The following is a 144179-nucleotide window of genomic DNA, read 5'->3' on the forward strand; positions in this document are numbered from 1 at the left end:
GACTCTTTGGCTCCAGTTGATCTTTCAGAGTTAACTTCAATAGTTACTTCCTCCAAACCAGCAACATGTTTATTAGATCCCATTCCTACTAGACTGTTCAAAGAAGTCTTTCCAATTATTGATGCTTCCATCTTAAAAATGATCAATCAGTCTTTATTAGTTGGCTGTGTACCACAGACCTTCAAGGTGGCTGTAATTAAACCTCTACTTAAAAAGCCATCACTGACCCAGCTGTCTTAGCTAATTATAGGCCAATCTCCAACCTTCCTTTTCTCTCAAAGATTCTTGAAAGAGTAGTTGTAAAACAGCTCACTGATCATCTGCAGAGGAACGGTTTATTTGAAGAGTTTCAGTCAGGTTTCAGAATTCATCACAGTACAGAAACAGCATTAGTGAAGGTTACAAATGATCTTCTTACAGCCTCTGACAGTGGACTCATCTCTGTTCTTGTCCTGTTGGACCTCAGTGCAGCTTTGATACTGTTGACCATAACATTTTATTGCAGAGATTAGAGCATACTATAGGTATTAAAGGTACTGCACTGCAGTGGTTTGAATCATATTTATCTCATAGACTCCAATTTGTTCATGTAAATGGGGAGTCTTCTTCACACACTAAGGTTAATTATGGAGTTCCACAGGGTTCTGTGCTAGGACCAATTCTAGTTACATTATACCTGCTTCCCTTAGGCAGTATTATTAGAAAGCACTGCATCAATTTTCATTGTTATGCAGATGATACTCAGCTTTATCTATCAATGAAGCCAGATGACGCATATCAATTAGTTAAACTGCAGGAATGTCTTAAAGACATTAACGCCTGGATGACCTCTAATTTCCTGCTTCTAGATACAGATCAAACTGAAATTCTTGTTCTCAGCCCCACAAATCTTAGAAACATGGTGTCAAACCAGATACTTACTTTGGATGGCATTACTTTGGCCTCCAGTAACACTGTGAGAAATCTTGGAGTCATTTTTGACCAGGATATGTCCTTCAATGCACATATTAAACAAATATGTAGGACCGCTTTTTTGCATTTGCGCAATATTTCTAAAATTAGAAACATCCTTTCTCAGACTGATGCTGAAAAGCTAATTCATGCATTTATTGCTTCTAGGCTGGACTATTGTAATTCATTATTATCAGGCTGTCCTAAAAGCTAATAGAACACTAATAGAAGGGCCATTTTTCTCCAAAATTTGCTTTCTAAAGGTATTAGCTAAAAACCTGGCAGCACATTGTGTAGTGTGTCCTTTCTTTCAGTGGATATTGTACATGTGGTCCATAAAGTAGTAACACTCTCCACTAATAATAATAATAATCCATCCATTCTATGATACTACTACTACTGCTAATAATAATAATAGTAATGATAATACTCATTTCTCATCATCATATTCATAATAATGTGTTTTTCAGTAATGATATTAAATTTGGAGCTTCAATTCCAAGAAGTTTTGTGTTCCATTTATTTGTTTTTATTATTGTGCTTTTGTACAACCAAGTTACAGACAATTAAAGAGGCTAAAATATATTGCACAGCTCTTTTATTATCATTTTATTATTGTCATATTAGCTGCAAAGGTCAGTAGAAATGGCAAATTCTAAAACTTGGAACTTGGAGAGAGCAGATTTCTCCCATATTGGCTTCTCTTCATTGGCTCCCTGTTAAATCTAGAATAGAATTTAAAATTCTTCTCCTCACCTACAAGGTCTTGAATAATCAGGCCCCATCTTATCTCAAAGACCTCATAGTACCATATCACCCCAACAGAGCACTTCACTTCACAGTATAAAGTGCATTGAGGCGACTGTTTGTTGTGAGTTGGCACTGACTGTATAAATAAAATTGAATTGAAAACACTGAAACAGTAATGCATCCTAAAAAAATTAATAATCAACTTTAACCCTCCAACATTAATTAATAACAGTTAAGTTCAGGGGACAATGAAGTGGTATGAAGGGGGCCCAAAAGGGGCTCCAAATAACTTTGTACACTCAGTAGATGAATGATGATTTGTTGCTGTTACTGACACTAAAGCTGAGTGTGTTAAAGAGTGTGAGCAGCACAAACAGAGCTGACCCTCTCAGTGAATCAGTTTGTTCCTCCTGCAGCTCTCACTGAGCTCTCACTGCCACAGATCCCTGCTGAGGGAAGAGGAGGCGTTCAGGTTCCTCATAGTTTCACACCTGCATGAAGCAGCCTCACACCCTCACCTGAACCTTCCAATCACTGCAGCTGTGTCCGCTGATCACTTCCTGTCCTCATTCTCTGCTGTGATTGGCTGAGCTTCAGGCCTTCTCTCAATGCAAACTGGAGGCCAAAGTGCTGTAATGAATCCTGTGGTGGAACGAGCTGCTCTTCTTCCTGGAGCTGCTTATTATATTAATACTATGTTTCTCTCATCTGGCTGAAAAAAATCAATCAGTGTGTTGAGAGGATCGGGGCATTGTGCATTTCTGGCTGCAGGAAACTGAGACTGAGTGACCAAAGTGTTTGTATGTGTCATGTTTTTATGTTGTTGTTTTTCTCAGACTTGATTCACAGTGGCAGTGAGTTTAATGATGAGCAGCCTGTTAGTTAACAAGCATGTGGGTTCAGATTAGGACCATACAGGTTCAATTCTGCAGCTTCACTTCTGCAACCTACAAGATCCTTTTTATTTATTGCTTTCATTCTATATTTGCTGACTATCACAACTTTAACTCTTTATTGAGGCTGCCAAAGGAAGAGAATAGCTTTAGATGCTCTAGACATCTTTAGACTTTATTCGTTTTTTATTGAAATGTCATTCATTACAGTTGCTTTACATTAACCATTTAGTGACAGGAAAGGCTACATTTCTTTGTAACTGTCTGTCACCACCATCAATTTTCTAATCATGACATATTTCATAGGGATGCTTCTACATGAAGCTGTCATGGTCCTGGGCCGGTGGCCCAGTGTTTATGTTCATGTATAGTTGATGTTATTATGGTGTCTGTCTCCCCATACTGATGTGCTGTCCTTAGGTGTTTAGTCTGGGTGTCAAGTTACTTCCTGTTTTATTTTGGTAGGTTCCTGGTCTGTGTGCTTTGGGTTTAGTTTGTCTTGTACTTCCCTCCCAGCTGTTTTCCATTTGTTCATTACCTTCTGTGTATTTAAGGCTTGTGTTTTCCATGCTTGTTGTCGCGTCATTGTTGTTAGTGATGATTGTTATCCGCTGTTCTGTATGCTGGTCTGTTTGAGTTGTGAAGTCTAGTCTGTTTAGCGTCTCTCCCCCATCTGGTGTGTTCCCGGGGAGAGCTCAGGGTTATCGTGTACTATTGTGTAAATAAACGTGTGTGAGTTATCTACACCCGTCCTGGGTCTGCCTTTTGGGGTCCTCCTCCCTGCCTGTGCAGCGGCCATCCATGACAGAAGCCTTGTTTTTACTGACCTGCTGTGAGAGGAACTGTCTCAGCAAGCATTGTAAATGTTGAGGATTGTGGTACCTGATGAATAATGAATGCTTTCTTTGTCACATTTGGATCCTTGAAGCTACAGTCTGGTACTCATAGTGGGACGCTGGTTAAAACCATGAAAAACTGTAATGTCAGCTCCAGCCGTTTATGACTGACCACAGTGATGATGAGACTTCCAGGCTGGTTCTTACAAAGGCTCAATGGTCCATGAGGAAGCTGTTGTGTAGTGAAGAAATGGAAGGACAATGACTTCCTGATACAATATTCCTCACAATCATTTTCTCTGGCCCTCCAAATATCACTTTATGTAAAAGTATGAATCTTGTGTAAAGCAGTGAAACTAAAGATGGTTTTTAGCTGTTTCTTCCCGTGTCAGTGTGGAAACCTACCAGAAGGAAACAAAGCTGTTACAGAGATGTTCTGTTAACCCACTCTGGTCACTGACAGAGGAAACCTATAGAAGTCATGATAGCTGTTATACAGAGCGTGGATATAACTAAAGAGTGACTATGGCTGAAGCAGCTGTGCACGTTAGATTCTTGTTCTGTTCTTCTGTCAGTTTATTGGTTTTTCCTTTTACCCCCTTCTTGATTTTTGTGCTACACACCACTGCTGAATGAAGAGGGCAAAGCGCTGTGAACAGCATGCACTGAAATCTCATGTTATATATGGATACAGCAGAAAAACAGCCTTCTACTTTCTGAGCTCTGTGCCCTGTTGGTCATTTACAAGCTGCTGGAAAAAACCTGTTTTGAGCGCGCAGTAATTTTCCAGTAGAAATAAACAACGAGACAAGGAAGAAATAAGAAAGTCCTCAGCTTTAATTCTTCATCCACTCACACCTCTTGGCAAAGGAACTCTGACTTCATTGCTACTCATTAATATGGAGTATTGACATGTGAAAAGTCATTTTTCCTCCATAAATGCATTCACTGTTCTCTGCCTTATTTCTAACTCAAGAGCTGGAAATGGTGTTATTACTATTCTCATCATCACACTGTTATCAGTGATTGATAATCTATCATTTTTTCCTTCAAACACTGATCCTCTGATTCACAGTGTACTGTGTCAGACTAAATGTGTGACAGATGGTGCTGCTGAGTCTGCCTCAATCTCTGCAGTTTGTTCAATACAAAAAAATTTTTTAGCACACAGTGTGACTTATAACACATGGTGTGAAATATGGAGCCTCTCACACCAACACACAGTCAGCAGGGCAGAGTTCACTCTGCTGTGGGTAGTGTTGTAGTACTCGAGATCGGTCTTGGTCTCGAGACCAGTCTCGAGACCGCTTTTTGATGGTCTCGGTCTTGTCATGGACTCGACCGCATTTGGTCTCGGTCTTGTCATGGACTCGGACCTTGCGGACTCGGGATTTTATTTCAAGACCAGTCAAGACCACAGCTGTGGAAATATCCCTAAATTGCCAGAATACTGTCCAATTTATTTGTTAACATCTTTGCTTTTATTGGATGCAAAACGTACTGATTCAAATCCCACAAAGATTGCGCTCCTCTGCCTCTCAAAGGAGCGCACCTCACAGACTCCGCCCCGGCTAGGTCGCTGCTATTATCGCTGCTTACGCCTGTATCATTTCACCGCAGTTTGCAATCTACCACAGAGCACGGACAGTTTCATTCACAGTGTGTACGTTTGATCTCACTATGGTCACGCGTGTGCTGCATAAATCGAAATAACAACCGGCATGAACACGAAGAGAAGTAAGAGGGAAAATGAAGATCAAAGGAAAATTTCAGGCTTCCGATTCAACAAAAAAATCCCAGCATGAAAGGTAAATACCAACCTTCATGTATTTTGATACACAAACTAAAAATTTAATGCAAGTTTTAGGGCTGCAACGATTCTTGGAATAACGCAATTCGATTATTAAAAATCCTCGACACAAATTTGTTGCTTTGATGTTTCGTATCAGCTCTGCAGCTCAGGTGTCTCTGTGTAAGCGGAGCATTTCCAAAAAAAACAAAAACGAGCCTTTAACACGAGTGGATCGCTGAGATGTTTTTTCACGCCCCTACTTCTCTGTGCTGTGAGTGTGCATGTTTGAATGTGCACGTGTTGTGCAGAGGATGTCAGCTGTTATTTTTTTCTTTACGTCAGCTGTAGCCACCAGAACAGATCTATAACCACAGTGTACTGGGGAAAGGGGGGCTGCCATTAGCACTAGCAATCGTTCGGTGCCCCCTCCACCCCCTTCAGTACAGAGGGGCTCCTTCAAAATGTTTTTATCAACCACCTGATCAGCAACATGAAGAACAGAGAACTTTGTAGCTGCTCCATCCACCCTGTTTGTTTCACACAGAGAAACATCTGCAGTACGGAAGTTAAAATATGCTGATGAATTGTTAAAATGAAAAATTATTTCTTATCCAATTACTTGATTAATTGACGGAGTAATCAATTGAATACTTGTTTACTAAAATAATTGATAGTTGCAGCCCTACTTGTATTCAGAAAGCCATAGTCAAACATTAGTTTTCAGCACCAGTAGAGCTATGAGAGGCCTTCAAGAATAAAATACTACAGTTCCCAGCAAGATGATGTCACTTCCTATTGTTGCATTAAAAACGTGATAGTTTATGCTCACAATATAGAATAGAATAGAATAGAATGCCTTTATTGTCATTATACAGGATGTACAATGAGATTGGAGATATGGTGGCTGATATTCAAATGTAGGAAATGCTATTAGCAGCCGAGGAATCTGGATTATGTTTTTGTTGTATATTTTTTTATGTGATTTCTGCAAACACAAAGGAAGGAAACGGCACTCTGGGACACATTAAATGCTTGATGTATAAATGTAACTTTTCTGGATTATATGCAAAAATGATCATTCTATCGATCTAATAAGGCCTGATTTAGAGTTCTGCATTGGTCCTTTGTGTATAACTGAAAATCCTCTCTGAAGCAAACCTGACATGCACCTCAAGAAATGTAACTACACGTCCAAAAAAACTGATTACTGCTTTCTGGTTATGTCTTAGGCCCCATCACTCAATTAACAAGTGGGAGCGGCATTTGGTGGTTAGTATTAGCTTACTAATTAGCATTAGCATTAGTGCTGGGGTGAGGAATATTTCTTGCTAGAACCCGGAAGTTACCATGGCCACCACCAATGGTAACAGCAGAGAAGTAAGTAAGTTGTTTCTCCGCCATTAGTACATTGAGCTAGTGGTGGGCAGATTGATCCTGATATCGATAATATGGATGCCAACGTTGGTATTGGTATTGATCAATATCAGTGTAATGAGATCGATACTTTGGCTTCAGTTTCTCTCCTGTATGCAGTGCTGCGGTTTCATCAAAGATGCGAGCTGACTGTCTAAGTGTCGCTCCTGTCACAGCACAGAGCACTTTGCTCCTCCCCTCCCCACAGTGTTTTGTTATACTGTCATGTGATGCATAACATATTTTATTTGGGGAAAAAAAAGGATTTTGCTATGAAACATTTAAATCAAATTTAAATGTAAATTTGTAGAAAATTAGTGAATGAAGGGACATTTTTTATTAAATTTTTTTATTATACTTTCTGAAAAATCTACCTGGAAAAAAGTTTGCATTTGTTCTTGAGTGATGATTTTGTACACTTAATTTATGAAAAAAAAAATCCAGACATCAATTTATGGGGAAAATTGTTTTATTCTATTGTTTCAGAACAATAACTTTTATTTTGATAAAGTATTTTCTACTTACATATAAACTTTGCCCAATTCTATTCTGGGTTTTAACTAATTAATGATCCAAAGGAAAAAAATCTCAAACCAGTTAAACTTCATGGAAATTCTTCATAATTATTAAAAAGTATTGGTATCAGTATCGGTGATAATGGCCCTGTGTTTACTTTACATAGGATCGATACCAAATCTTGAAGTATTGCACACAACTACATTGAGCAGCATACACCAGGAGTGATTGACAGTGCTAAGACCCTCCTCCTGGCTCTGACTGGTTGTTTTTGACTGGGAGTGGTTCAGGGAGGAGGTGGAGGAGCTCCATTTTTTTCGCAGATTATCGGTCTCATACTGTCTGACATGGTGACAGTTTTAACAAATATGTAAAAACCAGATTTTTTATAAAAGTTACATCCTGCAGCTTTAATCTGTATAAGATTAAAGGCTTTAGTTCTTACTGTTGATGAGTGTTTGCCATTTTTTCAGTTTTACACATTTAGCTCTGTGGTTTTGAAAAAGCATCCATTTTTACAAAGGTTGTTGGTTTAAAAACAACACAACTTTATGCATAGTTTATGAAAGGCAGAGAAAAGTTAAGACTATTGTGATGAACTATGAATAATTGTTTTACATTCTGTGATAAATGATGGAAGTCACCCAGGAGTATTAAATAAAGATGGTTATATTTATTTGAGCTGTGAGTTTTTAATATCAGGGTAATTTTATGGGAATGCGGATCTTTCAGATCAATTTGAGAAGTGATTTTGATCATGTTTCACATTTTATTGTGTCATGTAGTGTCAGGCACTGGTCTTGGTCTTGTCTCGGTCTCGATACCCTCTGGTCTTGGTCTTGTCTCGGTCTCGGGTTAGGTGGTCTTGACTACAACACTAGCTGTGGGTGCAAAATCTATGTGAGAAAACCCATTAAAAGAAAGTTTTTTCACTCTGATACCTGCTAATTAGGGCTAAATGCTAAATTACTACAAACACTGGCTTCTTTGACAGCAGTTAGTGTAATTAATCATATGGCAAAACATCATTTGTCACATAGTTGCATTAAAAATGCTCCAAAAAGGCCTCGACATGACAAACTGAGCAGAGATTTCCTGTTTTATGGCTTTAATAAGTTAAAGTGAAGCCTAGCAGACAGCTAATGGAAACAGCTATTTTCATCTTCTGCAGCTATAATAATATTTTTCTTTCTTATCATTGTAATGGGCTTTTAATCATCAATTGGAGACAAGTGGCCATTCAAGGAAGTGCAGTTTTTGGCACTTCCACAGTAGCTTCATGTTTAAGCCCAGGAGGCTGCCACTTGCCTGAAATGGCTCTGGAGGCCCACCTACAAAGAAGGATTAGGGGCTCAACAAGGTAGCTGCTGGTTTGATGGAGGGTTTCAGTGTATTACAAAGGTAGTTTGCTTCTTACTGGGACACAGTGCAGACCTACCTTGTCCAGCAGAATGGCTGAAAAAGAAAAGAATGGTGCTGTAATGGTTCGGTCAACATCCACATTAAAATGCTGTGGCAGGAACTTAAGAAAGCTGTGCATAAACCAATGCCCACAAACCTCAATGAACTGAAGAAGAGTGGGTCAGAATTCCTCACCGATGATGTGACAAACTGATGCAGTTATTCAGAAAAGCATGATTTCAAATGATTGTTGATAAGGGTGGTACTACAAGCTATTGAGTCATGGTGTGTTTAATGTTTGACGCACAGCTTCTGTATTTTGGTATGGTTTCTGTTCCAGAAATAATGGCACAGTACTAGTACCTGCTGAGGACCAGATGACTCTTTCAAATTTGGTGCTACTATGTAAAACCTTGTCTTGTAAGAGGCCAGTGTTCTAACTAGTGGTTGATGGCAGGCACTGCACCGTGCTGAGACGTCCTTGCGCAGGGCTGAGGATGTCAGCGCTTCACTTTGGGAGCTCTGCTGTCACTGCATTTAGCAAACCAGAGCGCACCCCCGTGGGGGCCGCCCCCCCGGCTAGGTTGCTGCTGTTATTGCCACTTGCATTTGCACTCTACCACAGAGCACAGGCGGTTTCAATGTGCACATTTGATCTCACTAAGGTCGTGCCTGCACTTGATTTTGCGGGCTACAGAAATCCAAATGACAACCGGCGTCTAATATCTGTCTAAGAAGGCCTGATTTAGAGTTCTGCGTTCTAGCCATTTGTGGCTAGAACCCTGAGAGGACGTGCTTTCTTTTTATTTTCTTTATAGAAACAGATCAGAGACACAGGGGGCTTACTACTGCTTAAAAACTGTGTTTGGCAGCCATAATAATGTCAAGAAAGCCACTCAAGAAGAGTGTGCACACTGACACAGTTTGTTAGACCCACTGTGTATAATAATGATCATTGTAAATGTACAGGCATATGATAGCTAAACTATATGGAGAACAGTACTGGGCCATGTACACAATACAAGTACATGAGCTGCTCAGCCATGGAAACCCATCTGCAGGTATCAGCACAGTTTTTGTGCTTTTGTTGATGCCAGGGGAGATTTGAATCTCTGCAGTCACTGAGTCAGCACAGCATTGGCAACTTTATTGCACTGTGCGTCTCAGGAAATGCAGCAAAGTATTGAGTCAGAGGTTAGGATTTATTTGGACCTTGGCCAATCTCACCTTCAACTTCTCCTTCCTCCAATGTCTTTCTGCACGCTCATATAATCACATATACAATATGCTGCCAAAAGTATTCACTCACCCATCCAAATCACTGAATTCAGGTGTTCCAATCACTTCCATGGCCATAAGTGGATAAAATCAAGCACCTATGCATGCAAACATTTGAGAAAGAACAGGTTGCTCCTCGGAGCTCAGTGAATTCTAGCATGGTACCACCTGTGCAACAAGTCCAATCATGAAATTTCCTGTTAGGGGTATTATAACAAAATGGAAGTGATTGGAAATGACACCAAGCCAGCCACAAAGTGGTAGGCCACGTAAAATGACAGAGTGGGGTCAGCGGATGCTGAGGCACATAGTGTGCAGGGGTCACCAACTTTCTGTCAATCACTACAGACTTGTGTGGCCTTCAGATTAGCTTAAGAACAGTGTGTAGAGCTTCATGGCTTTGCATGGCTGAGCAGCTGCATCCAAGCCCTACATTACCAAGCACAATGCAAAGTTCTGTATATGGTGATGTCAAGCAGGAGAGATGTTCTCTGGAGTGACAAATCTCTGGCAGTCAGATGGATAAGTCTGGGTTTGGCAGTTGCCAGGAGAACAGTACCTGCATTGTGCCAAGTGTAACGTTTGGTGGAGGGGGAGTATACTGTAGTGTGGGGGTGTTTTTCAGGAGTTGGGCTCGGCCCCTTAGTTCCAGTCAAAGGAACTCTTAATACTTCAACATACCAAGGCATTTTGGACCATTTCCTGCTCCTAACTCTGTGGGGACAGTTTGGGGATGGCCCCAACATGACTGCACACCAGAGCACAAAGCAGCTCCATAAAGACATGGATGAGCCAGTTTGGTGTGGAAGAACTTGACTGGCCTGCACAGAGTCCTGACCTCAACCCAATAGAAGACTTAGTAAATGGTAATGGACTAGTTCTTATATAGTGCTTTTCTACTCAGTATGAGCTCTCAAAGCACTTACACAACACGTTTACCCACACACACCCATTCATACAAGCACTTCCATGATTAATTAAGCACTTTATTTATCTAACACTCACACACATTCATACTCCAACAAGTGCGTCAGAGAGGAACTTGGGGTTAAGTATCTTCAGTAGGTGACCTGCTCTACCTACTGAGCTACAGCCACCCCGATCAACTTTACTTTTCCATAAGTTGATCAGTTAAATTGAAATTAAAAAGGTTTGTACAAAGTTGTGTATTGTTGTAGCATTTACTCTGTCTCTTTGGTACTGCTGACATTACATATGTTTCTGTTTTAACATTATTATTTCATGTCAGTCACATCACAACCAGTGTTGAGATCTTTCTGACACTGATCACTTCAGTTAAAATGGGTTCAAATCTACAGTAACAACAGAAGGTTCAACACTCTGTTTTTACTCATGAAGTAAAGGCAGGGTGTAAATGATGTGTAGAAAGTCATTTAAAAACTGATCTACACACAGTCATTATCCTTTTCTGGGATTCTGGGGACATTTTGTTCAAACATTTTAAGCAGCACCATAAAGTCTTGGCATAGTTGTTAGTATATCTCAAGTTATACCAGCTGCTAGTCAACTGGCAGAATGTAACCTTTAACCTTCAAAATAAAGAGTAACCCCAGCTCTGCCAATATTTTATAGTGTCCAGGCACAGTGCCTTAATAAAGTGGAAATGAAAAAACAAATATAGTTCAGGGAGCTGAGAGGCACATAATATATTTAAAAATCAACTTTAATGTTAAGTCAGTATTGTCTCTCTTTTCTTTCCTTTTTTACCTGAATGGCTACAAAGTAAATCCTAATACATTAGAAAACAGAAATATTAACTCTGAAATGTTACAGTATGCTAAATAGATGGTGATTATGATCATTTTAGATCATTCATGCGCACTCATTTCATAATTAGCAGAGCTTGAGCCTTATCTTTCACTATAATAGTTCATCTTTATGTGAAGTGTCCAGCAGCTCGACTCTTCTACAGATCGAGTGTGGAACACATTTCCATTCACTGTCTGTTGCATTAGCCTGAAGGATCGTGATAAAAAGACCTCCAGGGGAGCCAGTTTAGCGCACTGGCTTGTGTGTCTGCCACAAGGCTATTGCAGAGGCCTGGATTCAAATGTACCCCAGAGCCATTAGTACATGTCTTCCCTTGTTCTCTCTCCGCAGCTTTGCTATCTTCTCTCCACTGTGCTAACAGAATAAAGGCTAAAATAGGCCAAAAATAATGTTCAAAAAAGATAGTGGGAATGATCTGAAGGACTTGGCTTCATGTTAGGGGATGAAATTTCAAAAAGATTTGTTGGTGCAGACAGACACGAAGCATCATAAAGGGGTTGTACTATGAAATGTTAGCCAGCTATGCTGCTAAGTCTGAGTGTTCAGTGTCATTATGGTAACTTGTGCTGCCTCACAGCAAGGAGGTCCCAGGTTCGAATCCACCTCGGCCGAGGCCTTTCCAAGCGACGTCTGCATGTTCTCACTGTGTTTGCGTGAGGGCTGCTATAGCCCCCCCTGGAAAAGTCACAGCACCCTCAGTAAAATGCTTAGCCCCCCCTTAGCTCCTGCAGAAAGTTATTTGTGGAGCCGCCACTGTTTCAAAGCCTCCTCTTGATACACTGACATAACACACCGACTGTGTTTGAAGCACTTTGAAAAGCTTTTTCCATCCCAACAACGTTTTGATCCCTCTCCTTCTTCAGTTTCTGATTTGTGCCCTTTCTTTGTGCCTCTCCTTCTCTGCCTGTTCAATCATCTCTAGAGAGGATTCTAATAAAATAGTCGTGATCGAGCGCATTCTCGAAAGCGCGTGCTGGAGCGCCTTTTGTGTGTTTGTGTGTGTGTGTGTGTGGGGGGGGGGGGGGGGGGGGGGGGGGGGGGGGCATGAGGAGGGGAGGTGAAGGAGCACATACTACAGACAGCATATACTACAAAATAAAGGCGCTTCTTTACAGTAGGTCTGTGGGTGTTTTATTTTGAAAGGGATAAAGAATCACATCAAAGAGATTCTTTATTCCTTACAGTAGGTCTGTGGGTGTTTTATTTTGAAAGGAATAAAGAATCACATCAAAGAGATTCTTTATTCCTTACAGTAGGTCTGTGGGTGTTTTCTTTTGAAAGGAATTCCAGAATTCATTCCAGAGTGCATCTAAGGCATAAAGCCTTTGATCTTAGAACGTATAAACAGGCTCAACATTCAGACAGTTAGTGAAGCACAAACCAAGAAGGCTGTCAGACCCAAAGCAATCAGACGCTTAAACCACAGAAGCAAACCTGAGAAGGCAAAACTCTGAAGCACCTGCAAAGATGTCACACCCACGAAGACCAAAGAAAGGCAACATGCAGACGGGTGTGAACTATAATGCGAGGGAGCAGATCGCAGCTCTGAAGCAGCAGCTGGAATCCCAGGAAAAGGCAGAAGATTGGGAAAGTGAATGCACTGCCTCAAACTTTTGCCTTTATAGTGTCAATTCTTCTTCTTCTTCAGATCATTCAATGGTACAAGACCAGTACAATAAGCTGAGCATTACTCACCATAACTACCAAAAAGCCACAAAGGCACAAATTACCAGTCTGACACGGAAACTGAAGGAAACTGAGCGTAAACTAAATGAACTTCAGAATTGTTTCCTTGGCACCGATAATTCAGAGGACACAACCGTTCTGATGAGCCAGCTGCTCGAATCTCAGACCAAAGTAAAGGAGCTCGAAGCCAACAACACACATTTAGAGAAAACCATTAAGGATATGACAGAAGAGCATCATATGCTTGCCAGTCAATTTTCCGACAACAACGTGGTTTCAGGGCGCACCATTAATGAGCTGAAGAAACAGCTGGCAGAGGCTCGTTCACCACGAAACCTGAAGGAACAAAGTAGCCAAACTGCTGCAGTACTGAGTGCAAAGCCTTCCCGCCGAGCCACGAAGGCTTCACAGGCTGACTTCAGATCTGCCAAAGAGGCTGACCTTGAGCTCAAGTGTGGCAAACAGCAAGCGCAGATCCAACAGCTCCAGCAGCAGCTCCAGCTGCAGCTCAAGCAATTTGATGACAACAAAGTGGTTTCAGAGCGCACCATTAGTGAGCTGAAGAAACAGCTGGCAGAGGCTCGTTCACCACGAAACCTGAAGGAACAAAGTACTGCTGCAGTACAAACTGCTGCAGTACTGAGTGCAGAGCCTTCCCGCCGAGCCACGAAGGCTTCACAGGCTGACTTCAGATCTGCCAAAGAGGCTGACCTTGAACTCAAGTGTGGCAAACAGCAAGCACAGATCCAGCAGCTCCAGCTGCAGCTCCAGGAATCTCAGAGACAACTGGAGGAGCAGGCAATCCAACACAGACAGGAGAGAGAGAAATTCCAGTCTGAAATGAATGAGGTAAAATCCCTGCTGACTAACTACAAGAACCTTCATGCTTTCTACCCTAAAGTCATGGAGGAGGAGAAGGAAGAAAAGAGCAGCATGGGAACTCCACTGGAAAAAGCAGAGGCAGAGAAGGAATTCCTGCCGCAGACTGTGGAGCCTCTGCAGAAAAAGCAAGACATGGAAAAAGGAAAGGAAGGAAAAGTGGACTTGGTGCCGCAGACTTCCTTGTCTCTGCAGGAGCCTGCTGAAGAAAAGCAAGGAACGGAGCAAGAAAAGGAAGTGCCGCAGACTTCCTTGTCTCTGCAGGAGCCTGCTGAAGAAAAGCAAGGAACGGAGCAAGAAAAGGAAGTGCCGCAGACTTCCTTGTCTCTGCAGGAGCCTGCTGAAGATCAATCAAAGGCAGGAAAAGGAGACTCACTGCTGGAAACTGTGAGATCTTTGCAGGAGTCTTTGAAAACACAACAAGGAAACGAGAAGATCCTCACCACCAAGCTGGAGAAGCTTGAGGAACAACCCAAGCAGAAGAAGAAGAAGAAGCGCAATTGGCTGCTTAGGCTATTCAGCAGAATCAAGTCCTAAAAATCTGATTTTTTTTGGTCCTAAAAATCACATTTATACACAACATAATATGTCAGTGAACTTGTCAGAGGTACGGTAACAAATCATTCCTTGTTTTCCCCCCCAACCGGCCGCGGCAGATGGCTGCCCCTCCCTGAGCCTGGTGCTGCCGGAGGTTTCTTCCTGTTAAAGGGAGTTTTCCTCCCCACTGTCGCCAAGGGCTCGCTCAGAGGAGGGGATCTTCTGATTGTTGGGGGGCTCTTTAAACCAACCACTGATCAGTTCACTGGCATTACATTTCAGACTCAGCAAATATGTAAACGGATGACTCCTCACAATCATGACATGACTGCCATGATGTCAGGAATCATCCATTTAAAACATCTTTGCTGAGTCACGTTTGGTTGTTTATCAATATGACTTTTAGGACCCTGAGACCAAATTTAATAAAAAAAAAGAAAAAAAATCAAAGTATCTGTGTGAATGTTTTCATATATACTGTATATACTGTTTTATGGTAAAATACTGGCAGCTGTGGTTGGCAGAACTTCACTATTAAAAATATGGTACAACACATGAGAAATGACATTTTACAACCAACAACTGCTTGTGGTTCATTAAGAAGAAAATAACAGGTAAAGCCCAGTGCACACAAACACACACGGTTAAACTTTCAAAAGCTTTTTGGTGAAACAGATTGAAATGATCCAATCACTCGTCCAGTATGAAGGTACGGCAGTGTTGAGATCTTCTGTAAAACAGTGTGTGTCTGCATACATATCAATAAAATCCATGGTGCATTGCCTGGCTGATGAAGAGTGTGAGAGTCCAGGTATGACTGCAGAGCGTACTCAGGATGGGATGGAGTCACACATGGACACGATGCTCATGGAGCTGGAACTTAAAGCGAGTGTGGGCACCGGTTCAGCTCGCAGACCCACGTTAACCATCAGGTGTTCACTGTGGACGGGCACGATCCTTTCTGCAGCCAGAAAACAAAAACAAACCAAGCTGGATGGATGCAGTGCTGAAGCTTGATGCTGCCACAGATACTCGTGTGAAATAAGAAAAACGTCCTCTTTCAATTCAAAGCTTTTACATGTCAGGCTATTCTAAAAAAATCCTCTGGTCTTTTTCAGGTTGTAAACGTCTTCAAATCCAAGTTCAAATTAACAGCATGACATTAGACTGTGTCATTATTCAGTAAACAAAGCTCAAATGCAGGGTCAGAATAAGTATAGCCTTCATTTTTACATGGCAATGAAGCAGGAAAGTGACAGCCAGGAGCTGATAATCAAATACACTTGATCAACTGCTCACCAGAAGTCGTGAGCAGCCCGATGAAAGTCGATGTTTTGGCTGCTCTGCAGTCCATCACGCTACAGACAGAAAGATCATGTCTCCTCCTCATCCTGGCCACACAGAGCAATCCACATGGCCAGGATGAGGAGGAGACAGAGGCAGAAGCAGCAGGGGAGCTATCTGATCAGGCAGAGAGCGCAGGAGAGGGGACCGCAGCGACCCCCAGACGAGGCAAGGCACAGAGGAAGAGTAGTGACGAGATGATGGAGGAGGATTTGAAGAGGAAGGAAGTCAGGGAGGTAGAGAGAGAGAAGGAGGGAGCCCGGAGGGATGACACAACACACTTCCTGCTCAGATTAGCTCCAGCCACGAGGAGTTTGCTCCACCAAAGCAGTCATGGATAAGAATTCAAATCCAGGAGCTCGTCCATGAGGCAGAGTTTGGGCCATCACACAATGATCCATTTCTTTAGCTTATTCATTTCCTTATGCATGAGTTTGCTTTTTGGAGGCTTGGTTTAATGAAGAGTCTCAGTCATCCAGGCAGCCAGATGCAGGAGCGCAGCTATATACTTTCTGAGGTGCATGTAGGCACATTTTTAGGAACCCCCCCTGCACCCATCCAAATCCACACACACACACACACACACACACACGCGCGCGCGCGCGCACACACACACAGGCTTTTGTATTTATTTTATTTTTATTGATATGATCTGTTATATTGTAACTACAGCACACAGTTGCAGAACAGTGACCTGTTATTTTACAAACACCTGGACTCTTGCAAATTTCAATTTGTAAATCACGCCGCGCCCACACACACACACAATATAAGTGGCGCCACAGCGGCGCACAGTTATATTTTCTGTGTAATGGTGCATGCCAAGCTCACCATTACATACATATTTACATCAGAACGGCATATAATCTGAGGACGGGCTGAGAATAAAAACTTACTTACTATGAATCGCCTTCTGAATAACAGGTGTTCGTTTGCAGCGATAAAACCGGTCGAATCAGCAATAAAATCCTCTAATACAAAATAATCCACTCTCGTGAGTCATTTAGTCACTTCGCTGAATAAATGTAGTCTGTTTTTGATGCATTCTGATAATCCGTTGGCGAGAAAAAACATTGTAAATACTGTTTACGCACGTCAGCGCATAGACTCCTGCTTCCTGCTCAGTTTAGCTCCTCCGCTGCAACGCGGCTGCAAATTTGGAAAAATGCCAGAAGCTCCAAAAGCAGCCAAAGAAAGAAGCAGAGGAAGCCAAAGCAGGGAGTAACGTTTGGATCATTGGATCCAGCTACATCAAACGAGGAGAGGAGGCAGCACACCAGCAGTTTGGGCACAATTTTGGACTCAACGCCAAAGTTAAGTGGTGTGGAAAAGGTGGGATGCGCTGGGACGGCGTCCTTCCCCGTTTCTATGCCGAGCTCTCCTCACAGAGGCCCCCTGACGTTTTGGTGATCCATGCTGGAGGCAACGATCTGGGACTCACATCCGCCCAGAAACTGTAATGACGACCCAACTGAGGCAGCTGCATGCAGACTTCCCCGCCATGAAAATTGCCTTTTCCAGCGTCAATGAGCGCCAAGCATGGTGTTACGGAAGTCCACGGTGGATCGACAGCAACAGGAAGCTTGTCAATTCGAGTGTGAGAAAGGCTGTCGACTCCTTTGGAGGTGTCGTCATTGAACATCCTCAGCTGAAATATTACGACAATCAGATATTTCAGGGGGATGGAGTCCATTTCACCCAGAGAGGCAATGAACTGTTCCTGAAGAGCATTCACTCTGCCATCAAGAAGCTTCTTCAGGACCCACTGCAGAGAACAGAAACCAACAACCCCAACCGGTCACGCAGATGACCGCCCCTCCCTGAGCCTGGATCTGCCGGAGGAAAAGACAAAAAAATGTTTTTACACCTTGTCATTAAAATGTGCAGCCATGTTCATTTGGGTTGATGCCCTGCTCCACCAGTTCCGTCTTTATTAGCTTGAACGTGCCTGTAGCATCCAGTGACACCTGCAATAAAAATCACAGCAAAACTAATTAAAAGTGGACGAAACAAATCATGTTGGCAACAAAAAGGCTAAAGCACAAATGCATTTGTAAAACTGGAGGAGGTTGGGGACAGACACTGTTTTTTCAGATGAGCTAATAAGCAAATCATCAGTGTACAAATCCACAAGATTTTCCATTTTTCCACATTTTACACCATGAATTCCTGGGTGGCTCATGACGACCCTTGTAGTGTAGTGTTTGTGTGGACAACTTCGCAGTCACAACAAAATGAAAGGACACCGATGTTTGGATGGGGGCTTCCTCCAATGAAAAACACTTTTTCAGTACTTGGACCCAAGCAGACACGTGCATACTTGTGATGTGACAAGTACAATACTAATGTGAGTCTGCATCTGCATTTTTTCTGTGTCAGACCTGATGCCACAAAACATAGTGGGCATGAGAAACATTTTGGTTTTTGAGTTTGTATAATAATTTGAAGTCTTTCCTACAAGGGGCTGAGAGGGGTTCTTCTATAGCAGGGGTCATCAACTACATTTATCCAAGGGCCAGAATCTTTCTTGGCACACAGTGTGAGGGCGAGATGCTCTTGTAAAGTTAAAATAAAATTAAAAGAATAAAAAAATAAAATGATCTAATTTTATCCTAAGTAATATATCTGATATATCAGTTTTCCTTTCAAATTTATACAAGTTTTACTGATGTGATGTGCAAGTCTTGCACTTACATGTTCTTCTCCTTTGACGGTTGTTATGGAGACACCGCAATTGTGTGCCGTTGTTTTCATTATAGATATGATGAGCACAGGAAACAATAAAATGTTACATGAGAGCAATGAGTTTATCTATGCACAATCTACTTTTCAGAAGGCGTTTTTGTTGTAGATTTTTTTAAATGAATGTAGAAACATGAAGAGTCCAAATGCAAAACCCTCTAAATCTGCCTGGACACTTTTCTTTTAAAAGAGCATTTTTCTTTATCTGGATCTTATGGTAAATTTGAGTAAATTCACAGGTAATGGTGAGGTTCCCTTTAAAAAAAATAGTCATTTACCTACTTTTTAATAAATAATATTTTGTTTTGAGGGAAACCAGCAAAATCTTCAGTCTGTCCTCTGCCCAGTGTGAATGAAGCTAAAAAGTGCAAATATCAGACTATGATAAAAAGATTTCTACATAGATTCACACAGTACAGCTGCAATGGCACAAAATGGCAGCACATTTATTTTTCTTAGAGTAACATACAGTTCCATTTTTAGTAAAACACCTTCAAAACTTGTTACCCTCAATCCAATCAGCCTTTACAGAAAGTCTTTTGAATGAACTTGATTTAATTGTGCACATGGATCAGACATGATTGGAATGTGGTGAAATAATGTCATTTCTCCTTTTCCCCTCACTTAATTTTACTAGTTTTTGGTCTCCAGGGTAAAATGAAGAAAATTTACAAATTGTTTGTTACTGATGCTATAGGATGAAAATAGTATGGCAGATATATATAATGCATTATATGACAAATGTGATGGAAGACAGTAATTCATTGTGCCGAGAAAAAGACATAATCGGGTTAAGGCAGCTGATGTATCAACGTGTTACAGCACAGAGGCGGTAAGGTTTGGGACAACGGGTGCCTCCCAACCTAAACTCCAGACTGGGCTGCTCTCCAGCAGGTGGTGACAGAGAGAACCTTTGAAGGATGGAGGTGAAAAACAAAAATAACTCCATCCGGGCCAGCTGTTCTCCAAGACACACACGCTTACCTGAGAATTCACAAAACACAAGTTTTATTCAAGCAATTTACAAGATATCCACTTGTATCACAGATTTTACTGCATTTCTGCAACAAGCCAATGAACCATTGTATAAGCGCTTTGAGTGCTCATACTGAGTAGAAAAGCGCTATATAAGAACTAGTCCATTTACCATGATATTTTGTCTTAAACAGGGGTGTTAACATCCAACCAACCTGCAGAAAATGGAAGGAAGGCATCTCTCTTGCCAAATTTACCATCCCTGTCCAGAAAGTGTGGAGGGTTGAAAGAGTGTGGAGTTTCCCACACTGACTCATCATGTAGGACTGAGTCCAGGGTAGCCAGGATCATGGTGCCCTGAAAAAATATTAACAATAATTGTAAGAACTGAAATACTAAAACAGAAAAAAATCTAAATTGGTTTTGAAGATTGTGTGACTTCACCAGGTGATGCCAGATGTTTTGATAAAATGCTGGATTTTTTTTTAGGATTTGGAGCCTATCCTAGCTGTCATAGGACAAAAGACGGGGTACATCCTGAAAGGTCATCAGTCTACTGAAGGGCCATAAGAGTCTCACTGTGTGTATTTATGAATCATTGCAGAAGAAGCCTTTCATTTATGGGGAATTGATTTTTATCTGGCCCACCATATTGTCTCACTACAAGTACCTACAGCAGCACAGAAATGAAAAACCAAACAGTGAGGGCACAAAAACAGACTAAAAGATGGACACAGCCACTGTGAAGTCATCCTTTGGTTTTGGCCACCATGTTGGTTCTTTGGAGTCAGAAGTTACTATATGGAAGATGGCACACACATGGTGTCAGTTCAGTACAAAATTAGTTGCGATGAGGCCTAGCAGACACCTTGTATGTCAGGGTAATAGATCATGAAAAGCAGCCCCCAGTGTAAAGTAGTGGTGGTAGTTTCAGTTCCAGCAAAAGGTCCATGCTGCAAGCACGTAAGTTGCTGAGAGTAAAACTTGAATCATTGTTCTCATCCTATCAGAGACACAAACAGCAGAAATTAAAATCTGTTGGTATATTTCATTACAAGACCAAACAGAACAAACACAATAGAATTCAAGCCCAAAGCTCTCCTTTCCCATCTCTATCACAAAGGCATCAATATAGTCTCTTGGTAATGCTGGGTTAAGGTTTTCTTTGTGTTCTCTGATCCTGATTTCTATGTAGTCATTTATCTGTTGTACCAGAGTCAGCATCTTCTTATGAGGTCCAGGCAGCCACTTCATCAGCCAGGGCATTGCGTTGTACATCTACAAAACAGGAGAACAGTTATTAAATCTGATGAAGTCATCTTTTAATGAATAAATAAACACTAACATTCAAAGAGAGATCCACGTAAGTAAGTAAGTAAGTAAAATTTTATTTATATAGCACTTTTCTAGATAAAATCACAAAGTGCTTTACAGCATTTAAAAGAAAACAATAATACACAATAAAACACACACAAACCACTAGTTAAAAGCAAGCCTGTACAAATGAGTCTTGAGCTGTTCTTTAAATGATTCAATAGAGTCCACAGATCTCAGGTGTGATGGTAGTGCATTCCACAATTTAGGAGCTGCAACCTCGAAAGCACAGTCTCCCTTAGTTTTTAGCCTAGAGCGAGGAACCACCAACAGATTTTGGTCAGAAGACCTCAGCAGTCTGTGCGTTATGTATGGGTGTAAGAGCTCACTAATGTATTCAGGCATTTGACCATGCAGAGCTCTGAAAGTCATCACCAAGATCTTAAACTGGGATCTGAACTTTATGGGAAGCCAGTGCAGAGATGACAAGATAGGTGTCACATGAGACCACTTAGAGGATCCTTTAAGTAGCCTGGCAGCAGCATTTTGGACCAACTGGAGGCGATTCAAAGACGATTTGCTGAGCCCAATGTATAAAGAATTACAGTAGTCCAACCGAGAGGAGACAAAAGCATGAACAATAATTTCCAATTCCGGCTTGGACACCATTCGACTGAGGCGGGCAATATTTCGCAAATGAAAAAAGCAGGATCGCACAAGGCTATTAACATGTTTCTCAAAGCTAAGAGCTTGGTCAAATGTAACTCCTAGGTTTCGAACATTTGACTGAACCATTGATGATAAAAAACCAAGATTGTTTATCACAGTGGGAACAAAGCTATCGGGTGCACAGACAAGAACTTCAGTTTTCCCGGTATTAAGTGAAAGGTAGTTAGCAGCCATCCAGTTCCTTACAGCCTCAACACAGTTCTGAAGAATAGATAGTTTTTTAACATTCTGTGGAGAAAAGGAGATATACAGCTGAATATCATCAGCGTAACAATGATATGAGACCTCTTTAAATGCGCCCAAAATGTCTCTGAGAGGTAGTAAATACAAAGTGAACAAGATAGGACCCAACACAGAGCCTTGGGGCACACCACAGGACAGAGCAGCAGATGAGGATGTAAAACTATCAGCAGCCACTGAGAAGCTTCTGTCTGAGAGGTAAGAGCGGAACCAATCTAAGGCTGATCCAGAGATGCCCACCCATGTCCTTAACCTGTCAATTAAAATGTTGTGATCTACTGTGTCAAATGCTGCCGATAAGTCCAGGAGTACAAGAACAGAGTATTCACCTGCATCCCTTTTCATTAGAATATCGTTAGAGACTCTTAGGAGAGCAGTTTCAGTGGAGTGCAGGTTACGAAATCCAGACTGAAACTTATCGAGTATGTTATATTTAGCTAACATAACATTTAGCTGTTTGACCACAACTTTTTCTAAGACTTTTGATACAAAAGCTTTGAAATTGGTCTAAAACTTTGAGGAAGTGAAGGATCAGCATCAGGTTTTTTCAATAGGGGATGAATAACAGCTTGTTTAAAATATCGGGGGACAGAGCCAGTAACCAGTGACCTGTTAATTATTGTTAACACACATGGCCCAATGGTGCAAAAAATTTTCTTAAATAAAAATGTCGGTAAAACATCAATGGAGCTAGAGGAGGGTTTCATGCTATCAACCACACTTAGGAGATCTTTTAATGATATTGGTGAAAAGTTCTCCAGGATTGAAGGCCGAGCTGGAAGTAAGGCAGAAGAAGATACAGAGGGATTTATGTTTGCTCTAATATTGTTAACTTTACCAATAAAAAGGATAAAAAGTTTTCACAGTCTTCATTAGACTGAATGGGTGAAGTAGGAGAAGCAGGTGTAACAATCTGTTTGATTGTGTCAAATAGCATTTTTGGATTTCGTCTACTGTTAGAAATCAGCCGAGAGAAATAAGCAGCTCTTGCATCCTTCACCATGTTATTAAAAGAAAATATAAGTTCCTTTAAGTGAATTAGGTGGACTTGGAGCTTTGTTGATTTCCATAGACGCTCCACTTTCCGACAGCTACGTTTCAAAAAGCGAATACTGTCGTTCATCCAAGGGGAGGATTTGCTAAAAGTGGCCTTCCTCATTTTAAAAGGAGCTATTCTATCTAAAATAGAGAGACACTGATGGTTAAAAGAGTCTACTAAAGATTTACATCATTTGAAGTAGAAACCTCCTCATGATTAAAAGCAGCAGTAAATTTATCTGCAGAAAGGTGATTGAAAATGCGTGAACAAAACACATGAGGCACAGATAGATAATCAAAATTAAGAGACAAATTAAAAAGAACACAAACATGATCAGAAATAAAAATATCTTCAGAATAAAGAGAATCAATATTTAAACCAAGAGTAAAAACAAGATCTAAAACATGTCCTTTGTTATGTGTAGGGCAAGACACATGTTGGGTCAGATTAAAAGATTCCATCAGATTGATAAATTTTTCAGCATGTTTATCTGAAATATCATCAACGTGAAAGTTAAAATCTCCAATAATAAGGAGTCTTGCTAGTTTCAATGTGGAGGACAAAAAGTCACTAAATTCCTTCAAGAAGGATGTCCCTGGGCCAGGTGGACGGTAGATTAAAACACAATAAAATGAATTATCTCTTCCAACCTTTAAGATCTGCGACTCAAAAGATGAAAAAGTTTCCGAGCTCACCCCACGGCACATAAAGCTGCTCTTAAAAATTGCAGCCAGTCCTCCACCGCGTCCTGACGAGCGAGGGGAGCTGAAGAATCTGTATTTAGTAGGACACAGTTCTATAAACGTCTGTGTGCACCACATAGAAAGAGACATTGTAGTCAAAGAATTGAAATCTAACAGAAAACAGCAGAGGTGGTGGTAGAAATATAACTTCCAAAGGGGAAAATATTTGGGGGAACAGTCACCAAGCTTTGTTTGTTTGTTTCAATAAGATTTAACTTGTGATTGTTTAAATGCAGTTCATATTTCTCAGTGTCCATTACACACACTCATACACACAGTGTGACGGAGCGATGGAGAAGCTAGAAGGAAGGAAGAAGGACGTAAAAGTACAGAAATGCTTTAACATGAGCAGAAATACTGCTGAAACACATCTGAGATGTTAAACTACATTTGGTGAAAAAGTTCACCAGGATGCACGAAACCCTCCAACTTTCCTTAGGAGGACCCTGGCTCTGCTACATAAGGAAAAATAAGTGTAGTGATGATGATTCCAGCTCAAGAATACATGGACATGTTTTCTTTAAAAAAAAGATTGAAAGAAGTGAGTCGTGTGGTGGTTAGCACTGTTGCCTCGCAGCAAGAAGGTCCGGGGCTCGGGTCCACCTTGGCCGGCACCTTTTCTGTGTGGAGTTTGCATGTTCTCCCCGTGTTTGTGTGGGTCTCCTGTGAGCACTCTGGTTTTGTCCCATGGTCCAAAGACATGTACTTTGTGGAGTTAAGTTAAATGCTGATTCTAAATTGCCCACAGGTGTGAGTGTGAATGGTTGTGTGTCTCTGTGTGTTAGCCTTATGACCGGCTGGTGACTCGACCAGGGTGTAACCTGCCTCTCGCCTTATGACAGCTGGGATGAGTTCCAGCCCCCTGCAACCCTTAAAAAGATATGCAGAAGGAAATGGATGAATGAAACAAACCAATAACATTTCTTTATTACTGGGGTGTCCATCAGTCAGTAACAGGTGTTGCTGCTAGGCAACAGTAGCACCTGAGAGTACTGTTCTATGTGGGTGGGGCATGCTCCAAATTTCAAAAGAGACAGAACGTTCAATCGCTTAGTTTCAGCATTTTTCAAATTAGGAAAACAAAAGCTAGGCAACATCAGCAGCATCAGAAGCTACAGCAACACATATACAAAGTACTGCAGAAGACTTTGGTCAGACACAGCATCAGCTCTGCTCTGAACATTTGACAGGTAGCTTCATTTCCTCTCTTACTAATTTCTTCCCCTGATTTAAGTTTTTCTCAATTGATTTGGCACATTTGTCACAGCAGAAAAGTGATTTTCACCACTCTTAATTCAGTTTTCCAAACAGTTAAAGCATTTTTTCATAACTCACACTCACCTGTGCAAAAGGCATCAGATTTATTTGTATTTGGAGCAAACCCTTACAAAGCAGTACTGCAAAAATGTGGGCCTAATGCAGAGTTTTTATGTGATTCTGTCCTTATCTGTAGCTTAATTTCCACGATGAACAATAAAATCTTCACAGCAACACTTTTGAGCACCTCAGTCTTTGAAACTGTGTCCTTTAAAGCCATGAAGGCTGAAAATGCCTGTCTGAAAGAGGATCCTGAAGAAGAAAAGCTGCTGGCCAAAGAAAACCTAAAGAAGAAAGCAGAAAACGTGAAGAAGGAATTACTGGCAGTACAGCAAGCAATTGAACAAAAAATAGAAGGTTTGATAAAGATGGACATGGCAGAGAACGTAATGACGGACATAGAGGGGAAAAACAGTATGAAAAGGCGAATAAAAGAAGCAAAAAAGAAGCTCAACCTGAAAGTGGACGAGGCAAAGAGGAAGTTCAGCCTGAAAGTGGACAAGGCCAAGAAGAAACTAAAACTGAAAGTGGACGAGGAAGAGCAGCCCCTTTTAAAGAACCTGGAAGAGGACAATGTGATGTGAAGTGTGTCCTAACAATGCAAAGGTTGAGGAGAGTGATGGTTTCTCTCAGACTGAGCAGCAGTTTCTCTTCACTTTTTCATCATCTTCTCCACCTTCACCCCTCCACTTCCTCTTTCTCTTTCCCTCCTCTGTTCCTCCTCCCTCTCTTTCCTTCTCCCTCCCATTCCCTTTTCTGTCTATTACCCCATCTCTTTCACACTCACCCCTTCTCACACCATGCCTCTTCCATCTCTCTTCACCCTCCTCTCCTCACCATGTTGAAACAACTTCACAGCATTGAATCAAAACTGTAAATATTTGCAAATGTACAAAGTTCTAAAGAAAAAAATAATAAATTGTTACTTTTAAAGCATAAAAGGTTGTCCTTCATTTATAGCAATATAAGGCTTGAAAATAACTGCCCAGATAAGCTAAATAAGGAGTTTTAACATGGCTTAAAAATGTCAAGAACTGCTTCAAGAAGCACTACGGCTGCACTTACTTCCCTTTATGAGCTGATGGATTCTGATGTAAAAATTAGGATATTTGTAATCAGATACTCTACTCTCTACTCTACCAGGAGACTGTGCTCCTAAAAACAGAACTCCCAGGATCACTGGGATTCACACTCCACTTAAACTGAGAAAGACCGAAGAAGGAAATCAATTCACAGTAGATATAAGTGAATGTGACATGCATTTTGTATAAATCCTGATTTAATATGATCATTGCATCATGTGGCATGTTCAAAAGAGGTTTACCTGTGTTGACATGGTTCCCTGTAAGCGCAACATTTCACTGAAGTTATGAGTAATGGACTGGTACTGCTTGTCAGTGTACTCAGATCGATTCCCAAACACCAAACAGCAGATGATGTTTGACACAGTGTTGTTTATCAGTGGCTGGGCATTAAAGGGCTTTCCTGTAAATGAAAACAGAACATTTGGATATGACACATGAGATGCACCCCATATCAAATCAAAGTAAGCAAATGCTATTGACTTGTGCAAATCAGTCTCATAACTTCAGCTCTATCATAGAGGATGGTGATTTTCTTTTAACTCGGTTTCTTTCCCATGCACTAATTTGTTTACATTTTGCAGGAAAAACTAAACAAGTCCATGTAATAAGCAGTGAAATATTTAAAAAACCAAATACAACAGTAAAACAGCAAAGATTGTTTTGCCTTGGTGTTGTGTGAAAGCTTCTGAGATATACTGGCACTCCTGCTGGATGGATAACTCCAGGGTCTTCTTGCCCAGACCAAAGTTTCTGAGTGTATGAAGAGCAAATCTTCTCTGCTGCTTCCATGAATAACCATTTGAACCCACAAGAGCTTTGAAAACATAAAGACACCAAATTAGACTGGATGTAAGTGTCACAATTTTACACTACCTAGCTGTGTAAGCATTACTTTAATACTATAGCTGGTAAAAGTGTGGTAAAAGTGTGCACACATTCTGTTGCATAATGGCAGAATCATGAGAGCATGACATAACAAAATATGCATGCACATCCTTGTGTGAGCATGCATGCATGTGTGCATATGTGCATGCATGGCTGGTCCTGGGTTGCTTCTGTGAGACATGTTTGCTCCCCACTGGTCGTTGCTACCCGCCCGGGAGATGGGCACTCAGTGATTCTGGGGCACGAGGCTGGGTGCTTTGACGTGGTTGTTGGACTGCTACCGTGGGGGTTGTGGTTTGGGTGGGTGCTGGCTACTTCTGCGCGGGCCTCTGCTTGGCGTCGGGTGGGTCTTGGGCTCCTGGGGCCCTCCCCTGGCTCGTGCGGTGGTGGGGGCAGCTGCCCATTGTCACTGGATCTCTGGGGCTCTTGCCCGTTGGCTGTGGGGGCCCTGGCTGGGACCGCCCTCCTCCTGCTCTGGGGATGGACACACGGTTGTCATCGGGATGTCTGGTCTCGGGTCTTCAATACTCATGAGTGGCTGCGGGCAGCCTGGGTTTCCTGATTCTGTCTGAGGGTTGCTGTTGTGGCCCGCTCCAAGCCGAGGACACTCTGTACTGTTTCCATGTTAGATTAGATTAGATTAGATTCAACTTTATTATCATTGTACACATGTATACAATGAAGATGTGCCCATCTTGAACATCAATGCTGTGAACAGGAAGGAAGTTGGTGTTCTATAATAGTTTGATTTCCTTCTTTAGCCTGCAGATCACAGCAGAAAGGCATCTCAGTGCAGCAGTTTTAAAGATCACTCTGAATCGAAGCTCTGCGGTCCTGAATGCAGCCAACACGGCTAAAATCCTTCACTTCCTGAGGACACCAGAGGAGACTCTCAGTATGCAGATCATGTTCAGGTCATTGAAAAGGGGAGAAGATGGTCCTCTGAGAATCACTGACCAATCAGAGAGTGATTCAGTCCAGCATCACTTCAGTTGACTTTTTCTTGGAAACTGATGTTCACAACATGGAATAAAGACATTTTAAGCACTTTGTAAAAAGGAACCTTAAAGAAGGGTTAGAGTCTTTAAATAAGGGCTTGTTTCAAACCTTCTGTTAAAGAGGATCTTAACTGGTACTTCTTCACATTACTGCTCCATTAATGAAAGCTTATGCAGAACCTTCATTATTAGTAGTGTTGTAGTCAAGACCACCTAACCCGAGACCGAGACAAGACCAAGACTTTTAGGGTCCGAGACCAGTCGAGACCAAGACCGAGGGGGGGCGAGACCGAGACAAGACCAAGACCAGTGCCTGACACTACATGACACAATAAAATGTGAAACATGATCAAAATCACTTCTCAAATTGATCTGAAAGATCCGCATTCCCATAAAATCATCCTGATATTAAACACTCACAGCTCAAATAAATATAACCATCTTTATTTAATACTCCTGGGTGACTTCCATCATTTATCACAGAATGTAAAACAATTATTCATAGTTCATCACAATAGTCTTAACTTTTCTCTGCCTTTCATAGACTATGCATAAAGTTGTGTTGTTTTTAAACCAACAATCTTTGTAAAAATGGGTGCTTTTTCAAAACCACATAGCTAAATGTGTAAAACTGAAAAAATGGCAAACACTCATCAACAGTAAGAACTAAAGCCTTTAATCTTATACAGATTAAAGCTGCAGGATGTAACTTTTATAAAAAATCTGGTTTTTACATATTTGTTAAAACTGTCACCATATCACGACAGTATGAGACCGATAATCTGCGAAAAAAATGGAGCTCATCCACCTCCTCCCTGAACCGCTCCCAGTCAAAAACAACCAGTCAGAGCCAGGAGGAGGGTCTTAGCACTGTCAATCACTCCTGGTGTATGCTGCTCAGTGTAGTTGTGTGCGACACTTCAAGATTTGGTATCGATCCTATGTAAAGTAAACAAAGGGCCATTATCACCGATACTGATACCAATACTTTTTAATAATTATGAAGAATTTCCATGAAGTTTAACTGGTTTGAGATTTTTTTCCTTTGGATCATTAATTAGTTAAAACCCAGGATAGAATTGGGCAAAGTTTATATGTAAGTAGAAAATACTTTATCAAAATAAAAGTTATTGTTCTAAAACAATAGAACAAAACAATTTTCCCCATAAATTGATGTCTGGATTTTTTTTTTCATAAATTAAGTGTACAAAATCATCACTCAAGAACAAATGCAAACTTTTTTCCAGGTAGATTTTTCAGAAAGTATAATAAAAAAATTTAATAAAAAATGTTCCTTCATTCACTAATTTTCTACAAATTTAAATTTAAATTTGATTTAAATGTTTCATAGCAAAATCCTTTTTTTTCCCAAATAAAATATGTTATGCATCACATGACAGTATAACAAAACACTGTGGGGAGGGGGGGAGCAAAGTTCTCTGTGCTGTGACAGGAGCGACACTTAGACAGTCAGCTCGCATCTTTGATGAAACCTCAGCACTGAATACAGGAGAGTAACTGAAGCCAAAGTATCGATCTCATTACACTGATATTGATCAATACCAATACCAACGTTGGCATCCATATTATCGATATTAGGATCAATCTGCCCACCACTAGCTCAATGTACTAATGGCGGAGAAACAACTTACTTACTTCTCTGCTGTTACCATTGGTGGTGGCCATGGTTAACTTCCGGGTTCTAGCAAGAAATATTCCTCACCCCAGCACTAATGCTAATGCTAATTAGTAAGCTAATACTAACCACCAAATGCCGCTCCCACTTGTTAGTTGAGTGATGGGGCCTAAGACATAACCAGAAAGCAGTAATCAGTTTTTTTGGACGTGTAGTTACATTTCTTGAGGTGCATGTCAGGTTTGCTTCAGAGAGGATTTTCAGTTATACACAAAGGACCAATGCAGAACTCTAAATCAGGCCTTATTAGATCGATAGAATGATCATTTTTGCATATAATCCAGAAAAGTTACATTTATACATCAAGCATTTAATGTGTCCCAGAGTACCGTTTCCTTCCACTGTGTTTGCAGAAATCACATAAAAACATACACAACAAAAACATAATCCAGATTCCTCGGCTGCTAATAGCATTTCCTACATTTGAATATCAGCCACCATATTGTGAGCATAAACTATCACGTTTTTAATGCAACAATAGGAAGTGACATCATCTTGCTGGGAACTGTAATATTTTATTCTTGCAGGCCTCTCATAGCTCTACTTGTGCTGAAAACTAATGTTTGACTATGGCTTTCTGAATACAAGTAGGGCTGCAACTATCAATTATTTTAGTAAACAAGTATTCAATTGATTACTCCGTCAATTAATCAAGTAATTGGATAAGAAATAATTTTTCATTTTAACAATTCATCAGCTTATTTTAACTTCCGTACTGCAGATGTTTCTCTGTGTGAAACAAACAGGGTGGATGGAGCAGCTACAAAGTTCTCTGTTCTTCATGTTGCTGATCAGGTGGTTGATAAAAACATTTTGAAGGAGCCCCTCTGTACTGAAGGGGGTGGAGGGGGCACCGAACGATTGCTAGTGCTAATGGCAGCCCCCTTTCCCCAGTACACTGTGGTTATTGATCTGTTCTGGTGGCTACAGCTGACGTAAAGAAAAAAATAACAGTTGACATCCTCTGCACAACACGCGCGCACATTCAAACATGCGCACTCACAGCACAGAGAAGTGGGGGCGTGGAAAAACATCTCAGCGATCCACTCGTGTTAAAGGGTTGTTTTTGTTTTTTTTGGAAATGCTCCGCTTACACGGAGACACCTGAGCTGCAGAGCTGAAACGAAACATCAAAGCAACAAATTTGTGTCGAGGATTTTTAATAATCGAATTGCGTTATTCCAAGAATCGTTGCAGCCCTAAAACTTGCATTAAATTTTTAGTTTGTGTATCAAAATACATGAAGGTTGGTATTTACCTTTCATGCTGGGATTTTTTTGTTGATTCGGAAGCCTGAAATTTTCCTTTGATCTTCATTTTCCCTCTTACTTCTCTTCGTGTTCATGCGGTTATTTCGATTTATGCAGCACACGCGTGACCATAGTGAGATGAAACGTACACACTGTGAATGAAACTGTCCGTGCTCTGTGGTAGATTGCAAACTGCGGTGAAATGATACAGGCGTAAGCAGCGATAATAGCAGCGACCTAGCCGGGGCGGAGTCTGTGAGGCTGCGCTCCTTTGAGAGGCAGAGGAGCGCAATCTTTGTGGGATTTGAATCAGTACGTTTTGCATCCAATAAAAGCAAAGATGTTAACAAATAAATTGGACAGTATTCTGGCAATTTAGTGATATTTCCACAGCTGTGGTCTTGACTGGTCTTGAAATAAAATCCCGAGTCCGCAAGGTCCGAGTCCATGACAAGACCGAGACCAAATGCGGCCGAGTCCATGACAAGACCGAGACCATCAAAAAGCGGTCTCGAGACTGGTCTCGAGACCAAGACCGATCTCGAGTACTACAACACTAATTATTAGCTATTGTTAGACTACAGCAGCGGATACTTTAAATGATTTCAGAGAGATTTGGTTGATGTTTTGAAAACACTATTTGTGAAAAAAGCAGTTTTGGTTCCAACCATAAAATGTGATTTTATTTTTCTCTCTGCAGTCTCTGGAGTTTCAGTGGTGAAACTTTAGTATTGCTGCTTCAGTCCTGAGCGCTCACTCCACTGTCTGCATCCATCCTTCCATCCATGCTCTTAGCCGCTGACCCCATTCATGGCCACGGGTGCTTTGAAGAATCATTTCACACAAATTAAAGAAGTAAAAAGCACATGCTGAGAATAACACCATCACTATTTTCCAGTGCACACACTGTAGTTAATCACAGTGGATTAATAGTAGTTTTTAGAAGGTTGATATCTTTGATGTTATGATGATCATCCTTTTGAGAAAGTACATCAGTTCAGTGTTCAGCTTCACATTCATGTTTTTGTTAGCTGTGAAGCTAAACAGCTCAAATGGATGTCATGATGCGCACTGTGTGTGTGTGTGTGTGTGTGTGTGTGTGTGTGGGTCGATTCAGGAGAGCCTTCAGGGTGACTTCTCTTGGTGGGTGGAGTGCTTTTGCTGGAGGAGGCAGAATTGGTCGACTGTTATGTTATTCATTCGAGGGTTTAATTTCGGCAGCTTTTGAGATTTTGCAAATAAATCGTAAATAATTTTAAGAATGATCCACATGGTTAGAAGGGAAGCAAACTAAGCAAATAAAAGATTTTTCTTGGTGGATTTTTGTGGACTGTAATCATTGCTAGGTCGTGTTTTATAATCATCAGTAATAAAGGAAGTCAGAGCTCTGGGAATTTGAGCCACCTCTTGAACTTTGTTTGAGCTTCATGCACTTCAAGACTTGTTGCTGTCCTGAAAACCCTCCATCTGTCACCCTGTCATGACAAGTAAAATACTAACAATAATAAGAGAAAATACATTTGACCACTTGACTGTTCTATAAAACAGTTTATAAAACAGTTAAAAGTGTTTTCTGAATTATTTCAACACTTTAATGGTCAAAATCGTGGAATTTATGCACTTCCTGTTCACACACACGGAAGAAATGCGGGGTGATCCAGTGCAGTGCCCTGGCTCACCTCTGGGGGCGCTGTGTCACATACAATAAATGAAGCAGGCGTTTGGTGCATGCCCATTGCTGTCTGTCTTTATATCGCCAATATACATGATTGATTACACATGTGCTACACATGCTGATGTGCCAGAGTTTGACCTTACATTAAATATTATGTTATTCTTGCCATCACTGTTGAACTGTATGCAGTTGATTAAAGCATAATTAATCATTAGTATAATTAAAAATATAAGCTTCTAATTTGGGTTCATGCATGTGAACATCCGACTCCAAATGAGTCAGTGCCTCACCGTCACAAACCTCACCGCACGTCACTGCTTAAAACAAACATGGAGTCAGGATTTCCTGTTTTAATGAATCGTCACCAACAGAAGGATATTTAAATATCAGGAAGATCAAATTTACAGAAAAACCTCGGACAATATAAAACACTGATGTAGCTTCCACGATGGAAAAATGCAACCACGTGGAAGTGCTCTAAGTCTGTTTTCTGTCTGAAAGCCAGTGTGCAGATTCAGCCCTCCTCATCACATTTGGGGTTTCGCAACCAAGATGGTGGAAACGTTTGAGGTACGGACGAGCCGACCGTCTGTGGCAAGCTGGGAACAGCTGACTGTGATGTGCTCAGAGTCCAGGAGGGGGGCCCAGCAGGTACAACACCATTGCCCAGAGAAGCCAGATAGAGGCCCTGGCTATGAACACAGTTTGTATCCATCCCAGGCTGGTTGCACTGCTCCCTGGGGGGGTCTGTCCATAGCCCTGAAGCTGAATCACAGAGAGGCAGACTGTCAGTAAAACCACAATACAGAGCTCTTGTCTCAAATTAAAGGCACTACATTTCATGAAATCCAATCAATTCCCCAGATAATGACTGAAATAGAAACAGATCACGTGTGTTTAATAATTGGAGCTACTTACATGAGGGACATGTGGGGGGGGGGGGGGGGGGGGGGTGTTGCTTAAAGGTCCATGAAGTGGACAGTCCTTTCTTTGTCTCTCCTCCTAAATCTAGCTCTTGTGTTCTGAAACCAAGTCTTCACCTATAAAGAGGAAAAAGACAGATTAATGAGCCAGACATGAACATGAATTAAATTTAATATACTTGTATTGTAGCAACCTTCAAAGAATAAAAACACTCACCTGTTTGTAGGTCAGTCCTGTCATCTCTACCAGCTCTTCCATTTCATCTGGTTTGAGATGAGTCTGCAGACTGAAGCGAAGATTAAGAATATGTAGTTGCCTCTCTGAGAAAACCACCCGGTACTTTCTCTTGGGTTTCTCTGCACTCTTCTCTGGAGCAGTGAAGGGAGCATGCAGAATCAAACCCGTGCTGCCATCCTCATTCTTTGGGACAGCAAGAACCTGTTTCTCCTCTGTGGCAGGGCTGCTGTTGCTTGTATCATTATGGAGAGCATTTTCAGCCCATGAAATGATGTCTGCCAGGGGGAGACTCCCTTCAGGGCTGCTGCCAGAACTCCACCAATCTGAGAGGGTAAAGAGAGCGAGGCCAAGTGAGAACAAGTCTATACAGTCCACATCAGTCAGTATGGTTACTGATGTGTTTGCATAAGATACTTTAGAACAGAAATGATACAAAGATAATTTGATGAAGTTTATACAGAACAGTTTCACACTCCCACAAACTTTCTCTGCATTTTAGTTTGGCTGCATTCTTAAACTTTGTCACCAGATGGCACCACTTTAAAAACAGAAGGTTAAAAAACTGTTTGGATATTTGGAAAGTCTTTCAAAACCAAGACGGACCTGAAGAGGACTCTCTGCTCAGCTGTGGAGGGAGAAATGGTGACTTCTGGTATCAGGCCTTAAACACAGAGTTTAGCCACCTCTGCTAATATTGGCTCATTGGGCAACAATGCTGAGTACATACCTGGTGAGAAGCAGTCCTCCATGGAAAAGTGGAAATTCATCCAGTCCTCCATCTTTGCAGCAGATTTGGTGTTTGTAGATCAACACAAGAAAAACTTCAAACCAAGCAGGATGGCGCTCTGTGTCAGAAGACTGACTCAAGAGCAGTGCTCCTGAGCGGGCTTTTAAGGAGGTGTGTGGGGGTGGGTGGGGGGTGTTGAGCCGTTCTTTGTGAGTCGCTTTACAAAGCAGTCGTGCCGGTGCCATCAGCTGACATCATTTGCATTCATTTAAAACGATTTCTCAGGTTTGAAAGGAAATAAATTGCAGTTAGAAAGCAGCCATATAAATGAGTCTTACCAAATCCTTCCAGCTTACACTTTCCAAAATATTAAACTCTGAATGCCCAGAATGACTTTATGATTTTACTCACTGATTCATCAAGAAAAGACAAAGTATAATTTCACAGACTCAGATTCATTGGAGTCATGATTGTTTGGAAGATTTAAAGCATAAGTTGTAAAGGTGGCCAAAGACTGACTTAAGAACAATACTGAGTCTGTTTATAAATGATAAACTTTGATAAACCTGTGACTAAGACTTTGATAAACCTGTGTGGTTTGACAAAGATTAACATTACAAACCTGAGGCGGCCACAAGGCAAATTTAGCTGTATTATTATAAAGGCAAACTGGACAGCTACACTAAAGGGATTGTGTAGTTTTGTTGAATTAGCTTTGCTTTTCTTACTTTAGTTGATCCATTATTTACACTTTAGTTTCTCTGCTAAACAGCACAAAGGCTCAGGATTTTAGTCTCTGCTTAAATCTCAACAAAAGCCACTTTGAAGCCCATCATTGTTGCAGCAGATTCTCTGCTGCTTACATTTTTGACTTTGAGCCATTTTTAATTTCAACCCAGAACTGACTTCTGTGTTATTAAAGCCACATTGACACAGGCTTAGAGAGAAGTTGGAGACCTCCACAATCCCAAATGCTTGGGACCTCCCGCAGCAGCTGGGTGGATGCTGTTGGCCAGTACATGTTTCCCTACCAACTTTCTTTTTATTGAGTCTAACACGTCCTAATACAAACACCTTTACCCCCATTATGTTCCTTATGGCCCTGGTGCCGTTTGTGGTCCCAGGTTTCTGTCTGCATTGACTTGGTAATTAATCCCATCAGTGGTAGCAGGATGTGAGGCAGGGACTCTAACAGACACATTAGCGTATGTTTAGTGGCCTCTGGCTGAACTGGGTGTCTTTTCTGATTTTGAATGGGCCAGACGAAGTGTCTGCGGGGGTTGATGAGGGCAGTTAGCCTTGATATTCATGAACCTTCTCCAAATGACCTGCACCAACAAATATTCTGACTTTAGTTCTAAATTAGTGCTGAAAGTCAGTATTTGGATGTAGTTTTGGTATAATTTGCTTTATTTTGAGACATCTTCATTCATACCTGGATTAAATTCTTCATGTTCACATCAATCATGCCAGCTGAAGGATAAGAAATCAGACACAGGTCAACAAGGAAAAAAAATCCAATTGTATTTAAAGATTATCAGTTGTCACTTTCAGAGTGTTTCATTTAATAAAGTTACTAAAGACAAAACGAGTGTTCAGGGCTGTCATCTGGATATTCAGTTCAGATTTACTAACGGCTGCAGCAGCACAAACCTGTGAACCCTCAGCGTGAAGACTCAGCGAAGAGTTACAGGACAGAGTCAAAGTTTCAGCACTGAGCTCACAGCTTTGAGCCATCCTCGGGTGACAATTACACTCATAACATTTATGAACACTCCAACTATCACAGATCCCACACCCAAAGTAACACGTGCTTTTTTCACTTATATTTGGTCTTAAACTTTCATAAATCACATTTGGATGATTCACTGAAATATTCTGCTGAAGTTTTGTGCTGGGAAAGGGAAACTTGTAAAAATACATGTTCAATAAGGCCAGCTACCAAAATATTTGTGTCCACGTGTTTGTCCTAAAATTCCTCATTAAATCCCAAAAGCAGATTTTTAACACCAAACAAGGGTTTAGCTGTGGTGCAGAGTGTTAGTAAATCTGTCCCACAAGGATCCAAGTACCCAAAACTACATGTCCCTCAAAGATCCTTCAACTCAGGAGAGTATTCAGAGGTACAAAGTAAGTGTTCATTAATCCAAATAACACAACAGTAGTTACACATTAAATGAAAGCACTCCATCCACCGAGAGAAGCCGCCCTGCGGACTCTCCTGAATACACACACACACACACACACACACACACACACACACACACACACACACACGCAACATGGAGGACATTTTAGAGTCTGTATCTGTTGATTTGGTCACATGGCTGTATTGTTGGATTTAGACCTTTCCAAACACTGTTTGGTGTTCAGTCTGAACCATCCCTACTGCTTTAAAGTTTTTTTTGTACCATTACCTCCTATGTTTTTGAAAAGCTTTTGGTTACGTGTGCTTAAACAAGATTTCCATCATAAATGTGATGTAGCAAAGAAACTCATTTGTCCATAAAAATCACCAGAATGAAGAAATGATGGAACTGAATTTAGAAAACAGTTGAAGTATGTTTCTGTGGCTCAGAAAACAGAAATGCATTCATTCCTAAAGTACCTCCCGGCTTCTTTTACTAACCTCTTTTTGATGGGATTTTCATCAAGGTCAAGGAAAAGTGGGTAGGAAAAGTGATGAGGAGTTAGGAAAATAGAAGAGCGGTGCTTTGAGAATTCAAACAACCACAGATGAGTTTGGTGATGGGATCACAGTTATGATGAAAGGGGATATGTTAGCACAACAGGGATGGATGCTTTCCAACAGGGAAAAATGTTGGATTTGCTACAGGAGTGAATGCATTTTGTTCAGACTGCAGCATCTGATACCAGCTTCATGGTCCGCACTTCCACACTGGCTGGGTTTTTGCCAACATGGAAGCTACATCCATGTTTTATACTGTCTGAGGTTTTTCTGTAAATCTGATCCTCCTGCCATTTCAATATCCTTCTGTTGATGCTGCTTCATTAAAACAGAGGCTGTTTGCATGTCGTGTCTGAAATGAGTTTTCCAATAAACGAGGACTTTGGTAGAATGAAATCCTGCCTCCATGTTTTTATGAGCAGCTAACATGATGAAGGGTTTTCAGGACAGCTTGAGGTGCATGGAGATTAATAAAATTGAAGAGGTGCCTCAAATTCACAGAGCTCTGACTTTATTACCGATGACTACACAAATACAGTGAAATTCAACACAACTTAGCAGTGAATCCAGTCCATAAAAATCCATCTATGGTTTGCTTCCCTTGTAACCATGAAGGATAGGGGGGGATGGGGATGTCATCCCTAGAGATATTTACAATTTATTCACAAAAATCTCAAAAGCTGCCCGTCATCATAAATGGTTACATTAAAGCATTTGAAATTGGTTCCCAACCAAAGAATCTCAAAGGTTTGGCTGTAACTTTAAAATGAAAGTTAGGTTGGAAAACGAACATGAAATAATGAAACAAAACCATGAGGTTTAAAATGACTTCAATCCTTTTATTTGCAGTGAACTTATGTTGGAAAGTCAAACTAATTCCAACAAGAAATCAGAAGAGCAAAATGAAAGAAGACAAAAGGAATCCTGACTGTTCTGCTTTTATGGTGAGGAGCTGTGATTTGGCTGGGCTGCAGAAGATTTTCATATCTCCAACCAGGACACAGAAGTCTGAGGATGGCTGCTTTAGACACAAACTTGATTTTCTCTTATCAATATGAAAATATGCAAAGTTTCAGGTCCCCACCATCTTTAGTTTTCTCAGAAATAGCTGAAAGGATGAAGGTAGGACTGCTCTTAGAGGGTTTTCTTGGATAATTTACAAGAGCCATTTGAAGAGGACAGATCCGTCAGATTCTGGAGATGAACTCTTGACTATGAATAGAGAAAAATGTAGCTCAAAACAAAGATGGATTCTTGAAGACTAAAATATTTGGATGTTCAATGACTGACAGCAGATATGGAGGCAGGGACTGATATTTTACAGCTTCTAATTTGGAAGATTAACAAGTCTCATAACTAAACTAAAAATAAACCACTAACATTGTTGGAACCATTTTTCCTACTGAACGAAATCCACCAACTGTATTAGTGTGAGGAAGAAGCACAGATCAACCTGTGACAGGCTGAACTAAGGTTCTAAGGTTTTGTGCTGTGGAAGAGAAACTTGTAAAAATACATACGCAATAAGGCCAGCCACCAAAATATTTGTGTTCCCTAATTTCAGTCCTAAAAGTCTTCATTAAGTCCCAACAGCAGATTTTAAACACCAAACAAGGGTTTAGCTGTGGAGCAGAGTGTTAGTAAATCTGGCCCATGGACAGTTGTTTTTGGTTCACCCCTTAAATATGTATTTTTAGGAGATTCCACATTTACATTTTAAAAGCAGTAAAGCAAAACCTACTTCTTGGTGTCTCTGCAGTGCAGAGTTACCAAACTGGATATCTATTTCACACAACAAGCATAGGACACTTGTTTGAACTGGAATATAACAGCACTGCAGAACATACTGCTGGATCTCTGAGGCAACACCACAAACAAGATAAGGTGCAACAGTGAAGTGACCAAAAGGTCTCATAAAGCAGGACTCGGCCCAAGCAAAGTCTGCCTTTGTAGCTCCAAGACCAGGCGGAAGGCAGCCATAGTCTCTCAGAAGCATCAATAGTACCTTTAGAGTTTGAATACTCAGTAATACTACAGAGTCTTTGCAGTGACACTCAGTGAAGACCAATAACTACATTATACAGGGGGAAAATATTAAAATATGTATTAGTCTTGAGTCACTCATTTTCAGCTCAGAAGAATCACATTCAGGCAGGGGCGGGGTGGCCATCAGGAGGTTCGGGAGGTTTCCCGAATGGCCGGTCGTTTCCAGGCCGGATCGGCCGGTGATCAGAATTTTTTATTTATTTATTTTTTTTAAACCCAATTAAGCACAGCAGCACTCGCGCGGCCACAGGTGCAGGCAGTGATGGTCAATCACGAACGTTTCTGCTCTAAGAGCTGGCTCTTTTTTCATCAGGAGGGGCTACAAACACAACAGCCCAGCAGTGTTAATTTTGTTGATATATTTGTCATAGTTTTTGTCAACGGCCCTTTTTTCCATGACGAAAACGAGAACTGAATAAAAACTAAAAGGAAAAAAACCGATAACGAAATTAACTGACACTTTCGTCAATGAATGAAAACGAGACAAATGCTTGGCAGGGACGAAATCCAATCAGAACTGATTTAATTTTGTGACAGGGCGGGACAAGTTAGGGGAAAAAAAATCCAATCAAACGCACAGTTGCACAAATTTGCTCTAAACCTGGGAAGGACAAACTAGCCTGTGATTTGTCTTTACTTCCAATAGAACTGAGTTATGTAAAATATCATTTAAACATTTATTTAATGTTTACCTCGGGTAAAAACACGACAAATCTTAAACATCTGCAAACCAGTCACCCAGATCTCCATGCAAAGGTCAGCATTTTAATGTCCTGCAGGGTAAAGTGTTTTTCCCAGTTTGTGTTTAGAGAAAATCTCCACACCGCGGTGGATTAGCCTTTCCTAATCTTAGTCCTGAACACTGCCCTGTACCTTTCAGAGCGTCCTGCTGTAAAACGCTCGGATTATCTCAGTAAGGTGGTGTTAATGATCAGGTGTGTGGAAGCAGGTGAAACACTAATGTTATTAATAATATTCTGTAACTTTTAATAAATGTTTAATTTTGTGTAAGTGAATAATGACTAACTCAAGGGAACTGAAGAAAAAGCATTTGTATTTTACACCCTTTATATTTTAGTCGACTGAATCGACTGTAGATTTAGTCGACTATATTCTTAAGATAATTTCGTCGACTAAAACTTGACAAACTATTCAGATGACTAAATTATGACTAAAACTAAATCAAAATTTGTTGTCAAAATTAACACTGCAGCCCAGCCAGCACACCATTAGGAGAGGTGAAGGGCGAGACACCAGCTAAGGGGGGTTGACGATCTCCCCCCCTTTTTTTTGCTGCTCCGTTGTACGATCAGATAAAAGGCCTCTCCAAACCAAGCTCCCGGGCTGAATTTCAACCCCAGCCCGCCTGCATTCAGGACATTTCTTACCTCTGAAAATAAACTCACATCCAACCTGTTGAAGCATTAAAGGTGATTCTTTACATGTTTGAGAGAGACTGCTGCTACACGTGTCACTCAGACACCAGAATCCTGGCACATATGAATTTATACAGCAAATGTTTACATACAAGGAAATAGTTTTGTTTTTAAATAACAAATGTCAAGTCTTTGGAGTTACTCTCCAAACAGACCCTATGTAGAGCCATCCATGCATGCATTTTCTTCCCTTTATCCGGGCCAGGTTGCAGGGGCAGCAGCTACACAAAACCCAGACCTCCCTTTCCCCAGCCAACAAAAGTGTTCCCAGGCCATCCAAGACAATCCAGCACGTCCTGGGTCTGCCACGGACATGCCTGGAACACCTCTTCCAAGTGATGCCCGGGAAGCACCGCAGTCACATTCTGAACCACCTCAACTGGTTCCTTTACATGTAAAAGAGCAGCAGCTCTACTGAGCCTCTTGGATGACTACACTCTCCACCCTCTAAGTGAGAGCCCCACTATCGTTTGGACAAAGCTCATTTCTGCCGCTTGTATCTGCAGTCTGGTTCTACCACTACTGAAAGCTTGTGAGTGTAGGGAGATCAGGTGACTGGTGAAACAGCTTTGCCTTTTACACTCAGCTCTCCACCACGATGGGTTGGAATAGGAGAACCTGTAGCTTCACTCTGCTGGAAACCACTCCAGTGTGACATGGAAGACATTTGATCAAGCCAACAGGATCACATGTGCAAAAAGCAGAGATGAGATTCTGAGGCCTCCAAGGTGCAAGCCTTCTGCCCCTTGGTTATGCTTAGAATTATTTATCTTTTATATAGACAAAGTAATTAGATTTGGTGACTAAGAGAAGCCCTGGTGGAATCCAATACCCATTGGAAATGAGTCCAATTTATTGCTGGCAATGCTGACCAAGCTCTTGCTATAGCTGACATGGACTGAACGGTCCATAACAATGGATCAAACCCCATATTAGCATAGGAGCCCCAACAGGATACCCCAAGGAATGCAGTTGAATGCCTTCTCCAAGTGGTGGTGGCCAATTGTTTTTTGACCAGGACAAAACCTAAAGTTTCCCTGTGGAGGTAGGGTGCAGAGGGTTTAGTGCAGCTTCTACCATCAAGCTGCTAAGAAAACCCAGGGATCTTAAACAGGCTCTACAGAAGGTCAAAGCCCTTTCAGGAGCAGCTGGAAGTAGCCAGTGGATTTGGATCCAAAGGAATGATCCCTGCTGGACCATCACTAGGAAGATCAGGATCCAGATGATAGAATGAGATAATACACATGTGCCATCCTGGTAGGTTCTACACCATTTGAGCAAAGCTACTTAAGACACTTAGTCTGCATGAACCAAATCTGCTGCAAAGATGGAAGACTGGAAGACAGATGACTTTCAGCTCTCCCATGGAGGTCTGCTTCTCACCAGGTATGTACTCAGCATTGTTGCCCAGTGAGCCAATTTTAACAGAGTTGGCCAACCTCTGAGAAAATACCCTATTCTGTATGCTGCTCAATTTATCCCTTTGAATCTCATTGCTGTTCTAAAGTCACTTGTGCCAACATGTCATTAAATATACTGACCCATATGTCTGTGTAGATTCTCAGTCATCCAGGTCATAGTAGTCTCTGGAGCTTGAAAAAGGAGCTCAAAAAGAAGTCCAGTCGCCTTTTTCAAGCTCCAGAGACTATACTGACCCATGTGGACCATATAGACTTGTGCTTACTTGGCCTCACTCTTTTTACCCTCTTAGATTCGTGGAGTTCTGGCAGCAGCCCTGAAGGGAGTCACCACCTGGCAGACATTACATGGGCTGAGAATGCTCTCCATAATGAACCATACTGACCCATGTGGACTTTATAGACTTGTTCTTACTTGGCCTCGCTCTCTTTACCCTCTCAGATTGGTGGAGTTCTGGCAGCAGCCCTGAAGGGAGTCTCCCCCTGGCAGACATCATTTCATGGGCTGAAAATGCTCTCCATAATGATACAAGCAACAGCAGCCCTGCCACAGAGGAGAAACCGGTTCTTGCTGTCCCAAAGAATGAGGATGGCAGCACGGGTTTGATTCTGCATGCTCCCTTCACTGCTCCAGAGAAGAGTGCAGAGAAACCCAAGAGAAAGTACCGGGTGGTTTTCTCAGAGAGGCAACTACATATTCTTAATCTTCGCTTCAGTCTGCAGACTCATCTCAAACCAGATGAAATGGAAGAGCTGGCAGAGATGACAGGACTGACTTACAAACAGGTGAGTGTTTTTATTCTTTGAAGGTTGCTACAATGCAAGTATATTAAATTTAATTCATGTTCATGTCTGGCTCATTAATCTGTTTTTCCTTTTTATAGGTGAAGACTTGGTTTCAGAACACAAGAGCTAGATTTAGGAGGAGAGACAAAGAAAGAAAGGACTGTCCACTTCATGGACCTTTAAGCAACATCCCCCCACCTGTCCCTCATAAGTAGCTCCCATAATCAAACAGAACTGGAGCTGTTGGTAACACTCGGAGTGCTACAACCAGCCCATGATGGAGACAAACTTAAGGAGCACAGCTCTCCAGGACCAGGCCCTCTATCTGGGTCCTTGGGGCAATGCTGCTTTACCTGTTGGCTACCCTCCTGGACTCCAAGCCCAGTCGCAGTCGACCATGCCCATCTCACCCCAGCTGGTCCGTGCCACCAAGCAGCAGCCATTTTGAATCCAACTACAGGGTTTTGAAAGCTGCCATCATAAATAACCCTGGGCTTCACTGTGCAAGCTTTAAAAGCAAAGAGCCTCACCAACAGCTAATGTTCCTGTCATTGATGCTAGCTAGTAACTGATGACTGAGCTGACAGCATCAAGCTGTGATTTTACCTGACAGCACATTTAGTGTTTCTGTCCATGTAGCTTCACATGCTAGTGGCTTATAATTAAGGTATCCAAGTGTTCACTCTGGTAAAATGAAGTACTGCCTCTGTGTTTGAGTGCCACATTCTAGTCTAAGATATTTGACAGGGTTGTTGAACAATCCATGACTATGAAGAGTTTAACAGAACAGTATTTGTACTGTAACAAGGAGACTCCCAAATAACGTAGCTGACAGTCACATCACAACATGGTGTACAGAGTGTCCATTGGTATTGTTCCTGCAGGAACGCTCAGTGCAGCAGGTCTAGCAAATCTGTCAACTTGCTTTGCTTGACTAAAACTATTCAGCATCACACCATGACTGACCTTTGCAGACAGATGAAGAAAACATAGGCTGACCAAAAGCTTTAGCAGGAGCACCGACTGAAACACTTCCTACCAAACTGCCCTGTATGTGCCAAAATATATTCATCTACCAATTTAGCAGCTTCAGAGACAGTCATTACTTCCTGCTCAGCAATATGAGTGACAACTGCAGGTAGAAGGCAATATTTAAAATGCTCCAACACCATCAGATCACACAGGTCCTGAAAGGTGCTCACCCCTACCCCTCCATGATTTGAAACGTTGCCTTAAGCTTCCAGGATCAACTCATACCTTCAGAACTGCAGCTTTAACTACAATATTTGACCATCATTTGCAGTCAGTGCAGCGTTTTGTGGCCTTTTCCAGTCAGAACAGACTGCAGCATAACCACACAGACAGCTTCTGGCAGCCACACAAAATAAAATGAACAGGCATCTCTGTCTTCATCAAACTTGGATGTGACCGACTGACCAACACTGTCAAGTAGAGTCTGCATTTGAATTGGCAACACTTTATCTACTAACAGCTTTTAACAGTTCTTTGCAGTCATCTTTAAAGCATTCATCTCCAATATCAACACGTTCAACAGGTTTCAAAAGGTCCTCCAATGGAGACTGACCAAATACATTAACTGTAACCACCACCATGAGGTATTGGTCCTTGATGTGCAACAGCAATTAGTACTTTCCCACTAACTACCTACCCCCCCAAAAAACTTACTAAGCTTAAGCCTAGTCTTCATGCAGTTACTCACAGTGGGTATTTTTGCACTCAAAACCACCAGAGCGAGAAAGGCAACTGCACAAACAGCGACCCCTCGACTCCAGGGACGTGCCCCCGAGACAACCGCTCTGACTGTTTTCACTGCAACACTAACACCTTTAATGAAGGAATCCCAAAGGAGAATCGTTCCTTCAGCCTACCAGGGAAAGCACCAATTTTAACTTACACACATCCAATAATCAACATGGCTCCAAGTGTCCTAAACTGAGTTTATACAAGACAGCACAAAAACTCAACCTCCAGAATATTAACAGCTGACAACATTTAACAGAAAAGAACTTCGCAGAGTAACCAGACAGACAAGTGGTGTAGTCATTCAGATGATATGGCCTCCAAACACCAATACTTGGCACACAAAATATCAGCTCATCACAAGTTACCAAACCTGAGACTAATTAACTCAAACTTTCTTCACAGGCAAGCCCAAAGTCACAACTAACCAAATTAATTTGCACAGGTGTAAACAATACAGCTCAAATGCTTACCAGCATATCAACATATATGCCATGTTTGAATGTGTAGAAAGTATATGAGTGAGATGGTACCAAACCCAAGACCCAAACACTTCATCAGCCAAGCAGCCTCCATGAAGAAAAGAGGAGAGCCAAGAGCAGCTGGCAGGGCTGCTTTAAAGCACACCTGTGCTTGACCTGCTCAGGTGTGCTTAATCTGAAATTGGGTCAGCTCCACCCACTAGAAATGCAGAAAAAGGCAACAAGAAAACAAGGCCAGCCCAGTGACTGCCACACAAGTCTGTTATTGTCAGAAGGTACTCAGTGTAATTACTGATGGGCAAATGAAGCTTTGAAGCTTTCCATCCAGTTGCTTCAAGAACAGGTTAATTACTGAGGCTTCATGTGCACACAAACCCCCCCTGTTGGTCAAAACCCTTTATTGTCATTTCAGCTATTTGTGATGGCCTCATGGCTGTCCTGTAACAGTGTCTACTACCAATGGGAACACTACCAAGAATAGAAACAAAAACACCTTAACTTGGTTTTGTGTGGTTCACTCATTCATGTGAACTGCCTTGATTACTGTGTGGGTGATGGTTATAGAGGTCTTGGAGTCAGTTGGTTTCTCTTTCTGGAAATAACCTCTCTGGCTTTGGTGCTGAGGAGGCAGGACTGACTCATCCAAAACAGAGGGCAGGGGCTTCTCTCCTTATCTGACAAACAGAATGTGAATATGTTGATACTGCTCTTCAAACACAGTTAATAGAAATATGATAATCCATAATCAATGTTCTCATATACTTTTCAGCAGTTTTTCCCTGGATTGTCCCAGAAACACCAAACAGAGTTTGTTGGAAAGGTCTAAATCCAACAATACAGCTGTGTGACCACATCAGGTCATATCAACAGGTACAGACTCTAAAATGTCCTCCATGTCCTAATTGGGAAACTCAAAAACCTGTTTTATTTGTTATTATCTATCATCCACCTGGTCCTTACTCAGAGTTTCTGTCTGATTTCTCAGACTTTTTATCTGATTTAGTGCTCAGTTTAGATAAATAATTATAGTGGGTGATTTTAACATCCATGTAGATGCTGAGAATGACAGCCTCAACACTGCATTTAATCTATTATTAGATTCAATTGGCTTGTCTCAAAATGTAAAGGAGCCCACCCACCACTTTAATCATACTCTGGATCTTGTCCTGACATATGGCATAGAAACTGAAGACTTAACAGTATTCCCTGAAAGCCCCCTCCTGTCTGATCATTTCTTAGTAACATTTACATTTACTTTAATGGATTACACAGCAGTGGGGAATAAGTTTTATTACAGTAGAAGTCTTTCTGAAAGTGCTGTAACTAAGTTTAAGGATCTAATTCCTTCATTATTATGCTCTTCAGTGCCAACACAGTACAGAGCAGCTACCTAAACTCTGCTCCCAGTGAGGTCGATTATCTCGTCAATAGTTTTACATCCTCACCGCGTACGACTTTGGATACTGTGGCTCCTCTGAAAAGGAAAGCTTCAAATCAGAAGTGCCTGACTCCGTGGTATAATTCACAAACGCACAGCTTAAAGCAGATAACCCGAAAGCTGGAGAGGGAATGGCGTCTCACTAAATTAGAAGATGCTCATTTAGCCTGGAAAAAGAGTTTGTTGCTCTATAAAAAAGCCCTCCGTAAAGCTAGGACATCTTACTACTCATCATTAATTGAAGAAAATAAGAACAACCCCAGGTTTGTTTTCAGCACTGTAGCCAGGCTGACAAAGAGTCAGAGCTCTGTAGAGCCGAGTATTCCTTTCACTTTAACTAGTAGTGACTTCATGGATTTCTTTACCAACAAAATTTTAGACATTAGAGAAAAAATGATTCATAACCATCTCAAAGACCATCTTCATGTTCGGCTGCTTTCAGCACTGCTGGTATTTGTTTAGACTCTTTTGCTCCAGTTGATCTTTCAGAGTTAACTTCAATAGTTACTTCCTCCAAACCAGCAACATGTTTGTTAGATCCCATTCCTACTAGACTGTTCAAAGAAGTCTTTCCAATTATTGATGCTTCCATCTTAAAAATGATCAATCAGTCTTTATTAGTTGGCTGTGTACCACAGACCTTCAAGGTGGCTGTAATTAAACCTCTACTTAAAAAGCCATCACTGACCCAGCTGTCTTAGCTAATTATAGGCCAATCTCCAACCTTCCTTTTCTCTCAAAGATTCTTGAAAGAGTAGTTGTAAAACAGCTAACTGATCATCTGCAGAGGAACGGTTTATTTGAAGAGTTTCAGTCAGGTTTCAGAATTCATCACAGTACAGAAACAGCATTAGTGAAGGTTACAATGATCTTCTTACAGCCTCTGACAGTGGACTCATCTCTGTTCTTGTCCTGTTGGACCTCAGTGCAGCTTTGATACTGTTGACCATAACATTTTATTACAGAGATTAGAGCATACTATAGGTATTAAAGGTACTGCACTGCAGTGGTTTGAATCATATTTATCTCATAGACTCCAATTTGTTCATGTAAATGGGGAGTCTTCTTCACACACTAAGGTTAATTATGGAGTTCCACGGGGTTCTGTGCTAGGACCAATTTTATTTACATTATACCTGCTTCCCTTAGGCAGTATTATTAGAAAGCACTGCATCAATTTTCATTGTTATGCAGATGATACTCAGCTTTACCTATCAATGAAGCCAGATGACGCATATCAATTAGTTAAACTGCAGGAATGTCTTAAGACATTAAGGCCTGGATGACCTCTAATTTCCTGCTTCTAATTCAAGATAAAACTGAAATTCTTGTTCTCGGCCCCACAAATCTTAGAAACATGGTTGTCTAACCAGATACTTACTCTGGATGGCATTACTTTGGCCTCCAGTAACACTGTGAGAAATCTTGGAGTCATTTTTGACCAGGATATGTTCCTTCAATGCACTTATTAAACAAATATGTAGGACCGCTTTTTTGCATTTTGTGCAATATTTCTAAAATTAGAAACATCCTTTCTCAGAGTGATGCTGAAAAGCTGCATGCATTTATTACTTCTAGGCTGGACTATTGTAATTCATTATTATCAGGCTGTCCTAAAAGCTAATAGAACACTAATAGAAGGGCCATTTTTCTCCAAAATTTGCTTCCTAAAGGTATTAGCTAAAAACCTGGCAGCACATTGGTGTAGTGTGTCCTTTCTTTCAGTGGATATTGTACATGTGGTCCATAAAGTAGTAACACTCTCCACTAATAATAATAATAATCCATCCATTCTATGATACTACTACTACTGCTAATAATAATAATAGTAATGATAATACTCATTTCTCATCATCATATTCATAATAATGTGTTTTTCAGTAATGATATTAAATTTGGAGCTTCAATTCCAAGAAGTTTTGTGTTCCATTTATTTGTTTTTATTATTGTGCTTTTGTACAACCAAGTTACAGACAATTAAAGAGGCTAAAATATATTGCACAGCTCTTTTATTATCATTTTATTATTGTCATATTAGCTGCAAAGGTCAGTAGAAATGGCAAATTCTAAAACTTGGAACTTGGAGAGAGCAGATTTCTCCCATATTGGCTTCTCTTCATTGGCTCCCTGTTAAATCTAGAATAGAATTTAAAATTCTTCTCCTCACCTACAAGGTCTTGAATAATCAGGCCCCATCTTATCTCAAAGACCTCATAGTCCCATATCACCCCAACAGAGCACTTCACTCTCAGACTGCTGGCTTACTTGTGGTTCCTAGGATACTTAAGAGTAGAATGGGAGGCAGAGCCTTCAGCTTTCAGGCCCCTCTTCGTGGAACCAGCTCCAGCTTGGATTCAGGAGACAGACACCCTCTCTATTTTTAAGATTAGGATGACCTTACAGTATAAAGTGCATTGAGGCGACTGTTTGTTGTGAGTTGGCACTGACTGTATAAATAAAATTGAATTGAAAACACTGAAACAGTAATGCATCCTAAAAAAATAATAATCAACTTTAACCCTCCAGCATTAATTAATAACAGTTAAGTTCAGGGGACAATGAAGTGTGTTATGAAGGGGGCCCAAAAGGGGCTCCAAATAACTTTGTACACTCAGTAGATGAATGATGATTTGTTGCTGTTACTGACACTAAAGCTGAGTGTGTTAAAGAGTGTGAGCAGCACAAACAGAGCTGACCCTCTCAGTGAATCAGTTTGTTCCTCCTGCAGCTCTCACTGAGCTCTCACTGCCACAGATCCCTGCTGAGGGAAGAGGAGGCGTTCAGGTTCCTCATAGTTTCACACCTGCATGAAGCAGCCTCACACCCTCACCTGAACCTTCCAATCACTGCAGCTGTGTCCGCTGATCACTTATCCTGTCCTCATTCTCTGCTGTGATTGGCTGAGCTTCAGGCCTTCTCTCAATGCAAACTGGAGGCCACAGTGCTGTAATGAATCCTGTGGTGGAACGAGCTGCTCTTCATCCTGGAGCTGCTTATTATATTAATACTATGTTTCTCTCATCTGGCTGAAAAAATCAATCAGTGTGTTGAGAGGATCGGGCATTGTGCATTTCTGGCTGCAGGAACTGAGACTGAGTGACCAAGTGTTTTGTATGTGTCATGTTTTTATGTTGTTGTTTTTCTCAGACTTGATTCACAGTGGCAGTGAGTTTAATGATGAGCAGCCTGTTAGTTAACAAGCATGTGGGTTCAGATTAGGACCATACAGGTTCAATTCTGCAGCTTCACTTCTGCAACCTACAAGATCCTTTTTATTTATTGCTTTCATTCTATATTTGCTGACTATCACAACTTTAACGCTTTATTGAGGCTGCCAAAGGAAGAGAATAGCTTTAGATGCTCTAGACATCTTTAGACTTTATTCGTTTTTATTGAAATGTCATTCATTACAGTTGCTTTACATTAACCATTTAGTGACAGGAAAGGCTACATTTCTTTGTAACTGTCTGTCACCACATCAATTTTCTAATCATGACATATTTCATAGGGATGCTTCTACATGAAGCTGTCATGGTCCTGGGCCGGTGGCCCAGTGTTTATGTTCATGTATAGTTGATGTTATTATGGTGTCTGTCTCCCCATACTGATGTGCTGTCCTTAGGTTTTTAGTCTGGGTGTCAAGTTACTTCCTGTTTATTTTGGTAGGTTCCTGGTCTGTGTGCTTTGGGTTTAGTTTGTCTTGTACTTCCCTCCCAGCTGTTTTCCATTGTTCATTACCTTCTGTGTATTTAAGGCTTGTGTTTTCCATGCTTGTTGTCGCGTCATTGTTGTTAGTGATGATTGTTATCGCTGTTCTGTATGCTGGTCTGTTTGAGTTGTGAAGTCTAGTCTGTTTAGCGTCCTCTCCCCCATCTGGTGTGTTCCCGGGAGAGCTCAGGGTTATCGTGTACTATTGTGTAAATAAACGTGTGTGAGTTATCTACACCCGTCCTGGGTCTGCCTTTTGGGGTCCTCCTCCTGCCTGTGCAGCGGCCATCCATGACAGAAGCCTTGTTTTTACTGACCTGCTGTGAGAGGAACTGTCTCAGCAAGCATTGTAAATGTTGAGGATTGTGGTACCTGATGAATAATGAATGCTTCTTTGTCACATTTGGACCTTGAAGCTACAGTCTGGTACTCATAGTGGGACGCTGGTTAAAACCATGAAAACTGTAATGTCAACTGCAGCCGTTTATGACTGACCACAGTGATGATGAGACTTCCAGGCTGGTTCTTGCAAAGGCTCAATGGTCCATGAGGAAGCTGTTGTGTAGTGAAGAAATGGAAGGACAATGACTTCCTGATACAATATTCCTCACAATCATTTTCTCTGGCCCTCCAAATATCACTTTATGTAAAAGTATGAATCTTGTGTAAAGCAGTGAAACTAAAGATGGTTTTTAGCTGTTTCTTCCCGTGTCAGTGTGGAAACCTACCAGAAGGAAACAAAGCTGTTACAGAGATGTTCTGTTAACCCACTCTGGTCACTGACAGAGGAAACCTATAGAAGTCATGATAGCTGTTAAAACAGAGCGTGGATATAACTAAAAGAGTGACTATGGCTGAAGCAGCTGTGCACGTTAGATTCTTGTTCGTTTCTTCTGTCAGTTTATTGGTTTTCCTTTACACCCCCTTCTTGATTTTTGTGCTACACACCACTTGCTGAATGAAGAGGGCAAGCGCTGTGACAGCATGCACTGAAATCTCATGTTATATATGGATACAGGCAGAAAACAGCCTTCTACTTTCTGAGCTCTGTGCCCGTTGGTCATTTACAAGCTGCTGAAAAAACCTGTTTTGAGCGCGCAGTAATTTTCCAGTAGAAATAAACAACGAGACAAGGAAGAAATAAGAAAGTCCTCAGCTTTAATTCTTCATCCACTCACACCTCTTGGCAAAGGAACTCTGACCTTCATTGCTACTCATTAATATGGAGTATTGACAGGTGAAAAGTCATTTTCCTCCATAAATGCTCACTGTTCTCTGCCTTATTTCTAAACTCAAGAGCTGAAATGGTGTTATTACTATTCTCATCATCACAACTGTTATCAGTGATTGATATCTATCATTTTTTCCTTCAAACACTGATCCTCTGATTCACAGTGTACTGTGTCAGAACTAAATTGTGACAGATGGTGCTGCTGAGTCTGCCTCAATCTCTGCAGTTTGTTCAATACAAAAAAATTTTTAGCACACAGTGTGACTTATAACACATGGTGTGAAATATGGAGCCTCTCACACCAACACACAGTCAGCAGGGCAGAGTTCACTCTTGCTTGTGGGTGCAAAATCTATGTGAGAAAAACCCATTAAAAAGAAAGTTTTTTTCAGTCTGATACCTGCTAATTAGGGCTAAATGCTAAATTACTACAAACACTTGCTTCTTTGACAGCAGTTAGTGTAATTAATCATATGGCAAAACATCATTTGTCACATAGTTGCATTAAAAATGCTCCAAAAGGGCCTCGACAATGACAAACTGAGCAGAGATTTCCTGTTTTATTATGGCTTTAATAAGTTAAAGTGAAGCTAGCAGACAGCTAATTGGAACAGCTATTTTCATCTTCTGTAGCTTAATAATATTTTTCTTTCTTATCATTGTAATGGGCTTTAACCATCAATGGAGACAAGTGGCCATTCAAGGAAGTGCAGTTTTTGGCACTTCCACAGTAGCTTCATGTTAAGCCCAGGAGGCTGCCACTTGCCTGAAATGGCTCTGGAGGCCCACCTACAAGAAGGATAGGGGCTCAACAAGGTAGCTGCTGGTTTGATGGAGGGTTTCAGTGTATTACAAAGGTAGTTTGCTTCTTTACTGGGACACAGTGCAGACCTACCTTGTCCAGCAGAATGGCTGAAAAAGAAAAGAATGGTGCTGTAATGGTTCGGTCAACATCCACATTGAAATGCTGTGGCAGGAACTTAAGAAAGCTGTGCATAAACCAATGCCCACAAACCTCAATGAACTGAAGAAGAGTGGGTCAGAATTCCTCACCGATGATGTGACAAACTGATGCAGTCATTCAGAAAAGCATGATTTCAAATGATTGTTGATAAGGGTGGTACTACAAGCTATTGAGTCATGGTGTGTTTAATGTTTGACGCACAGCTTCTGTATTTGGTATGGTTTCTGTTCCAGAAATAATGGCACAGTACTAGTACCTGCTGAGGACCAGATGACTCTTTCAAATTTGGTGCTACTATGTAAAACCTTGTCTTGTAAGAGGCCAGTGTTCTAACTAGTGGTTGATGGCAGGCACTGCCACCGTGCTGAGACGTCCTTGCGCAGGGCTGAGGATGTCAGCGCTTCACTTTGGGAGCTCTGCTGTCACTGCATTTAGCAAACCAGAGCGCACCCCCGTGGGCTCCGCCCCCCGGCTAGGTTGCTGCTGTTATTGCCACTTGCATTTGCACTCTACCACAAAGCACAGGCGGTTTCAATGTGCACATTTGATCTCACTAAGGTCGTGCCTGCACTTGATTTTGCGGGCTACAGAAATCCAAATGACAACCGGCGTCTAATATCTGTCTAAGAAGGCCTGATTTAGAGTTCTGCGTTCTAGCCATTTGTGGCTAGAACCCTGAGAGGACGTGCTTTCTTTTTATTTTCTTTATAGAAACAGATCAGAGACACAGGGGCTTACTACTGCTTAAAAACGGTGTTGGCAGCCATAATAATGTCAAGAAGCCACTCAAGAAGAAGTGTGCACACTGACACAGTTTGTTAGACCCACTGTGTATAATAATGATCATTGTAAATGTACAGGCATATGATAGCTAAACTATATGGAGAACAGTACTGGGCCATGTACACAATACAAGTACATGAGCTGCTCAGCCATGGAAACCCATCTGCAGGTATCAGCACAGTTTTTGTGCTTTTGTTGATGCCAGGGGAGATTTGAATCTCTGCAGTCACTGAGTCAGCAACAGCATGGCAACTTTATTGCACTGTGTGTCTCAGCAAATGCAGCAAAGTATTGAGTCAGAGGTTAGGATTTATTTGGACCTTGGGCAATCTCACCTTCAACTTCTCCTTCCTCCAATGTCTTTCTGCACGCTCATATAATCACATATACAATATGCTGCCAAAAGTATTCACTCACCCATCCAAATCACTGAATTCAGGTGTTCCAATCACTTCCATGGCCATAAGTGGATAAATCAAGCACCTATGCATGCAAACATTTGAGAAAGAACAGTTTGCTCCTCGGAGCTCAGTGAATTCTAGCGTGGTACCACCTGTGCAACAAGTCCAATCATGAATTTCCTGTTAGGGGTATTATAACAAAATGGAAGTGATTGGAAATGACACCAAGCCAGCCACAAAGTGGTAGGCCACGTAAAATGACAGAGTGGGGTCAGCGGATGCTGAGGCACATAGTGTGCAGGGTCACCAACTTTCTGTCAATCACTACAGACTTGTGTGGCCTTCAGATTAGCTTAAGAACAGTGTGTAGAGCTTCATGGCTTTGCATTGCTGAGCAGCTGCATCCAAGCCCTACATTACCAAGCACAATGCAAAGTTCTGTATATGGTGATGTCAAGCAGGAGAGATGTTCTCTGGAGTGACAAATCTCTGGCAATCAGATGGATAAGTCTGGGTTGGCCAGGAGAACAGTACCTGCATTGTGCCAAGTGTAACGTTTGGTGGAGGGGGAGTATACTGTAGTGTGGGGGGTGTTTTTCAGGAGTTGGGCTCGGCCCCTTAGATCCAGTCAAAGGAACTCTTAATGCTTCAACATACCAAGGCATTTTGGACCATTTCCTGCTCCTAACTCTGTGGGGACAGTTTGGGGATGGCCCCAACATGACTGCACACCAGAGCACAAAGCAGCTCCATAAGACATGGATGAGCCAGTTTGGTGTGGAAGAACTTGACTGGCCTGCACAGAGTCCTGACCTCAACCCAATAGAAGACTTAGTAATGGTAATGGACTAGTTCTTATATAGTGCTTTTCTACTCAGTATGAGCTCTCAAAGCACTTACACAACACGTTTACCCACACACACCCATTCATACAAGCACTTCCATGATTAATTAAGCACTTTATTTATCTAACACTCACACACATTCATACTCCAATAAGTGCGTCAGAGAGGAACTTGGGGTTAAGTATCTTCAGTAGGTGACCTGCTCTACCTACTGAGCTCCAGCCACCCCGATCAACTTTACTTTTCCATAAGTTGATCAGTTAAATTGAAATTAAAAAGGTTTGTACAAAGTTGTGTATTGTTGTAGCATTTACTCTGTCTCTTTGGTACTGCTGACATTACATATGTTTCTGTTTTAACATTATTATTTCATGTCAGTCACAAGCACAACCAGTGTTGAGATCTTTCTGACACTGATCACTTCAGTTAAAATGGGTTCAAATCTACAGTAACAACAGAAGGTTCAACACTCTGTTTTTACTCATGAAGTAAAGGCAGGGTGTAAATGATGTGTAGAAAGTCATCTAAAAACTGATCTACACACAGTCATTATCCTTTTCTGGGATTCTGGGGACATTTTGTTCAAACATTTTAAGCAGCACCATAAAGTCTTGGCATAGTTGTTAGTATATCTCAAGTTATAACAGCTGCTAGTCAACTGGCAGAATGTAACCTTTAACCTTCAAAATAAAGAGTAACCCCAGCTCTGCCAATATTTTATAGTGTCCAGGCACAGTGCCTTAATAAAGTGAAAATGAAAAAACAAATTAGTTCAGGGAGCTGAGAGGCACATAATATATTTAAAAATCAACTTTAATGTTAAGTCAGTATTGTCTCTCTTTTCTTTCCTTTTTTACCTGAATGGCTACAAAGTAAATCCTAATAAATTAGAAAACAGAAATATTAACTCTGAAATGTTACAGTATGCTAAATAGATGGTGATTATGATCATTTTAGATCATTCATGCGCACTCATTTCATAATTAGCAGAGCTTGAGCCTTATCTTTCACTATAATAGTTCATCTTTATGTGAAGTGTCCAGCAGCTCGACTCTTCTACAGATCGAGTGTGGAACACATTTCCATTCACTGTCTGTTGCATTAGCCTGAAGGATCGTGATAAAAAGACCTCCAGGGGAGCCAGTTTAGCGCACTGGCTTGTGTGTCTGCCACAAGGCTATTGCAGAGGCCTGGATTCAAATGTACCCCAGAGCCATTAGTACATGTCTTCCCTTGTTCTCTCTCCGCAGCTTTGCTATCTTCTCTCCACTGTGCTAACAGAATAAAGGCTAAAATAGGCCAAAAATAATGTAATGTAATGTAATGTAATGTAAAGGAATAAAGAATCACATTAAAGAGATTCTTTATTCCTTACAGTAGGTCTGTGGGTGTTTTATTCTGAAAGGGATAAAGAATCACATCAAAGAGATTCTTTATTCCTTACAGTAGGTCTGTGGGTGTTTTCTTTGAATGGAATTCCAGAATTCATTCCAGAGTGCATCTAAGGCATAAAGCCTTTGATCTTAGAACGTATAAACAGGCTCAACATTCAGACAGTTAGTGAAGCACAAACCAAGAAGGCTGTCAGACCCAAAGCAATCAGACGCTTAAACCACAGAAGCAAACCTGAGAAGGCAAAACTCTGAAGCACCTGCAAAGATGTCACACCCACGAAGACCAAAGAAAGGCAACATGCAGACGGGTGTGAACTATAATGCGAGGGAGCAGATCGCAGCTCCGAAGCAGCAGCTGGAATCCCAGGAAAAGGCAGAAGATTGGGAAAGTGAATGCACTGCCTCAAACTTTTGCCTTTATAGTGTCAATTCTTCTTCTTCTTCAGATCATTCAATGGTACAAGACCAGTACAATAAGCTGAGCATTACTCACCATAACTACCAAAAAGCCACAAAGGCACAAATTACCAGTCTGACACGGAAACTGAAGGAAACTGAGCGTAAACTAAATGAACTTCAGAATTGTTTCCTTGGCCCCGATAATTCAGAGGACACAACCGTTCTGATGAGCCAGCTGCTCGAATCTCAGACCAAAGTAAAGGAGCTCGAAGCCAACAACACACATTTAGAGAAAACCATTAAGGATATGACAGAAGAGCATCATATGCTTGCCAGGCAATTTTCCGACAACAACGTGGTTTCAGGGCGCACCATTAATGAGCTGAAGAAACAGCTGGCAGAGGCTCGTTCACCACGAAACCTGAAGGAACAAAGTAGCCAAACTGCTGCAGTACTGAGTGCAAAGCCTTCCCGCCGAGCCACGAAGGCTTCACAGGCTGACTTCAGATCTGCCAAAGAGGCTGACCTTGAGCTCAAGTGTGGCAAACAGCAAGCACAGATCCAACAGCTCCAGCTGCAGCTCAAGCAATTTGATGACAACAAAGTGGTTTCAGAGCGCACCATTAGTGAGCTGAAGAAACAGCTGGCAGAGGCTCGTTCACCACGAAACCTGAAGGAACAAAGTACTGCTGCAGTACAAACTGCTGCAGTACTGAGTGCAGAGCCTTCCCGCCGAGCCACGAAGGCTTCACAGGCTGACTTCAGATCTGCCAAAGAGGCTGACCTTGAACTCAAGTGTGGCAAACAGCAAGCACAGATCCATCAGCTCCAGCAGCAGCTCCAGCTGCAGCTCCAGGAATCTCAGAGACAACTGGAGGAGCAGGCAATCCAACACAGACAGGAGAGAGAGAAATTCCAGTCTGAAATGAATGAGGTAAAATCCCTGCTGACTAACTACAAGAACCTTCATGCTTTCTACCCTAAAGTCATGGAGGAGGAGAAGGAAGAAAAGAGCAGCATGGGAACTCCACTGGAAAAAGCAGAGGCAGAGAAGGAATTCCTGCCGCAGACTGTGGAGCCTCTGCAGAAAAAGCAAGACATAGAAAAAGGAAAGGAAGGAAAAGTGGACTTGGTGCCGCAGACTTCCTTGTCTCTGCAGGAGCCTGCTGAAGAAAAGCAAGGAACGGAGCAAGAAAAGGAAGTGCCGCAGACTTCCTTGTCTCTGCAGGAGCCTGCTGATCAATCAAAGGCAGGAAAAGGAGACTCACTGCTGGAAACTGTGAGATCTTTGCAGGAGTCTTTGAAAACACAACAAGGAAAGGAGAAGATCTTCACCACCAAGCTGGAGAAGCTTGAGGAACAACCCAAGCAGAAGAAGAAGAAGAAGCGCAATTGGCTGCTTAGGCTATTCAGCAGAATCAAGTCCTAAAAATCTGATTTTTTTGGTCCTAAAAATCACATTTATACACAACATAATATGTCAGTGAACTTGTCAGAGGTACGGTAACAAATCATTCCTTGTTTTCCCCCCAACCGGCAGCGGCAGATGGCTGCCCCCCCTGAGCCTGGTTCTGCCGGAGGTTTCTTCCTGTTAAAGGGAGTTTTTCCTCCCCACTGTCGCCAAGGGCTCGCTCAGAGGAGGGGATCTTCTGATTGTTGGGGGGCTCTTTAAACCAACCACTGATCAGTTCACTGGCATTACATTTCAGACTCAGCAAATATGTAAACGGATGACTCCTCACAATCATGACATGACTGCCATGATGTCAGGAATCATCCATTTAAAACATCTTTGCTGAGTCACGTTTGGTTGTTTATCAATATGACTTTTAGGACCCTGAGACCAAATTTAATAAAAGAAAAAGAAAAAAAATCAAAGTATCTGTGTGAATGTTTCATATATACTGTATATACTGTTTTATGGTAAAATACTGGCAGCTGTGGTTGGCAGAACTTCACTATTAAAATATGGTACAACATGAGAAATGACATTTTACAACCAACAACTGCTTGTGGTTCATTAAGAAGAAAATAACAGGTAAAGCCCAGTGCACACAAAGACACACGGTTAAACTTTCAAAAGCTTTTTGGTGAAACAGATTGAACTGATCCAATCACTCGTCCAGTATGAAGGTACGGCAGTGTTGAGATCTTCTGTAAAACAGTGTGTGTCTGCATACATATCAATAAAATCCATGGTGCATTGCCTGGCTGATGAAGAGTGTGAGAGTCCAGGTATGACTGCAGAGCGTACTCAGGATGGGATGGAGTCACACATGGACACGATGCTCATGGAGCTGGAACTTAAAGCGAGTGTGGGCACCGGTTCAGCTCGCAGACCCACGTTAACCATCAGGTGTTCACTGTGGACGGGCACGATCCTTTCTGCAGCCAGAAAACAAAGACAAACCAAGCTGGATGGATGCAGTGCTGAAGCTTGATGCTGCCACAGATACTCGTGTGAAATAAGAAAAACGTCCTCTTTCAATTCAAAGCTTTTACATGTCAGGCTATTCTAAAAAAATCCTCTGGTCTTTTTCAGGTTGTAAACGTCTTCAAATCCAAGTTCAAATTAACAGCATGACATTAGACTGTGTCATTATTCAGTAAACAAAGCTCAAATGCAGGGTCAGAATAAGTATAGCCTTCATTTTTACATGGCAATTAAGCAGGAAAGTGACAGCCAGGAGCTGATAATCAAATACACTTGATCAACTGCTCACCAGAAGTCGTGAGCAGCCCGATGAAAGTCGATGTTTTGGCTGCTCTGCAGTCCATCACGCTACAGACAGAAAGATCATGTCTCCTCCTCATCCTGGCCACACAGAGCAATCCACATGGCCAGGATGAGGAGGAGACAGAGGCAGAAGCAGCAGGGGAGCTATCTGATCAGGCAGAGAGCGCAGGAGAGGGGACCGCAGCGACCCCCAGACGAGGCAAGGCACAGAGGAAGAGTAGTGACGAGATGATGGAGGAGGATTTGAAGAGGAAGGAAGTCAGGGAGGTAGAAGAGAGAAGGAGGGAGCCCGGAGGGATGACACAACACACTTCCTGCTCAGATTAGCTCCAGCCACGAGGAGTTTGCTCCACCAAAGCAGTCATGGATAAGAATTCAAATCCAGGAGCTCGTCCATGAGGCAGAGTTTGGGCCATCACACAATGATCCATTTCTTTAGCTTATTCATTTCCTTATGCATGAGTTTGCTTTTTGGAGGCTTGGTTTAATGAAGAGTCTCAGTCATCCAGGCAGCCAGATGCAGGAGCGCAGCTATACTTTCTGAGGTGCATGTAGGCACATTTTTAGCACCCCCCCTGCACCCATCCAAATCCACACACACACACACACACACACACACACACACACACACCACACACACACACACACCACAGGCTTTTGTATTTATTTTATTTTTATTGATATGATCTGTTATATTGTAACTACAGCACACAGTTGCAGAACAGTGACCTGTTATTTACAAACACCTGGACTCTTGCAAATTTCAATTTGTAAATCACGCCGCGCCCACACACACACAATATAAGTGGCGCCACAGCGGCGCACAGTTATATTTTCTGTGTAATGGTGCATGCCAAGCTCACCATTACATACATATTTACATCAGAACGGCATATAATCTGAGGACGAGCTGAGAATAAAAACTTACTTACTATGAATCGCGCTTCTGAATAACAGGTGTTCGTTTGCAGCGATAAAACCGGTCGAATCAGCAATAAAATCCTCTAATACAAAATAATCCACTCTCGTGAGTCATTTAGTCACTTCGCTGAATAAATGTAGTCTGTTTTTGATGCATTCTGATAATCCGTTGGCGAGAAAAAACATTGTAAATACTGTTTATGCACGTCAGCGCATAGACTCCTGCTTCCTGCTCAGTTTAGCTCCTCCGCTGCAACGCGGCTGCAAATTTGGAAAAATGCCAGAAGCTCCAAAAGCAGCCAAAGAAAAGCAGAGGAAGCCAAAGCAGGGAGTAGCTAACGTTTGGATCATTGGATCCAGCTACATCAAACGAGGAGAGGAGGCAGCACAACAGCAGTTTGGGCACAATTTTGGACTCAACGCCAAAGTTAAGTGGTGTGGAAAAGGTGGGATGCGCTGGGACGGCGTCCTTCCCCATTTCTATGCCGAGCTCTCCTCACAGAGGCCCCCTGACGTTTTGGTGATCCATGCTGGAGGCAACGATCTGGGACTCACATCCGCCCAGAAACTGTAATGACGACCCAACTGAGGCAGCTGCATGCAGACTTCCCCGCCATGAAAATTGCCTTTTCCAGCGTCAATGAGCGCCAAGCATGGCGTTACGGAAGTCCACGGTGGATCGACAGCAACAGGAAGCTTGTCAATTCGAGTGTGAGAAAGGCTGTCGACTCCTTTGGAGGTGTCATCATTGAACATCCTCAGCTGAAATATTACGACAATCAGATATTTCAGGGGGATGGAGTCCATTTCACCCAGAGAGGCAATGAACTGTTCCTGAAGAGCATTCACTCTGCCATCAAGAAGCTTCTTCAGGACCCACTGCAGAGAACAGAAACCAACAACCCCAACCGGTCACGCAGATGACCGCCCCTCCCTGAGCCTGGATCTGCCGGAGGAAAAGACAAAAAATGTTTTTACACCTTGTCATTAAAATGTGCAGCCATGTTCATTTGGGTTGATGCCCTGCTCCACCAGTTCCGTCTTTATTAGCTTGAACGTGCCTGTAGCATCCAGTGACACCTGCAATAAAAATCACAGCAAAACTAATTAAAAGTGGACGAAACAAATCATGTTGGCAACAAAAAGGCTAAAGCACAAATGCATTTGTAAAACTGGAGGAGGTTGGGGACAGACACTGTTTTTTCAGATGAGCTAATAAGCAAATCATCAGTGTACAAATCCACAAGATTTTCCATTTTTCCACATTTTACACCATGAATTCCTGGGTGGCTCATGACGACCCTTGTAGTGTAGTGTTTGTGTGAACAACTTCGCAGTCACAACAAAATGAAAGGACACCGATGTTTGTGTAACCAGGCACAATTACACTGTAACTGGCTGGTCCAAATAAACCTCTTCGACTCTGCGTTGTGTAGTAATAATAGACGAAGGCTGCTTATCTTTAAGATGTGATCCGTTTTATTGTCTGGATAAGAACAGAACATATACTGGTCAGGCAGGTTGGCTCAGTACGGGGCAGCTCAAGCACAGCGCTCTCAGGCTCGTCTCTCATGATCTGGCCACATTATAACATTGCCAGAGGCATTTATCCATTGCCTTTTCAGAGAGGGCGCCATTGAGCCAGTAAACCTCCACGTTACAAACTGTGGTTATTATGGCAAGTGGAATCACATACAACATAAATACTGTTACATTCCCCCCTGCTGAATTCCACTTGCCCAAAACAAAAACAAAAGACTGAAGAATAAAAAGTTGACCAGTAAGCACCAGGCACAAAACTGTTAAGAAAAGCATACAGAAAGAAATTTTATGCCATTCATGCCACTACACAATTCACATTTGTCTCACACTGAGAGATCAACCATGAACAATCAGTCACAAACACCCAATTAGAAAACCACTCTCTGCAAGAGTCAGTGTGAGAAGAAGTTGGCCAGACCTCTGCATCACACACGGGGAAAAATATGCCTGTTACATATTTAAAGGACATTGTAACTGGTACGTGTCTCAGTACATGGCAAAGGAAAACAATTAAAAAAGGGAAAAAAAACATCAGAGACCACACTGATCCCACAAGTGTAATAATAACAAAAGAGAAAGAAAAACATTTATCCCACACAGAACAAAGTGCCTATAGAACCACACTTGTCCTCTGGTGCATAAGTTCAATAAGTCTAGTAACAGGTCTTAGCAACCTCCCTGCTCTAGATCGGGTACGATTCTCAACTTCCTCAGCCCCAGCAGCTGTACCAATGCTGTGCTGCACAGGTCCAGGCGAGTCTTGGTTTCCTGCACCAGAAGTAGGGCTGGGAGACATCTCCGCAGCAGCCAAACTGCCGATAGAATCAGCGCAACAGTTTTCCCTCTTCAAGTGGTCTCCCGTGAAAGAATCAAGGTGTAATGAGCTGGGAGACGACCCACTAGCCAATGTCTCAGGCAGCACAACACCCACAGGTGGAACAGCAGCAGCATCAGTGTCCCCTGACTGTCCAGCACTGTTCACATCCACCTGGCTGGAAGTTGTGGATGGCAGGGCTGACACCCACACTCTGGTCCGATACTCCACAGAACCATCAGAAGCATCAGCAACAACGTCTCTCTCTCTCACCAAGTCCCATTGAGCCAGACAACGAGGATGTACTGGCCTCATCCCGGGAAGTAGTGTCAAGCAAAGGGAGAAAGTTCACTGGCATGATCAGATTTCGATGCACCACTTTCTCCCGACCACTAGAGGAATGCTGGATTTTGAAGGTGTGGCTCTCTTTGTTGACTCCAATCACTACATAGATGGCATTTTCCCAGCGGTCAGCAAGCTTTCTCTTGCCACGCTCCCCTTTGTTGGCCAGCAACACACGGTCACCTACTTCCACAGGTGCTCCACGAACCCTCTTGTTATACAAATCGGTGTGTCTCTGTAACTGTTTGGATGCCACAGCTTGCGCTATTTCCATGGCCTCCATCAGTGCTTTCCGCAGGGACTGAACATAGCTGTCATAGTTGATGACCTCTTGGTCATCTAAGACAGAGCCAAAAACTATGTCAACAGGGAGCCTCGGCACCCTGCCAAACATGAGCAGAAATGGTGCATAGCCTGTTGTTTCGTGGATAGTACAGTTGTAAGCAAACGTGAGAGATTTCAAAGCCTCGGGCCATCTGTGCTTCGCTCTAGAGGGCAGTGCACGGATCATATTCCCTAATGTCCTATTCATCCTCTCACACGAGCCATTGCCCATTGGATGATAAGGAGTCGTGTGTGATTTTTGGACACCTGCCACACTCAACAACTCAGCAATCAGGCTGCTCTCAAAATTGGCCCCTTGGGCAGAGTGAAGCCGTTTAGGGAAACCATAAATGCAGAAATAGTTGTGCCAGAGCTGATGTGCGACTGCCTTAGCAGTTTGGTTGGGACACAGAAAGGCATGAGCCAGTTTTGTAAAATGATCGGTGACAACAAGCACATCCACCGACTTATTGGCAGAATCCTCAGCTGTCCAAAAATCAATACACACCAACTCGAGAGGTTCTGAAGTCCTTATGTTCTCCAGCGGTGCCCTGGCTTCAGGTTCAGGTGACTTGCTCACCACACACCGCCTGCAACCTCTCACATACTCAGCCACATCTCTGCTCAGTCCTACCCAGTGAAATCTCTGTTTTGCCAGACACAGTGTACGCTGTTGACCTTGATGGCCAACCTCATCATGTACACCCCTCAATACTCTGGAGCGAAGTGATGATGGAACAACATACAGGTAAGACTTCTTTTTCGTTATCATGTTTTTGGTAACACGATACAGGATACCATCCCTCATTTGCAATTTGTCCCAACCTCTGAGCAGCTTGAGTGCTTCAGCAGGTTCCTTGGGCCGCTCTCTCCTTGATGGCCTCCAACCCCTCTCCACATACACGATCACTCTGCTGAGAATGGAGTCATTTCGCTGACTCCCTCTCAACAAATCATGCGTGAGCACCTCTGAGCCATTGTGCTCAGGCATCAACACAGTCTGCGGGAACTGGGGCAGCAAGAGCGCATGGGGACATATCCCATCATCCTGCTGCATGTGTGCATCAAAAACAGCAGTCACCTCATGTGATGTCATGGTTCCGGCCTCAGCAACTGCTGAACACTGGGAAGCGATAGGCTGCCCACCTTCTGTAACACAGTCAAAAGGATGAGCAGAACGGTGGAATGCCTCCCGCACTCCATGAGGACACACTGCAGCCGCTTCAGCCAATAGGTCCCGATACGGGACTCTTGTCAACCGATGGGATGTGCTGGGCTGCACAAATGGCTCTCGGCTTAAGGCATAGGCAACCACGTTTTTGGGCCCCGGAATATATTTGATGTCAAACCGGAAAGGTGCCAATTTTGCAATCCATCTTTGCTCGCACGCATCCAGTCGTGCCTTGGACAATATATAAGTCAAAGGATTATTGTCCGTCCATGCAGTGAACTGATGGCCCCGTAGCCAGTGGTGAAACTTATCACACACAGCCCACTTTAAGGCAAAAAACTCCAACCGGTGTGCGGGATACCTTGACTGTGCATAGCTAAGCGATTTACTCGCAAAAGCAATAGGTCTGGCGGTGGACCCACCAATGGGGACCTGTGACAGCACAGCACCGAGGCCATTACTAGATGCATCAACAGAGAGCAGAAAAGGCTCGCTGAAATCTGGGTGGGCCAGGATAACCTGGTCCATCAAGGCTTGCTTTAGCAAAAAGAAAGCCTGCCTGCATTCATCTGTCCAATCGTCAGCGCTCAGCTTCCTCCGAACCTGACGGTGTTTCCTCCCCACTCCACGGGGGTTCCTGTCACCTGCTGTCAACCTAAACAGAGGTCTGGCAATGGAGGAACAGTTCTCAATGAATTGCTGGTAGAACACCACCATACCAAGAAAAGACCGGATTCTTCGCTGTGAGGGAACACCAGTGCCTGGCTCCATAAGGTCTGATTCTGCCAAAGAAGTGATGGCTACAACCTTATCTGGGTCAGACATTATCCCATCAGCGCTCACAACATGTCCCAGAAACCTCACTGAGCGTTGTAGGAAGTGGCACTTCTTGGGAGCAAGCTTAAGGTTGTGGGCCTTAAGCCGCTGAAAAACCATCTCTAATCTTTCCAGCGCTAGGTCTTCTGTAGGAGCGAACACCAGAACATCATCTAGATAGCACAGAAGACCGAGGAAGTTTCGGTCACCAAAGATACTCAGCATCATCCTCATAAAAGTTGCAGGGCTATTGCACAGCCCTTGGGGCATGCGATTATATTCATATAATCCAAATGGTGACGTGAAAGCTGTGTACTTCTTGTCTTCCTCATGTACTTCCACATTATAGTACCCAGAAGTCAGGTCCATAGTGGAGAAAAAGGCATTGCCACCCAAAGCCGACAAGGCATCAGCAGGATGAGGAAGAGGATGGGCGTCCTTGATGGTTCGAGCATTGAGCCAGCGGAAATCATTACAGATTCTTATGTCACCTGTTTTCTTCCAGACTAGGACTAACGGTGACGCAAACTCACTGCTAGATTTTCTAATGATCTCCCGCTCTTCCATCTCATCCAGCAACTGTCTGAGCTTCTCATACTGAGTGGGTGGTATGCGCCGACAGGGCAACCGAAAGGGTTTGTCATCCACAAGTCGAATCCGGTGGAGGTAACCTTTAGCCCTCCCACAATCCAACTTGTCTCTGGAGAAGATTGACTGAAACTCTGCAATGAGATCAACAAGCCGCTCCTTACAAACCGGTGACACCTCACAGGAGTCAATGTCTATGTCGGACAGACCCATATCATGCAACCGTGAATGAAGTGTACCAATCTCGCTACCTGGGTTGTTCACCAAGGGACGGTCAGGTAGGCTAGAAGTCTCTGTGACTAGGCTCTGCGCCTCACTGCAACAGATGGGGCTGCCTGTGGACAACTGGACGTGCTGCTGGAAGGTAGGTTGGGATCTGCTGCAACCCTCAGGCTGGCTGAAGCTTTCCAGAGCCACACATGGATACACATCAGCTAGCTTAGCACTATGTCTCAGTGTGATAGGCTTGTCAGAAGGGTTTATCACTTTCAGAGGCAGCCACCCATCATCGCTCAAAAGTGCCACAGTCCGCCCAACTATGACAGTTCTTGGCCTCGATCTTGCACTCGTAGGCTCCATCATGACTGTACTGCCAACAGGCAAACTATTCGCCCGCTGCAGTTTGCCCCAGACCAAGTGTTCAGTCATAGGCATCAATGTGACAGCTCTCTTTGTCTTGACAGTTCCAACCCTGTCAGGGGTGTTCACTGCACACGCCTCTACTGCAGCTGTCAGACTCAAAAGCTTCTTATGGGGGTCACATTCATCTTTTGAAAGCATTGGATCACAATCCAGTGAGTCACTTTCTTGTTTCAGGTACTGCATTAGGTATCTTAGCAAATTACAGCCAATGATGAGGGTCTCACACTGACCATCAACCACTAGCATTGGCACAACCACTTTACAGCCATAGACATCTACCTCTACATCACAAACTCCTAGTGGTTTTGTCTTTGAACCACCACAGCCAATCAAAACAACATCAGTGGGCTCCAAAACAGAGGTTTTCAACACTGTCTGCTGTAACAACTGAGGCATCACACTGTTGCTCAGTGTGCAAGCCATTGATCCACTATCGAGCATAGCTTTAACTGACATCTTACCACCTAAAGTTACATCTTCAAAGAAAAGTTCATCGTGTGGTGTTAGTCTCTGTATGTTATGGAGAACTGGCCTGTGGCCAAGCTCCCTTTCCTCATACACACTTCGGCAGACAGAATCTAAATCGTCCAGGTCATTAGTCTCTGGGGGATCACATCCAGGCCCAACACTTGCCCCCGCCACATGCAGGCCAACTAGTTTCCCTCCGGCTGAGCCGCTGATACATTACTCCGGGGCTTGGTGGTTATAACCCTGGGACAGTCAACACGTGTGTGATCAGCTGCATAGCAGAGGAAGCACAGATGGCTGAATCTGCAGTGGTAGTGGGTAGTGTGCCCAGCATCTCCGCAAACGTCACATGGCCCAGAGAATTTGAAATCAGCTTTGTGGTTACGGCGTGCATGTCCACCACTTCTGCTGGGTAAACCATGTTGCGGTGGCTGCACTTCCAAAACACGCTCCAGCATGGTGATAATGCGGTCAAGGCGATCAGTGGCCTCTTCAGCCTGTTGCCGTGGCAACTGTACTGAAGCAGGGACTGGCAGCGTAACATCCCGTTTATTAACAGGGTCCACACCACTAAACCTGGGAGTCACTCCCTGTTGCTGCGCAGTTATAGCAGAGGTCACTCTCAACTGTGATGACTGTTTCTGGTCTCTGCTGTGTTCAACAAGTTTCTCATGCACATCAGTAACTGTCCATTGTTGTGCTGGTTTGCACTTGAATATCAGGGATAGTTCTGAATCAGGGCAATGACGAATGAACATGGTAGTCAGGTCACGTGACAGGTTATCAAAAGTCTTATTCTGTCTCCTAAGGCAATCCTCTGTCACCTCCATAACTCTATTTAACCTCAACCAGTAGTAAAAGGAATGTTAACCTGCGCTAGGCAGTGTGGCATAGAAGTCAGCCAAAGGCATGTTAGAAGAGGGTGTATCACTGAAGTGCTGTTTCAGTATCTCAAAGATTGGGCTCGGGCCACTAGACAGGGATACAGATGGGTTGCTACGTATGCCTACCCTGACAACTTCTCGTGCTCTCCCCACTAGTTTACTCAGTACTTCTTCAGATTGTTCTGCAACAGGAACACCTCTCTTCCTCATATAAGCCACCATTGCAGCTTCCCACTCCTGAACAGTAAGAGTGTCATGCCCATCCCCTTTAAAACTCACAGGCTCCTTGACTTCGGACTTGACTACTACATTCAGCAATGATGGATCTGCTCCCATACTGCCCATTGCTCCAACCATACTTGGCCCCATCCCGCATCCCAAGCGTGATTCAATGCAAGAAGCGATGCTCTCACCTATGGAGAGACCAATTCTTGATGCCATGTCTGTCAAAAGATTCTCAGCAGTGCCCTTATCCTCTGATTTCTGAGTGAGGGGATCACTTTGAGGGTTTCCACCACTAGTGTTACTGGCCGGCAAAACATCCTCAAAACCAGGCACTGGCGTAGAGGAATCAGGCATTAAAAACACTCTGCCCCTGCCAAGTGAGGGTATTGGGGTGAATGGCACTGACCCCCGCCCCCTACCAAAAATGACACTGTTGTCCATTAAGAAATCACAAAAACAAACCAAAAGAACCCTCAAATAATTTTTTTTTTTTTCTTTTTCAAAACAAAAAGACCAAACTGCCGGGAATCACTCTAAAATGCTCTACTGGATCGTTACAACACTAAAAAATATATTACGGACCCAGGAGCATAAAAAAAATCACATAAAACAAAAATCACAAGGGGCCAAAGTTACTCAATCTCCCCAAACATGACAGAAACGAAAACAGCCGCTCAACTGCGAACCACAGATTAAGCGCGGGCCCCTCCCAATGATACCTACAGAAAACAGATTAAATGAAAAACACACTTAAGACTATAAAAGTAGCCACATGCGAGGAAAAACTGCCACCTTGTGACGAAATGAGGCACAGCGCCCTTGCACGGCCTTAATCGCCAAATAAAGAAAATAAACTCCAATCTACTCTAAACAAACATCAATCAACCTGCACATAGTCCATGGCAGAAAGGAGTGCAGCAGAAGAAGGGCAATCGTGTAGAAAACTGAGATACACTCGCTGCAGAGCTTCTCCCTCCACGAGCTGAGGGCTCCGACACCAGCCACGATCCTCCAGGAAATAGACGGTCCCTGCGCTCGTCGTCTCCAGAAGCGCGGGTCACGGCACCAGTGTAACCAGGCACAATTACACTGTAACTGGCTGGTCCAAATAAACCTCTTCGACTCTGCGTTGTGTAGTAATAATAGACGAAGGCTGCTTATCTTTAAGATGTGATCCGTTTTATTGTCTGGATAAGAACAGAACATATACTGGTCAGGCAGGTTGGCTCAGTACGGGGCAGCTCAAGCACAGCGCTCTCAGGCTCGTCTCTCATGATCTGGCCACATTATAACATTGCCAGAGGCATTATCCATTGCCTTTTCAGAGAGGGCGCCATTGAGCCAGTAAACCTCCACGTTACAAACTGTGGTTATTATGGCAAGTGGAATCACATACAACATAAATACTGTTACATTTGGATGGGGGCTTCCTCCAATGAAAAACACTTTTTCAGTACTTGGACCCAAGCAGACACGTGCATACTTGTGATGTGACAAGTACAATACTAATGTGAGTCTGCATCTGCATTTTTTCTGTGTCAGACCTGATGCCACAAAACATAGTGGGCATGAGAAACATTTTGGTTTTGAGTTTGTATAATAATTTGAAGTCTTTTCCTACAAGGGGCTGAGAGGGGTTCTTCTATAGCAGGGGTCATCAACTACATTTATCCAAGGGCCAGAATCTTTCTTGGCACACAGTGTGAGGGCGAGATGCTCTTGTAAAGTTAAAATAAAATTAAAAGAATAAAAAAATAAAATGATCTAATTTTATCCTAAGTAATATATCTGATATATCAGTTTTCCTTTCAAATTTATACAAGTTTTACTGATGTGATGTGCAAGTCTTGCACTTACATGTTCTTCTCCTTTGACGGTTGTTATGGAGACACCGCAATTGTGTGCCGTTGTTTTCATTATAGATATGATGAGCACAGGAAACAATAAAATGTTACATGAGAGCAATGAGTTTATCTATGCACAATCTACTTTTCAGAAGGCGTTTTGTTGTAGATTTTTTAAATGAATGTAGAAACATGAAGAGTCCAAATGCAAAACCCTCTAAATCTGCCTGGACACTTTTCTTTTAAAAGAGCATTTTTCTTTATCTGGATCTTATGGTAAATTTGAGTAAATTCACAGGTAATGGTGAGGTTCCCTTTAAAAAAATAGTCATTTACCTACTTTTTAATAAATAATATTTTGTTTTGAGGGAAACCAGCAAAATCTTCAGTCTGTCCTCTGCCCAGTGTGAATGAAGCTAAAAAGTGCAAATATCAGACTATGATAAAAATTTCTACATAGATTCACACAGTACAGCTGCAATGGCACAAAATGGCAGCACATTTATTTTTCTTAGAGTAACATACAGTTCCATTTTTAGTAAAACACCTTCAAAACTTGTTACCCTCAATCCAATCAGCCTTTACAGAAAGTCTTTTGAATGAACTTGATTTAATTGTGCACATGGATCAGACATGATTGGAATGTGGTGAAATAATGTCATTTCTCCTTTTCCCCTCACTTAATTTTACTAGTTTTTGGTCTCCAGGGTAAAATGACGAAAATTTACAAATTGTTTGTTACTGATGCTATAGGATGAAAATAGTATGGCAGATATATATAATGCATTATATGACAAATGTGATGGAAGACAGTAATTCATTGTGCCGAGAAAAAGACATAATCGGGTTAAGGCAGCTGATGTATCAACGTGTTACAGCACAGAGGCGGTAAGGTTTGGGACAACGGGTGCCTCCCAACCTAAACTCCAGACTGGGCTGCTCTCCAGCAGGTGGTGACAGAGAGAACCTTTGAAGGATGGAGGTGAAAAACAAAAATAACTCCATCCGGGCCAGCTGTTCTCCAAGACACACACGCTTACCTGAGAATTCACAAAACACAAGTTTTATTCAAGCAATTTACAAGATATCCACTTGTATCACAGATTTTTACTGCATTTCTGCAACAAGCCAATGAACCATTGTATAAGCGCTTTGAGTGCTCATACTGAGTAGAAAAGCGCTATATAAGAAGAACTAGTCCATTTACCATGATATTTTGTCTAAAACAGGGGTGTTAACATCCAACCAACCTGCAGAAAATGGAAGGAAGGCATCTCTCTTGCCAAATTTACCATCCCTGTCCAGAAAGTGTGGAGGTTGAAAGAGTGTGGAGTTTCCCACACTGACTCATCATGTAGGACTGAGTCCAGGGTAGCCAGGATCATGGTGCCCTGAAAAAATATTAACAATAATTGTAAGAACTGAAATACTAAAACAGAAAAAAATCTAAATTGGTTTTGAGATTGTGTGACTTTACCAGGTGATGCCAGATGTTTGATAAAATGCTGGATTTTTTTTTAGGATTTGGAGCCTATCCTAGCTGTCATAGGACAAAAGACAGGGTACATCCTGAAAGGTCATCAGTCTACTGAAGGGCCATAAGAGTCTCACTGTGTGTATTTATGAATCATTGCAGAAGAAGCCTTTCATTTATGGGGAATTGATTTTTATCTGGCCCACCATATTGTCTCACTACAAGTACCTACAGCAGCACAGAAATGAAAACCAAACAGTGAGGGCACAAAAACAGACTAAAAGATGGACACAGCCACTGTGAAGTCATCCTTTGGTTTTGGCCACCATGTTGGTTCTTTGGAGTCAGAAGTTACTATATGGAAGATGGCACACACATGGTGTCAGTTCAGTACAAAATTAGTTGCGATGAGGCCTAGCAGACACCTTGTATGTCAGGGTAATAGATCATGAAAAGCAGCCCCCAGTGTAAAGTAGTGGTGGTAGTTTCAGTTCCAGCAAAAGGTCCATGCTGCAAGCACGTAAGTTGCTGAGAGTAAAACTTGAATCATTGTTCTCATCCTATCAGAGACACAAACAGCAGAAATTAAAATCTGTTGGTATATTTCATTACAAGACCAAACAGAACAAACCAATAGAATTCAAGCCCAAAGCTCTCCTTTCCCATCTCTATCACAAAGGCATCAATATAGTAATGCTGGGTTAAGGTTTTCTTTGTGTTCTCTGATCCTGATTTCTATGTAGTCATTTATCTGTTGTACCAGTCAGCATCTTCTTATGAGGTCCAGGCAGCCACTTATCAGCCAGGGCATTGCGTTGTACATCTACAAAACAGGAGAACAGTTATTAAATCTGATGAAGTCATCTTTTAATGAATAAATAACACTAACATTCAAAGAGAGATCCACGTCTGTGTGCACCACATAGAAAGAGACATTGTAGTCAAAGAATTGAAATCTAACAGAAAACAGCAGAGGTGGTGGTAGAAATATAACTTCCAAAGGGGAAATATTTGGGGGAACAGTCACCAAGCTTTGTTTGTTTGTTTCAATAAGATTTAACTTGTGATTGTTTAAATGCAGTTTCATATTTCTCAGTGTCCATTACACACACTCATACACACAGTGTGACGGAGCGATGGAGAAGCTAGAAGGAAGGAAGAAGGACGTAAAAGTACAGAAATGCTTTAACATGAGCAGAAATACTGCTGAAACACATCTGAGATGTTAAACTACATTTGGTGAAAAAGTTCACCAGGATGCACGAAACCCTCCAACTTTCCTTAGGAGGACCCTGGCTCTGCTACATAAGGAAAAATAAGTGTAGTGATGATGATTCCAGCTCAAGAATACATGGACATGTTTTCTTTAAAAAAAAGATTGAAAGAAGTGAGTCGTGTGGTGGTTAGCACTGTTGCCTCGCAGCAAGAAGGTCCGGGGCTCGGGTCCACCTTGGCCGGCACCTTTTCTGTGTGGAGTTTGCATGTTCTCCCGTGTTTGTGTGGGTCTCCTGTGAGCACTCTGGTTTTGTCCCATGGTCCAAAGATATGTACTTTGTGGAGTTAAGTTAAATGCTGATTCTAAATTGCCCACAGGTGTGAGTGTGAATGGTTGTGTGTCTGTGTGTTAGCCTTATGACCGGCTGGTGACTCGACCAGGGTGTAACCTGCCTCTCGCCTTATGACAGCTGGGATGAGTTCCAGCCCCCTGCAACCCTTAAAAAGATATGCAGAAGGAAATGGATGAATGAAACAAACCAATAACATTTCTTTATTACTGGGGTGTCCATCAGTCAGTAACAGGTGTTGCTGCTAGGCAACAGTAGCACCTGAGAGTACTGTTCTATGTGGGTGGGCATGCTCCAAATTTCAAAAGAGACAGAACGTTCAATCGCTTAGTTTCAGCATTTTTCAAATTAGGAAAACAAAAGCTAGGCAACATCAGCAGCATCAGAAGCTACAGCAACACATATACAAAGTACTGCAGAAGACTTTGGTCAGACACAGCATCAGCTCTGCTCTGAACATTGACAGGTAGCTTCATTTCCTCTCTTACTAATTTCTTCCCCTGATTTAAGTTTTCTCAATTGATTTGGCACATTTGTCACAGCAGAAAAGTGATTTTCACCATCTTAATTCAGTTTTCCAAACAGTTAAAGCATTTTTTCATAACTCACACTCACCTGTGCAAAAGGCATCAGATTTATTTGTATTTGGAGCAAACCCTTACAAAGCAGTACTGCAAAAATGTGGGCCTAATGCAGAGTTTTATGTGATTCTGTCCTTATCTGTAGCTTAATTTCCACGATGAACAATAAAATCTTCACAGCAACAACTTTTGAGCACCTCAGTCTTTGAAACTGTGTCCTTAAAGCCATGAAGGCTGAAAATCGTGTCTGAAAGAGGTCCTGAAGAAGAAAAGCTGCTGGCAAAGAAAACCTAAAGAAGAAAGCAGAAAGAAAAGTGAAGAAGGAATTACTGGCAGTACAGCAAGCAATTGAACAAAAAATAGAAGGTTTGATAAAGATGGACATGGCAGAGAACGTAATGACGGACATAGAGGGGAAAAACAGTATGAAAAGGCGAATAAAAGAAGCAAAAAAAGAAGCTCAACCTGAAAGTGGACAGGGCAAAGAGGAAGTTCAGCCTGAAAGTGGACAAGGCCAAGAAGAAACTAAAACTGAAAGTGGACGAGGAAGAGCAGCCCCTTTTAAAGAACCTGGAAGAGGACAATGTGATGTGAAGTGTGTCTAACAATGCAAAGGTTGAGGAGAGATGGTTTCTCTCAGACTGAGCAGCAGTTTCTCAATTTTTCAGAATCAGTCACACAAGTAGATCTTCCTTTCCCTCCATTCCCTTTTCTGTCTATTACCCCATCTCTTCACACTCACCCCTTCTCACACCATGCCTCTTCCATCTCTCTTCACCCTCCTCTCCTCACCATGTTGAAACAACTTCACAGCATTGAATCAAAACTGTAAATATTTGCAAATGTACAAAGTTCTAAAGAAAAAAATAATAAATTGTTACTTTTAAAGCATAAAAGGTTGTCCTTCATTTATAGCAATATAAGGCTTGAAAATAACTGCCCAGATAAGCTAAATAAGGAGTTTTAACATGGCTTAAAAATGTCAAGAACTGCTTCAAGAAGCACTACGGCTGCACTTACTTCCCTTTATGAGCTGATGGATTCTGATGTAAAAATTAGGATATTTGTAATCAGATACTCTACTCTCTACTCTACCAGGAGACTGTGCTCCTAAAAACAGAACTCCCAGGATCACTGGGATTCACACTCCACTTAAACTGAGAAAGACCGAAGAAGGAAATCAATTCACAGTAGATATAAGTGAATGTGACATGCATTTTGTATAAATCCTGATTTAATATGATCATTGCATCATGTGGCATGTTCAAAAGAGGTTTACCTGTGTTGACATGGTTCCCTGTAAGCGCAACATTTCACTGAAGTTATGAGTAATGGACTGGTACTGCTTGTCAGTGTACTCAGATCGATTCCCAAACACCAAACAGCAGATGATGTTTGACACAGTGTTGTTTATCAGTGGCTGGGCATTAAAGGGCTTTCCTGTAAATGAAAACAGAACATTTGGATATGACACATGAGATGCACCCCATATCAAATCAAAGTAAGCAAATGCTATTGACTTGTGCAAATCAGTCTCATAACTTCAGCTCTATCATAGAGGATGGTGATTTTCTTTTAACTCGGTTTCTTTCCCATGCACTAATTTGTTTACATTTTGCAGGAAAAACTAAACAAGTCCATGTAATAAGCAGTGAAATATTTAAAAAACCAAATACAACAGTAAAACAGCAAAGATTGTTTTGCCTTGGTGTTGTGTGAAAGCTTCTGAGATATACTGGCACTCCTGCTGGATGGATAACTCCAGGGTCTTCTTGCCCAGACCAAAGTTTCTGAGTGTATGAAGAGCAAATCTTCTCTGCTGCTTCCATGAATAACCATTTGAACCCACAAGAGCTTTGAAAACATAAAGACACCAAATTAGACTGGATGTAAGTGTCACAATTTTACACTACCTAGCTGTGTAAGCATTACTTTAATACTATAGCTGGTAAAAGTGTGGTAAAAGTGTGCACACATTCTGTTGCATAATGGCAGAATCATGAGAGCATGACATAACAAAATATGCATGCACATCCTTGTGTGAGCATGCATGCATGTGTGCATATGTGCATGCATGGCTGGTCCTGGGTTGCTTCTGTGAGACATGTTTGCTCCCCACTGGTCGTTGCTACCCGCCCGGGAGATGGGCACTCAGTGATTCTGGGGCACGAGGCTGGGTGCTTTGACGTGGTTGTTGGACTGCTACCTTGGGGGTTGTGGTTTGGGTGGGTGCTGGCTACTTCTGCGCGGGCCTCTGCTTGGCGTCGGGTGGGTCTTGGGCTCCTGGGGCCCTCCCCTGGCTCGTGCGGTGGTGGGGGCAGCTGCCCATTGTCACTGGATCTCTGGGGCTCTTGCCCTTTGGCTGTGGGGGCCCTGGCTGGGACCGCCCTCCTCCTGCTCTGGGGATGGACACACGGTTGTCATCGGGATGTCTGGTCTCGGGGCTTCAATACTCATGAGTGGCTGCGGGCAGCCTGGGTTTCCTGATTCTGTCTGAGGGTTGCTGTTGTGGCCCGCTCCAAGCCGAGGACACTCTGTACTGTTTCCATGTTAGATTAGATTAGATTAGATTCAACTTTATTATCATTGTACACATGTATACAATGAAGATGTGCCCATCTTGAACATCAATGCTGTGAACAGGAAGGAAGTTGGTGTTCTATAATAGTTTGATTTCCTTCTTTAGCCTGCAGATCACAGCAGAAAGGCATCTCAGTGCAGCAGTTTTAAAGATCACTCTGAATCGAAGCTCTGCGGTCCTGAATGCAGCCAACACGGCTAAAATCCTTCACTTCCTGAGGACACCAGAGGAGACTCTCAGTATGCAGATCATGTTCAGGTCATTGAAAAGGGGAGAAGATGGTCCTCTGAGAATCACTGACCAATCAGAGAGTGATTCAGTCCAGCATCACTTCAGTTGACTTTTTCTTGGAAACTGATGTTCACAACATGGAATAAAGACATTTTAAGCACTTTGTAAAAAGGAACCTTAAAGAAGGGTTAGAGTCTTTAAATAAGGGCTTGTTTCAAACCTTCTGTTAAAGAGGATCTTAACTGGTACTTCTTCACATTACTGCTCCATTAATGAAAGCTTATGCAGAACCTTCAATATTAGTAGTGTTGTAGTCAAGACCACCTAACCCGAGACCGAGACAAGACCAAGACTTTTAGGGTCCGAGACCAGTCGAGACCAAGACCGAGGGGGGGCGAGACCGAGACAAGACCAAGACCAGTGCCTGACACTACATGACACAATAAAATGTGAAACATGATCAAAATCACTTCTCAAATTGATCTGAAAGATCCGCATTCCCATAAAATCATCCTGATATTAAACACTCACAGCTCAAATAAATATAACCATCTTTATTTAATACTCCTGGGTGACTTCCATCATTTATCACAGAATGTAAAACAATTATTCATAGTTCATCACAATAGTCTTAACTTTTCTCTGCCTTTCATAAACTATGCATAAAGTTGTGTTGTTTTTAAACCAACAATCTTTGTAAAAATGGGTGCTTTTTCAAAACCACATAGCTAAATGTGTAAAACTGAAAAAATGGCAAACACTCATCAACAGTAAGAACTAAAGCCTTTAATCTTATACAGATTAAAGCTGCAGGATGTAACTTTTATAAAAAATCTGGTTTTTACATATTTGTTAAAACTGTCACCATATCACGACAGTATGAGACCGATAATCTGCGAAAAAAATGGAGCTCATCCACCTCCTCCCTGAACCGCTCCCAGTCAAAACAACCAGTCAGAGCCAGGAGGAGGGTCTTAGCACTGTCAATCACTCCTGGTGTATGCTGCTCAGTGTAGTTGTGTGCGACACTTCAAGATTTGGTATCGATCCTATGTAAAGTAAACAAAGGGCCATTATCACCGATACTGATACCAATACTTTTTAATAATTATGAAGAATTTCCATGAAGTTTAACTGGTTTGAGATTTTTTTCCTTTGGATCATTAATTAGTTAAAACCCAGGATAGAATTGGGCAAAGTTTATATGTAAGTAAAATACTTTATCAAAATAAAAGTTATTGTTCTAAAACAATAGAACAAAACAATTTTCCCCATAAATTGATGTCTGGATTTGTCTGGAAGTGTACAAAATCATCACTCAAGAACAAATGCAAACTTTTTTCCAGGTAGATTTTTCAGAAAGTATAATAAAAAAATTTAATAAAAATGTTCCTTCATTCACTAATTTTCTACAAATTTAAATTTAAATTTGATTTAAATGTTTCATAGCAAAATCCTTTTTTTCCCAAATAAAATTATGCATCACATGACAGTATAACAAAACACTGTGGGGAGGGGGGGAGCAAAGTTCTCTGTGCTGTGACAGGAGCGACACTTAGACAGTCAGCTCGCATCTTTGATGAAACCTCAGCACTGCATACAGGAGAGAAACTGAAGCCAAAGTATCGATCTCATTACACTGATATTGATCAATACCAATACCAACGTTGGCATCCATATTATCGATATTAGGATCAATCTGCCCACCACTAGCTCAATGTACTAATGGCGGAGAAACAACTTACTTACTTCTCTGCTGTTACCATTGGTGGTGGCCATGGTTAACTTCCGGGTTCTAGTAAGAAATATTCCTCACCCCAGCACTAATGCTAATGCTAATTAGTAAGCTAATGCTAACCACCAAATGCCGCTCCCACTTGTTAGTTGAGTGATGGGGCCTAAGACATAACCAGAAAGCAGTAATCAGTTTTTTTGGACGTGTAGTTACATTTTCGAGGTGCATGTCAGGTTTGCTTCAGAGAGGATTTTCAGTTATACACAAAGGACCAATGCAGAACTCTAAATCAGGCCTTATTAGATCGATAGAATGATAATTTTTGCATATAATCCAGAAAAGTTACATTTATACATCAAGTATTTAATGTGTCCCAGAGTGCCGTTTCCTTCCACTGTGTTTGCAGAAATCACATAAAAAATACACAACAAAAACATAATCCAGATTCCTCAGCTGCTAATAGCATTTCCTACATTTGAATATCAGCCACCATATTGTGAGCATAAACTATCACGTTTTTAATGCAACAATAGGAAGTGACATCATCTTGCTGGGAACTGTAATATTTTATTCTTGAAGGCCTCTCATAGCTCTACTGGTGCTGAAAACTAATGTTTGACTATGGCTTTCTGAATACAAGTAGGGCTGCAACTATCAATTATTTTAGTAATCAAGTATTCAATTGATTACTCCGTCAATTAATCAAGTAATTGGATAAGAAATAATTTTTCATTTTAACAATTCATCAGCATATTTTAACTTCCGTACTGCAGATGTTTCTCTGTGTGAAACAAACAGGGTGGATGAGCAGCTACAAAGTTCTCTGTTCTTCATGTTGCTGATCAGGTGGTTGATAAAAACATTTGGGAGCCCCTCTGTACTGAAGGGGTGGAGGGGGCACCGAACGATTGCTAGTGCTAATGGCAGCCCCCCTTTCCCCAGTACACTGTGGTTATTGATCTGTTCTGGTGGCTACAGCTGACGTAAAGAAAAAAATAACAGCTGACATCCTCTGCACAACACGCGCGCACATTCAAACATGCGCACTCACAGCACAGAGAAGTGGGGGCGTGAAAAAACATCTCAGCGATCCACTCGTGTTAAAGGGTCGTTTTTTTTTTTTTTTTGGAAATGCTCCGCTTACACGGAGACACCTGAGCTGCAGAGCTGAAACAAAACATCAAAGCAACAAATTTGTGTCGAGGATTTTTAATAATCGAATTGCGTTATTCCAAGAATCGTTGCAGCCCTAAAACTTGCATTAAATTTTTAGTTTGTGTATCAAAATACATGAAGGTTGGTATTTACCTTTCATGCTGGGATTTTTTTGTTGAATCGGAAGCCTGAAATTTTCCTTTGATCTTCATTTTCCCTCTTACTTCTCTTCGTGTTCATGCGGTTATTTCGATTTATGCAGCACACGCGTGACCATAGTGAGATCAAACGTACACACTGTGAATGAAACTGTCCGTGCTCTGTGGTAGATTGCAAACTGCGGTGAAATGATACAGGCGTAAGCAGCGATAATAGCAGCGACCTAGCCGGGGCGGAGTCTGTGAGGCTGCGCTCCTTTGAGAGGCAGAGGAGCGCAATCTTTGTGGGATTTGAATCAGTACGTTTTGCATCCAATAAAAGCAAAGATGTTAACAAATAAATTGGACAGTATTCTGGCAATTTAGTGATATTTCCACAGCTGTGGTCTTGACTGGTCTTGAAATAAAATCCCGAGTCCGCAAGGTCCGAGTCCATGACAAGACCGAGACCAAATGCGGCCGAGTCCATGACAAGACCGAGACCATCAAAAAGCGGTCTCGAGACCGTCTCGAGACCAAGACCGATCTCGAGTACTACAACACTAATTATTAGCTATTGTTAGACTACAGCAGCGGATACTTTAAATGATTTCAGAGATTTGGTTGATGTTTTGAAAACACTATTTGTGAAAAAAGCAGTTTTGGTTCCAACCATAAAATGTGATTTTATTTTTCTCTCTGCAGTCTCTGGAGTTTCAGTGGCGAAACTTTAGTATTGCTGCTTCAGTCCTGAGCGCTCACTCCACTGTCTGCATCCATCCTTCCATCCATGCTCTTAGCCGCTGACCCCATTCATGGCCACGGGTGCTTTGAAGAATCATTTCACACAAATTAAAGAAGTAAAAAGCACATGCTGAGAATAACACCATCACTATTTTCCAGTGCACACACTGTAGTTAATCACAGTGGATTAATAGTAGTTTTTAGAAGGTTGATATCTTTGATGTTATGATGATCATCCTTTTGAGAAAGTACATCAGTTCAGTGTTCAGCTTACATTCATGTTTTTGTTAGCTGTGAAGCTAAACAGCTCAAATGGATGTCATGATGCGCACTGTGTGTGTGTGTGTGTGTGTGGTGTGTGTGTGTGGGTCGATTCAGGAGAGCCTTCAGGGTGACTTCTCTTGGTGGGTGGAGTGCTTTTGCTGGAGGAGGCAGAATTGGTCGACTGTTATGTTATTCATTCGAGGGTTTAATTTCGGCAGCTTTTGAGATTTTGCAAATAAATCGTAAATAATTTTAAGAATGATCCACATGGTTAGAAGGGAAGCAAACTAAGCAAATAAAAGATTTTTCTTGGTGGATTTTTGTGGACTGTAATCATTGCTAGGTCGTGTTTTATAATCATCGGTAATAAAGGAAGTCAGAGCTCTGGGAATTTGAGCCACCTCTTGAACTTTGTTTGAGCTTCATGCACTTCAAGACTTGTTGCTGTCCTGAAAACCCTCCATCTGTCACCCTGTCATCATGACAAGTAAAATACTAACAATAATAAGAGAAAATACATTTGACCACTTGACTGTTCTATAAAACAGTTTATAAAACAGTTAAAAGTGTTTTCTGAATTATTTCAACACTTTAATGGTCAAAATCGTGGAATTTATGCACTTCCTGTTCACACACACGGAAGAAATGCGGGGTGATCCAGTGCAGTGCCCTGGCTCACCTCTGGGGGCGCTGTGTCACATACAATAAATGAAGCAGGCGTTTGGTGCATGCCCATTGCTGTCTGTCTTTATATCGCCAATATACATGATTGATTACACATGTGCTACACATGCTGATGTGCCAGAGTTTGACCTTACATTAAATATTATGTTATTCTTGCCATCAATTTTGAACTGTATGCAGTTGATTAAAGCACAATTAATCATTAGTATAATTAAAAATATAAGCTTCTAATTTGGGTTCATGCATGTGAACATCCGACTCCAAATGAGTCAGTGCCTCACCGTCACAAACCTCACCGCACATCACTGCTAAAAACAAACATCGTCACCAACAGAAGGATATTTAAATATCAGGAAGATCAAATTTACAGAAAAACCTCGGACAATATAAAACACTGATGTAGCTTCCACGATGGAAAAATGCAACCATGTGGAAGTGCTTTAAGTCTGTTTTCTGTCTGAAAGCCAGTGTGCAGATTCAGCCCTCCTCATCACATTTGGGGTTTCGCAACCAAGATGGTGGAAACGTTTGAGGTACGGACGAGCCGACCGTCTGTGGCAAGCTGGGAACAGCTGACTGTGATGTGCTCAGAGTCCAGGAGGGGGGCCCAGCAGGTACAACACCATTGCCCAGAGAAGCCAGATAGAGGCCCTGGCTATGAACACAGTTTGTATCCATCCCAGGCTGGTTGCACTGCTCCCTGGGGGGGGGTCTGTCCATAGCCCTGAAGCTGAATCACAGAGAGGCAGACTGTCAGTAAAACCACAATACAGAGCTCTTGTCTCAAATTAAAGGCACTACATTTCATGAAATCCAATCAATTCCCCAGATAATGACTGAAATAGAAACAGATCACGTGTGTTTAATAATTGGAGCTACTTACATGAGGGACATGTGGGGGGGGGTGTTGCTTAAAGGTCCATGAAGTGGACAGTCCTTTCTTTGTCTCTCCTCCTAAATCTAGCTCTTGTGTTCTGAAACCAAGTCTTCACCTATAAAGAGGAAAAAGACAGATTAATGAGCCAGACATGAACATGAATTAAATTTAATATACTTGTATTGTAGCAACCTTCAAAGAATAAAAACACTCACCTGTTTGTAGGTCAGTCCTGTCATCTCTGCCAGCTCTTCCATTTCATCTGGTTTGAGATGAGTCTGCAGACTGAAGCGAAGATTAAGAATATGTAGTTGCCTCTCTGAGAAAACCACCCGGTACTTTCTCTTAGGTTTCTCTGCACTCTTCTCTGGAGCAGTGAAGGGAGCATGCAGAATCAAACCCGTGCTGCCATCCTCATTCTTTGGGACAGCAAGAACCTGTTTCTCCTCTGTGGCAGGGCTGCTGTTGCTTGTATCATTATGGAGAGCATTTTCAGCCCATGAAATGATGTCTGCCAGGGGGAGACTCCCTTCAGGGCTGCTGCCAGAACTCCACCAATCTGAGAGGGTAAAGAGAGCGAGGCCAAGTAAGAACAAGTCTATACAGTCCACATCAGTCAGTATGGTTACTGATGTGTTTGCATAAGATACTTTAGAACAGAAATGATACAAAGATAATTTGATGAAGTTTATACAGAACAGTTTCACACTCCCACAAACTTTCTCTGCATTTTAGTTTGGCTGCATTCTTAAACTTTGTCACCAGATGGCACCACTTTAAAAACAGAAGGTTAAAAAACTGTTTGGATATTTGGAAAGTCTTTCAAAACCAAGACGGACCTGAAGAGGACTCTCTGCTCAGCTGTGGAGGGAGAAATGGTGACTTCTGGTATCAGGCCTTAAACACAGAGTTTAGCCACCTCTGCTAATATTGGCTCATTGGGCAACAATGCTGAGTACATACCTGGTGAGAAGCAGTCCTCCATGGAAAAGTGGAAATTCATCCAGTCCTCCATCTTTGCAGCAGATTTGGTGTTTGTAGATCAACACAAGAAAAACTTCAAACCAAGCAGGATGGCGCTCTGTGTCGGAAGACTGACTCAAGAGCAGTGCTCCTGAGCGGGCTTTTAAGGAGGTGTGTGGGGGTGGGTGGGGGGTGTTGAGCCGTTCTTTGTGAGTCGCTTTACAAGCAGTCGTGCCGGTGCCATCAGCTGACATCATTTGCATTTCATTTAAAACGATTTCTCAGGTTTGAAAGGAAATAAATGCAGTTAGAAAGCAGCCATATAATGAGTCTACCAAATCCTTCCAGCTTACACTTTCCAAAATATTAACTCTGAATGCCCAGATGACTTTATGATTTTACTCACTGATTCATCAAGAAAAGACAAAGTATAATTTCACAGACTCAGATTCATGGAGTCATGATTGTTTGGAAGATTTAAAGCATAAGTTGTAAAGGTGGCCAAAGACTGACTTAAGAACAATACTGAGTCTGTTTATAAATGATAACTTTGATAAACCTGTGACTAAGACTTTGATAACCTGTGTGGTTTGACAAAGATTAACATTACAAACCTGAGGCGGCCACAAGGCAAATTTAGCTGTATTATTATAAAGGCAAACTGACAGCTACACTAAAGGGATTGTGTAGTTTTGTTGAATTAGCTTTGCTTTTCTTACTTAGTTGATCCATTATTTACACTTTAGTTTCTCTGCTAAACAGCACAAAGGCTCAGGATTTTAGTCTCTGCTTAAATCTCAACAAAAGCCACTTTGAAGCCCATCATTGTTGCAGCAGATTCTCTGCTGCTTACATTTTTGACTTTGAGCCATTTTTAATTTCAACCCAGAACGACTTCTGTGTTATTAAAGCCACATTGACACAGGCTTAGAGAGAAGTTGGAGACCTCCACAATCCCAAATGCTTGGGACCTCCAGCAGCAGCTGGGTGGATGCTGTTGGCCAGTACATGTTTCCCTACCAACTTTCTTTTTATTGAGTCTAACACGTCCTAATACAAACACCTTTACCCCCATTATGTTCCTTATGGCCCTGGTGCCGTTTGTGGTCCCAGGTTTCTGTCTGCATTGACTTGGTAATTAATCCCATCAGTGGTAGCAGGATGTGAGGCAGGGACTCTAACAGACACATTAGCGTATGTTTAGTGGCCTCTGGCTGAACTGGGTGTCTTTTCTGATTTTGAATGGGCCAGACGAAGTGTCTGCGGGGGTTGATGAGGGCAGTTAGCCTTGATATTCATGAACCTTCTCCAAATGACCTGCACCAACAAATATTCTGACTTTAGTTCTAAATTAGTGCTGAAAGTCAGTATTTGGATGTAGTTTTGGTATAATTTGCTTTATTTTGAGACATCTTCATTCATACCTGATTAAATTCTTCATGTTCACATCAATCATGCCAGCTGAAGGATAAGAAATCAGACACAGGTCAACAAGGAAAAAAATCCAATTGTATTTAAAGATTATCACTTTCAGAGTGTTTCATTTAATAAAGTTACTTAAGGCAAACGAGTGTTCAGGGCCTGTCATCTGGATATTCAGTTCAGATTTACTAACGTCTGCAGCAGCACAAACCTGTGAACCCTCAGCGTGAAGACTCAGCGAAGAGTTACAGGACAGAGTCAAAGTTTCAGCACTGAGCTCACAGCTTTGAGCCATCCTCGGGTGACAATTACACTCATAACATTTTCCCCTCTCATTCCAAATAAATGAACACTCCAACTATCACAGATCCCACACCCAAAGTAACACATGCTTTTTTCACTTATATTTGGTCTTAATCTTTCATAAATCACATTTGGATGATTCGCTGAAATATTCTGCTAAAGTTTTGTGCTGGGAAAGGGAACTTGTAAAAATACATGTTCAATAAGGCCAGCTACCAAAATATTGTGTCCACGTGTTTGTCATAAAATTCCTCATTAAATCCCAAAAGCAGATTTTTAACACCAAACAAGGGTTTAGCTGTGGTGCAGAGTGTTAGTAAATCTGTCCCACAAGGATCCAAGTACCCAAAACTACATGTCCCTCAAAGATCCTTCAACTCAGGAGAGTATTCAGAGGTACAAAGTAAGTGTTCATTAATCCAAATAACACAACAGTAGTTACACATTAAATGAAAGCACTCCATCCACCGAGAGAAGCCGCCCTGAGGACTCTCCTGAACACACACACACACACACACACACACACACGCAACATGGAGGACATTTTAGAGTCTGTATCTGTTGATTTGGTCACATGGCTGTATTGTTGGATTTAGACCTTTCCAAACACTGTTTGGTGTTCAGTCTGAACCATCCCTACTGCTTTAAAGCTTTTTTTGTACCATTACCTCCTATGTTTTTGAAAAGCTTTTTGGTTACGTGTGCTTAAATAAGATTTCCATCATAAATTTGATGTAGCAAAGAAACTCATTTGTCCATAAAAATCACCAGAATGAAGAAATGATGGAACTGAATTTAGAAAACAGTTGAAGTATGTTTCTGTGGCTCAGAAAACAGAAATGCATTCATTCCTAAAGTACCTCCCAGCTTCTTTTACTAACCTCTTTTCGATGGGATTTTCATCAAGGTCAAGGAAAAGTGGGTAGGAAAAGTGATGAGGAGTTAGGAAAATAGAAGAGCGGTGCTTTGAGAATTCAACAACCACAGATGAGTTTGGTGATGGGATCACAGTTATGATGAAAGGGGATATGTTAGCACAACAGGGATGGATGCTTTCCAACAGGGAAAAATGTTGGATTTGCTACAGGAGTGAATGCATTTTGTTCAGACTGCAGCATCTGATACCAGCTTCATGGTCCGCACTTCCACACTGGCTGTGTTTTTGCCAACATGGAAGCTACATCCATGTTTTATACTGTCTGAGGTTTTTCTGTAAATCTGATCCTCCTGCCATTTCAATATCCTTCTGTTGATGCTGCTTCATTAAAACAGAGGCTGTTTGCATGTCGTGTCTGAAATGAGTTTTCCAATAAGCGAGGACTTTGGTAGAATGAAATCCTGCCTCCATGTTTTTATGAGCAGCTAACATGATGAAGGGTTTTCAGGACAGCTTGAGGTGCATGGAGATTAATAAAATTGAAGAGGTGCCTCAAATTCACAGAGCTCTGACTTTATTACCGATGACTACACAAATACAGTGAATTCACACAACTTAGCAGTGAATCCAGTCCATAAAATCCATCTATGGTTTGCTTCCCTTGTAACCATGAAGGATAGGGGGGGGATGGGGATGTCATCCCTAGAGATATTTACAATTTATTCACAAAAATCTCAAAAGCTGCCCGTCATCATAAATGGTTACATTAAAGCATTTGAAATTGGTTCCCAACCAAAGAATCTCAAAGGTTTGGCTGTAACTTTAAAATGAAAGTTAGGTTGGAAACGAACATGAACTAATGAAACAAAACCATGAGGTTTAAAATGACTTCAATCCTTTTATTTGCAGTGAACTTATGTTGGAAAGTCAAACTAATTCCAACAAGAAATCAGAAGAGCACAGGGTTATAATAGTTTTGGATTTTACATTATAGTTTAGTTTTAGTTAGTTTTTACTTTTTTTTCTCTAATTCAGTTAGTTTTAATTAGTTTTCAGAGTGGTTTTGCTCATTTTATTAGTTTTTATTTTTGGTTTCATGCTTAGTTTTAGTTAGTTTCAGTTAGTTTCAGTATTAGTTTTAGTATTTTCATACCTAATCAGGTGCAAGATTCAAGGCGCAAAGTGACTATTGTGTAATGAAAACTTGACAAAAGATACAGTTTAAAGAAATATAGTCAACAACCAACTGTTCACAAGACATGCTAAATTTGTGTAATATTAAGGACACACATGAGCATAATCAGGGAGAAACAAAGAAAAACATGAACTCCCAAACTCAATAAATTCTACAATAAACTCCACAATAAACTTCAGCATCAGTGCAGCAGATTAATAAAGCCTACATGTGGTGTTAACAAAAACAAACTCTTTGAAGGAGTCAAAGCTCAAATCCAGCTGCATCCTGATGTTCTCACCACCTGAAGCTGCTTCTGTTTTGGAGCTAGCTTGGTTAGCTGCTCGCTAATTAAACCTGCAGGGTCTTTGCGGCCTCTGTACACAACCTACAGAAGTTGGCGACCTCATGTACACATTTATGCTTGTGTAGCTGGATTGTGTGTGTTAATTACCTTGTGGTCGTGTGCAGGTGTTTGTACTCAAAGAACCTCCATACGGGACTCGGCAGACCGCAGCCATTACTTTGCGGACCAGCGCGGTGAGCGCACGCACATGCGCACTCACACAGTTGTCCTGTGGCGCTCCCAGCTTAAACTCGGAGAGCGGAAACAATGATTTCATATCCATCCACAAGGCTTAAAAAAAAACCCCAAAAAACAAGTAAATGAAAGTAAGTTTATCGATTATTTCAGTTAGTTTTAGTTAGTTTTGTAAACTCACAATTCAGTTTTAATTAGTTATCGTTTTTTTTTTTCCTTTTAATTATAGTTTTTATTTATTTCAGTTAACGACAATGTTTTTTCAATTTCAGTTTTCGTTATTTCGTTCGTTTTCGTTAACTATAATAACCCTGGAAGAGCAAAATGAAAGAAGACAAAAGGAATCCTGACTGTTCTGCTTTTATGGTGAGGAGCTGTGATTTGGCTGGGCTGCAGAAGATTTTCATATCTCCACCAGGACACAGAAGTCTGAGGATGGCTGCTTTAGACACAAACTTGATTTTCTCTTATCAATATGAAAATATGCAAAGTTTCAGGTCCCCACCATGTTTAGTTTTCTCAGAAATAGCTGAAAGGATGAAGGTAGGACTGCTCTTAGAGGGTTTTCTTGGATAATTTATAAGAGCCATTTGAAGAGGACAGATCCTTCAGATTCTGGAGATGAACTCTTGACTATGAATAGAGAAAAATGTAGCTCAAAACAAAGATGGATTCTTGAAGACTAAAATATTTGGATGTTCAATGACTGACAGCAGATATGGAGGCAGGGACTGATATTTTACAGCTTCTAATTTGGAAGATTAACAAGTCTCAGAACTAAACTAAAAATAAACCACTAACATTGTTGGAACCATTTTTCCTACTGAACGAAATCCACCAACTGTATTAGTGTGAGGAAGAAGCACAGATCAACCTGTGACAGGCTGAACTAAGGTTCTAAGGTTTTGTGCTGTGGAAGAGAAACTTGTAAAAATACATACGCAATAAGGCCAGCCACCAAAATATTTGTGTTCCCTAATTTCAGTCCTAAAAGTCTTCATTAAGTCCCAACAGCAGATTTTAAACACCAAACAAGGGTTTAGCTGTGGAGCAGAGTGTTAGTAAATCTGGCCCATGGACAGTTGTTTTTGGTTCACCCCTTAAATATGTATTTTTAGGAGATTCCACATTTACATTTTAAAAGCAGTAAAGCAAAACCTACTTCTTGGTGTCTCTGCAGTGCAGAGTTACCAAACTGGATATCTATTTCACACAACAAGCATAGGACACTTGTTTGAACTGGAATATAACAGCACTGCAGAACATACTGCTGGATCTCTGAGGCAACACCACAAACAAGATAAGGTGCAACAGTGAAGTGACCAAAAGGTCTCATAAAGCAGGACTCGGCCCAAGCAAAGTCTGCCTTTGTAGCTCCAAGACCAGGCGGAAGGCAGCCATAGTCTCTCAGAAGCATCAATAGTACCTTTAGAGTTTGAATACTCAGTAATACTACAGAGTCTTTGCAGTGACACTCAGTGAAGACCAATAACTACATTATACAGGGGGAAAATATTAAAATATGTATTAGTCTTGAGTCACTCATTTTCAGCTCAGAGGAATCACATTCAGGCAGGGGCGGGGTGGCCATCAGGAGGTTCGGGAGGTTTCCCGAATGGCCGGTCGTTTCCAGGCCGGATCGGCCAGTGATCAGAATTTTTTATTTATTTATTTATTTTTTTAACCCAATTAAGCACAGCAGCACTCGCGCGGCCACAGGTGCAGGCAGTGATGGTCGATCACGAACGTTTCTGCTCTAAGAGCTGGCTCTTTTTTCATCAGGAGGGGCTACAAACACAACAGCCCAGCAGTGTTAATTTTGTTGATATATTTGTCATAGTTTTTGTCAACGGCCCTTTTTTCCATGACGAAAACGAGAACTGAATAAAAACTAAGGAAAAAAACCGATAACGAAATTAACTGACACTTTCGTCAATGAATGAAAACGAGACAAATGCTTGGCAGGGACGAAATCCAATCAGAACTGATTTAATTTTGTGACAGGGCGGGACAAGTTAGGGGAAAAAAAATCCAATCAAACGCACAGTTGCACAAATTTGCTCTAAACCCAGGAAGGACAAACTAGCCTGTGATTTGTCTTTACTTCCAATAGAACTGAGTTATGTAAAATATCATTTAAACATTTATTTAATGTTTACCTCGGGTAAAAACACGACAAATCTTAAACATCTGCAAACCAGTCACCCAGATCTCCATGCAAAGGTCAGCATTTTAATGTCCTGCAGGGTAAAGTGTTTTTCCCAGTTTGTGTTTAGAGAAAATCTCCACACCGCGGTGGATTAGCCTTTCCTAATCTTAGTCCTGAACACTGCCCTGTACCTTTCAGAGCGTCCTGCTGTAAAACACTCGGATTATCTCAGTAGGTGGTGTTAATGATCAGGTGTGTGGAAGCAGGTGAAACACTAATATTAATAATATTCTGTAACTTTTAATAAATGTTTAATTTTGTGTAAGTGTATAATGACTAACTCAAGGGAACTGAAGAAAAAGCATTTGTATTTTACACCCTTTATATTTTAGTCGACTGAATCGACTGTAGATTTAGTCGACTATATTCTTAAGATAATTTCGTCGACTAAAACTTGACAAACTATTCAGATGACTAAATTATGACTAAAACTAAATCAGAATTTGTTGTCAAAATTAACACTGCAGCCCAGCCAGCACACCATTAGGAGAGGTGAAGGGCGAGACACCAGCTAAGGGGGGTTGACGATCTCCCCCCCCTTTTTTTTTTGCTGCTCCGTTGTACGATCAGATAAAAGGCCTCTCCAAACCAAGCTCCCGGGCTGAATTTCAACCCCAGCCCGCCTGCATTCAGGACATTTCTTACCTCTGAAAATAAACTCACATCCAACCTGTTGAAGCATTAAAGGTGATTCTTTACATGTTTGAGAGAGACTGCTGCTACACGTGTCACTCAGACACCAGAATCCTGGCACATATGAATTTATACAGCAAATGTTTACATACAAGGAAATAGTTTTGTTTTTAAATAACAAATGTCAAGTCTTTGGAGTTACTCTCCAAACAGACCCTATGTAGAGCCATCCATGCATGCATTTTCTTCCCTTTATCCGGGCCAGGTTGCAGGGGCAGCAGCTACACAAAAACCCAGACCTCCCTTTCCCCAGCCAACAAAAGTGTTCCCAGGCCATCCAAGACAATCCAGCACGTCCTGGGTCTGCCACGGACATGCCTGGAACACCTCTTCCAAGTGATGCCCGGGAAGCACCGCAGTCACATTCTGAACCACCTCAACTGGTTCCTTTACATGTAAAAGAGCAGCAGCTCTACTGAGCCTCTTGGATGACTACACTCTCCACCCTCTAAGTGAGAGCCCCACTATCGTTTGGACAAAGCTCATTTCTGCCGCTTGTATCTGCAGTCTGGTTCTACCACTACTGAAAGCTTGTGAGTGTAGGGAGATCAGGTGACTGGTGAAACAGCTTTGCCTTTTACACTCAGCTCTCCACCACGATGGGTTGGAATAGCAGAACCTGTAGCTTCACTCTGCTGGAAACCACTCCAGTGTGACATGGAAGACATTTGATCAAGCCAACAGGATCACATGTGCAAAAAGCAGAGATGAGATTCTGAGGCCACCAAGGTGCAAGCCTTCTGCCCCTTGGTTATGCTTAGAAATTATTTATCTTTTATATAGACAAAGTAATTAGATTTGGTGACTAAGAGAAGCCCTGGTGGAATCCAATACCCATTGGAAATGAGTCCAATTTATTGCTGGCAATGCTGACCAAGCTCTTGCTATAGCTGACATGGACTGAACGGTCCATAACAATGGATCAAACCCCATATTAGCATAGGAGCCCCAACAGGATACCCCAAGGAATGCAGTTGAATGCCTTCTCCAAGTGGTGGTGGCCAATTGTTTTTTGACCAGGACAAAACCTAAAGTTTCCCTGTGGAGGTAGGGTGCAGAGGGTTTAGTGCAGCTTCTACCATCAAGCTGCTAAGAAAACCCAGGGATCTTAAACAGGCTCTACAGAAGGTCAAAGCCCTTTCAGGAGCAGCTGGAAGTAGCCAGTGGATTTGGATCCAAAGGAATGATCCCTGCTGGACCATCACTAGGAAGATCAGGATCCAGATGATAGAATGAGATAATACACATGTGCCATCCTGGTAGGTTCTACACCATTTGAGCAAAGCTACTTAAGACACTTAGTCTGCATGAACCAAATCTGCTGCAAAGATGGAAGACTGGAAGACAGATGACTTTCAGCTCTCCCATGGAGGTCTGCTTCTCACCAGGTATGTACTCAGCATTGTTGCCCAGTGAGCCAATTTTAACAGAGTTGGCCAACCTCTGAGAAAATACCCTATTCTGTATGCTGCTCAATTTATCCCTTTGAATCTCATTGCTGTTCTAAAGTCACTTGTGCCAACATGTCATTAAATATACTGGCCCATGTGGACCATATAGACTTGTGCTTACTTGGCCTCACTCTTTTTACCCTCTCAGATTCGTGGAGTTCTGGCAGCAGCCCTGAAGGGAGTCACCACCTGGCAGACATTACATGGGCTGAGAATGCTCTCCATAATGAACCATACTGACCCATGTGGACTGTATAGACTTGTTCTTACTTGGCCTCGCTCTCTTTACCCTCTCAGATTGGTGGAGTTCTGGCAGCAGCCCTGAAGGGAGTCTCCCCCTGGCAGACATCATTTCATGGGCTGAAATGCTCTCCATAATGATACAAGCAACAGCAGCCCTGCCACAGAGGAGAAACAGGTTCTTGCTGTCCCAAAGAATGAGGATGGCAGCACGGGTTTGATTCTGCATGCTTCCTTCACTGCTCCAGAGAAGAGTGCAGAAAAACCCAAGAGAAAGTACCGGGTGGTTTTCTCAGAGAGGCAACTACATATTCTTAATCTTCACTTTAGTCTGCAGACTCATCGCAAACCAGATGAAATGGAAGAGCTGGCAGAGATGACAGGACTGACTTACAAACAGGTTAGTGTTTTTATTCTTTGAAGGTTGCTACAATGCAAGTATATTAAATTTAATTCATGTTCATGTCTGGCTCATTAATCTGTTTTTCCTTTTTATAGGTGAAGACTTGGTTTCAGAACACAAGAGCTAGATTTAGGAGGAGAGACAAAGAAAGAAAGGACTGTCCACTTCATGGACCTTTAAGCAACATCTCCCCACCTGTCCCTCATAAGTAGCTCCCATAATCAAACAGAACTGGAGCTGTTGGTAACACTCGGAGTGCTACAACCAGCCCATTATGGAGACAAACTTAAGGAGCACAGCTCTCCAGGACCAGGCCCTCTATCTGGGTCCTTGGGGCAATGCTGCTTTACCTGTTGGCTACCCTCCTGGACTCCAAGCCCAGTCGCAGTCGACCATGCCCATCTCACCCCAGCTGGTCCGTGCCACCAAGCAGCAGCCATTTTGAATCCAACTACAGGGTTTTGAAAGCTGCCATCATAAATAACCCTGGGCTTCACTGTGCAAGCTTTAAAAGCAAAGAGCCTCACCAACAGCTAATGTTCCTGTCATTGATGCTAGCTAGTAACTGATGACTGAGCTGACAGCATCAAGCTGTGATTTTACCTGACAGCACATTTAGTGTTTCTGTCCATGTAGCTTCACATGCTAGTGGCTTATAATTAAGGTATCCAAGTGTTCACTCTGGTAAAATGAAGTACTGCCTCTGTGTTTGAGTGCCACATTCTAGTCTAAGATATTTGACAGGGTTGTTGAACAATCCATGACTATTTCAACACTCAAATCTCATGCAGAGTTTCCCCATTTTAGTTGAATCTATGAAGAGTTTAACAGAACAGTATTTTTACTGTAACAAGGAGACTCCCAAATAACGTAGCTGACAGTCACATCACAACATGGTGTACAGAGTGTCCATTGGTATTGTTCCTGCAGGAACGCTCAGTGCAGCAGGTCTAGCAAGTCTGTCAACTTGCTTTGCTTGACTAAAACTATTCAGCATCACACCATGACTGACCTTTGCAGACAGATGAAGAAAACATAGGCTGACCAAAAGCTTTAGCAGGAGCACCGACTGAAACACTTCCTACCAAACTGCCCTGTATGTGCCAAAATATATTCATCTACCAATTTAGCAGCTTCAGAGACAGTCATTACTTCCTGCTCAGCAATATGAGTGACAACTGCAGGTAGAAGGCAATATTTAAAATGCTCCAACACCATCAGATCACACAGGTCCTGAAAGGTGCTCACCCCTACCCCTCCATGATTTGAAATGTTGCCTTAAGCTTCCAGGATCAACTCATACCTTCAGAACTGCAGCTTTAACTACAATATTTGACCATCACTTGCAGTCAGTGCAGCGTTTTGTGGCCTTTTCCAGTCAGAACAGACTGCAGCATAACCACACAGACAGCTTCTGGCAGCCACACAAAATAAAATGAACAGGCATCTCTGTCTTCATCAAACTTGGATGTGACCGACTGACCAACACTGTCAAGTAGAGTCTGCATTTGAATTGGCAACACTTTATCTACTAACAGCTTTTAACAGTTCTTTGCAGTCATCTTTAAAGCATTCATCTCCAATATCAACACGTTCAACAGGTTTCAAAAGTTCCTCCAATGGAGACTGACCAAATACATCAACTGTAACCACCACCATGAGGTATTGGTCCTTGATGTGCAACAGCAATTAGTACTTTCCCACTAACTACCTACCCCCCCAAAAAACTTACTAAGCTTAAGCCTAGTCTTCATGCAATTACTCACAGTGGGTATTTATGCACTCAAAACCACCAGAGCGAGAAAGGCAACTGCACAAACAGCGACCCCCTCGACTCCACACTGTAAAACATAGCAGCCTCATTTAGTTAAATCTACTTACTACATTTCTTTAACACCATGAGCTCTGACAATTTTTTGATTTTGAACTCTACATTATGAGTTTTAGAAAGTAAAACTTACAGCTATCCATTGTGCTGACTTTTTGAGAAATTTGTCAGATTTGTATGTGTTGACTGAACTTGAATCTGTAAGTCAGAAGTTGAAAAAAAAGGAGAGGATAAAAGGCGGGAAAGTAAAACTTAAAGTTAAAGTTGTACTGACTATTTGGGAATTTGTCAGATTTGATTGAACTTGGATTTGTAAGTCATCAATTTGAAAAAAGGAGAGGGGGGAAAAAGGCGGGAGTGTGGAATTGCAGCTACAGAAAGAAAAATTGCAGTGACTTTTGAGTAACTGTCTTCTTCAAACAAGGCAACATGAAATAATGGGAATAATAATTCATACACTGCAGATAAGTCATATATAGAATTCCGTCCAAAATATACACATTTCACGGTAAATTATAAAGGACTACTTCCACCAGCGGAAGAAGATTATTTTGCTGACAACGGCCTGTTACAGAAGGGCGGAGCAATACAACACTTGTCTATACCGGCAAAGAGGAGCGGTGCCTTGATTCTTCAAACTGCATCAGTGCCAGGTAAGTTTAATAAACCTAAATTAACTACTTTTCTATTAACTGTTGGTACAGTAACATAAAAACAGTAACTATGTAGATTGTGTTTTTAGTAGCCATGAAAAATACATTTGCAGCTTTGGATATTAGTTGCCCCCCACCCCCCACATGTTGGACAGATTTAATCGTATTCGGTCACACATTTTTTGAAAAAACATAACATGTTAGATAACTGGTATAATGTTTTAAACTGACCTCAATAAACGTTGTGTTCATGTGCCGCTATATTTCTTCACTCGGTTCCTTCACCGAAGCATGAGCTAGCTAATCAGCTAACAGTCAAGGCCATACAACTGTGAATGTTCAATATCAAACAACTTTATCAGAAATGGGGCACAGCGCTCATGCTTTGCTAACCTTTTGTATTGACCACTAAACTAGGAAAATTTGCTAATGTTGTTTGATAACTGATTTTATGCTGGTTAGAATTTGTGTTAGTACAGCTCATGCAGTAGAGTAAAAAAACTCCACTCTGAGCACATTTTTCTTCCCTTGAAATGTCTTCTTTTTCACATCCTGTGTGCATGCGCGTGTGTGAGGCACGTTTGCTGGGTACTTGCAGCAGATAGCAGAGCAGATGCTGACTTTGTCATGTTAAAATAATGTTTAATGTATGACAGCAGTAAAATGTAACCAAATTCCTCAAGAGATGGTACAAGAGATTTTTCAAAAACACATTAAACAGAGATTTCCGCTCTCGATGCCCCTTCAGTGTGTTTTGCATAGACAGGAGCTTTCATTAGTAGTTAATTAAGTTAAAACGAAAGTCATTTTAAATAGAATTATATTTTTATATCTAAAATGGTTTAGTGGACATTTGACATTTATCTAACACTGGATGGCATGTCATCAGCTAGTTTCAGCACGATGCTCCACTATGCTTAATGTTAGTTCATATCCTGACAGCAATTTGTTGAGCTTCAGTCCTAAGTGCTCTTTATTTGAACATTGGATGAAAACATAGTCAAGAGCAATATTTAAGAACAAAATCAAAAGTCAATATTTGAAATTAAAGTTTGTAATTCTTGCAGGGTTTTTGCAATGTAATGCATACGTTTTAGCTAACCTTAACACAATAAGGGTTTTTAGAAATTACATGTTGAATGTCTGTAGTTATATTTTTTGTTGCTAATAAACTGTCAGCCACTTAATTGTTAAATAAATTGTTAGTCCGGTTTGTAATTCATTAGTCTAGTTGATGTAGTTCTAGTGTTGTTAAGTACAAAGCGTTAGGAGGTCTGCTGCGAACAAAAAGTATGTGGGACAATCATGCTACTGATTTTAGAATAGAAGCAAATGGCTTTTTTTTTGTAGCATGTTAAAATGAAAAATGGTCAGAATGTAGAAATTCAATAGCAGTAATATTTGGCATATTTTTTGCAAAAATCACAAAGTGCAAACATTGTCACATTTTTAAGGATTAAACAATTTAAGAATTTAGGAACTATATATTTAAAAAATTGGTTTCATTTTTTTTTTATCATTCAAGATAAAAAAAAAAATGAAACCAATTTTTTAAATATATAGTTCCTAAATGGCATTTTTGTTTACAGAAGTGAACAATGATGTCCAGTTCGTGATTTTGGAACTATTCACAGTGACCGTCCTGGAGCATCTAAGGTGTTACCAGCTCACCAGAAGAGACCCTGCAGCAGCTGTGGTTGTTGACCCTGACAATCTCAATGACTACACCCCCCTTGCTGCATACCCTGTTGAAGCACGTTCATGTTACATTAAGGTAATCTTTGATTGGGCAGGTTGGCTAAAATGTAAAGACACACTCAATCTTTGGAGCTTGGAAATTTGGGGGGTGGGTTAGATCAAACTTGGGTGAGGCAACAATGAGCAGGAGTGGTCAAGGGCTCAAGAGGAACGAAGAAATGAGGTGGTGTGGGGGGGGTCCAATTCAGGGGATGATGATCTGCTGTGATGTGTTGGTAGTAGTGGAATTTTGTGTGTGTGTGTGTGTGTGTGTGTGTGTGTGTGTGTGTGTGTGTGTGTGTGTGTGTGTGAGATAGAAGTCCTTTTATCTAGCCTGTACTGTTTTGACTGTTTATTTAGAACTTATGTTAGATTGAGTTTTTACTATTATATGAAGTCTTTTCTTGCTTTTTCCTCTCTGTTTCGGTTACTGCTGCCTCATTAATGATGCTTCTCCGAGTCATAGTCTCACCTCAGGAAATAAGACGTGTCACCCTACAAGATATTCCCCCATCCGTCGATGAGCTATGTACAGTGCTGCGCAACACTCTGGGACTCAGAGGGAACTTTATTTTACAGTTTGAAGATCCAGACTTTGGGAATGAGCTCTGCAATTTGACTGATATCAAGGATCTACCAACCGAACGAGCCACACTGAAAGTTCTGTTTGTGTTATCTGAACCACTTTCTGACTCAACATTAGATACTGCAAGCCTTGGTTCCCAGAGTACTGCAAGCCCTAGTCCCTCCAGCAGTAGTACTGCAAGCCCTGGTCCCCCAAGTAGTGCAGATCCAACAGAATGGCCTGAACCATTTGTTATTCCACATTTCTCTCATGATGTTGAGTATCAGCTGAGGGTAGCAAATAATGCCTATGCCAGTGATGGAGCTGTGATTGTTGTCTCAAAGAGTGTGAAAAGTGAAATTCTGGACAGACTGGCTGATTGCATCACCAAAATCACTCCCTATCCTACTAGAGACAACATAGAAAGTGTGGCTAAAGCTCTTGTGGTCAAGCACCCTTGCCTGAGGGAGCCAGGGTCTGGTCAAGGATGGTATTGCTGGAAGTTCAGCTTGGTATTCAAGATGGGCAATTATCGTCAGAGGATGATGGCAGCTGGATGCCCAGAAGTTCTGGTAAATAAAAGAAAAAGAGGAAAAGGAAATGGCAAACCACTCAAGAAGTCAAAAAAGGGAGAGATCCATTATTTGCCACAGCCACCTGAGGGACAAACTGCAGTCAAAGCAGAGAAGGATCGTGAAACCATGGCTCTAGAAGTGCAGAAGAAGGATCCAGATTTACAGGTCCTGGATGAATTGATGACCGCGACATTTGCAGAGCGGAGACAAGAAATAATCAGTGATGAACCTCTCATTTCTCTTGTCAAGGACAGATGGCCTGCATTGTTTAGTGAGCGACAGGTAATGCTTTGCCAACTGAATACGGCATAAAAATCTTACATTTTGTGTGCATTTAGTGATTAAACATGTACTCTTTGTTGCAATAACTTTCTCTCCCCACAGTTCTAAGCTGCTTATATTTTCCCTCACTCATGCCCTTTTCTGTGCTATTTTGTTACCCATCTGCTTTAGCTAATTGCAGAGTTCCGGAGAATTGTCACCAAAGACCTGCTGGAATCCTTTTTGGGTGGACTTGATGCCTTCATGCCCAGTCTTCTACAACTTTACAAAGCAGCTGCTGCATCGGGCAGGAGGTTGGTCCTGAGCAGCGTTCTGGATTGCCTTCAAAAGGAGGTATGTACTGTATACAGAACATTTTCTATCAATGTGTACTAAGATTATTATTCCAGCTTTGGTATTGCACTCATGTACCATTTCCTTTTTTGACAGGACACAAACCAAAACCAAAGAACAGCTGCCCTTCTTGGTCTCCCATGCTACTTTTCAGAAGATTCCTCCAGCGTAATCAGGATGTGTAATGTAAGCCCCTATATTTACATATTCTGTACTACTCTTCCATGGTTAAGGTGCCGTTTACACGAGACCGTTTTCATTTTGAAACGGTGTCGTTTTGATGCGTTTCGGCCTTGCGTTTACACGACAACGGTGTCGTTTTGATGCGTTTCGCCCTTCTGTTTACACGACAACAGAGTGAAAACGATGTGTTTCAGAAACGGGGTCCAGAGTGGAGCGTTTCAGAAACGCACCGGCTTGCGTTTTCGTGTAAACACTTGAAACCGGGGTGATTTGAAAACGCTCGACTCGCACATGCGCACTATGGTTGCGACGGCCAGTTTTTCGTGCACGCGCAAACTGATAAACAGTACTCGCGGATTCACGAGTGCTTCTTATGCTTTTCCTGTGTTTTTACCGTTTTGTAATTCAGCGTTGTGTGCAGCAGCGATCCATCCTCATCATCGGCCCACACAAAACCTCTCACGTTGGCCGTTTTGTAAGTAATGAACAATTTGCCGCACTACCTACTGTGTCACTCCACGCATGCGCGTCTTGCGTAAACAAACTTTGCAAAGAGAAAACCAACGCCAACTTGTGGCCTGGCATGGGAACTACATCGTTTTCATCGTTTCACATGTCCTCGTGTAAACGCGGATCGTTTCTGAAACGCCATCGTGTAAACGAAAGGCTGAAACGCATCAAAACGACACCGTTTCCAGTGAAAACGGCTTCGTGTAAACGGCACCTAAAACTCAGGGACATGCAAATTGACTTAAATAATTTACATCTATTATGTAACACGCAATCAATAGAAAAAATTTAACCCACTAGTCAATCATGCTATGATACTCTTTTCTAATGTCCTAATGAAATCTTAATTTATTTAATAGCTAATGTGATTAAAAGTTAGCATCAGCAAACATTTACACCAAGAAGAGTCTAAAGATCCTTCCTGAGGAATCTTGTCTGACTTTGAATTCTGGATCATTATGGTGGTCTCTCAAGCAGTTTGGCCATCACCCCAACACAGTATTAGTTTCATGTCCCTGAGTTTTTTCAGTCAAGTTTAATACACCTTACACTTGCAGGAATCATTTTATTTATTATTGGTTGATACACAGCGTTTTAGTTCCATTAGTTACAACACTCACTGACTGACACACTCACTCACTTCAAAGACAGATATAGTCTTTATTTATTATGTCAGTGATGTTTTAAATTTGGAGAAGTAAAGATGCCTCTGTCTTTGTTTTTAGGCTCATGGCGAAACTCTCGACATGATAATGAGCGGGATGGAAGTTGGACTACTGATTGGACACGAAGGCCCTCTACAGGATGCATTCCCTTTAGAGGTCTTCAATGTGGCTGTGGTAGCAGAGGAAAAGATCATCCTACATGACATCAGAGATGTGCCCACTGGCTTTGCCATGTTACTGGGCACCATCTACTGCCTTAACCTTGAGTACCCACAAAATATGAGGTACTCCTTTGAGTTCCTCCAGAAGGTCATCATGAACATTAAACCAGACCAATGCTCTGCAAGAGTCCATGGACTAAGAAATAAACTGCTTAGATATCGCTTGTAAAAATTTAACTTGTGTTTAAATATCACAAATGTTTTTTGATTGTTTACAATGTTGGGCATTTTTGTTCTTTGTTCATAACGTTTTATGAACCTGCCTACAATTCTACCTCACCTTCTCCATGTCTACAACCTTCTTCTTCTCTCCCTTGCTCGCTCTCTGTTCCCACAACCCCATCTTCTCTTTTTACAACCCTACTTTCTCCATCCCCCTCCCATGTGGTTTGCTGTTTGGTTGTGAAAGCATGGTGTTAAAGTTTATGAAGATTTTTTTATTAATAAATGTTGTAATTTTGGATAAATGCAAGCATTTGGTGTGTTCTGTCATATATCATGAGAGTTGAAACAAATTTGAAATTTAAATTCTTTTAACTTGAATGGGAGAGTTGTATTTCATATAGTAAGTTATTTGAACTCAAAACAGTGAGTTACAATTATGCAGAAATGTGTGTTTGTTCAACTAGCTAAAGAAAGTATATTATATTGATGATGTTTAATATTTTATTGTTTTAATTTTATTGTTTTGATTTAACTCAAAGTATCAAGTTGAGACAGCAAGTGATAAAAAGTTAAATCAACTTTGACAACTTTAAGAACTACATTAAGACAACAACAACAGTGTAGTACAATCAACTTTTTAAACTTTCATTTCTGAGTTGAAACAATGAAAAACTGCTAGTTGAGTTAACATGCGATTTTAAGGCAGCAGGTGGACTTTCATTTGCAAGTTTAACTGACTTGAAATGTCTTACAGTGCAGGGACGTGCCCCCGAGCCAACCGCTCTGTTTTCACTGCAACACTAACACCTTTAATGAACGAATCCCAAAGGAGAATCGTTCCTTCAGCCTACCAGGGAAAGCACCAATTTTAACTTACACACATCCAATAATCAACATGGCTCCAAGTGTCCTAAACTGAGTTTATACAAGACAGCACAAAAACTCAACCTCCAGAATATTAACAGCTGACAACATTTAACAGAAAAGAACTTCGCAGAGTAACCAGACAGACAAGTGGTGTAGTCATTCAGATCAGATGATATGGCCTCCAAACACCAATACTTGGCACACAAAATATCAGCTCATCACAAGTTACCAAACCTGAGACTAATTAACTCAAACTTTCTTCACAGGCAAGCCCAAAGTCACAACTAACCAAATTAATTTGCACAGGTGTAAACAATACAGCTCAAATGCTTACCAGCATATCAACATATATGCCATGTTTGAATGTGTAGAAAGTATATGAGTGAGATGGTACCAAACCCAAGACCCAAACACTTCATCAGCCAAGCAGCCTCCATGAAGAAAAGAGGAGAGCCAAGAGCAGCTGGCAGGGCTGCTTTAAAGCACACCTGTGCTTGACCTGCTCAGGTGTGCTTAATCTGAAATTGGGTCAGCTCCACCCACTAGAAATGCAGAAAAAGGCAACAAGAAAACAAGGCCAGCCCAGTGACTGCCACACAAGTCTGTTATTGTCAGAAGGTACTCAGTGTAATTAGTGATGGGCAAATGAAGCTTTGAAGCTTTCCATCCAGTTGCTTCAAAAACAGGTTACCGTATTTTCCGGAGTATAAGTCGCACTTTTTTTCATAGTTTGGCTGGGGGTGCGACCTATACTCCGGAGCGACGTATATGTGACATTTATAACACATGAACCAAAATACTCCAGCCACTTGACATCTCCGTGAACTGCAGCTTTAAGGCAGTCTTGCGTAACCTGTGGGCGCAGTGGATGATGGATGGAGAGCACAGCTTAACGGCAACTGGGAGAATGCGCCACCCAACTTTCCTGGAAGTCATTGGATGGATCAAGAAAACATGGGCTTCAGTGACAAACCATCCTGTTGGGATTCAGAAAGGCTGTAATAATTGGAACTGCAGCTGACGACGAGTCTGACTAACGCGACACAGAAGAGGAAGCGGCGCTTCGTCTACGGAGTGTACGGAATTGTTTAGAAGTGACACCGAGGATGAAGAATTCAATGGATTGATGGTTTGGTTAACTTGTTAGTATGTTCTTTATGCTATGGTTATCTGAATAACTTAATGTTACGTTAACATACTGTAGCGATTCTCTTAGTTAGAGAGCGTGTTGATGTTGTGGGATTTCGGACTGTTCGGGAGGTTCGTGAAGGCAGCATGGAGAGAGAGAAAAAGACCGAGAGCTTGCCTGTGTGTGTGTTGCTGTTCCGCTGTTGTAGTTGTGGTTGGCGTGGCTGTGGCCTACAGCAGCCGTTTTTCTGTTAATAAAGACGACCTTTGTTGTGAATATCGCCGACTTTGGAAGTGTGTTTACAACGTTACAATACCGAACACGTGTTCGTTGTGCGTCATGTAGCTGAATGTGCTACGTTAGCATAACGTAGGTGTAACCGTGTTCGTCCTGTTCTTTAATCCATTATTATTTTAAATTGCCGTTCAAGATGGAATTTGTGCTCTGAGTCTCGGATTCTATCAACCCCCCCCCCCCCCCCCCCCCCCCCCCCCCCAAAAAAAAGTGCGACTTATAGTCCAGTGCGACCTATATATGTTTTTTCTTCTTTATTATGCATTTTTTGGCTGGTGCGACCTATACTCCGGAGCGACGTATAGTCCGAAAAATACGGTAATTACTGAGGCTTCATGTGCACACAAACCCCCCCTGTTGGTCAAAACCTTTATTGTCATTTCAGCTATTTGTGATGGCCTCATGGCTGTCCTGTAACAGTGTCTACTACCAATGGGAACACTACCAAGAATAGAAACAAAAACACCTTAACTTGGTTTTGTGTGGTTCACTCATTCATGTGAACTGCCTTGATTACTGTGTGGGTGATGGTTATAGAGGTCTTGGAGTCAGTTGGTTTCTCTTTCTGGAAATAACCTCTCTGGCTTTGGTGCTGAGGAGGCAGGACTGACTCATCCAAAACAGAGGGCAGGGGCTTCTCTCCTTATCTGACAAACAGAATGTGAATATGTTGATACTGCTCTTCAAACACAGTTAATAGAAATATGATAATCCATAATCAATGTTCTCATATACTTTTCAGCAGGTTTTCCTTGGATTGTCCCAGAAACACCAAACAGAGTTTGTTGGAAAGGTCTAAATCCAACAATACAGCTGTGTGACCACATCAGGTCATATCAACAGGTACAGACTCTAAAATGTCCTCCATGTCCTAATTGGGAAACTCAAAAACCTGTTTTATTTGTTATTATCTATCATCCACCTGGTCCTTACTCAGAGTTTCTGTCTGATTTCTCAGACTTTTTATCTGATTTAGTGCTCAGTTCAGATAAAATCATTATAGTGGGTGATTTTAACATCCATGTAGATGCTGAGAATGACAGCCTCAACACTGCATTTAATCTATTATTAGATTCAATTGGCTTCTCTCAAAATGTAAAGGAGCCCACCCACCACTTTAATCATACTCTGGATCTTATCCTGACATATGGCATAGAAACTGAAGACTTAACAGTATTCCCGGAAAGCCCCCTCCTGTCTGATCATTTCTTAGTAACATTTACATTTACTTTAATGGATTGCACAGCAGTGGGGAATAAGTTTTATTACAGTAGAGGTCTTTGTGAAAGTGCTGTAACTACGTTTAAGGATCTAATTCCTTCATTATTATGCTCTTCAGTGCCAACACAGTACAGAGCAGCTACCTAAACTCTGCTCCCAGTGAGGTCGATTATCTCGTCAATAGTTTTACATCCTCACTGCGTATAACTTTGGATACTGTGGCTCCTCTGAAAAGGAAAGCTTCAAATCAGAAGTGCCTGACTCCGTGGTATAATTCACAAACGCACAGCTTAAAGCAGATAACCCGAAAGCTGGAGAGGGAATGGCGTCTCACTAAATTAGAAGATGCTCATTTAGCCTGGAAAAAGAGTTTGTTGCTCTATAAAAAAAAGCCCTCTGTAAAGCTAGGACATCTTACTATTCATCATTAATTGAAGAAAATAAGAACAACCCCAAGTTTGTTTTCAGCACTGTAGCCAGGCTGACAAAGAGTCAGAGCTCTGTAGAGCCAAGTATTCCTTTCACTTTAACTAGTAGTGACTTCATGGATTTCTTTACAAATAAAATTTTAGACATTAGAGAAAAAATGATTCATAACCATCTCAAAGATTATTCTTCATGTTCGGCTGCTTTCAGCACTGCTGGTATTTGTTTAGACTCTTTGGCTCCAGTTGATCTTTCAGAGTTAACTTCAATAGTTACTTCCTCCAAACCAGCAACATGTTTATTAGATCCCATTCCTACTAGACTGTTCAAAGAAGTCTTTCCAATTATTGATGCTTCCATCTTAAAAATGATCAATCAGTCTTTATTAGTTGGCTGTGTACCACAGACCTTCAAGGTGGCTGTAATTAAACCTCTACTTAAAAAGCCATCACTGACCCAGCTGTCTTAGCTAATTATAGGCCAATCTCCAACCTTCCTTTTCTCTCAAAGATTCTTGAAAGAGTAGTTGTAAAACAGCTAACTGATCATCTGCAGAGGAACGGTTTATTTGAAGAGTTTCAGTCAGGTTTCAGAATTCATCACAGTACAGAAACAGCATTAGTGAAGGTTACAAATGATCTTCTTACAGCCTCTGACAGTGGACTCATCTCTGTTCTTGTCCTGTTGGACCTCAGTGCAGCTTTGATACTGTTGACCATAACATTTTATTACAGAGATTAGAGCATACTATAGGTATTAAAGGTACTGCACTGCAGTGGTTTGAATCATATTTATCTCATAGACTCCAATTTGTTCATGTAAATGGGGAGTCTTCTTCACACACTAAGGTTAATTATGGAGTTCCACAGGGTTCTGTGCTAGGACCAATTCTAGTTACATTATACCTGCTTCCCTTAGGCAGTATTATTAGAAAGCACTGCATCAATTTTCATTGTTATGCAGATGATACTCAGCTTTATCTATCAATGAAGCCAGATGACGCATATCAATTAGTTAAACTGCAGGAATGTCTTAAAGACATTAACGCCTGGATGACCTCTAATTTCCTGCTTCTAGATTCAGATAAAACTGAAATTCTTGTTCTCAGCCCCACAAATCTTAGAAACATGGTGTCAAACCAGATACTTACTCTGGATGGCATTACTTTGGCCTCCAGTAACACTGTGAGAAATCTTGGAGTCATTTTTGACCAGGATATGTCCTTCAATGCACATATTAAACAAATATGTAGGACCGCTTTTTTGCATTTGCGCAATATTTCTAAAATTAGAAACATCCTTTCTCAGACTGATGCTGAAAAGCTAATTCATGCATTTATTGCTTCTAGGCTGGACTATTGTAATTCATTATTATCAGGCTGTCCTAAAAGCTAATAGAACACTAATAGAAGGGCCATTTTTCTCCAAAATTTGCTTTCTAAAGGTATTAGCTAAAAACCTGGCAGCACATTGTGTAGTGTGTCCTTTCTTTCAGTGGATATTGTACATGTGGTCCATAAAGTAGTAACACTCTCCACTAATAATAATAATAATCCATCCATTCTATGATACTACTACTACTGCTAATAATAATAATAGTAATGATAATACTCATTTCTCATCATCATATTCATAATAATGTGTTTTTCAGTAATGATATTAAATTTGGAGCTTCAATTCCAAGAAGTTTTGTGTTCCATTTATTTGTTTTTATTATTGTGCTTTTGTACAACCAAGTTACAGACAATTAAAGAGGCTAAAATATATTGCACAGCTCTTTTATTATCATTTTATTATTGTCATATTAGCTGCAAAGGTCAGTAGAAATGGCAAATTCTAAAACTTGGAACTTGGAGAGAGCAGATTTCTCCCATATTGGCTTCTCTTCATTGGCTCCCTGTTAAATCTAGAATAGAATTTAAAATTCTTCTCCTCACCTACAAGGTCTTGAATAATCAGGCCCCATCTTATCTCAAAGACCTCATAGTCCCATATCACCCCAACAGAGCACTTCACTCTCAGACTGCTGGCTTACTTGTGGTTCCTAGGATACTTAAGAGTAGAATGGGAGGCAGAGCCTTCAGCTTTCAGGCCCCTCTTCTGTGGAACCAGCTCCCAGCTTGGATTCAGGAGACAGACACCCTCTCTATTTTTAAGATTAGGATGACCTTACAGTATAAAGTGCATTGAGGCGACTGTTTGTTGTGAGTTGGCACTGACTGTATAAATAAAATTGAATTGAAAACACTGAAACAGTAATGCATCCTAAAAAAAATAATAATCAACTTTAACCCTCCAGCATTAATTAATAACAGTTAAGTTCAGGGGACAATGAAGTGGTATGAAGGGGGCCCAAAAGGGGCTCCAAATAACTTTGTACACTCAGTAGATGAATGATGATTTGTTGCTGTTACTGACACTAAAGCTGAGTGTGTTAAAGAGTGTGAGCAGCACAAACAGAGCTGACCCTCTCAGTGAATCAGTTTGTTCCTCCTGCAGCTCTCACTGAGCTCTCACTGCCACAGATCCCTGCTGAGGGAAGAGGAGGCGTTCAGGTTCCTCATAGTTTCACACCTGCATGAAGCAGCCTCACACCCTCACCTGAACCTTCCAATCACTGCAGCTGTGTCCGCTGATCACTTCCTGTCCTCATTCTCTGCTGTGATTGGCTGAGCTTCAGGCCTTCTCTCAATGCAAACTGGAGGCCACAGTGCTGTAATGAATCCTGTGGTGGAACGAGCTGCTCTTCATCCTGGAGCTGCTTATTATATTAATACTATGTTTCTCTCATCTGGCTGAAAAAAATCAATCAGTGTGTTGAGAGGATCGGGGCATTGTGCATTTCTGGCTGCAGGAAACTGAGACTGAGTGACCAAAGTGTTTGTATGTGTCATGTTTTTATGTTGTTGTTTTTCTCAGACTTGATTCACAGTGGCAGTGAGTTTAATGATGAGCAGCCTGTTAGTTAACAAGCATGTGGGTTCAGATTAGGACCATACAGGTTCAATTCTGCAGCTTCACTTCTGCAACCTACAAGATCCTTTTTATTTATTGCTTTCATTCTATATTTGCTGACTATCACAACTTTAACGCTTTATTGAGGCTGCCAAAGGAAGAGAATAGCTTTAGATGCTCTAGACATCTTTAGACTTTATTCGTTTTTTATTGAAATGTCATTCATTACAGTTGCTTTACATTAACCATTTAGTGACAGGAAAGGCTACATTTCTTTGTAACTGTCTGTCACCACCATCAATTTTCTAATCATGACATATTTCATAGGGATGCTTCTACATGAAGCTGTCATGGTCCTGGGCCGGTGGCCCAGTGTTTATGTTCATGTATAGTTGATGTTATTATGGTGTCTGTCTCCCCATACTGATGTGCTGTCCTTAGGTGTTTAGTCTGGGTGTCAAGTTACTTCCTGTTTTATTTTGGTAGGTTCCTGGTCTGTGTGCTTTGGGTTTAGTTTGTCTTGTACTTCCCTCCCAGCTGTTTTCCATTTGTTCATTACCTTCTGTGTATTTAAGGCTTGTGTTTTCCATGCTTGTTGTCGTGTCATTGTTGTTAGTGATGATTGTTATCCGCTGTTCTGTATGCTGGTCTGTTTGAGTTGTGAAGTCTAGTCTGTTTAGCGTCTCTCCCCCATCTGGTGTGTTCCCGGGGAGAGCTCAGGGTTATCGTGTACTATTGTGTAAATAAACGTGTGTGAGTTATCTACACCCGTCCTGGGTCTGCCTTTTGGGGTCCTCCTCCCTGCCTGTGCAGCGGCCATCCATGACAGAAGCCTTGTTTTTACTGACCTGCTGTGAGAGGAACTGTCTCAGCAAGCATTGTAAATGTTGAGAATTGTGGTACCTGATGAATAATGAATGCTTTCTTTGTCACATTTGGATCCTTGAAGCTACAGTCTGGTACTCATAGTGGGACGCTGGTTAAAACCATGAAAAACTGTAATGTCAGCTCCAGCCGTTTATGACTGACCACAGTGATGATGAGACTTCCAGGCTGGTTCTTGCAAAGGCTCAATGGTCCATGAGGAAGCTGTTGTGTAGTGAAGAAATGGAAGGACAATGACTTCCTGATACAATATTCCTCACAATCATTTTCTCTGGCCCTCCAAATATCACTTTATGTAAAAGTATGAATCTTGTGTAAAGCAGTGAAACTAAAGATGGTTTTTAGCTGTTTCTTCCCGTGTCAGTGTGGAAACCTACCAGAAGGAAACAAAGCTGTTACAGAGATGTTCTGTTAACCCACTCTGGTCACTGACAGAGGAAACCTATAGAAGTCATGATAGCTGTTATACAGAGCGTGGATATAACTAAAGAGTGACTATGGCTGAAGCAGCTGTGCACGTTAGATTCTTGTTCTGTTCTTCTGTCAGTTTATTGGTTTTTCCTTTTACCCCCTTCTTGATTTTTGTGCTACACACCACTGCTGAATGAAGAGGGCAAAGCGCTGTGAACAGCATGCACTGAAATCTCATGTTATATATGGATACAGCAGAAAAACAGCCTTCTACTTTCTGAGCTCTGTGCCCCGTTGGTCATTTACAAGCTGCTGGAAAAAACCTGTTTTGAGCGCGCAGTAATTTTCCAGTAGAAATAAACAACGAGACAAGGAAGAAATAAGAAAGTCCTCAGCTTTAATTCTTCATCCACTCACACCTCTTGGCAAAGGAACTCTGACTTCATTGCTACTCATTAATATGGAGTATTGACATGTGAAAAGTCATTTTTCCTCCATAAATGCATTCACTGTTCTCTGCCTTATTTCTAACTCAAGAGCTGGAAATGGTGTTATTACTATTCTCATCATCACACTGTTATCAGTGATTGATAATCTATCATTTTTTCCTTCAAACACTGATCCTCTGATTCACAGTGTACTGTGTCAGACTAAATGTGTGACAGATGGTGCTGCTGAGTCTGCCTCAATCTCTGCAGTTTGTTCAATACAAAAAAATTTTTTAGCACACAGTGTGACTTATAACACATGGTGTGAAATATGGAGCCTCTCACACCAACACACAGTCAGCAGGGCAGAGTTCACTCTGCTGTGGGTGCAAAATCTATGTGAGAAAACCCATTAAAAGAAAGTTTTTTCACTCTGATACCTGCTAATTAGGGCTAAATGCTAAATTACTACAAACACTGGCTTCTTTGACAGCAGTTAGTGTAATTAATCATATGGCAAAACATCATTTGTCACATAGTTGCATTAAAAATGCTCCAAAAAGGCCTCGACATGACAAACTGAGCAGAGATTTCCTGTTTTATGGCTTTAATAAGTTAAAGTGAAGCCTAGCAGACAGCTAATGGAAACAGCTATTTTCATCTTCTGTAGCTATAATAATATTTTTCTTTCTTATCATTGTAATGGGCTTTTAACCATCAATTGGAGACAAGTGGCCATTCAAGGAAGTGCAGTTTTTGGCACTTCCACAGTAGCTTCATGTTTAAGCCCAGGAGGCTGCCACTTGCCTGAAATGGCTCTGGAGGCCCACCTACAAAGAAGGATTAGGGGCTCAACAAGGTAGCTGCTGGTTTGATGGAGGGTTTCAGTGTATTACAAAGGTAGTTTGCTTCTTACTGGGACACAGTGCAGACCTACCTTGTCCAGCAGAATGGCTGAAAAAGAAAAGAATGGTGCTGTAATGGTTCGGTCAACATCCACATTGAAATGCTGTGGCAGGAACTTAAGAAAGCTGTGCATAAACCAATGCCCACAAACCTCAATGAACTGAAGAAGAGTGGGTCAGAATTCCTCACCGATGATGTGACAAACTGATGCAGTCATTCAGAAAAGCATGATTTCAAATGATTGTTGATAAGGGTGGTACTACAAGCTATTGAGTCATGGTGTGTTTAATGTTTGACGCACAGCTTCTGTATTTTGGTATGGTTTCTGTTCCAGAAATAATGGCACAGTACTAGTACCTGCTGAGGACCAGATGACTCTTTCAAATTTGGTGCTACTATGTAAAACCTTGTCTTGTAAGAGGCCAGTGTTCTAACTAGTGGTTGATGGCAGGCACTGCACCGTGCTGAGACGTCCTTGCGCAGGGCTGAGGATGTCAGCGCTTCACTTTGGGAGCTCTGCTGTCACTGCATTTAGCAAACCAGAGCGCACCCCCGTGGGCTCCGCCCCCCCGGCTAGGTTGCTGCTGTTATTGCCACTTGCATTTGCACTCTACCACAAAGCACAGGCGGTTTCAATGTGCACATTTGATCTCACTAAGGTCGTGCCTGCACTTGATTTTGCGGGCTACAGAAATCCAAATGACAGCCGGCGTCTAATATCTGTCTAAGAAGGCCTGATTTAGAGTTCTGCGTTCTAGCCATTTGTGGCTAGAACCCTGAGAGGACGTGCTTTCTTTTTATTTTCTTTATAGAAACAGATCAGAGACACAGGGGGCTTACTACTGCTTAAAAACTGTGTTTGGCAGCCATAATAATGTCAAGAAAGCCACTCAAGAAGAGTGTGCACACTGACACAGTTTGTTAGACCCACTGTGTATAATAATGATCATTGTAAATGTACAGGCATATGATAGCTAAACTATATGGAGAACAGTACTGGGCCATGTACACAATACAAGTACATGAGCTGCTCAGCCATGGAAACCCATCTGCAGGTATCAGCACAGTTTTTGTGCTTTTGTTGATGCCAGGGGAGATTTGAATCTCTGCAGTCACTGAGTCAGCACAGCATTGGCAACTTTATTGCACTGTGCGTCTCAGCAAATGCAGCAAAGTATTGAGTCAGAGGTTAGGATTTATTTGGACCTTGGGCAATCTCACCTTCAACTTCTCCTTCCTCCAATGTCTTTCTGCACGCTCATATAATCACATATACAATATGCTGCCAAAAGTATTCACTCACCCATCCAAATCACTGAATTCAGGTGTTCCAATCACTTCCATGGCCATAAGTGGATAAAATCAAGCACCTATGCATGCAAACATTTGAGAAAGAACAGGTTGCTCCTCGGAGCTCAGTGAATTCTAGCGTGGTACCACCTGTGCAACAAGTCCAATCATGAAATTTCCTGTTAGGGGTATTATAACAAAATGGAAGTGATTGGAAATGACACCAAGCCAGCCACAAAGTGGTAGGCCACGTAAAATGACAGAGTGGGGTCAGCGGATGCTGAGGCACATAGTGTGCAGGGGTCACCAACTTTCTGCAGAGTCAATCACTACAGACTTGTGTGGCCTTCAGATTAGCTTAAGAACAGTGTGTAGAGCTTCATGGCTTTGCATGGCTGAGCAGCTGCATCCAAGCCCTACATTACCAAGCACAATGCAAAGTTCTGTATATGGTGATGTCAAGCAGGAGAGATGTTCTCTGGAGTGACAAATCTCTGGCAATCAGATGGATAAGTCTGGGTTTGGCCAGGAGAACAGTACCTGCATTGTGCCAAGTGTAACGTTTGGTGGAGGGGGAGTATACTGTAGTGTGGGGGTGTTTTTCAGGAGTTGGGCTCGGCCCCTTAGATCCAGTCAAAGGAACTCTTAATGCTTCAACATACCAAGGCATTTTGGACCATTTCCTGCTCCTAACTCTGTGGGGACAGTTTGGGGATGGCCCCAACATGACTGCACACCAGAGCACAAAGCAGCTCCATAAAGACATGGATGAGCCAGTTTGGTGTGGAAGAACTTGACTGGCCTGCACAGAGTCCTGACCTCAACCCAATAGAAGACTTAGTAAATGGTAATGGACTAGTTCTTATATAGTGCTTTTCTACTCAGTATGAGCTCTCAAAGCACTTACACAACACGTTTACCCACACACACCCATTCATACAAGCACTTCCATGATTAATTAAGCACTTTATTTATCTAACACTCACACACATTCATACTTCAACAAGTGCGTCAGAGAGGAACTTGGGGTTAAGTATCTTCAGTAGGTGACCTGCTCTACCTACTGAGCTCCAGCCACCCCGATCAACTTTACTTTTCCATAAGTTGATCAGTTAAATTGAAATTAAAAAGGTTTGTACAAAGTTGTGTATTGTTGTAGCATTTACTCTGTCTCTTTGGTACTGCTGACATTACATATGTTTCTGTTTTAACATTATTATTTCATGTCAGTCACAAGCACAACCAGTGTTGAGATCTTTCTGACACTGATCACTTCAGTTAAAATGAGTTCAAATCTACAGTAACAACAGAAGGTTCAACACTCTGTTTTTACTCATGAAGTAAAGGCAGGGTGTAAATGATGTGTAGAAAGTCATTTAAAAACTGATCTACACACAGTCATTATCCTTTTCTGGGATTCTGGGGACATTTTGTTCAAACATTTTAAGCAGCACCATAAAGTCTTGGCATAGTTGTTAGTATATCTCAACTTATACCAGCTGCTAGTCAACTGGCAGAATGTAACCTTTAACCTTCAAAATAAAGAGTAACCCCAGCTCTGCCAATATTTTATAGTGTCCAGGCACAGTGCCTTAATAAAGTGAAAATGAAAAAACAAATATAGTTCAGGGAGCTGAGAGGCACATAATATATTTAAAAATCAACTTTAATGTTAAGTCAGTATTGTCTCTCTTTTCTTTCCTTTTTTACCTGAATGGCTACAAAGTAAATCCTAATACATTAGAAAACAGAAATATTAACTCTGAAATGTTACAGTATGCTAAATAGATGGTGATTATGATCATTTTAGATCATTCATGCGCACTCATTTCATAATTAGCAGAGCTTGAGCCTTATCTTTCACTATAATAGTTCATCTTTATGTGAAGTGTCCAGCAGCTCGACTCTTCTACAGATCGAGTGTGGAACACATTTCCATTCACTGTCTGTTGCATTAGCCTGAAGGATCGTGATAAAAAGACCTCCAGGGGAGCCAGTTTAGCGCACTGGCTTGTGTGTCTGCCACAAGGCTATTGCAGAGGCCTGGATTCAAATGTACCCCAGAGCCATTAGTACATGTCTTCCCTTGTTCTCTCTCCGCAGCTTTGCTATCTTCTCTCCACTGTGCTAACAGAATAAAGGCTAAAATAGGCCAAAAATAATGTTCAAAAAAGATAGTGGGAATGATCTGAAGGACTTGGCTTCATGTTAGGGGATGAAATTTCAAAAAGATTTGTTGGTGCAGACACGAAGCATCATAAAGGGGTTGTACTATGAAATGTAATGTAATGGGTTAGCCAGCTATGCTGCTAAGTCTGAGTGTTCAGTGTCATTATGGTAACTTGTGCTGCCTCACAGCAAGGAGGTCCCAGGTTCGAATCCACCTCGGCCGAGGCCTTTCCAAGCGACGTCTGCATGTTCTCACTGTGTTTGTGTGAGGGCTGCTATAGCCCCCCCTGGAAAAGTCACAGCACCCTCAGTAAAATGCTTAGCCCCCCCCTTAGCTCCTGCAGAAAGTTATTTGTGGAGCCGCCACTGTTTCAAAGCCTCCTCTTGATACACTGACATAACACACCGACTGTGTTTAAAGCACTTTGAAAAGCTTTTTCCATCCCAACAACGTTTTGATCCCTCTCCTTCTTCAGTTTCTGATTTGTGCCCTTTCTTTGTGCCTCTCCTTCTCTGCCTGTTCAATCATCTCTAGAGAGGATTCTAATAAAATAGTCGTGATCGAGCGCATTCTCGAAAGCGCGTGCTGGAGCGCCTTTTGTGTGTTTGTGTGTGTGTGTGTGGGGGGGGGGGGCATGAGGAGGGGAGGTGAAGGAGCACATACTACAGACAGCATATAATACAAAATAAAGGCGCTTCTTTACAGTAGGTCTGTGGGTGTTTTATTCTGAAAGGGATAAAGAATCACATTAAAGAGATTCTTTATTCCTTACAGTAGGTCTGTGGGTGTTTTATTCTGAAAGGAATAAAGAATCACATCAAAGAGATTCTTTATTCCTTACAGTAGGTCTGTGGGTGTTTTATTTTGAAAGGAATAAAGAATCACATCAAAGAGATTCTTTATTCCTTACAGTAGGTCTGTGGGTGTTTTATTTTGAAAGGGATAAAGAATCACATCAAAGAGATTCTTTATTCCTTACAGTAGGTCTGTGGGTGTTTTCTTTTGAAAGGAATTCCAGAATTCATTCCAGAGTGCATCTAAGGCATAAAGCCTTTGATCTTAGAACGTATAAACAGGCTCAACATTCAGACAGTTAGTGAAGCACAAACCAAGAAGGCTGTCAGACCCAAAGCAATCAGACGCTTAAACCACAGAAGCAAACCTGAGAAGGCAAAACTCTGAAGCACCTGCAAAGATGTCATACCCACGAAGACCAAAGAAAGGCAACATGCAGACGGGTGTGAACTATAATGCGAGGGAGCAGATCGCAGCTCCGAAGCAGCAGCTGGAATCCCAGGAAAAGGCAGAAGATTGGGAAAGTGAATGCACTGCCTCAAACTTTTGCCTTTATAGTGTCAATTCTTCTTCTTCTTCAGATCATTCAATGGTACAAGACCAGTACAATAAGCTGAGCATTACTCACCATAACTACCAAAAAGCCACAAAGGCACAAATTACCAGTCTGACACGGAAACTGAAGGAAACTGAGCGTAAACTAAATGAACTTCAGAATTGTTTCCTTGGCACCGATAATTCAGAGGACACAACCGTTCTGATGAGCCAGCTGCTCGAATCTCAGACCAAAGTAAAGGAGCTCGAAGCCAACAACACACATTTAGAGAAAACCATTAAGGATATGACAGAAGAGCATCATATGCTTGCCAGGCAATTTTCCGACAACAACGTGGTTTCAGGGCGCACCATTAATGAGCTGAAGAAACAGCTGGCAGAGGCTCGTTCACCACGAAACCTGAAGGAACAAAGTAGCCAAACTGCTGCAGTACTGAGTGCAAAGCCTTCCCGCCGAGCCACGAAGGCTTCACAGGCTGACTTCAGATCTGCCAAAGAGGCTGACCTTGAGCTCAAGTGTGGCAAACAGCAAGCGCAGATCCAACAGCTCCAGCAGCAGCTCCAGCTGCAGCTCAAGCAATTTGATGACAACAAAGTGGTTTCAGAGCGCACCATTAGTGAGCTGAAGAAACAGCTGGCAGAGGCTCGTTCACCACGAAACCTGAAGGAACAAAGTACTGCTGCAGTACAAACTGCTGCAGTACTGAGTGCAGAGCCTTCCCGCCGAGCCACGAAGGCTTCACAGGCTGACTTCAGATCTGCCAAAGAGGCTGACCTTGAGCTCAAGTGTGGCAAACAGCAAGCGCAGATCCATCAGCTCCAGCAGCAGCTCCAGCTGCAGCTCCAGGAATCTCAGAGACAACTGGAGGAGCAGGCAATCCAACACAGACAGGAGAGAGAGAAATTCCAGTCTGAAATGAATGAGGTAAAATCCCTGCTGACTAACTACAAGAACCTTCATGCTTTCTACCCTAAAGTCATGGAGGAGGAGAAGGAAGAAAAGAGCAGCATGGGAACTCCACTGGAAAAAGCAGAGGCAGAGAAGGAATTCCTGCCGCAGACTGTGGAGCCTCTGCAGAAAAAGCAAGACATGGAAAAAGGAAAGGAAGGAAAAGTGGACTTGGTGCCGCAGACTTCCTTGTCTCTGCAGGAGCCTGCTGAAGAAAAGCAAGGCACGGAGCAAGAAAAGGAAGTGCCGCAGACTTCCTTGTCTCTGCAGGAGCCTGCTGAAGATCAATCAAAGGCAGGAAAAGGAGACTCACTGCTGGAAACTGTGAGATCTTTGCAGGAGTCTTTGAAAACACAACAAGGAAACGAGAAGATCCTCACCACCAAGCTGGAGAAGCTTGAGGAACAACCCAAGCAGAAGAAGAAGAAGAAGCGCAATTGGCTGCTTAGGCTATTCAGCAGAATCAAGTCCTAAAAATCTGATTTTTTTGGTCCTAAAAATCACATTTATACACAACATAATATGTCAGTGAACTTGTCAGAGGTACGGTAACAAATCATTCCTTGTTTTCCCCCCCAACCGGCAGCGGCAGATGGCTGCCCCTCCCTGAGCCTGGTTCTGCCGGAGGTTTCTTCCTGTTAAAGGGAGTTTTTCCTCCCCACTGTCGCCAAGGGCTCGCTCAGAGGAGGGGATCTTCTGATTGTTGGGGGGCTCTTTAAACCAACCACTGATCAGTTCACTGGCATTACATTTCAGACTCAGCAAAGATGTAAACGGATGACTCCTCACAATCATGACATGACTGCCATGATGTCAGGAATCATCCATTTAAAACATCTTTGCTGAGTCACGTTTGGTTGTTTATCAATATGACTTTTAGGACCCTGAGACCAAATTTAATAAAAAAAAAGAAAAAAAAATCAAAGTATCTGTGTGAATGTTTTCATATATACTGTATATACTGTTTTATGGTAAAATACTGGCAGCTGTGGTTGGCAGAACTTCACTATTAAAAATATGGTACAACACATGAGAAATGACATTTTACAACCAACAACTGCTTGTGGTTCATTAAGAAGAAAATAACAGGTAAAGCCCAGTGCACACAAAGACACACGGTTAAACTTTCAAAAGCTTTTTGGTGAAACAGATTGAACTGATCCAATCACTCGTCCAGTATGAAGGTACGGCAGTGTTGAGATCTTCTGTAAAACAGTGTGTGTCTGCATACATATCAATAAAATCCATGGTGCATTGCCTGGCTGATGAAGAGTGTGAGAGTCCAGGTATGACTGCAGAGCGTACTCAGGATGGGATGGAGTCACACATGGACACGATGCTCATGGAGCTGGAACTTAAAGCGAGTGTGGGCACCGGTTCAGCTCGCAGACCCACGTTAACCATCAGGTGTTCACTGTGGACGGGCACGATCCTTTCTGCAGCCAGAAAACAAAGACAAACCAAGCTGGATGGATGCAGTGCTGAAGCTTGATGCTGCCACAGATACTCGTGTGAAATAAGAAAAACGTCCTCTTTCAATTCAAAGCTTTTACATGTCAGGCTATTCTAAAAAAATCCTCTGGTCTTTTTCAGGTTGTAAACGTCTTCAAATCCAAGTTCAAATTAACAGCATGACATTAGACTGTGTCATTATTCAGTAAACAAAGCTCAAATGCAGGGTCAGAATAAGTATAGCCTTCATTTTTACATGGCAATTAAGCAGGAAAGTGACAGCCAGGAGCTGATAATCAAATACACTTGATCAACTGCTCACCAGAAGTCGTGAGCAGCCCGATGAAAGTCGATGTTTTGGCTGCTCTGCAGTCCATCACGCTACAGACAGAAAGATCATGTCTCCTCCTCATCCTGGCCACACAGAGCAATCCACATGGCCAGGATGAGGAGGAGACAGAGGCAGAAGCAGCAGGGGAGCTATCTGATCAGGCAGAGAGCGCAGGAGAGGGGACCGCAGCGACCCCCAGACGAGGCAAGGCACAGAGGAAGAGTAGTGACGAGATGATGGAGGAGGATTTGAAGAGGAAGGAAGTCAGGGAGGTAGAGAGAGAGAAGGAGGGAGCCCGGAGGGATGACACAACACACTTCCTGCTCAGATTAGCTCCAGCCACGAGGAGTTTGCTCCACCAAAGCAGTCATGGATAAGAATTCAAATCCAGGAGCTCGTCCATGAGGCAGAGTTTGGGCCATCACACAATGATCCATTTCTTTAGCTTATTCATTTCCTTATGCATGAGTTTGCTTTTTGGAGGCTTGGTTTAATGAAGAGTCTCAGTCATCCAGGCAGCCAGATGCAGGAGCGCAGCTATATACTTTCTGAGGTGCATGTAGACACATTTTTAGCACCCCCCCTGCACCCATCCAAATACACACACACACACACACACACACACACACACACACACACACACACAGGCTTTTGTATTTATTTTATTTTTATTGATATGATCTGTTATATTGTAACTACAGCACACAGTTGCAGAACAGTGACCTGTTATTTTACAAACACCTGGACTCTTGCAAATTTCAATTTGTAAATCACGCCGCGCCCACACAGACACACAATATAAGTGGCGCCACAGCGGCGCACAGTTATATTTTCTGTGTAATGGTGCATGCCAAGCTCACCATTACATACATATTTACATCAGAACGGCATATAATCTGAGGACGAGCTGAGAATAAAAACTTACTTACTATGAATCGCCTTCTGAATAACAGGTGTTCATTTGCAGCGATAAAACCGGTCGAATCAGCAATAAAATCCTCTAATACAAAATAATCCACTCTCGTGAGTCATTTAGTCACTTCGCTGAATAAATGTAGTCTGTTTTTGATGCATTCTGATAATCCGTTGGCGAGAAAAAACATTGTAAATACTGTTTACGCACGTCAGCGCATAGACTCCTGCTTCCTGCTCAGTTTAGCTCCTCCGCTGCAACGCGGCTGCAAATTTGGAAAAATGCCAGAAGCTCCAAAAGCAGCCAAAGAAAGAAGCAGAGGAAGCCAAAGCAGGGAGTAACGTTTGGATCATTGGATCCAGCTACATCAAACGAGGAGAGGAGGCAGCACACCAGCAGTTTGGGCACAATTTTGGACTCAACGCCAAAGTTAAGTGGTGTGGAAAAGGTGGGATGCGCTGGGACGGCGTCCTTCCCCGTTTCTATGCCGAGCTCTCCTCACAGAGGCCCCCTGACGTTTTGGTGATCCATGCTGGAGGCAACGATCTGGGACTCACATCCGCCCAGAAACTGTAATGACGACCCAACTGAGGCAGCTGCATGCAGACTTCCCCGCCATGAAAATTGCCTTTTCCAGCGTCAATGAGCGCCAAGCATGGCGTTACGGAAGTCCACGGTGGATCGACAGCAACAGGAAGCTTGTCAATTCGAGTGTGAGAAAGGCTGTCGACTCCTTTGGAGGTGTCGTCATTGAACATCCTCAGCTGAAATATTACGACAATCAGATATTTCAGGGGGATGGAGTCCATTTCACCCAGAGAGGCAATGAACTGTTCCTGAAGAGCATTCACTCTGCCATCAAGAAGCTTCTTCAGGACCCACTGCAGAGAACAGAAACCAACAACCCCAACCGGTCACGCAGATGACCGCCCCTCCCTGAGCCTGGATCTGCCGGAGGTTTCTTCCCGTTTAAAGGAAGTTTTTCCTCCCCACTGTCGCCACGAGCTTGCTCATAGGGGGTCGTTTTGACTGTTGGGTCTATTGTAGGGGCTTCCCTTACAATATAAAGCGCCTTGAGCCAACTGTTTACTGTTATATACTGTTAGTGTGTTATATGAATCAAATTGAACTGGACTCTAATTAAAAATGTACATATCAAATAAAATGTCAAAAACAAAAACAAAGTGTCCAAAGACTTTCCCTTTATTTACAGATTCCACAGCATGTTTTAAACTCAGACTTTGTTGAGCATGCTTCCTGGAATTGGCCCCAGCTCACAAATACATTTGAAGTGACTGTGAAATAAATGTGAAGTGAATCTAAAGTTCATTTGAAGTAAATAGGAATGTGAGGTAAACTGTTAATGAATATCAAGTTAGGGCTGCCTGATTATGGAAAAATAAAAATCATAATCATGATTATTTAACACGATTACTCATCGACTTTCTAAACAACTGCATTTATTGCACTAGATGAACAGTCAACACATGAAATCTCGTGCACTTCTGCAATCTCTTGAAAATAAATGCTAAATTGAAAATAAAATACAGAATATATCAATAAAAATATATATAATTACATTGCAATCTGAACAAATGCATTATAAATTAAATACAAATAAGAAATAATTTAATAGAAAGGTCATTTCAGATATCATGACTAATAATACTAGGAAGAAACAGGACCAAGTTATTGAGCCACATTTTAGCAGAGGTGGCAAAAGTACAGACATTCTGTACTTAATTAGAAGTACAAATACTTAAAAAAAAAAACCACTCTGGTAAAAGTTGAAGTACTGGTTCAACTTCTTTACTCAAGTAAAAGTGAAAAAGTACAGGCTCTGAATTGTACTCAAAGTAAGAAAGTAAAAGGAGCTATTTCTACCAGCTTTTTTCTGTGGAAAGCTATCTGGACCTGCTATCTTGATATAAAAAGATTAAATAATATTACATGAGAATACAAAGATTATTCCAATCTAAATTTGAATCAGCTTGAATGTGTCATGTAGGACACAAGCTGTGAAAGGGAATTTCAAATCAACTCTATTTTCTGTTGCCTACATAGCAGAGGGTCACTGCGCCTCCACACCGAAACACAAAGTAATAAATACATTAATGTTCCTTTCAGGCTAAAAAAAGAAGTGCTTAAACAAATTGTATTTTCAAAAATCCAATCATCTGTATGGCTCATTTGTCTGGATTTTAAGTCACAGGGTCAATTTGACCCTGAACAAAAGAGGTGTCTCATGTTAACTTATAAAGATCACTCCATAGGAAAAAAAAACAATTATGTCATGTACATGCTCACTGAACTGAGCGGCAAAGAACACCACTGCACTAAATATTGATTGAAATGGTCAGTAATGAAATTAATAATCAGACCCAAATAATATTTATTGGAAATTTTTGATTTCTGACACTTTTGGATAAATAAAACTGGCCTTAGGTCAAAGTGACTCAGCAACTCATTACTGAGAATTTAGTGAGAAACGAACATAAGGTTAAACGACCTGAAAATGTAAATTAACAAACTGTAAAAATAAAATAAAGCCGACGGATTGTTTTAAACCAGCCGGCTACATCACGGGGAATAAGCACACGAAGAAGACCCACTTCCGCCATAAAAGTCACATGACTTCCGGTTTAGAACAACAACTTCCTGTGGAGGTCCGCAATAGAGTTGAGGTATGGCGGCCTCCTTTTGCCTGCAGCCAGGTAGTCTTGAATTAAACGGCATAACTGTTTCAAAAAGCCGTCGATCTCCTCCACCTTGACAGCCTGGTGGAAAACCCTTGAGATCACAAACCCACAGATGGAACCCTGTAGTCTCTCTCCAGTGTGGCACAGCCCAGATTTTCAGATTAACAGAGGAACCCTGCTCTTTGGAACATGGGAACACAAAGTAATCACACATCTCCATCACCGCTTTCAAGATGTCAACTACAAACGTGTTTTAAAAAATAGGCAACGGAAATTTTCTTTACTACCAACAATTAAAGAACTACTCTTAATAACCCTTTATAACCACCTACATTTGTAAAAGAGAATTCAATTCTTTGTACAACAAACAAAAAAATTATTTCTAAACTGTATAAATTAATTTCAGTCACAGACTCAACATGTTTACCCATCTCCAAATGGGAAAAAGACTTCCCACTGTTTTTAGATCCTGATTATTGGACACAGATTTGTAAAAATACATTTTCAATGACAAAAAATAGCAATTTACAACTCATTCAATACAAAATCTTGCACAGACCCGATATCAAACAGCACATCTTGAATTAAATGGGTTTCATAGTTTTGTACTCAGTGTACTCAAAACACTACAAACAATTATTTTCACACATTACGGCTCTCCTCACCTGTCCAAAATTTTTGTCTTGGAAGTCACACAAAAACTTTCCTCTGTCTTGGTCTGCAGAATCCCATACAAAATCTCCTCAATTCAATTCAATTTGATTTATATAGCGCCAAATCACAACAAACAGTCGTCTCAAGGTGCTTTGTATTGTGGGTAAAGACCCTACAATAATACAGAGAAAACCCAACAGTCAAAACGACCCCCTATGAGCAGCACTTGGTGACAGTGGGAAGGAAAAACTCCCTTTAACAGGAAGAAACCTCCATCAGAACCAGGCTCAGGGAGGGGGGGTCATCTGCTGAGGGGGGGCTGAGGGGAGAGAGAAAAGACATGCTGTTGAAGAGAGCCAGAGATTAATATCAATTAATGATTAAAAGCAAAGCGGAGTATAAACAAAGTAAATAAGGTGAATGAAAAGAAACAGTGCATCATGGGAACCCCCCCAGCAGACTAGGCCTATAGCAGCATAACTAAGGGAGGGCTCAGGGTCACCTGATCCAGCCCTAACTATAAGCTTGATCATAAAGGAAAGTTTGAAGCCTAATCTTAAAAATAGAGAGGGTGTCTGTCTCCTGACTCCAAGCTGGGAGCTGGTTCCACAGAAAAGGTTATTGAGTTCACCTTAACAAAGGCGTGAATGGGGGTTGAGGCACCTGGGGAGGGAGCGCAGGATCGGAGGGGGGAAAGTTGGTGCTGTAATCCACCTCCTCTGTTCAGTGATGGTTGTTCACAGTGGACATAGATGCTTCTTTTACTCCTCTTTCAAAGCCATCTCTCTTCCCGGTCCAAAATGTGAACACTGGCATCCTCAAAGAGTGACCTTTGACCTTCAGATGCAGATGTACAGCTGAGTCTTGTCCTGTTGAGGTGGCTCTTCTATGTTGTACTATTCATTTGTGAAGAGGCTGTTTGGTTTCTCCAGTGTAGAGGTCTGAGCACTCTTCGCTGCACTGGACAGCATACACTAAATTGCTGATCTTGTGTGTGTGTGTGTGTGTGTGTATGTGGGGGGGTCCTTGGGATGAACCAGTCTATGTCTTAGGGCAGGGATCCTTAAATCCAGGCTTCAAGGTCCGGTGTCCTGCAGGCTTTAGATGTGTCTCTGATCCAACACACCTCAATCAAATGGCTGAATTACCTCCTCAGTATGCAGTCACGTTCTCCAGAGTCCTGCTAATGACTTCTATATTTGACTCAGGGACACATCTAAAACCTGCAGGACACCGGACCTTGAAGCCTGGATTTAAGGATCCCTGCCTTAGGGTGTGACATGGTTTGAAGTATACTTGGATGCCACATGAGGGATGACAATGTTGTTCTGCTTGTCATGATTTTTCTCCCTAGTTTGAATTTGACCTTCCCTCCTGTGCATTTTGGCTGATTTGATGAAAGCCCAGGTGGGATAACGTTTTGAGGGCTTTCCGTGTGTTCCTTTAGTTTCCCTTCTGCCTCACAGGGAACGCTTTCTGCCCGGTGTTGCAGGGTCCTGATCAGTTTGTGTTCCAGTGGGCTTCCTGTAGACTTCAATGTTGAGGCTACGTCCATCCTTTACAGCCTACAGCAGTGATTTCCAAAGTGTGGGCCAGAGCCCCCTGGTGGTCATCAAAGCTACTGCAGGTGGGTTACAGTAATAACAGAAATTCAGTTTGAAATTCCTCCCAAATATGTAGTTACATATTTATATTCATTCATTTATATAAAAAGTTAAAACTGTTAATAGGAGGTGGTTAGTTTGTGATATTACTCATTACACTGACCTAAATTTACTTGGTTACACATTTACAGCCAACAGGCTGTTGCTCATGTTTTTTTTTAAATACAATGTTCAAGGAAATCAATTACCTTCTGCTGTATTTTGCTTAAAGTGAAAATTTAAGATCATGTCAGCCCCGTGGGACTTACTGGTTTTTAAGTGGGCTGCAGCACTCTTGTCTGTGGGATTGAAACTCTCTTGGAGCCTCAAACTGCCACTAAAGGAACTGCAGCCCCCCCCCCCCCTTTAGTCACTCCCATGTTGGTTTATTCTTCCTGCCAGAGGTTCCCACTTATACAATACTGAGTTAAATAGATCAAGGCTAAACTGGTGAGGTTGCCAGATCCATCATTATGGTTCTCCAAATATGTCACGGGAGAAGAACCTTCTCCTTTCTGCCTCATGTTCAGACAGATGTCGAAAAGAAGCCATTAGATCAAAATGAATAGCGAATTACACAAAGTGCCGTTTTTATTGAAGATTGACACTCACACAGGTACACAAAGAAGTATTTACAGAATATATCACAAATGTATGAATGTGTTAATATGTAAGGTCAGTATGTGCTTTAGATTTTGTTGATGCTGGCAGACGGTAGGGTGGATTTGTCCAAGTCATCAAAGTAAGGGTGGGTCATAGCCTCGCGAGCAGAGATGCGTTTGGGGGGATTGTAAGCCAACATTTTCTGGAGAAACAAGACAAGAAAAAGAGCTTCATGTTTAGAAATAATAAGTGATTTAAACCTATTAAATAGGTCATACAAAATTATACAGTTTATTGGTTCAAAAGAAAAAAAAAAAAAAAAAAAAGGTTGAATCTAAAAAAGATCAATCTAAAATCTAAAGGGTTATACTGCGAGTTATACTTTTACTTAAATTTTCCAGGGAAAACAATACCAAAGCTACTTTTGTGCTTACATTTGACTTATGCTGCGTCATTGAATATACTGCTCTATCATTCCTATTGCACTAAAATGCCCTCCGCACCTTGTTTCAGTAGATTCACACTTCACATCAGCTCTTTGGAAAAGGAGGATGGAAAATGTTGTTTACTTAGTGACCCCAACTCCAGCGCACATTTTCTTGAAATAATGTGATATAATGTCGAGGCTGAAACAGAGTGTGGAAAAACCACTTCCACAGGAATTAAGAGGGTAAGAAGCAGCAAGGTGCTGCTCATCGGTGCACTTGATTAACTGAGCACCTCTTTAAGGGCAGAATTTCTGGCAGTTTGCTGGACTGCAGCATTCAGGTGTGTTTTAGCACAATGCTAAGAAAAGGAAGCAACTGTTACTGTCTGTGAGTCTGCGAAGGGTCATAAGGCTATTTCCAAAGAATATGAAGTCCTTCCAGTGAGGACGACATTCAAAGACAGCTGCCAATCAAATTTACCTGCAGAGTCAACCAAGAACTCTTCATATGTAAAAGTATTCTAGTTAAACATGAGGCCAAATCTGAGTCAAGAGAACAATGATTTGAAGCACCCGAGCAAATCTACAACACAATGGCTGAATAGAAAAGAATCAGGGTGTTGCAGTGGTCCAAAGTCCAGAGCTCAGCCTGACTGAAACGCTGTGGCAGGACAGCTGCAAGCAAATCTCAATGAACTGAAGCAATGTTATAAAGAGTGGGTCAAAATTCCTCTGAGAGTCATACAGAAAATCCTTCCTTTGAGTATTTTAAGTTATTGCTGCTAAAGGTGACACAGAGTATATGTTTAGTTTTCCACACACTGCTGCTGCAGTTTGTTCAATAAATAATGACATGGTGTACTGTGTCATGTTTTGTAATTCATCTAATTTTTAGATCTGGTAAGGATCAGCTGATTCTTTAAATTATGTCCTGATATATAAAACCTATAAACTGGAAGAGGGTCTAATTTGTTTTTCACATGATTGTGGATCATATTTAAAAGCCATATTTGTTGAACAACTGTGAAATACCCAATAAGATACTTTCTATGATTTTTCCTGGGATAAAAACATCACCATCATGCAGAATGTAACCATGACTCCATGACGCCACCCTCGTCCTTACCGCCAGTAGATCTACGCCATTCTTATCCAGGTTTTTCACCATAGACGGGAGGTTGCCAGACTTCCATTTAGGAAAAGTGTTTTTGTAGTCTGGTAGGCTCTCCACATCAGGCCACATGTCATTGTTTGGGGTTCCCAGAGTCCTGTAAAGAAGAGAAATACAACAAAGTAATAAGACTCAAGGATGTAAATTCATTTATGTTTGTTTTCATGTGGGACAAAGTTAAAACACTGGACGGTACGTTTGGATTCAGTTTTATTCATATAGCACCAAAATCACAACAACAGTCGCCTCAAGGTGCTTAAATTTGCAGCTTTGGGCAGTGAAACCTAAACTGGACATAAACGGTTTGAAGGTTTACGTTCTTCCTTTTGTGGTTCGCTGGTGAGTCGATACATTGAAGGTATTTAGCTCCAAATTGGTAACCACCCCCAGACTTGAGTATCTCCACCACCATGATTTCCTGTGAGCTTGATACACTCTGAACAGGACCTAGTGAGAATTTATTTATTTAAAGACTTTTTGAGAACTCTGAGTTTGAGAAATCTTTGAGTGATCAGTTTAAGAATCAAAGGAACGAAGCATTTTTTTGTAAAGCTACATGTGTGAACCTCTGATTCACAGGTTGTGTTGCTCCTCTCTGCCCCTCAGAACAGAGCACACAGAAGAACAATGACTTTAGTCTCTGGAGCTTGAAAAAAGGCAACTGGACTTGTTTAAGTTTCTTGAACTTGATGACATTAAAGTCTTTTTGGTGTGTCTACCTGAAGATCCTGAAGAGCTGGTCTATTTCAGAGTCTCCATGGAATAAAGGCTTCTTAGTAGCAAGTTCAGCAAAGATTGTCCCAGTGCTCCAAACATCAACGGGGGTGGAATATCGGGGTGAACCCAGCAGAACCTCTGGAGCCCGGTACCAAAGAGTGACAACCTAGGAACACAGGTCAGCGATCAATTAACTGTATATGTACAGTGATGGTCTAAACCAGAGGTTCTCAAACTAAATAGGATTTACCAAATTCTGAGCTGTGGGGCATGAACTGTTTTGGCTTCTGAAGTTGGACATAAAACATTTGAGAACCACTGATTTGAACCCAAGATTTCTTTGTAAGGATTCTCACCTCATGGGTGTAGACCCTGACGGGAACACCGAAGGCCCGAGCCAAACCAAAGTCTGCCAGTTTGATGACTCCCTTGTTGTCAATCAGCAGATTCTGGGGTTTCAGGTCACGATGGAGGACTCGGCGACAGTGACAGAAGTAAATGCCCTCCAATATCTGGTAAAGGTAGCTCTAAACAGTGTTGAAGGATGGGGAAAGAACACATGTTCAGAGGAGTCAAACTGAGCAACCACAATGAAACATCACAAACTCATTTTAAGAACAGAGACTTCCAAACTGGAGCCCCCTTTGACCCCCCTCCAATAAAGTCCAAGGTCACTATAGAAGTTTAACAGATGGTGATAAAAGATGTTTGCCATTGTATGAGTGGTATGGTAATGATATCATCATCATCATCATATACAGTTTGTTGCAAAAAATAAATAACAATAACAAAAAGGAGAACAGTTCAAAGTGTATTACAGTGAACCCTCGTTATAACATGCTTCACCACTCGTGGCCTCGCTGTTTCACTGACTTTTTTAGTGCAGTTTTTTATGCTTTTTTTTTTTTCTTTTTTCCTTTAACAGTGTATGAACGTGCATCGTGTTCTGCGTCCTGATTGGCTATCAATCAATCTCCTCCGTCCCTCGTCTCTGTCCAGCACAGAATGTGTTCGGCTTGAAAACAGGTTTTGATCTTTGGTTTCATTCTATAGAACTGTATAATAATTATAAAAAATAAAGCTGACTACTTCGCGGATTTCGCCTATCGCGGGTTATTTTTGGAACGTAACCCCTGCGATAAACGAGGGTTCACTGTACATGAAACTGCAAATAGCGATGAATAATACGCCCCCCCCCCCCATTTTATGAGACTGTGTATAGGGGAAATAAAAGTGTTCAACACTTATATTAATGTGTCGGGCGGTGGCCGAGGGCGGAGGCCCTGGCGGACCGATCCCCGGCTATCGAAACTGGCTGTTGGGACATGGAATGTCACCTCTCTGGTGGGGAAGGAGCCTGAGCTAGTGCGTGAGGTTGAGAGATACCAGCTAGACATAGTTGGGCTCACCTCAACGCATGGCCTGGGCTCTGGAACCAGTCTCCTGGAGAAGGGCTGGACTCTGTTCCAGTCTGGAGTTGCCCTCGGTGAGAGGCGGCGAGCTGGGGTGGGTATTCTTGTATCCCCCCGGCTTGCTGCCTGTACGTCGGAGTTTTCACCGGTGGACGAGAGGGTAGTTTCCCTGCGCCTTCGGGCTGGGGAACGGGTCCTGACTGTTGTTTGCGCTTATGCGCCGAATGACAGTTCAGGGTACCCACCCTTTTTGGAGTTGCTGGGTGGGGTGCTGGAGAGTGCTCCATCTGGTGACTCCATAGTCTTGCTGGGAGACTTCAACGCTCACGTGGGCAATGACAGTGAGACCTGGAGGGGCGTGATTGGGAGGAACGGCCTGCCCGATCTGAACCCGAATGGTGTTTTGTTATTGGACTTCTGTGCAAACCACAGTTTGTCCATAACGAACACCATGTTCGAACATAAGGATGTCCATAAGTGCACATGGCACCAGGACACCCTAGGTCGCAGGTCGATGATCGATTTTGTAATCGTATCATCAGATCTGCGGCCGTATGTTCTGGACACTCGGGTGAAGAGAGGAGCTGAGCTGTCAACTGATCACCACCTGGTGGTGAGTTGGATCAGGTGGCGGGGGAAGATGCTGGACAGACCTGGCACACCTAAACGTATTGTGAGGGTGCGCTGGGAACGCCTGGCAGAAGCCCCAGTCCGGGAGATCTTCAACTCCCACCTCCGGCAGAACTTCGACAGCATTCCGAGGGAGGCTGAGGACATTGAGTCCGAATGGACCATGTTCCGCACCTCCATTGTTGAGGCTGCTGCTCAGAGCTGTGGCTGCAAGGTGGTTGGTGCCTGTCGTGGTGGTAACCCCCGAACCAGATGGTGGTCACCGGAGGTGAAGGGAGCCATCAAGCTGAAGAAAGAGTCCTATCGGGCTTGGTTAGCCTGTGGGACTCCGGACGCAGCTGACAGGTATCGACAGGCCAAGCGGAATGCAGCTCGGGTAGTGGCCAAAGCAAAAACTCGGGTGTGGGAGGAGTTCGGTGAGGCTATGGAAAAAGACTTTCGGACGGCATCGAAGCGATTCTGGCAAACCGTCAGGCGACTCAGGAGGGGAAAGCAGTGCTTCACTCACACTGTTTATAGTGCGGGGGGGGTGCTGCTGACTTCAACTGAGGCTATAGTCAGACGGTGGAAGGAATACTTCGAGGACCTTCTGAATCCCACTGACACGCCTTCTGTAGTGGAAGCAGAGTCTGGGGATGAGGGGGATGACTTGACCATCACTGGGGGTGAGGTCACTGAGGTAGTTAAACAACTCCTTGGTGGCAGAGCCCCGGGGGTGGACGAGATTCGCCCTGAGTTCCTGAAGGCTCTGGATGTTGTAGGGCTGTCTTGGTTGACACGCCTCTGCAACATCGCGTGGAGATCTGGGGCAGTGCCATTGGATTGGCAGACCGGGGTGGTGGTCCCCATCTTTAAGAAGGGAGACCGGAGGGTGTGCTCCAACTTTCGGGGGATCACACTCCTCAGCCTCCCCGGTAAGGTCTATGCCAGGGTGCTGGAAAGGAGGGTGCGTCCGTTAGTCGAACCTCGGATTCAGGAGGAACACTGCGGTTTTCGTCCTGGTCGTGGAACGCTGGACCAGCTCTTTATCCTCTCAAGGATATTCGAGTGTGCGTGGGAGTTTGCCCAACCAGTCTACATGTGCTTTGTGGACTTGGAGAAGGCATTCGACCGTGTTCCTCGGGGTGTTCTTTGGGAGGTTCTGCGGGAGTATGGGGTGTCTGGCCCATTGTTGCGGGCCATTCAGTCCTTGTACAACCACAGTGAGAGCTTGGTCCGTATAGCCGGTAATAAGTCGGATTTGTTTCCTGTGGGTGTTGGACTCCGTCAGGGCTGCCCTTTGTCACCGATTCTGTTCATAATTTTTATGGACAGAATTTCTAGGCGTAGCCAGGTGGCGGAAGGCTTCTTCCTTGGTGGCCTCAGAGTCACATCTCTGCTTTTTGCAGATGATGCGGTTCTGTTGGCTTCATCACGGGGGGGCCTCCAGCTCGCAGTGGAACGGTTCGCAGCCGAGTGTGAAGCGGCTGGCATGAGAATCAGCACCTCTAAGTCTGAGGCCATGGTCCTCAGCCGGAAAAGGGTGGAGTGCCATCTCCGGCTCAGGAACGAGTTCTTGCCTCAAGTGGAGGAGTTTAAGTATCTCGGGGTCTTGTTCACGAGTGATGGGAGAAGGGAACGGGAGATCGACAGGCGGATCGGGGCTGCTTCTGCAGTGATGCGGACGCTGCACCGGTCCGTCGTGGTGAAGAGGGAGCTTAGCGTAAAAGCGAGGCTCTCGATTTACCGGTCGATCTACGTTCCTACCCTCACCTATGGTCACGAGCTTTGGGTAGTGACCGAAAGAATAAGATCGCGAATACAAGCGGCAGAAATGAGTTTCCTTCGAAGGGTGGCTGGCCTCTCCCTTAGAGATAAGGTGAGGAGTGCGGCCATCCGGGAGGGGCTCAGAGTAGAGCCGCTGCTCCTCCACATCGAAAGGAGCCAGTTGAGGTGGCTCGGGCATCTGATTAGGATGCCTCCTGGCCGCCTCCTGGGTGAGGTGTTCCGGGCATGTCCCACCGGGAGGAGGCCCCGTGGTAGACCCAGGACACGCTGGAGAGATTGTGTATCTCGGCTGGCCTGGGAACGCCTTGGGGGCCCTCCGGATGAGCTGGAGGAGGTGGCTGGGGAGAGGGAAGCTTGGGCTTCTCTGCTTAGGCTTCTGCCCCCGCGACCCGGCCCCGGATAAGCGGAAGAAAATGGATGGATGGATGGACTTATATTAATGTACAAGGAAGAGAAACAGTGATACAAGGAGCGCATTGAGGAGCATTTCAACAGCGCTGACTCCTGATGCATGTGGCAAGGCATCAAAGACAGCACCGGCTACAACAGCACCCACACCAGCTGCACCCGCTCCATCCTCCCAATGACCTGAACCGCTTCTTTGCCAGCTTTGATTTTGCTGACAATCTACAAAACATGGAGGCACAGCAGGGACCCTCACCACTGCTGCTGAGCCCCCAGGTGAGACGGACCCTGCAGCACATCAACCCCAAAACTGCTACTGGACCTGATGCAGTTCCAGGATGGGTTCTGAAGCACTGCGCAGGTGAGCTGACAGCAGTGCTCATAGACCTGTTTAACATCTCCCTGCAGCAGGCCTCCATCCCCACGTGCCCAAAGTCAACAACAATCATCCCAAACCACCAGTCACACATTTAAGGATAGAAAGACGTTACCATAAACCATCTAAAACAGCCTGTACAGTTCTGTGAAAAAAATTCTCTGGACAGATTAAACCAAGATGAACTTGTACACAAATGATGGGAAGAGAAAAGTATGGAGAAAGGCATAGCTCATGAGCTGAAGCATCCGTTCATGCAGGCAATGTTTTGGCACAGTCGTCGATTGCTGCATCCTTTGTCCAGTATTATCCTTCTTCTGCACATGTCCAAACCGTCTCACGTTTGGCTCTCTAACTTTCAAACCATGGCCCAAGCCACTCAACCTATGCTGTCCCTCTGTTACTCTGATTTTTAATCCTGTCTATTCTGGTCATTCCTAGTGAAAAACTTTCAACTCTGAGCTCAGCTCGGTCTTTTTGTTAGTGACACCATCTCTAAGCCATTCATCACAGAAGCTAACAGTGACTGTGAGGAGGACGCGTAGCCCTAAGCAGAAGCCCCCGGTACACATCCAACCCATTCACGTCTCAAATAGTTTTTCCACACTAGGCAACACACAAACTGGTTATTGACAACGCTGTTTTTTAAAAAGGTGATGCTAGAGTCACCAGCAACCATTGTTGATTGCCTTCCAGCGGCTAGAGCAGGGGACATAGAAGGAAATCTGAAATCTAAGGCCAAATGTAGATTTCATAAAATAATAATTCACGTTGGCAGTAATGACAGTTGGAGCTCATTAAAATTAATATTGACTCGGTGTGTAACTTTGCAAAAACAATGTCGGACTCTGTAGTTTTCTCTGGGCCCCTCCCCAATCAGACCAGGAGCGACATGTTTAGCCGCATGTTCTCCTTCAATCGCTGGCTGTCTGAGTGGTGTCCAAAAAATGACGTGGGCTTCATAGATAATTGGCAGAGTTTCTGGGGGAAACCTGGTCTTGTTAGGAGAGACGGCATCCATCCCACTTTGGATGGAGCAGCTCTCATTTCTAGAAATCTGGCCAAATTTATTAACCCTCCTAAAACCTGACTACCCAGGGTTGAGACCAGGAAGCAGAGTTGCAGTCTTACACGCCTCTCTGCAGCTTCTCTCCTCCTGCCATCCCCCCAAAACCCCATCCCCATAGAGTCGGTGCCTGCTCCCAGACCACCAAAAACCAAAGCTAAAATAATAATTTAAGGATAGAAAATCACAAAGAAAGAATAATATAGCATCCTCAATTCCACCAAAGAGTAAAACAGTTAAATGTAGATTATTAAACATTAGGTCTCTCTCTTCCAAGCTGTTGGTAAATGATTTAATAATTGATCAACATATTGATTTATTCTGCCTTACAGAAACATGAATATGTAAGTTTAAATTAATCAACACCTGAGTCATATTATGAGAAGGAGGAGCGGCAATCTTCCACTCCAGCTTATCAACCAACCGAAAACCCAGACAGTTTTAATTCATTTGAAACCGTCTCTTAGGTTTTTGAGTTTCCCAGTTAATGTGTACAATGCTGTTTTATTTGTTATTATCTATCGTCCACCTGGTCCTTACTCAGAGTTTCTGTCTGATTTCTCAGACTTTTTATCTGATTTAGTGCTCAGTTCAGATAAAATCATTATAGTGGGTGATTTTAACATCCATGTAGATGCTGAGAATGACAGCCTCAACACTGCATTTAATCTATTGTTAGATTCAATTGGCTTCTCAAAATGTAAAGGAGCCCACCCACCACTTTGATCATACTGGATCTTGTCCTGACCCTTGGCCCTAACATTGTTATAGAAAAATGGCCTGATACTTTTATTAGGTCTAAAATTGTTAGTTATTTTTGAAGTTTTACGACACAACCTGAAGCACAACTCCAGAGAAACACCCTTCTTTCCCTGCATTTCTGGCTACTTCCTCCAAGTTTGTACAAAGAAGTGAAAAAAAAAACTAGAGGGAGAAATTTGTTTGCACCTTAAAAAACTGACCACAGCAAAGAGTGGGACCAGGAGGGAAAAAAGTCCCAACATTTTATGTTTCTGTCGGCCGGCACCGCACGTAAAACAGTGGGACACGACCGAAAGCTAATTAACACACGCACCTGCACAGGTATAAACACCGGCAACATCGGCCACTTATGTAGGTTGTGTTGTAGTTCTACAAAGACCCAGCACTGAAGTCTGAACCAGGCGTAAGCTGGAGGAGGAGGCTGGGGGAGAGGGCTTTACTGATCAGGATGCAGAAAATGGATGGTTTGATGTTTGAGTTGTTAATATTTTAGATTTAAACTTTTATTGAGATGCGTGTCATGAACTGTAGAATAAAGGGCATGGTTCATAATGCGCGGTACAACGCGCCACACTTTTAAGTTGCAATTTATTAATTTTTCAAATGTTATTTTCTCATATTCAACAATGCATAAACATAGTTTGCAGTAGCACATTTTCATATCTTTAACATCAATTTAGTTTAAGTTTTTTCTTTGTCGTCTGTTTGGTGTGTAACGTGCAGTGTTCACAATGCACGACACGTGGTGCCGCAGTTAAGCAGCATTTAAAGTGCAATTCATTATAGAAGAATACGATTAATGGTGTCACGTCTTTGTTTAGACCGTTTTTGATATTGTCCATTAAAACATTTGATATCTAAGTGTTTCTTAGTTGATAGTCGACTTTTTGTCGCCAGGAACATCCCGAGTAGCTGACAGAAAATCTTTGCCAAATCAAACATCCCTCTACTGTAGGAAACCCAGTGCTTGATCACCCGGTGCTGCGATGGGCTGAAAGTTTCACTGGTTTACTCTCAGAACTGTTCGGCAGTGCCACAATTAGCAAACAGGCGCGGCTATTAGCACTAGCAAGTGGTCATCCCATAGCCAGGGGGGGCTATGCACTGCATCAGGGCACTTACAAATAGTGTCACTAGTGTTACTGTTTGTATTGTTCTAATCTCTACTGTCCCTGTAACTCTGAAAATGTATTGATCATTTTTAAGTACTATCAAGCTTGAAACTTTAGTATTGTAACAACCATACTCATAAAAGTTAAAACAACTCATCAAAAATCTGATGTTTGCTCCAGGAATGACTTGAAAAACTGGGATAGCTGCTTGGCTGAATTACCAGACAAAAAGAGTAAATAGCCATAAATCAAAAAGTGAGGCCAGAATTTCAAACTGAATCGCTGGTGTTACTTTGAGAATTTGACATCTTCTGATACTTTAATCCATCTTGAATTCAAAAGGTTCAAGTTCAAGCACCTACTGCACTGCTGAATTAATGAAATACTAACCTTGACCAACATCGGATCCATGTACTGACCGGAGGGGATGGAGTCCAAGTACTTCTTCAGGTCCATGGACAGGAACTCAAAGATGAGGTAGAGACGAGAATCCTGCATCAGAACATCCAGGAGTCTGGTACATGTACACATGCATACATACACACATAAGTTCATACATATTCTCATAGGCTGTAACTGAGCAGAATGAAGCATTAGGTAATGTGTTCATTCTTTGGCCTCTTCCAGCACCCTGCACAAGGAAATATGCAACAAAACCAATATGGAAACTGTTGATCCTGGAGAACTTTGGTGTGTTAACTTGTGTACTGCAAGTAATTTAAATAACTTCATCTATTTGCCATTTGCTATTACAACAATTACCAAGTGGGCGTGGTTATTAGCACCTTACAAGTTAGTTGGGGTTTGAATCCAGGACCAACTTGCTGTGACGCAACAGCGCTAACACCACACCACCATGTTGCACATGTCAAACTGTATCGATATAAATAGCACTGTGTAATCCTACTTCTCATTTAAAAATACAAACTAGTTTCCACAGTTTTTGACACACCATAAAATGGCAAGAAAGACAGAATGCAATTACTTGTAAGTCAAGCTTACATGCAACTGAAAACATTTAAAATTTTCAACACTCTAATGTGAGCATGTTGATTATGAGGGGTATGTCTCATGATAGAAAAACTGGAGTTACATACGATTAACCTGTCCAATACATCCATAAACTCTAGCATACCATTCTGAATTAAAATACAGTTATGTGCGGCAACTTTTTAACTACCAGTGGTGTTACTCTTTTATTTTACTGGGATGTCATGCATCCATTTTACAAGTTATTGCAAAAACTGTATGTTATAAACTTAAAATCCCATCAGTCTTTAACCAAACAGAATTTGTAACACCGAGCGTACCGTACAACGTTGGGATGTTTCAGCTCCTGGAGCAGAGAAACTTCTCTGACAGCTGTGCTGGGAACCCCCTCCTCCTCACTCTCCAGACGGATCTTCTTCATAGCCACAATTTGCCCTGTGGCCTTGTGCTTGCCTTTATACACAACCCCATATGTACCTGGGGGTAAAAATGCAGGTGTACATACTGAAACCAACAGGAGTGGCAGCTAATGTTCAGTCAGTTTATGGTGCATCATTTTGTGTCAAGTTAAAGTTACCAAAGTAATTCTTGTCATATGAAAAGAGCTTTACAGACATAACATTGTTGAGCAAACAGAAATGAAAATATGCTCATAGTATAACTTTGCTACATACATAATGTAACTGGGACAATTTTAAAGCAACAGAACTTGTAGAATGTAATTTGACTCATTTAGATGAACCACACATTAACACTAACCTTCTCCAATCTTCTCTATTTTCAAGTAGTCTTCCATTATGGCCTGAAAGAAGAAGAAAAAAAGCTGTAATGTAATTTCAACAACTACCAATGCCTTGCAGTTGCTTTTTCTTATTTCCCATTAGCTTATTTACTTGCCCTTTAGTTTAGTAATAACATTACGTTAGAGCGACTATTTTATTTAAAAGTTAAAGATACAACAAAGCTGTTAGTATCTAGCACTGACTTGCATAGACATAATTCAAATTGACAAATCATCTCAAGTTAATCCAACCAATTACAGCAATCTAGAAAATATTTCAAACTCCGAACGGGAAGCAACGTGAAGCTACAGGTTGTCTGTAACTAAAGACAGTAAGGACGACTCCACGAACTTACTAAAAACCGTGAAAGTAGGTTTTTTTATTGACGAGGAAGAGAGGATGACTAAACGTTAGCTTACCCAGGCTAAACCATCAAGGGCACCTTCTTATCAATGCCATAATAACTGCTAACGCACTTTCTGTCGTTCCTTATTGGTCTACATGAGCTAACGAATCGTTAAAACCAGATTTCAACTGTATAAAAATAAGAATAATAATTACCTGAGTATGCCTCGTTTTTGTTTGTGTTGACTTTATTTTAACTGTATGTACACTCCACGCAAAGACCGCCGCTAGAATGCTACCAGACTCTTGAAATAACCGCAGTAAAGCAGCAGTTCAAAACACTCCAATGAGATCACGGGATGAATTTCAAAACAGCCAATAATAGCAAAGGAAGACTGTCACGTGAGAAGCGCGGGCGACAACCCGCCGACGTATTTGGGAGTATTCACTGGCGCTGGGATATTTAAGTGTTAGCCACTTCTAAGATCCCAAAGAGTTTTTCCCCACCGCCAAAAAATAAAAAATAAAATAAAAATAAAAAGTAAAGGAACACAAATCAGATCTCAATGGGAAAAAAACTCATGCTGGATATATATTAGCCTAGTGACAAACTGCCAAAAACTGCTTTAGTTTTTGGGGTATGTCAAAATTTGGGGGGCTCTGTCACTAGCCTATACTGGTACTGGGTAATGTGTGAGGAATGAAAGGATGCCACATCATTTAATGGAAATGAAAATTATCAACCTACAGGGCTGAATTCAGACACCTCTTGGAAATCAAAATGAAAAAAATGATGCGGCAGCTAGGCCATTTATCAATTTTATCATCATCGCAGCAGCTCAGAATGGTACTCAGTGCTGGTCCCCACTCCTTGTGTGCATGCCTGACAACACTGGGACAGGCTCCTAATGACAGCTAGTGTCATGGGGATTTCCTCCCAGATCTGGACCAGGACATCACTGAGCTCCACTGACATAAGTGCTTACTATCTAACATTCACATTCCAGCGATTGCATCGGAGAGTAACTTGGGGTTCAGTATCTTTGGCACGCAGACTGGAGCAGCCAGGAATCAAACCACCAACCTTCCAATTAGTAGGTGACCCGCCCTACGTCCTGAGCCACAGCCACCCCTTTGTGTTTGTCTATTGTCTAGAATTTTTTTTTTAATAAATCACACATAGCATACAGGGCATGTACTGTACATAGTGCACTGTGCCTCACTTAAAAATACAAAGTACCAAGAGAGCAGCCGACACTGCTTGAAACACTTATTTGATGTTTAATGGAATACAAAACAACCAGAACTGAGTCGTTTTCTTGCCTTCTTGTTATTGTCACTGAGGTAATGTAGAGTTCACTGTAGACTGTCCTCACACAAACTGCTGCTGATTGTCATGATGTTCTCTCCTGTTTCCTCCACTGCTCCTGGGTATCATCTGTCTGTCTTTCACCTTCTTCTACCCTCCTTATCTCTTCACCTCTTTTCTTGTTTATACAGGCATTTATCCACAATATGATCATAATTATTGATAGTCGGGTAAAATAAATAACTTTGGAATTGTGCAGGCTTGTCTGTGTCATTGTTTCACAGAACATTATCAAGATGTGGCAATAACGACTTTGGCCAGCAGGTGTCACTGTAGAGATGGTTTTCAGATCCAAATGCTTTGAATGTTTCAGTGTTTCCCAAAGCCTCGCTCTGACCATCACTACAGAACACCTCACGGTGTCAGTCTGGTTATGGTAAGTAAACACTGAGCCTCCTGTCAGAGTCCCTACTCTAGCTGCAATTCATGAACAGAGACATGCAAGTTTCTCACTGACTGCAGCTCCCAATCAAAGCTGTCAAAATGACACTGCACCCCAACTTCACACCATCAAGTTAGTGATTAAAATCTAATTTATTAGAAAAGAGGTCACTTGAACCCAAATCAGAGTGATGAGAACTACTAATAATGGCAGAAAGCATCTTTGGGGAAAATTTATCTGAGAACTTTTTTGTTTGTTGACCCCGTCCCATTCGCTAACATAGAGGGGCGGGGTTTATGACCTATACAAGCTACCTGAACAAGTCCGGAAATTTCTTTGCAACCAGTTAAAATCACAAAGTGGGGTCAGAGGATGCTGAGGGTCATAGTGCACAGAGGTCACCAACTTCCTGCAGAGTCAATCACTACAGACCTCCAACCTTCATGTGACCTTCAGATCAGCTCAAGAACAGTGAGAGCTTCATGGATGGGTTTCCATGGCAGCTGCATCTAAGCCTTGCATCACTAAGCTCAATGCAGAGTGTTGATGCAGTGGTGTAAAGCACGCCGCCACTGCACGATCTTGGCTAAAGACACTCCCCCCCCAGCTGGACCACTGGAGGGACGTCGTGGAGGAGATTCATTCTATGGAAAAACTGACATTTCTTTTACGTATGAAAGGACATTCTTACAATAAACGTTGGTCTAAATGGTTAACATACAAGAGCAAGGAAGCATAACTAGGTGTAATATCTTGTAATGTATATATATACTTAACTAAGAATCAGTGCCCCAAGTTCAGTGTGTGTTGTATGTTTTATTGTAATGAAAAATGTTAAATAAAGAGTATAAAAAAAAAATAAAAAAAAAGCACGCCGCCACTGGACTCTAGAGCAGTGGAGACGTGTTCTCTGGAGGGATGAATCACACTTCTCCATCTGCCAATCTGAGGGAGGAGTCTGGCTTTGGTGGATGCAGATGTAAACACATGGTTTGCACCACTATGTATGATCGAGTGCTGGAATCCTGGTGAAAGTGTCTCCAATAACTGTCACACTGTCTTTCTGAAATTTGAAGGTTTATTAAGGGCACAGTACTACAAATGGAAATAAAGACATAGTGTCAACTTTGAAGTTTCTTCATTTACAAACACATAAAAAAAAAAACAGAAGTTCATGGGCAAACTTAAAAGTAGAGTGCTGTGTATAACAATTATATATTAATGTTTTCTGGTTGTAATACAACTCTGAATATGACTAACAAATCACTGAACTGTGGTCTATTTCTGGAAGCATGCATAAAACAACAAAAACAACCCTCTAAAGATCTGTCCATCTCAGTCCTCATCAGACTGCAGGGCTGCTTCCATGATCAATTCCAAAAAAGTGATCAAATACATTCTGAAGGCCTGTCTGTGTGTTACCTTTGGCCCCACATAGACTAAGGACAGACAGACAGATAATGAATCGCTACATTTGCAAAAACCCTCCATGGATTTCATTGTTAAACATATGAAAACCATCTACTTCCTGCAGGCTGAGTTGACATCGTCTTTGACGAAACTTTCCTCTTGTTTCTAATTTCCTTCATCATGATCATCCAGCAGGAACTCAGCGATCTCCTCTCTCATTTGAGACCTACAGAGCACAACACAGCCCAGTCAGTGCTGTTGGTCCTCGACCTCCTGCATCTTTTTCATGCTCAGTCACACTGAATGTAACAGCTGCATTTTTAACATATGTTACATTTACCAAAGCAGAACAACTGCCAGACGATGGAACAATAATGCTGTTTTGGATGTTACAGTGCTAGGGCTGGATCAATACATGATATGACAGGTAACCTGATATCTGAATTTAAATATGCGGGGCTCTACGTGGACTCCTCGCCAGTTTAACTGACCTCAGTGGCTGCGTCAGAGCAAATGAATGTATGCAAAGTAAACAGAAGGTAACTAATCTGCTGAACGTGGACACAGAACTCAAACTATTTGATAGATTATGAAATTGAAAAAACAATAATACACCAATGCAACAGCACATTTGAACCATTAGCATTTTTTTTCTTTTTCACATACACATCATGATGTATCAGGTTATCGTCTTGCACTGTAGTATTTCTACTGTTTTTGATATTATTTTGACTTTTGTGCTTTAGTTTTAACGGCATGGCGTCAGTTTACTGTATTCATGCAGAAAAGAACTGCATTTGTAATCTATTATTAGCCGTAATGTAAAGTAGACTTTATGGAGTCAAAGAAAAGTGATTAAATCAAGCAAACGTGCTCCCCCACCTGCTCTGCCTCCTCTGAGCCTCTGACAGGATGTACTGAGGGAGGTGCTTCACTGTGGACTAGAAAGGAAACAAACAGGGACACAGGCTCAGTTATCAACACTTTGATTATGCAGTTAATAATAAACATGGTTCTCTCACAGCTGGAGAGAACCTAACAGACCACACCTGAGCTGAGAGCCCCGGCTCAAATACCGCCCTCTGCATCACCTGTGTGATGGCTGACTGTATACTGAAAGCCAAGTCACAACTATTTGTTCTAATTTTTCAAGTTTTACTATCTGAATCAGATTTATTTATTTGATAGCTTCATTTCTACAACATGAATGGCCTTCCATAAAATACATAACGTGCTACTGTAAAGGCTCTGTAAGTAAACCCAGCCTTCTTTAAACTCACCATGTCTCTGACAGTCAGTGTGCAGCTGTAACACAGCAGGCTCTTCAGATCAGTAGTTTCTGGTACCCTGTAATGTAAGAACAACACAGAGAACTGAGCCATGGCCGCCTGCAGCTGTGAGACTACAGTTGGTGAAAACTTCCAAAAACACTGTTGTATGAGGAAGATACAGGGAAGAAATGCAGGAAACACCAGACTTCAGAGGATCTGTGCACAAGTGCAATTTCTTTCTGAAAGTACAAACGATCGTGTAATCACAATAATTCAAAGTGTGTTTAATCAGACGTCTCAGTGGCGATACGCTCGCCGTTAACCAGCTGTTCATGGCAAGTAAGGGCAGGTAACGGGTGCACTGGCGGGGATAGCCTGCCGTTAAAGGGTTAAGGATGCTGTTTGCATCCAGGCATACAGGTTAAAGAGCAACAGGGTTCACAGGGAGACATCAATGCAGAAAACTGCCAATGTAGGAAGAACAGCTTCAGGGATGCTCAGAGCCAGATGCAGGGTTCCTATTAATGTAAAAAACTTAAGTATAGATGTAGGAATTATTAAATTCCCCCCTAAAATACTTACTCACAGTAGTCAGTACTCACATATTTTGATGTAGGATTGACAGAGTACTTATTTTGATGTTAAAAAGACATTTTTTTGCTATAAAAAAAAGTCAAGCTGGGACAGCATCAGCATGAGCTGCAAAATGTGAAGTCAACCCCATTCTCACCAAGTTTCAGTAACTTCTCCCCAGCACTGATCACCAGTGTCGGTGTGCACAAACACAGCACAGGATGCACTGATCCCAGTGCTGCTAGGATTACGGCAGTCGTCCGGACCACATGGAATGTGGTAAAAATGGATGCTCGTATGAGACAAAGGTCAGCCGAGGCAACTAAGCCTCAACAAATTCCTCTGAACAGGTGGAAAAGGTAAGAAACTGTGGAGACATGTGGAGAAATTAAACGGCGTATTTAAGATCCAACGACTTGTACTTTGTTCTGTCACATTTGTCAAAGTTTGATGACTGGGTTAGATGTCTGATGAGTAGCATTTTACTATGCAGCTACGGGTATGGCTTTAGTGATAGGCGGGCATGTACACTCGGCCTTCTACATGTAGGTCTGCAGTGCTGTTCAGGACGTGTCTATGACAGGAAGAGAGGAGAAAATCAAACAGGTTTATCTTGGTAATTCAAACCTCCTACAACAACAAACGCTTTAAAAATGAGAAGTAAGAACTGAACTGATCGCCAGTATTGATCTGACCTTCACCCTGCATGCCATACAAACATAATCACTTGAGGAGGATTTGTGGTTGCTAAAGTTTAAAAAAGGTTTTTATTTTACTAGAATGTGGTTCACTGATAAGATATATCAAATCAAAAAAGTAGGAAGAACTTTTGAAGTAAAAATTTAAGAAATTAAACTTCCTTTTAAGAAAGTTAGATTTCACAGTGCAGTGGGAACCCTGCAGATGAATTTTTATTCTGTGCTGTCAGGAGTCACAGTGGTGGACGTGGCCAAGTGTGATACGGCTGCACAACAAAGTTTGTGAAGCCTTTAGAATTTTGTATATTTCTGAATAAATATCAACATGCCAGATTAATGCTGCCTACTTGGCTTTGGCCAGTCTTTAAAAAAAGACTGAAAGTAGTAAAGGAGAAACTAATTAAGTGGACATCCCACTTAATTAGGTCGTAATCACAAGAGCTCAGGGACCTCAGCAGTTCACCTCTGTATGCTGGTGCTTACCCAAGCAGAGCTCTAAAAGTCAAAAACAGAATCTTAAAGTGGAGCCAGCGCAACTGAATTAGCAAGGGTATGACACGAGAATAGTTAAGATTAGTTAGAAGCCAGACGAGGACTTCTGTTTCTCTTCATTGAGTTGAAGAAAATTGTCAGCCATCCAATTTTTAATAGTCTAAGCACCTATACAAGATCTGTAGCTTATGCCGCGTTTCCACTAGTACCTACTCAGCCCGACACAGTTTGTAGGGTTTTCCATTAGGTCCTGGGACTGGGTACCAGGTACCTTTTTAGTACCCACTCAGCTAGGGTTCCAAGTGATTCGAAGCGATCCGAAAAATGTGACGTTGAAGAACAGCATGCCACTGATTGGCCAGGGAGTGTCGCCACTAGCTGAGTCACAAGAGTGACTCCACCAGAATCAAACACGCCATTTTTAAAACCCGAAAGTGAGGGAAATGGAGACACACAAACCAACACGGTGGTCCAGATGTTTCTGTGCTTGGTGCCAGACGAGACATTAGAAAGTATCAGGAGGTCTCCGAGCTAATGGCAGCGTTTGAGTCGCATACAAATTATGTCAACTGACTTGTGCCCGCGTTGCTGTATCCATTCCACCCACATTGAGGTGGAACGCAATTGTAATGGAAACATTAAAGCCGCAAGCGGCGATGAGCGGGCCCTCGCACCCGGCGCGCGTCGACCCCTGGCGCGCTCCAGCCAAGCCGCGCGTCGACCCGTGGCACGCTCCAGCCGCACCGCGCTCGGAGGTTCTCGCAGACGAGAGAGTAGCTGGCTCACCCGGCTGCTGACGGCTCAGCAGGCTAGCCGTACTTCGCGTCGATCGTCTCCCGCTCCCACTAGGTGGCGTCGGTGAGTGCCCACTAATTAATATGTCACAATGCTCTATGTAATGCCTGCAGCCATCAATGAAACTGTAATGACCATAGGATGATGAGTATCAGTGTCCTACTGATTTCCTGTTGCCACTAGGTGGCGTTATGAGTGTGAAACAAAGCTGATAGAGGGGTGTGTCCAGTCTCCCTTACCCTCCCATTAAGCCTGTGAAGTTTGAGGCACATCGGACAATGTATGTCAGAGATGTAACAATTTGGTGCACTGTGGTATATGAGTAAAATCCCACATTTAGAGGGTTGCTACGGCAACAGCGTTCAATATTCTACAAAACCATGAATATCTTTTGATGGGCTACTTGTGTAGATGATCTGGAGCCATTTTGGTGTGACTGGATGAAAAGCTGTAGTAGAAGATGATTCAAATAGCAGGCCTGAAAAATGTGAGAAATGCTGCAAAAATGAAACCTTAATTAGAACATGTCAGGCTTCCTGTTGGATTTCGGCTATCGGTCCAAGAGACTTTTTTGTACGTGTTAGGATGTTACTTCAGCAGGCACGATTTCAGGTACACAGACCAAGCACTGCCCTGGGGCTGATGTTTAGAACCTATCTGGGCCTGAAATGGAAAAAAAGTCCAAATTCAGAGGGTTGCTACGGCAACACCGTTCAATATTCTACAAAATCATGAATATCTTTTGATGGGCTACTTGTGTGGATGATCTGGAGCCATTTTGGTCTCACTGGGTCAAATGCCCTAGGAGGAGTTGAGGCAAAAAGGCCTGGAAAAGGCGAAAAATGCTGCAAAAATGACACTTTAAAGTGAACGTGGCTGACTTCCTGTTGTGTTTCGGCTATCGGTCCAAGAGACTTTTTTGTAGATGTTAGCATTTTACATCAGCAGGCACATTTTCAGGTACATAGAGAAAGCACAGCCCAGGGGCTGATGTTTAGAATCTCTGTGAATTTGAAATTGAAAAAAGTCCAAATTCAGAGGGTTGCCATGGCAACACCGTTCAATATTCTACAAAACCCTGAATAACTTTTGATGGGCTACTTGTGTAGATGATCTGGAGCCAATTTGGTGTCACTGGGTGAAATGCCCTAGGACAAGTTCGTTCAAATAGCAGGCGTGGAAATCGCAAAAATTGACACCTTCAATTGAAGATGGCCGACTTCCTGTAGGGTTTGGGGTATGGGTCCAAGAGACTTTTTGTACGTCTTAGTATGTTACACGAGCATGTACATTTTCATACATGTAGAGAAAACGTAGCTCCGGGGCTACTCAAAAAACTTGCTATTTTAAGATATTCCGAGCTGCCACTAGGCGGCGCTCTAACGTTTATGGACTTTATGCATATGAGTGTGTTCAGGGCAGCATGCTTATCACACCACTGAAGTTTGAGCCAGATTGGGCAAGTTGGCTTTGAGTTACAGCCATTTTTGTGTTCATGGCGAATCATCGAACTTTGCCGTCCCATAAGGGTCCCGCCCTTTTGTCAAAAACTCACAGTTTTGAAAACACAGTAAGTCCAACTTCTTAAGGCTTTCCAGGTGAAATTTGAGATGGTTCTGCTAAACCACCTTGGAGCTGGACCTCCAAGTGTAAAATATGACATTTCCTGTTCCCACTAGGTGGCGCTGCGACTGATATTAAATATTGTCATATGTATGTGTTCAGGGGGGCACCCTCATCCTACTGGAGAAGTTTGATGCACATTGGATCATGTAGGTATGAATGAGAGGCAATCAAATTTTCATGGCGAATGATCAAAGGTCAAAGGGGCATAAGGACCCCTCCCCCTTGGCAAAAACTCACCATTTTCGAGATTTAGATTCCCCTGG

At 42.1% G+C, this 144179-nt stretch overlaps 2 protein-coding genes, 1 long non-coding RNA gene and 1 pseudogene across 4 annotated transcripts; 1 reads left to right on the plus strand and 3 right to left on the minus strand.

Moving 5' to 3' along the window:
• Nucleotides 1-19286: 19286 nt before the first annotated feature.
• Nucleotides 19287-82785, minus strand: LOC115775367 (cytochrome P450 2J6-like; annotated as a pseudogene).
• An 11691-nt stretch (nt 82786-94476) lies between these two features.
• LOC115775368 (uncharacterized) lies at nt 94477-100118 on the plus strand. Of its 2 annotated transcripts, none has more exons than XM_030722901.1 (6): nt 94477-94527; nt 96162-96301; nt 96692-97686; nt 97858-98019; nt 98116-98205; nt 99438-100118. In XM_030722901.1, exons 3-6 carry the CDS (start codon nt 96709-96711, stop codon nt 99765-99767), a joined length of 1560 nt encoding a protein of 519 aa, XP_030578761.1. In that variant the 5' UTR covers nt 94477-94527; nt 96162-96301; nt 96692-96708; the 3' UTR covers nt 99768-100118. The 2 variants fall into 2 exon arrangements, with proteins under 2 accessions (XP_030578761.1, XP_030578760.1); XM_030722900.1 differs by having other exon boundaries at nt 94498-94527; nt 96117-96301.
• Nucleotides 100119-123308: 23190 nt separating this feature from the next.
• Nucleotides 123309-135637, minus strand: LOC115775364 (cyclin-dependent kinase 1). Its single transcript, XM_030722898.1, has 8 exons — nt 135517-135637; nt 134933-134975; nt 134494-134650; nt 133574-133697; nt 126010-126180; nt 125656-125819; nt 124892-125033; nt 123309-123540 (listed from the first exon to the last, which is right to left on the minus strand). Exons 2-8 carry the CDS (start codon nt 134967-134969, stop codon nt 123424-123426), a joined length of 912 nt encoding a protein of 303 aa, XP_030578758.1. The 5' UTR covers nt 134970-134975; nt 135517-135637; the 3' UTR covers nt 123309-123423.
• Nucleotides 135638-138115: 2478 nt separating this feature from the next.
• On the minus strand, nt 138116-139842 carry LOC115775365 (uncharacterized). Its single transcript, XR_004019305.1, has 3 exons — nt 139742-139842; nt 139344-139402; nt 138116-138687 (listed from the first exon to the last, which is right to left on the minus strand). It is a non-coding gene; the product is annotated as an uncharacterized LOC115775365 (long non-coding RNA).
• Nucleotides 139843-144179: the final 4337 nt, after the last annotated feature.

This window comes from Archocentrus centrarchus, unplaced genomic scaffold, assembly GCF_007364275.1.
Source record: "Archocentrus centrarchus isolate MPI-CPG fArcCen1 unplaced genomic scaffold, fArcCen1 scaffold_109_ctg1, whole genome shotgun sequence".
Lineage (NCBI taxonomy): Eukaryota > Metazoa > Chordata > Actinopteri > Cichliformes > Cichlidae > Archocentrus > Archocentrus centrarchus.

What these genes read in the sequence shown, in the direction of transcription:
- LOC115775368 (XM_030722901.1), top strand. Translation starts at nt 96,709, where the DNA reads ATGATGCTTCTCCGAGTCATAGTCTCACCTCAGGAAATAAGACGTGTC. An exon ending in CATTGTTTAGTGAGCGACAG is followed by an intron (nt 97,687 to 97,857) that starts GTAATGCTTTGC and finishes CATCTGCTTTAG; the next exon opens with CTAATTGCAGAGTTCCGGAG. An exon ending in TGGATTGCCTTCAAAAGGAG is followed by an intron (nt 98,020 to 98,115) that starts GTATGTACTGTA and finishes CTTTTTTGACAG; the next exon opens with GACACAAACCAAAACCAAAG.
- LOC115775364 (XM_030722898.1), bottom strand. Translation starts at nt 134,969, where the DNA reads ATGGAAGACTACTTGAAAATAGAGAAGATTGGAGAAG. An exon ending in TGGATCCGATGTTGGTCAAG is followed by an intron (nt 126,181 to 133,573) that starts GTTAGTATTTCA and finishes AACACTGTTTAG; the next exon opens with AGCTACCTTTACCAGATATT. An exon ending in CAGCTCTTCAGGATCTTCAG is followed by an intron (nt 125,034 to 125,655) that starts GTAGACACACCA and finishes TCTTCTTTACAG; the next exon opens with GACTCTGGGAACCCCAAACA.